This window comes from Brachyistius frenatus, unplaced genomic scaffold (genome assembly GCF_029030835.1).
Source record: "Brachyistius frenatus isolate BFR_SWC_R1_liver_20210118 unplaced genomic scaffold, ASM2903083v1 Contig_8, whole genome shotgun sequence".
Lineage (NCBI taxonomy): Eukaryota > Metazoa > Chordata > Actinopteri > Embiotocidae > Brachyistius > Brachyistius frenatus.
The window spans coordinates 4,199,833-4,335,745 of record NW_027210607.1 but is presented as its reverse complement, the minus strand read 5'-3'; the positions used below and the strand labels follow the sequence as shown (position 1 = coordinate 4,335,745).

General features: G+C 42.8%; 16 protein-coding genes across 33 annotated transcripts in view; 11 read left to right on the top strand and 5 right to left on the bottom strand.

The window, feature by feature from the left end:
* Positions 1–7,819, top strand: part of fam83ha (family with sequence similarity 83 member Ha) — a 10,375-nt gene extending 2,556 nt beyond the window's left edge. The window contains exons 2-5 of the mRNA XM_069689998.1: positions 242–693; positions 781–945; positions 2,278–2,402; positions 2,516–7,819. Coding sequence (XP_069546099.1) covers positions 250–693; positions 781–945; positions 2,278–2,402; positions 2,516–6,629 — 4,848 coding nt within the window. The 5' untranslated portion in view covers positions 242–249 and the 3' untranslated portion in view covers positions 6,630–7,819. The remainder of the gene's footprint in view (positions 1–241; positions 694–780; positions 946–2,277; positions 2,403–2,515) is intronic.
* Positions 7,820–8,999: 1,180 nt separating this feature from the next.
* On the top strand, positions 9,000–10,560 carry LOC138615922 (androgen-dependent TFPI-regulating protein). Its single transcript, XM_069689803.1, has 6 exons — positions 9,000–9,152; positions 9,228–9,353; positions 9,446–9,547; positions 9,664–9,779; positions 10,287–10,438; positions 10,529–10,560. Exons 1-6 carry the CDS (start codon positions 9,000–9,002, stop codon positions 10,558–10,560), a joined length of 681 nt encoding a protein of 226 aa, XP_069545904.1.
* A 4,852-nt stretch (positions 10,561–15,412) lies between these two features.
* Positions 15,413–26,932, top strand: herc4 (HECT and RLD domain containing E3 ubiquitin protein ligase 4). 7 transcript variants are annotated; one of them, XM_069689991.1, is made up of 23 exons: positions 15,413–15,479; positions 16,300–16,580; positions 16,720–16,879; positions 17,062–17,138; positions 17,239–17,460; positions 17,533–17,628; positions 18,578–18,704; positions 18,834–18,988; positions 19,224–19,300; positions 19,764–19,888; positions 20,060–20,119; positions 20,599–20,710; positions 21,365–21,554; positions 21,645–21,817; positions 21,920–22,219; positions 22,940–23,107; positions 23,283–23,426; positions 23,599–23,765; positions 23,932–23,998; positions 24,082–24,164; positions 24,574–24,757; positions 24,856–24,958; positions 25,919–26,932. In XM_069689991.1, exons 2-23 carry the CDS (start codon positions 16,355–16,357, stop codon positions 26,125–26,127), a joined length of 3,225 nt encoding a protein of 1,074 aa, XP_069546092.1. In that variant the 5' UTR covers positions 15,413–15,479; positions 16,300–16,354; the 3' UTR covers positions 26,128–26,932. The 7 variants fall into 7 exon arrangements, with proteins under 7 accessions (XP_069546092.1, XP_069546093.1, XP_069546096.1 ...); XM_069689992.1 differs by having other exon boundaries at positions 15,418–15,479; positions 16,725–16,879; XM_069689993.1 differs by lacking the exon at positions 15,413–15,479 and having other exon boundaries at positions 15,531–16,580; positions 21,920–22,039; positions 22,121–22,219.
* Positions 26,933–27,853: 921 nt separating this feature from the next.
* Positions 27,854–29,961, bottom strand: cox5b2 (cytochrome c oxidase subunit 5B2). Its single transcript, XM_069689997.1, has 5 exons — positions 29,877–29,961; positions 28,980–29,207; positions 28,332–28,402; positions 28,167–28,266; positions 27,854–28,081 (listed from the first exon to the last, which is right to left on the bottom strand). The coding sequence occupies exons 1-5, from the start codon at positions 29,959–29,961 to the stop codon at positions 27,969–27,971; spliced, it is 597 nt and encodes a 198-aa protein (XP_069546098.1). The 3' UTR covers positions 27,854–27,968.
* Positions 29,962–33,358: 3,397 nt separating this feature from the next.
* Positions 33,359–37,124, bottom strand: dnajc12 (DnaJ (Hsp40) homolog, subfamily C, member 12). The gene is made up of 5 exons (XM_069689988.1): positions 36,781–37,124; positions 36,106–36,184; positions 35,678–35,817; positions 35,452–35,596; positions 33,359–34,694 (listed from the first exon to the last, which is right to left on the bottom strand). Exons 1-5 carry the CDS (start codon positions 36,856–36,858, stop codon positions 34,612–34,614), a joined length of 525 nt encoding a protein of 174 aa, XP_069546089.1. The 5' UTR covers positions 36,859–37,124; the 3' UTR covers positions 33,359–34,611.
* A 476-nt stretch (positions 37,125–37,600) lies between these two features.
* On the top strand, positions 37,601–43,724 carry sirt1 (sirtuin 1). The gene is made up of 9 exons (XM_069689983.1): positions 37,601–37,979; positions 38,413–38,535; positions 38,710–38,945; positions 39,059–39,211; positions 39,806–39,953; positions 40,051–40,130; positions 41,097–41,280; positions 41,385–41,906; positions 42,131–43,724. Exons 1-9 carry the CDS (start codon positions 37,631–37,633, stop codon positions 42,418–42,420), a joined length of 2,085 nt encoding a protein of 694 aa, XP_069546084.1. The 5' UTR covers positions 37,601–37,630; the 3' UTR covers positions 42,421–43,724.
* Positions 43,550–48,422, top strand: cacul1 (CDK2 associated cullin domain 1). Of its 2 annotated transcripts, XM_069689986.1 has the most exons (9): positions 43,550–43,630; positions 43,765–44,633; positions 44,768–44,894; positions 45,049–45,151; positions 45,231–45,326; positions 45,425–45,527; positions 45,700–45,789; positions 46,397–46,535; positions 46,644–48,422. In XM_069689986.1, exons 2-9 carry the CDS (start codon positions 44,315–44,317, stop codon positions 46,681–46,683), a joined length of 1,017 nt encoding a protein of 338 aa, XP_069546087.1. In that variant the 5' UTR covers positions 43,550–43,630; positions 43,765–44,314; the 3' UTR covers positions 46,684–48,422. The 2 variants fall into 2 exon arrangements, with proteins under 2 accessions (XP_069546087.1, XP_069546088.1); XM_069689987.1 differs by lacking the exon at positions 45,231–45,326.
* Positions 48,423–49,781: 1,359 nt separating this feature from the next.
* Positions 49,782–68,327, top strand: mypn (myopalladin). Of its 4 annotated transcripts, none has more exons than XM_069689980.1 (21): positions 49,787–50,006; positions 51,862–52,959; positions 57,041–57,216; positions 57,313–57,364; positions 57,478–57,829; positions 57,932–58,006; positions 58,083–58,224; positions 59,017–59,040; positions 59,460–59,576; positions 59,671–60,439; positions 61,167–62,348; positions 62,434–62,566; positions 63,936–64,013; positions 64,902–65,123; positions 65,211–65,360; positions 65,456–65,535; positions 66,015–66,141; positions 66,222–66,429; positions 66,572–66,737; positions 66,897–67,030; positions 67,115–68,327. In XM_069689980.1, exons 2-21 carry the CDS (start codon positions 51,866–51,868, stop codon positions 67,291–67,293), a joined length of 5,460 nt encoding a protein of 1,819 aa, XP_069546081.1. In that variant the 5' UTR covers positions 49,787–50,006; positions 51,862–51,865; the 3' UTR covers positions 67,294–68,327. The 4 variants fall into 4 exon arrangements, with proteins under 4 accessions (XP_069546083.1, XP_069546081.1, XP_069546082.1 ...); XM_069689981.1 differs by having other exon boundaries at positions 49,787–50,062; positions 63,939–64,013; XM_069689979.1 differs by having other exon boundaries at positions 49,787–50,062.
* Positions 68,328–71,645: 3,318 nt separating this feature from the next.
* On the top strand, positions 71,646–72,077 carry atoh7 (atonal bHLH transcription factor 7). Its single transcript, XM_069689780.1, has one exon. The coding sequence runs from the start codon at positions 71,646–71,648 to the stop codon at positions 72,075–72,077; it is 432 nt and encodes a 143-aa protein (XP_069545881.1).
* Positions 72,078–74,767: 2,690 nt separating this feature from the next.
* pkd2l1 (polycystic kidney disease 2-like 1) lies at positions 74,768–79,557 on the top strand. The gene is made up of 15 exons (XM_069689801.1): positions 74,768–75,047; positions 75,329–75,442; positions 76,238–76,365; positions 76,484–76,737; positions 76,825–77,049; positions 77,133–77,361; positions 77,453–77,623; positions 77,717–77,898; positions 77,988–78,108; positions 78,192–78,290; positions 78,374–78,495; positions 78,572–78,689; positions 78,806–78,939; positions 79,066–79,207; positions 79,438–79,557. The coding sequence occupies exons 1-15, from the start codon at positions 74,768–74,770 to the stop codon at positions 79,555–79,557; spliced, it is 2,439 nt and encodes an 812-aa protein (XP_069545902.1).
* Positions 79,558–83,329: 3,772 nt separating this feature from the next.
* On the bottom strand, positions 83,330–90,568 carry tial1 (TIA1 cytotoxic granule-associated RNA binding protein-like 1). 3 transcript variants are annotated; one of them, XM_069689976.1, is made up of 12 exons: positions 90,397–90,567; positions 89,876–89,972; positions 89,592–89,690; positions 89,377–89,431; positions 89,182–89,269; positions 87,088–87,163; positions 86,717–86,825; positions 86,282–86,377; positions 86,062–86,146; positions 85,712–85,835; positions 85,286–85,431; positions 83,330–85,031 (listed from the first exon to the last, which is right to left on the bottom strand). In XM_069689976.1, the coding sequence occupies exons 1-12, from the start codon at positions 90,423–90,425 to the stop codon at positions 84,902–84,904; spliced, it is 1,134 nt and encodes a 377-aa protein (XP_069546077.1). In that variant the 5' UTR covers positions 90,426–90,567; the 3' UTR covers positions 83,330–84,901. The 3 variants fall into 3 exon arrangements, with proteins under 3 accessions (XP_069546077.1, XP_069546078.1, XP_069546079.1); XM_069689977.1 differs by lacking the exons at positions 89,182–89,269; positions 89,377–89,431; positions 89,592–89,690; positions 89,876–89,972; positions 90,397–90,567 and adding an exon at positions 87,570–89,163; XM_069689978.1 differs by lacking the exons at positions 83,330–85,031; positions 85,286–85,431; positions 85,712–85,835; positions 86,062–86,146; positions 86,282–86,377 and having other exon boundaries at positions 86,738–86,825; positions 87,056–87,163; positions 90,397–90,568.
* Positions 89,944–98,043, top strand: bag3 (BCL2 associated athanogene 3). Of its 2 annotated transcripts, none has more exons than XM_069689975.1 (4): positions 89,944–90,458; positions 95,210–95,545; positions 95,648–95,992; positions 96,098–98,043. In XM_069689975.1, exons 2-4 carry the CDS (start codon positions 95,291–95,293, stop codon positions 96,803–96,805), a joined length of 1,308 nt encoding a protein of 435 aa, XP_069546076.1. In that variant the 5' UTR covers positions 89,944–90,458; positions 95,210–95,290; the 3' UTR covers positions 96,806–98,043. The 2 variants fall into 2 exon arrangements, with proteins under 2 accessions (XP_069546076.1, XP_069546074.1); XM_069689973.1 differs by lacking the exon at positions 89,944–90,458 and adding an exon at positions 92,392–93,200.
* A 1,014-nt stretch (positions 98,044–99,057) lies between these two features.
* Positions 99,058–112,407, top strand: inpp5f (inositol polyphosphate-5-phosphatase F). Of its 2 annotated transcripts, none has more exons than XM_069689972.1 (20): positions 99,058–99,509; positions 101,129–101,209; positions 101,691–101,827; positions 103,000–103,128; positions 103,306–103,473; positions 103,576–103,632; positions 103,986–104,184; positions 104,443–104,622; positions 104,955–105,022; positions 105,462–105,586; positions 105,694–105,771; positions 105,876–105,996; positions 106,464–106,592; positions 107,114–107,231; positions 107,351–107,549; positions 107,653–107,724; positions 107,805–107,878; positions 108,067–108,195; positions 108,299–108,386; positions 108,533–112,407. In XM_069689972.1, exons 1-20 carry the CDS (start codon positions 99,413–99,415, stop codon positions 109,695–109,697), a joined length of 3,414 nt encoding a protein of 1,137 aa, XP_069546073.1. In that variant the 5' UTR covers positions 99,058–99,412; the 3' UTR covers positions 109,698–112,407. The 2 variants fall into 2 exon arrangements, with proteins under 2 accessions (XP_069546073.1, XP_069546072.1); XM_069689971.1 differs by having other exon boundaries at positions 103,288–103,473.
* A 1,222-nt stretch (positions 112,408–113,629) lies between these two features.
* Positions 113,630–121,630, bottom strand: mcmbp (minichromosome maintenance complex binding protein). Of its 2 annotated transcripts, none has more exons than XM_069689967.1 (16): positions 121,539–121,630; positions 119,437–119,528; positions 119,206–119,346; positions 119,060–119,101; positions 118,883–118,972; positions 118,627–118,756; positions 117,482–117,627; positions 117,209–117,306; positions 116,952–117,124; positions 115,997–116,120; positions 115,768–115,885; positions 115,476–115,641; positions 115,206–115,339; positions 114,335–114,502; positions 114,102–114,190; positions 113,630–113,850 (listed from the first exon to the last, which is right to left on the bottom strand). In XM_069689967.1, exons 3-16 carry the CDS (start codon positions 119,266–119,268, stop codon positions 113,724–113,726), a joined length of 1,668 nt encoding a protein of 555 aa, XP_069546068.1. In that variant the 5' UTR covers positions 119,269–119,346; positions 119,437–119,528; positions 121,539–121,630; the 3' UTR covers positions 113,630–113,723. The 2 variants fall into 2 exon arrangements, with proteins under 2 accessions (XP_069546068.1, XP_069546067.1); XM_069689966.1 differs by lacking the exon at positions 121,539–121,630 and adding an exon at positions 121,012–121,186.
* sec23ip (SEC23 interacting protein) lies at positions 121,604–129,391 on the top strand. The gene is made up of 18 exons (XM_069689965.1): positions 121,604–121,828; positions 122,312–122,811; positions 122,927–123,140; positions 123,252–123,445; positions 123,647–123,736; positions 123,821–123,941; positions 124,260–124,349; positions 124,434–124,575; positions 125,452–125,660; positions 125,752–125,849; positions 126,036–126,206; positions 126,433–126,528; positions 126,620–126,775; positions 126,889–127,044; positions 127,346–127,448; positions 127,954–128,136; positions 128,222–128,384; positions 128,935–129,391. The coding sequence occupies exons 1-18, from the start codon at positions 121,696–121,698 to the stop codon at positions 129,014–129,016; spliced, it is 2,901 nt and encodes a 966-aa protein (XP_069546066.1). The 5' UTR covers positions 121,604–121,695; the 3' UTR covers positions 129,017–129,391.
* csgalnact2 (chondroitin sulfate N-acetylgalactosaminyltransferase 2) lies at positions 129,328–135,081 on the bottom strand. 3 transcript variants are annotated; one of them, XM_069689968.1, is made up of 8 exons: positions 134,977–135,081; positions 132,288–133,138; positions 131,979–132,195; positions 131,734–131,835; positions 131,456–131,634; positions 131,255–131,349; positions 131,051–131,132; positions 129,328–130,958 (listed from the first exon to the last, which is right to left on the bottom strand). In XM_069689968.1, the coding sequence occupies exons 2-8, from the start codon at positions 132,937–132,939 to the stop codon at positions 130,666–130,668; spliced, it is 1,620 nt and encodes a 539-aa protein (XP_069546069.1). In that variant the 5' UTR covers positions 132,940–133,138; positions 134,977–135,081; the 3' UTR covers positions 129,328–130,665. The 3 variants fall into 3 exon arrangements, with proteins under 3 accessions (XP_069546069.1, XP_069546071.1, XP_069546070.1); XM_069689970.1 differs by lacking the exon at positions 134,977–135,081 and adding an exon at positions 133,454–133,516; XM_069689969.1 differs by lacking the exon at positions 134,977–135,081 and adding an exon at positions 133,319–133,414.
* Between the last annotated feature and the right edge of the window lie 832 nt (positions 135,082–135,913).

The following is a 135,913-nucleotide window of genomic DNA, read 5'->3' as shown; positions in this document are numbered from 1 at the left end:
TAATGAGCTGGAAACAGAATGATTTTTTTGGGGTCATTTTGACTTACAAACTTGTTACTACAATTTACTAATGATCACATTTTTGATTAGTCATTCCAACTCTGAATGAGTTATCATTCAGGACTATCTGGCTCATATTCTTGTTGTGTTATTGTGCGTATGTTCGGCGACTGTTTAACAAAAGTGAAAATGAAAATAAAAATGTGTCCTCTGTCTCCTTTTCCCCTCGTCCTCTCCGTAGATAGCAGCATGGCACGTCGCTCTCAGTGTTCCTCTGCAGGGGATAACCCCCTGGACCCCAACTACCTCCCGCCTCACTATCGGGAAGAGTACCGCTTGGCTATTGACACACTGGTCGAGGAGGACTTGGAGGGATACTATCAGTTCCTCCAAAAAGCAGATGTCGTGGACTTTCTGTCCTCGTCTGAAATCCAGCACATTCAGAGCTGCGTTCAGGTTCCTCACCACAGCAGCCACCCTGAGCAACGTTTTGTGGAGACCGGGGGAGATGGCTCCTCTGACACTTACTGGCCGGTTCACTCCGACCTGGACGTCCCAGGTTTGGACCTCGGCTGGCCTCAGCTGCATCACTTCATCGGGCCCACGGAGGTCACCACCCTGGTCAACCCTCCGGAGCCGGACATGCCGAGTATCAAGGAGCAGGCCCGGCGGCTCGTCAAAAACGCTCAGCAGGTAGACCTCACACTTCTGTCAGACCTTTCTGTTTCTTCTAATTGTCGTGCTCCTGACAGTTTTGTTTGTGTGCTCTCATCCCCTCAGGTTATCGCCATAGTGATGGACATGTTCACGGATGTTGACATGTTTGCAGATATTCTCAATGCTGCCTCGAGGAATGTGGCCGTCTACATTATTCTAGACGAACAAAACGTGCATCACTTCATCAACATGGTGTCCAGCTGCAGAGTAAATCTGCAGAGCATTCAAGTGAGTTCATTACTTTACATTTTGGTACATGCGCTGCCCGGTTTTATGCTCATGAAAGAAACAAAAAAAGGCTGCTTCCACCTTTAAATTCCCTTCCCAGTATATTATGCGTCTGCCCTTTTATCGACATAGAATATGCATATTTTTCAATCCATGGCTCAAAATAGTCCCCAGCAAATGAGAATTTGAAAGTATTTAAGTGTACATTTGTTGTTTTGTTTTCAGTTGGAATGAATGGCTTTGGCACTGTGACCCACAGACTGTTGTAAAGTACTGAGAGACGAGCACACTGCTGGCTTTTTTATTTCATGGAATTTGATGACAATATCAAAAAATGTAGACTATCCTCAGCTTCATCCATCATTGTCTTTGTTCCATAATGCACTGGTTCTCAACCAAGCGTGAGAAAAAGTGAAGAGTGCCGAGGAATCCAATGAGTTTTTATACAGGCGGATGAAATAGCATATTTGAATACACAAATGACACTGATTTCTTAATCAAAAATGTTTGTAGGTAGTCACTTACTGCATTTTCCAAAAATTCTATAATTTTCTATCCAAGTGACCTCGAGTCCCAATCTCAGTTCGATTTTTTTTTTTTTTAAAAAAAGCCTTTTTCTTGTCAGCGAAGGCAATATTTGTTGTCGGTTACATGTTGGGAGCGCAGCGGTTCATAGGGGAGTCGCCTTTACAGTTTGAGTTAACGAAATGGAGAGATTTCTTTTACAGCTACCATGACCCACAAAGTATTGTACATTTTTTGTCATAAATTAATTGTACGATTGCCTGTTTTATATATTTGACAGTCTGCTGAAGTTCAATAAGGGTTCTTTCATTCTTAATGGATAACCAACTTTAAGCTGGTGTGCCTTGATGTTCTGGTTTGACCTTTGATGTGACTCAGTGCCAGACAGGTTGAAAAGCTCTTTAATGAGGGATGATGTCCAAGAAAAATAGTCACACTCCAGCTGTTGGTAGAAGCGACTCCCAACATACAAATAAAGGAAACCTTTTCTTTAACAGCAGTTATTGTGTTCTTGCTTGGATTGAAATATAACCATCTGGACAAATCATGCAAATTTACATCACGTTGGAATTTAATCGATATTTCATGTACCTGATATTTACAGTAAATATAGATGGAAGTCTATTTGCATTGCTAGAAATCACTTGGACTGCAGGTAACATGTGCATGCAGCCATTTTCTATGAACTCAAAAGTGGCAGTGCTAATGCAATGCTGCCACCTAGCTTGAGTTGCAATGAAAAACATTTCCACATGTGCTTCGTCTGCTTGATATTGATTTTGGGGGGATTTAATGTGTTTGTTGCAGTTTTTACGCGTGAGAACGGTGTCTGGCATCACGTACAAGTGCCGCTCGGGGAAATCCTTCAAAGGTCAGATGATGGATCGCTTCTTGTTGACTGACTGCAGGGCTGTGCTGAGTGGAAACTACAGGTGGGGCCATTTACATCTGCCACATAAAGTCATACTTCTATACCTCCTACGAGTAGATTTGAAAGATACATTTTTTTGTATTAATTCTCACACACTGTCGTGTCTTTGTCCAGCTTCATGTGGTCTTTTGAGAAGCTCCACCGCTGCATGGCACACCTGTTCCTCGGACAGCTCGTGTCCACCTTTGATGAAGAGTTTCGGATCCTGTTTGCTCAGTCCCAACCGCTGCTGATTGAAAACGTGCCGGCTCCAATGGACGATTTAAGCCTCTTACAGAAGAGGCAATACCCCAGCGACAGGACGTCACTGTACAGAGACACCAAAATGTTTCTGTCACTGGACACCGGTCATCCAGACGAATGGCCGAGACAGTCCTATGATGACCGAATGGAGGGGGACTGGAGGATGACGCATCTGAAAAGGCAGGAATCTCTGCGCGGCCCTCCAGAGATCTACAGTAGGTTGCCTTCCCAGCAATCACGCTTGGATCCACCGTTTGATCAGGGCCCTGCCAGGATTCCTGCGTTGGAAAATCCTGCCTTTCAACGTCACTCTTATGCTGAAGGTGGTCATGGTAGACACCCTTACCAATTCCTGCAGCAACAGGGGATGCCAGACTCTGAGTCCCAAGGGAGGCCTTTTCCCAGGGGGCAGCAGCCTTATTCAGAATCAGGACCAGAGACAGATTACAGTGTCTATGACAAGTTCTGGAACCAAGGCTATTATGTAGCGGATGAATACTCTGAACCTGCTGTACCACTAGAGATGCACCCACCTGATAACTTTGACCCTGTTCTTAACTACTTATCATCTACCAGAAATGTAGACTTTGACCAGAGCTCAGAGAAATTACCACCTGCTGCAGATTTACCATTTAGTTCATCACACCTGAGAAGGCTGAGTTTAGGCCAGCCCTATGTCTGTCAGACCTCGCCCACCCCCTCAAACACAGCTGATCAGAAGCAGTTTTTCCCAGAGCAAAGCGCTGACCGCAAAGATCCGATAGTGAAACGGGGGCTGAGAAACTGGAGGATTAACTCATACCTCAGCGCGTATGATAATCCAGGAGATGAAGGCTTGCCGTTGGGACCACCCGAGGGACCAGATCCTTTTGAGGAGGCCTCGAACCCCATACAGCAAACGGCACCAGGCGTAGATTTATCAGGTCCTAAAATACCTAACGTCAGAGAGTTTAAGGTTCCCGCAATACCCAGGCCAAGTCAGATGCCAAGTTATGCCAAAATAGCTGTGCGAGAGCAGCCAAAGAAAGTGCTGGATGAACCTGCTGCCGTGGCAGCAGAAACCAAAATACCATCTGAATCATCGTCCACAACTGAAGGGGAGAAAACAGAAGAGGCAGAACAAAAGGAGCCAAAACCTGCCGGGCTTCGAAGGGAGGACTCTTTCCGTAGGAAGTACAATGCTGCAGTCCCACGAAGCTCCAGGTTAAGATCCTCTCTGATATTCAGCTCTCTGGACCAGCAGCATCAACATGCTCCTCAGGACACCAAAACTACTACAGCAGATCCACAAGATGAGGAAAGTGACAAAAATGAAGCTGAACAGACAAAACTACCATTTGTTTCTCATGTTTGGGCACAAAAGAAGTCTGCTGTAAGAGAACCGTTTGAATGGGGTCGTTACATTAAGTCTGCCACTTTTGATAAGTCGTCCACAGAAACATCCAAAGCAGTTGATGACGATTCATCAAAGGAGGATATTTCTAAGGATCTTTCAGAAAACCCAGAAGCGCAGGAGTCATTAAAACTGACAGATGTAGCGCAAGCTACCGTTTCACCATCAATGCCTCCATCAAAGCCTTTTGAAGCTGAGTCGGGCAAAACAGATCAACCGGTACAACCTCCTAAACCTTTACTCACCGACCCAGCATATGTAGATATGAGTGATCCTGATAACAGGCTCATGTTTTTCAAACAGTTGGCAGCAAACCGTAAAGCCACTAAAGCTGCTGAAGCTGAAAATAGCAAAGAGATGGCTCAGACGAAACCAACAGCTGATCTGAAAAACAATGCCGCTGTTAAAAGGGAGACGGAACCAAAAGAAACCTCAGAAAACACGGCTGTCAAATCTGAGGGTTTATCAGAAAAACAAGCTGCTGCCGAAAAGAAGACAACAGTCCTCACACAAGCATGTGAGTCACTTAGTTTGTCTGGAAAGACTGACAAACAGGACAGTGTTGTCAAAAATGATTCCAATACATCCCAAAGCTGTAAAGAAGAGGAAACCAAAGTTTCAGCTGATTCAGAGCAGAAGAGCCAGTCAGCATTAATTCTTCCTGTTTCTGCAGACACACCCCAGAACAAATCAACAGAACCAAATCTGTCAAGTCCTGCTCTAAAAGAGAGCAACTCCAGTCATCCACCTGCACCAACAAACGCTACTCCTGCTAATGTTTCCTCTCTTGCACAAGGTGGTGATAAAAGTAAAAGCCTTGATTTGACCTCCAACGAGTCGAAGTCTGTCACTCCCTGTTCGGTGGAGCCGCCATCATCTTCTGTGCTGGAGTCCAACACCCAAAACTCTAAATCAGTTCAGTCAGAAAGCAGCGTCTCCTCTCCTTCACTGCCACCTGAACAAGACACGGGATCAGAAATGAACGCTTCCAACCCGGCCGTGCAAGACTCTTCCTCTGATCACACTCGTCGTATTTCCTTATCTTCAAGTTCTGCACCTCCTCCCACTCCAGGAGCGACCACATCTTCTAATATCACCCCAGAAGATTCAACCTCACCCAGTTTGTCCAGCATATTATCCCCAAACATCGATACGATAGAAGCAAAGAAATCTATCGGCTCCTCACCGCAAGAATCCTCCCAATCAGCCGAGGAAACTTTACAAAAGTCTGTGAACCCGAGTGACCAAAACCTCCTAGATCCTGGTTCCCAAATCACGTCATCTGAGACCGCTTCAGCAGTCGACTCTGTACGTGTAGAATCTGACATTTCTCCTGAAACCTGTGCTGCTGGTTCACAACCAAAGACATCCTCATCACAAACCACCACAAAGACCAGTTTTGAAGAACTTTCTGCCGCTACACTTTTAACAAAAGAGCCACAAGAAGATGTTTCTGCACCAGAAAAAGGTGTTTTGAAATCAGAAATCTGCTCCCTTCCAAAGAATGTTGCTGAGGTTCCTGCGTCATCGCAGGATATCAAAGCTGATAACACATCTCCTAATCTCAGCCCCTCTGCACCTGAATCAGGTTCACATTGTCTATCCGGTCTTGAAAGCTCTGCTTCCAAATGTGATTTAAAGGAGACTGCTACTCAGATATCCACTCAGGTAGATGCTCCACCTGAGCATTCGCCATCAGGAACAAGTTCACCTGTCAATACAGACTTTATTCCCAGTGCTTCTCCGTCAGAAACTTCGGTACCTCTTGAAGACGCACCGGTACAAGCAACTCTACCCTCCGATCTTAACTTGAAAGGATTGGATGCACACACTCCTGCTGACACAATATTATGTGCTTCTCCGTCTGAGTCAGTTGAATCAGTTTTGTCACCTGAGGCTAAACAAGCAGAAACCAACATGTCTGCATCGCTCGGTTTCTCAGATCCAAATTCCCTTTCCAGTGAGAATCTATCAACTAAATCTCCCTCCAGCCCAACTGAGCCGACTTCAGAAGTCCCAGCAGAGGTTGATCTGCCGGGCAGAACAACCGAATCTGTCACTTCTGAATGCCACATCTCAGAGCCGTCTACGCCTGCTGAAAATAGTCAAACGGAGCCTGAGTTACCGGACACAGGCGAGAAAAACTCTGACGATACCGAGGACACAAATGAGATCCACAAAAATAGTACCCAGGAATCGGTCAGCAGTGAAAAAATAAATAACCAATTAAGGCAAAGTAACGGATCCGAAACAGCGGAGATCACCTCCAAGCAGCCAAAATCCAGCCAGTCACGCTACCACTCATCAACAGCCAACGTGCTCTCGAGCAGCAACCTCAGAGACGACACAAAGCTGCTTCTCGAGCAGATTTCTGCCAACAGCCAAAACAGGAACGAGGCCACCAAAGAGTCTCCCGTCACTGACGACGAGAAAGAGGACGAAGCCGACAAAAATGCCAAAAGAGAGAAAGACGGAGGGATCAGGATGTTTAACAGAGGACAGCCTAAGTCGACGGAGGAGCGCGATAAGCTGCTGACGAGGATTCAGAGCATGAGGAAGGACAGGAAAGTTTACAGCCGATTTGATGTGTGAATATGTAACAGTTAAAGTACACTTTTAGTTGCCTCTGTAGTCAGATGGCATCTTAAATGAGATCCAAAGAAAGCTGAGAGACTAAACAGTGGATACTCTGTAGAATGAGTTCAATCGAATAAAAAGCCGAAATATTCACATTTTCTTACAAAATTTGTGATTCAGAATTGATTTTCGGATTTATGTTCTCTGCAAACACGGCTTATTATGCACAGAAGAGTCAGTGGATCTGTATCAGAGCCACTGGACTTGTAATGCTAAAGCTACCAGTAATACAAAGTAAGGCAAAGCTTACATGTACCATGTTAAAGAAAAGTGCTTCTGACTGGTTAAATCACCAAGTCACTACTGAGTGAAAAGTACACGGACCAAGACTAGCTGGTGTGATGGAACATGTTTTCAGTGACTGCATGGGTAAAGTGCAATGTGTGCAGCAGGCTGGACGTGAACAGGCCTGTCCTTTCCTTTGGTGTTTTTTTTTTTTTACAGCAACGTCAGCTGGGTTTAAGACACATGATGTTAAAATTTAATCTAAAATAGGTAGAGCTGTTAAACTGTAGCACACGACAGTTTGTATGTATTTCACAATCATGTTAAGCACAAAATAATGATAATGTTTGTGAAACAACGATCTGTGAATTCACATCCACGCTGGTGTAAATAAAGTATTTTTTTGTAATCTTAAACTGAAAATGAACAAACCTGAGATTTAAACAACAGCATCTTAAACATGATGCACCTATTGTTTGTGTGTAAATCATACAGTGTGCCATTATTGTTTGTTTTTACTATTGAACATTGAGGTTAAATGTCTATTTACCGAGCTGCAGCTGGTTGCCGTAAAGGGTCAGTTCATCAAATTACCCAGATCAATCAAAGCATTCTTATGTAAATGAATTATGAAACAAACAGAATGTGTGACATTTTTTTAAGTGTAATTTCTGGCTGTGTAAAGCTAAAACTACCTGAAATTTTTTTAATATATTTTTTATTTACACAAATCTTTTAAATATTCACCTGAATAACTTTTAGTTTTTAAATAAAACCGTATCTGTACATTGAAACAACTGACTCTGAAACTGCAAAGAATTTACAAAACACTTTAGAGTTGAGCTCTGGAAATGACTGTTTTAATAGATTTATGATGCCAGCAGCACTTGGTCACTTGTAAATAAAACTTGTTAAATATGTTGTTGGGTCTCTTTTGGCTTCTGTTCATCTGTTGCAGAAGAAAGTTAATGAGAGCAGCGAAACTAGTGCAGTTAATTAAATGAAAAAAATAGAGTTTAAACGATCTGCTTTCAAACGATCCACTTTGTGTCAGGTGTCGTGTGTCACTCTGATATTATTATTTACACCTGACACAAAGTGGATCGTTTGAAAGCAGCATTTAATATTTTATTATGTAAATTGTGATCTACAAAAACACATTTAAACACTTGGACTTGCGACCTGATTGGAAGTCAGTATCCTAATGTGACTTCATGTTTTTCTCTTCTTCAGCTTAATGAAAAAAAATTATGAAACTGCAAATGTGACCCACTTCCACTTTACATAATAGTTTTTCCATTTCACAGATTTGGTCATTTATCATGGCTGATTAGGACATACTGGAGTTTCTATAAGAATCTGTGTCTTGATTACATCAGGGGCAGCATTTCACTGTGTTGGCCTTTCATCTAGCGCCACCTTCAGGTTGTAAATACATTACTGCTACACAAATCTGTGAACACCTGTGTTCATCAAAGGACAAAATCTATGGGACTGGATACACAGGTGCCAACCTCAGGCAAAATTTCACATTTTTGTTGTGACTGTTTCTTGTTAGGATGTAGAAATAAGAGTGCTTACACTAACTAACACTTTTGTTTTCCGATATGAAAAAAGTATCACAAGTTGCAATAATTAGCTAAACAGAGTTATATATGAGCTGCTGAAGACGGCCCTGCCATAATAATAATGAATTGTAGTCTACCCTGTAACTAAGTTCAGGTGTCTTTGTCAACAGTCAGATTTATTTACTTTATCTGAACTGGTTCACTCACTCAACTCGGTCGGCTTCTCTTGCAAAACACTATGAAACCGATTAAACTCACTCCGTAAATGAGTTTGTCACGCAGTCACATGTCCGTTATGAAAGAAGGTCCCCTCACGCTTCATAAGAAACAGTGGGCCTCTTGTCTGGAGGTGTTGCTTTGCCTCCATTGCAAATGTCTTGATAAGCTGGTGCTGAATTACGTTAATCTAGAGAGAACGTTCACTGCCTGAAGTACTGAAGGGGAAGACAAGTTCAGTTGGTTTGTTTTTTTTTGCCGGTGTTTAATTTATTCTGTGTTGTTTGTTGGGGATCAGTCAAAGCTCACAGTGAGAATGGCTTCTACCTGGAAGAGAGTGTACCACATCACAGCATTCAGCTGGTACGCTTTTATTGTAATGAACCTCATCACGAAGGACGGAGAGGATTTACCAGCAGGAATCTTTGTGTATGGCGGACCTTGGAAGTACCTCACGTTTCTGAATTTGGTGGGTACATTACTTGTATTAATATCTGTGGAGATGTAAGGATAATTGAAAATAATGTTTCTTGTAATATTTCAGTTACTACAAATGGTATTCTTTGGACTGGCGGCAGTGAATGATTTCCAACTAGGTAAAAGGGCAGAAAGTAGTCTGAGCAGAGGTAAAGACTTCCTCTTCTCTGTCTTTGCCTTCCCTGTGGGCATGGTGAGAACCCCATGTTGGAAAATATTACACTGTTATCCCAAAATAATTTGCTGTGTTTTGCCTTAACTCTCTGTTCTCCGCTTTTTGTTTAGTTTGTTGTCCTGCTTTTCTGGACGATCTTTGCCTATGACAGAGAATTGGTCTACCCAGCTTCCATTGACACCTTCTTCCCTCCCTGGATAAACCACGCCATGGTGGGTCAATTTATTCACTTATTATTTTGCATTATTTGTGTTTTGGCAAACTTAATCATCCTGATTCTCCTATAATAGAGCAATACTCGTATTGCCTGCTTCACTTTTGTTCTCAGCACACGTTAGTCCTTCCTGTTTGTCTTGGAGAAGTGCTGGTGCAACCTCACACCTACCCACAGACCAAACATGCGCTGGCAGCGTTGGGAGTTGTGGGCTTGTCTTATTTAGCTTGGTAAGTGCTGAGTCAGCAGCAGATTCTTGACAAATCTTTAATACGGCTTATAGTAAAATCAAAGCATTTTAAATCCCTCTTGATTTGATAGCCATGATTTGAAGCTGAATGAATCTGAAGCAAAGCCGAGTCTAAATGGGTCCACGTTGCTTATTTAACCTGTCTTGACAAGTCTAGAGCAGCAGTGTGCTCCAGTCCACGACGCAAACAGCTTTGGACTCAAAGCTTCTTTTGAACCATTAATAGCTCTGAAATACTGTAATGCCGCAGCTGCTCATGTGTTTGAGAGTACAAACCATAAACATACTGTATGTTGTGTACAAAGATCTTTTATTATGCTGCTGTTTTACTGTTACAAACAGCGTCATCAGTGGTAATAAGTAGAAAGTGTGCCAGTAAATGTTTGCATTTCATATGTTTGAGACAAGACAGAGCAAGTGGATCAGATGCATACTAATGATCCTGAAAACAGTTGTTTTTTTTTCTCCTCTAAATGTGTTTCTGCAGGATTGTATGGGTGTACTTGTCAGTTGGGATTTGGGTGTATCCCCTTCTTGGGCGTTTCACGACTGCTGGTCTGACGGGCTTCTTCTTCTTTAACATGTCTGTGGTGACCTTGCTCTTCCTGCTAGGGGATAAGCTCAACAGCCACGTCTGGAGTAAGTTCAAGTTTAACCACTGCAGAACACACAGGATCTCATGACACATTTTTCTATTATCTGTCTCTTTTTTTTGTCTCCTCTCTCCAGGTAAGAACAAGAACAAAATGAAAGCAAAGTAGCAACGGTCATTTTTTAAAATGAGACTCTTTTCAAAGAATCAACGCAGTCTTCCCTCTACAGAAAACTAGTTTAAGTGGTAAAACGCACTCTTTTCCTCATAATCACTGGATTATGACTGGGACTATATTCTTCTCCACTTGTGCTACTGTTACATTAGATTCGCATTTCAGCTAAATGCTAAACAGTTGCATTATTTATTTACTTACAATTGTATCCAGAGTAGCTGCTGTTCAACAAAAGTTACAAGGGTCAACAATTTCCTGTACAAAAACTGCCTTCTACAGTCAACACTTACAGTATAACTCTGATATATATATATATTACAATACATTTCATTTAGCTGACGCTTTTATCCAAAGCGACTTGCATTTCAACCATGAGGGTACAAATTCAGAACAACAACAATTAAGAAAGTACAATTTTCTTCAAGATATATCATATATATACTATATATATATGCTATGGTTTAAAGGGGTATTTAATATTGCAAAACACAAGTATGTGTGAAACATCAATGCAAGCATAATAAAGTTAGTTCTGTTCACAACAGCATCATTAGATTAAATACTTTCTGGATTATTTTTTTATTTAAGATGTGGATGTTGAATATATCACAGACTTTTTGTATCCACAAACTAACTGATTTCAAATACTTACAATAAACAGCACGGTCATGAATTGCACAAGCAACATTAAATCAGTCCAGGTGTAACATTATTACATTCATCTTTGACACTGCTGAGTTATTCCTATATTTTCCGTCTGATCATGGAACATCTTGAGATGTTGAAAAAACAACTTGTAATCCAAAACACGATGCTGAACAGCCTTGATTTGATGCCATCACACATCCTCGGAGACCTCCATGTGCAGCTGTGTTTGTGTCTATTAGTCACTTTAGATGAGCTGTTTTGGGTTTTCTTTTCCAAAAGAGATCAACTACCTTGCAGGTCTCTGTAGCCTTTAAGATGTTGGAGGTAGTTCGGATCTGCGTCCACCAATCCAGCTGAGAGGATCTTTGCCAGTAAATCCACATCTTCTTCAGTCAGATCCTTCTGTGGAAGAGATGTGCGTCAATTTAATAAATTGATTAATCAAAATTATTACTAATAATCACAGTGCTAGCTGCTCACCTTCTTGTTTGCTGAGGAATCAGGAAGCTGGAACTTTGAAGGTTTATTTCCCTGTTAGTGATAAAGATCATTTCAGAGTCACACTTTGTTTTCTTGTTCCTCTCACTGGCCACTACCTCCAACACCTGCAGCCTTTCCGTCTCTTAAAAAGGAACACCATAAATTGTTTACTCACCTCTTTGAGTCCTTTTGAAAAGCACATTATGATGAAGAGGATGCCAACAACGACCTGAAAGCGTAGAGAAAAAAAACCCCACCATAAATCAAAGTCCTTAATGGATTAAAAACTGATATTGGTGCTTTCTCACAGATAAAAGAAATACAAAATAGCATTAAAAAAAAGTTCTTTACTTACTCCCAGCAAGTCCAACATGTGTGCTTCTCTTGGTTCTGCCCTGCTTGTGCTTTGATTTGTAACCTAATGTGGACTAAATATGTCCCTCCTGCTCTGAGACATCACACCACAGTGCGTAAGTCATGATGTGAAACACCCAGGCAGAACCAGCACGACAGGACGCACAGCATTTTCAAGGAGCAACGAGTGTTGCACCTGACAGAAGTTGATCACGAGACAAATGTGCTGCTACGTCAATGTCTGAGTTGTTGCTCAAAGAGGGTCATCACTGCTTTTCAGACGCAGTTTGCTCATCAGAATTATTCTGCTGCACCGTCACCTGCAAACAATAAGAGAAGACAAAGAGTGACGACGGGCCTGTGATGTGTGGCTTTGCATTGAGAAATACTTGGAAAAAGTCAAATTAATAAGCCACCATTTACACCTGATGGATTTTTAAAGTGTGTTCATGAAGTTGGCAAGAATCTGAGCACTTAGAAATAATGTGTTACGGTTAGAATGATTCATGTTGGATTACAAAGGACTGTTTACAGTATCACTAAGACAGTATCAACTTGTGTTACTCATGTGGGGGACATAATTCTGTCTCTACTAACTCACATTATGAGGACTCACCTCCTTTCTGGGGACAAAAATCAAGTGTGTGTGTGTGTGTGTGCTTTTCAAATGTGAGCAGATTTTATGATGCACAATTGGCTGAACGTTAAGTACATAAATTCACTCCTAAATTACTTGCGTAAAGCTCTTTTAGTATTTTAAACTTTTATTTTCTGTCACTTTGTACTTCCATTCTGCTGCATTTACCTGACACCTGCAATAACTTTAAAAAAAAAGTGAAAATAAGATTATAAAATAGAATAAATGTATGATTTAACCTGTTGTCATTGTCTACCAAACTGTATAAAAACTATGTCAATGTAGCTCCACATACAATTGATTGTTTGTTGATATGCGCTGAACAACTTTGCTCCATTTCATGAAAATAATCTACAATGACTGATTACATGCCCGCAGTCCTGACCGCTTTCGTTATGAAATCCTTTCAAATGTGATCAAAAGGGAGATACTGGTTCTTTGTGAGCTTTTCTTATCTGCTTTTAACATCCTAGAGCTTCACTCACCCGGTTTGACATCCAGTTTTATATCCAGTTTTATTGGTTGCATGTTGAATTTCTCACTGTGACACAATGCACAGGGATGAAATGTCCAATATTTCCAGACTGGAGTCAGGAAGCCTTTTTAGTGACAAAAACCGAAGACATTTTTTTATTGATTTTGTTATCACCATCCCACCTCTGACAAAATGTGATAAATGGCCAGGTGGTGAAATAAGGTACAAATCAATAAACTAATCTTTGACAGTAACATCGACATATTACACCAGAAATCTCCGAAGTGTAGTTTGTGTTTGATGAAGTTTGATGTTGACAGGACGCTGATCTCATAGTTTTATGGATCTTTTATTGAATCGGTCCCAACATGTCTGTTACCTGTTGGAGTTCTTCTCCTAATGTCCCCATTCAGAGTTTCAGGTTTTACCTTCACGTTCGACACTAAGAAATACAAAGTCTTTCCCTTCGCCTCCACCATCTCTTTACTTGACTGATGTTTCTCTGAAGCTTACAACTTATATGTGGTATTTGTGGTTTCATTGTTTTATCATTCCTCAAACTTTTTAGTACAATACGGCAAACAAAGACAAGGAAGAGGGGGAAAAAGTAAAATAAATAATACAGTTTATATTGCCAGTGTTTATGCTTTTGTGTTTTTATTTTGTGTTACACTGCTGCAAAACCAATTGGGAACCACTAAAGTATCTGACTGACTGATTGACCATGACCTGTTTAAATATCACCTTGCTTCTTGAATATTAAGGCATTGGTATAAACAATGTAATTATACATTTTAAGATTATGTAAGACTCACCTAGGCCATATTTTCAGCATAACAATTACTTTAATTTTCTAAAAGCACTTCTGTACACTTTCCTGTGATGGAGTTTGTTTGTTTGGTTTTGTTTTACTGTTGTATTGCTTTTTTCCTCGAGTTAAATGACAACAAAGCACCTTTTGTACATGATAATGTTACATTATTAGTTTACGTCTCTCACCAACACCAGTATTTATTTTTGACTATAAATTGTATATAAAACATTACATTACATTTCATTTAGCTGACGCTTTTATCCAAAGCGACTTACAATAAGTGCATTTCAACCATGAGGGTACAAATTCAGAACAACAACAAAGATAATAATAGATTCCAACCGATGAGTTCTAGTTCCCTCTAGACTCATTATTGCATACGATGAACAAATTGAATTAGATACATGATTTGGTATTTTAATGGATATATAAAAATATTCGCAATTTTTTTATTATTTTGTATTATAGTACCTCATATCTAACTCTATCTATATATACTCACATGTGGCTGTATATATTACATGTTTTTACATCCGTAACAGTTTTTCTTGTTTATTTAGTAGACATTCACTTTATGTGTTTTAGTAAAGTGGTTGAGGTTATAGGCCACTCTCGCACTTTCACTTTCAAGAACACGCACCGTGCACGTGCATTGCTGATGGGACACGCATGCGCGCGCGTGCGCCCCATCCAGGACGTTACAGATGCTTCGCGACATTTCTTCATCTCCGGGAAGAAAAGCGTCAACAAACATCGCAAAACTTCCGGTTAAGGCCTTTCAAAGTAAAGTTCAGCGCGGTTTCGCGTACACGCTGCTGCACTTAACATCCACGGTGTTCTTCTTTAAATAAGGTTTGTGAGATCACACCGTGTTTAAACAAACCGGATTTCATATCTTGCGCGCTTTTTGTCGCTCCGCTACTAGAAAACAGCTTTTATTTCTAAAATCACTGGAGGATGTTCAGTCCAGCTGACTGGAGGTGTTTCTGAAGCAGACCGGACAGGAGTTGGTCGGTAGGTAGGTATTTACTTTATTAATCCCCGAGGGGACTTTTTTTTTCCGCTACAGCAGCATACAGAAGCAATAAGATAATAATAGAAATAATAGAATAAATAATAGAATAGAATAGAATAATAGAAAAGCAATAAAATAGCAGTAAAAAATATACAATATAAAATGCACAGTGTATACAGTACATTATATATCTATATATGTTATATACAAACAAACCAAGAAACACAGTCTATATATATATATATATACAGTACATTATATATATATATATATTATATACAAACAAGTTGTTGACAGAGTCCGAGAGTGGAGGCATTGGACAGCAGGGGTTTTTGTTTTGTTGTTGTTGTTGTTTTACAACTAGCTGATGTCTTTTAACTTAAAAAAAACAACAAAAAAAGTGAAAATGTTCTGTTTGTTTTTAACAGTCGGTCCTCCCAGCGAGACAAACCCCGGAAGACAAGTAACGGTGTCCGATGTGGCGGGTTTGGTAAGAGTTGCCGTTTGCCTCAACTTACACCAGTCTCTCTCTGAACTTTGTTAAACTAACTGCTTTATCAAAACGGAAAGAGATGACAGATATTGAGATATTTAACTCTGCTGTCACCTATAAACGACTTAAACTCTCAACTGCACGATGAGCCGATTAACGTCAGCTCGTTGACACCATGTCGCTGTAACTCCACCCTCCACCACGCCTTCACTAACTAGTGTTATTATAATTATAACGAGCGTTTTAAACACTTGTAAATGTCGTCGGTGAAGTTGCATCAGTCTTGTTGTCTTCACGGTGACGGGACGTGCACAGACTCGCCAGCTGTCAGAATAAGAGCACTACTTCCGGTTTCCATAACTACAACACATTCGTAATACATTTCAGGACAAGTGCGGCAATTTATTACGTGACGTCATGATAATGATAATTCATTTGAAAGCTCGCGTTTTATTCAAACCAGGTTTAGGACGCGCGCTTTAATTTGGAAATCCAAACCGGAAGTGGTGCTGTTGGGTTTATTTCCGCTAACCTAACGTATTTCACCCACCGCCGTTCCCAACCTAGATTTAACCGGAGCTTACCGGGATAATATGTTGGCGCGTTACCGGGTCGGGCGGGAGTCCGGTGTACCGTCGTGCTGAAGACATGACGTCACCCGACCGTACGCGTCTGTTTTGTGTCTCGGCGGTGTCGTTCAGCCACGCCGTTATTTGGCTGCCTTGCTAGGCTGACAACCAGCTGAAGTGTCCGACTCAAACTATGGAGGACGTGGACGTGAACGCGCTCCGCTGTTAGCCCGAGTGTCTTTTCACAGAGACGTGGAGGATCCCGCTGGCGCGTTTCAGCCAAAAGGGGGAGAGAGAGCGACGATGCTGTGCTGGGGAAATGTTTCCTACGGACAGCTGGGCTTGGGTGGGATCGATGACGAGATCGTGGTCGAGCCGCGGAAATGTGAATTCTTCCACGGGAAGCGAGTGTGTGACGTGGGGTGTGGCCGCAGACACACGGCTTTCCTGCTGGAGGACGGGACGGTGTACACCTGTGGCTGCAACGACCTCGGGCAGCTGGGACACGAGAAGTCCAGGAAGAAACCAGGTTGGTTGGATTTATCTTCTGGTTTTGTAATGACGTCAAAATCGCTCACGATGTAAACACGTGCGCGCGTGTGCGTGTGTGTGTGTGTGTGTGTGTGTGTGTGTGTGTGTGTGTGTGTGTGTGTGTGATCGTCTATCAGAACAGGTCGTGGCCTTGGATGCACAGATCATCGTGGCGTTGTCATGTGGAGAGTCCCACACACATGCCCTGAATGACAAAGGGCAGGTTTTCTCATGGGGTCTGGGTTCAGATGGACAACTGGGCTTAAACAACTTTGAGGAATGTGTTCGAGTGCCTAGGCAAGTTCAACAACTCATTTTTACATATTTACCCATTAACACACACACACACACACAAAATGCACGTTTTCCCCAACGCACTATTTCAAAACGTCCAACCCATCTTACGACTGTCTTAATGAGATTCTTGTGCAGGTCATGTGATTTGTTTGATGCTGTTTTTCTCCCTGTAAACGTGCCAGAAACATCAAGAGTTTGTCAGATGTACAAATCGCTCAGGTAGCCTGTGGTTATTGGCACTCCCATGCACTTTCAAGAGGTGAGGATGGCTTGTACCCACATAATGCACATTTATGGATTCGGTTTATTACGTTTTCCTCACGTTAAGCTGCGTATATTATTCCTGTGTTTTGACGTAGGTGGCCAAGTCTTCTCCTGGGGCCAGAATCGATACGGTCAACTCGGGCTAGGAAAAAGCGGACAAAGCATATCTACGCCGCAGATCATTCAGTCTCTGCAGGGTATTCCTTTTGCTCAGATATCGGCAGGTGGTGCTCACAGCTTTGCCCTCACTCTCTCAGGAGCAGTGTTCGGTTGGGGGCGCAACAAGTTCGGTCAACTAGGTCTCAATGACAGCAATGGTGGGTGTTAGGAATACGAAACTACGTGTGAGCATTCGAGCCCTAAATTAACCTTCTGGAGGTCTTTCGTAGATCGGGGTTTCCCAGCCCTCTTGAAGTCCCTCAGATCGCAAAGAGTGATTTACATCTCCTGTGGAGAAGATCACACTGCAGCACTGACTAAGTTAAGTTATATACTTTCTGCTTGAATTTGCAGAGTTGTGTGTGAAAGATGTTGATGTTGATGTCTGCGGCGTTGTGGTTTGTGATTACTGATGGTGGATTATTATATTTACAGCCTGGGTCTTATTTTTGCACTTTTGAAATCCTTTTTATTGATTGGCTAGCTTTATCATTGACATGGGGGCATTAGGACTCGTCTTAACACTGATGCAGTTGTGGTCAGAAGTTTACATAAACCAATCATGTACGTAACCACAATGGCCGTATCAGAAAATCCAAAATAGAAAATAACTTGCGTCCCAAATTCTTGTTTTTTTCGATTAAAGATTTATATTAAACAATCATTCTGCTCTAGAGAAAGAAATCACTGAAAGCTCAATATTGTCATGACATTCGTGTACATGAGTAAACTTCAAACTACAACTCTACAATAGACTATAAAGCTTTGGAAATTCAACCAGGATTTAAACGGTTACAGTTGTATTAAGATGTCCAGAGCACTATTTTGGAAATAAAGATTAAAGTGAACAAACAAATGAAGGTGAATGTCTAATCAGCTTTCATGGTAACTGGTCTAAATGCAGAAGATCAGACTACGAGGCAGCCCTTCAAACTTCGCTCTACTGGAAGGTTTAATGTTCTGCGTCACATTTACAGTCGCTATTCATCTCGACATCGCTTTTAATCCTCTCTTGCAAATTATTCTATAACTCCGTAATTAAACTGGTTAATAATATTGTTTTAAGTAGCCCTCAGACATTCAGCTTTAAACGTATTCCAGACGGCATGTAGGATTTCCTATCGGTAAAACCTGGATTGAAAACACTAACGTAAACAGCAAATCTCAATGTTTGTGTTCACCATGTGTTCAGTGGCGTTTGCTAATGTTTTGGCTTTACGCTCTCCAAATGCTTTTGAAGGTCAGAATAACCGCTGCTGCTGATTTTACAGGAAGGAGGCGTGTTTACATTCGGAGCAGGAGGATACGGACAACTTGGGCATAACTCTACAAACCATGAAATCAACCCAAGGAAAGTGTTCGAGCTCATGGGAAATGTAGTCACGCAGATTGCATGTGGAAGGTCAAATTTACTGTTATTTTTTACACATGCATGCATTTTTTTTTTTACCCCCGTGTAATATTTAATAATCGGTATAAATGGATTTCACAAAACAACTAAACATTTTTCAAATGGCTGTGCTATTAAAAGGCAGCACACGCTGGCTTTCACACCCGCCTCTGGAAAGATGGATTCATTTGGGCTCGGAGGTAATGGGCAGCTTGGTACGCGCTTCACTTGCAACAGAAAAAGCCCTGCGCCTGTCAAAGGCCCCTGGGTAGCCTCCAACGCCCCAACAGACACAGGTGAGGCACAAGAAATAAAGCTGCAGTAAGCGCTTTCTGAGGTGGAAACAACGCTATTATATCAGTTTTGGGACCATAAGTAGGAGCAATAGTTAAATTACAACGGGTCATTGGATATCATATAATTTCCAACATAATACTTGATGGAGCTTTTGCTGTTATACTTTAGTTTGTGTATGCCATTTAATTACATCACAAATGTATGTTTTCCTGCCTTTATGACATTACATTGCAGACCCAGTGCAGAGCTGTTTTGTCAAGAGGATTTATGCCGGAGGAGATCAGAGCTTCGCCCACTATTGTACTGCCAATGTAAGTTTTAATGAAGAGCTTCTTGCATGTTGAGTGCTCGGTCAGGTTGAGTCGTAGGAATTGTATCTCTGTGCATGTCACATTTTTTTTTAAGCGCCATACAAAGACATTTTCAAATTAGCATCATTTATTTCCCAAACAAATTAAAGCAGACTGCGTTTTCCCGATCTGAATGGTAGATGCACGTTGGGGTTGTTTATAATCATGTTGCCGTATGTATAAAGACTTTAAATATTTGTTGTACTGCGCTGGATCAGTATGTTTTGTTGCCTGAAGATGTCCTTTCTCACAGTGGTACTGATCATTTTGTTTTTAGAAGCAACTTTTTCTTTGTGATTCAATTTGGTTGGATTTACAGTAAGTACCAGCTGAAGGATGCAACAAAGTGGACCGGACTTTGTCTTCCTCTTAACTTTTACATACTTTTCTTTATTTAACCTTGACATTTTTCTCGTGGTTGTAGAACCTCCAGGACCTAGAGGACGTGAGCATACATGATCCTCAGAGAAGGATTTGCTCCTTGAAAGGGGACATCATACAAAGATGGTTGAACCACGCACCAGGAAGATTACCGCTAGAAATCTCCAAGTAAAGTCTCCTCAGAAGAACTTTCACATATTGGTGTTACTACTGGTTTTATTCCACTTCAGACATTTATTTTTACAATTGAACAAGTTGCCCTGATTCTAGAAGTTCTTTTATGGATGTGTGGTTGTGAAAAGTAGTCTCCCTATAACTTTCCTTTCATGGTTCCTTTAGTGAGATTGACCTCGTGTTCTCCTCAGCAAGCTGCCTCAATGGATCTTTCCTGTCAACGAGGTAATCGCATGTTAGATCAAATCTATTTTCACCTATAGTCTGATCCAAAAGTCTTATTTTTATTGCTTTTGACTATTTCTTTTTGTTAATGTCAAGGTTTTCTTCCCTGTATTTAAATGTTTTATTCACTCACTATTCAGCCCTTAACTGATACATGTCTAAACAGAGAAAGTCTTACCATTTGCTAGTAACGTCGGAGTATGAGATGTACACTCGGGTCGGGTTTAGCTTGTTTGGTTTCTTTTTTTACATTCTTTGTAATTACCTTTTTCTACGATTTTGAAATCCGTGTAATTTTTTTTTATAACAGCTGTGCATTACACCAAACCTCTGGGGACTTTATGAAGTTTAGCCTTTGTTGACGCTGTTGGAGAGATGTTGATTCAACTCTGGTTCGGAGATGTTATCAGCGGTGGTGTTTTTATGACTTTCTGCTCCCTGGGTGATCTCACATTAAGTGTCTTGTTTCTTTTACGCAGTCATCCAGGCCACTACAGTACCAGCAGCAAATGTTCAGGGGTGGACATGAACATGGCTCGCCTACTGTTCCACAGAATAATCCAACAAGATCACCCCGAGATCGCTCAGCAGGTCAGTGGCCACAAAAATGACATTTACATGTATTATGTTGCTGCTTTCTCACTAGTTTACTGCAACAATTATACAGAGGTTTACTAATGTGATTTATTGTTTGCTGTAAACATACATAACAGAAGTCTGCACATGTTCCTCTTGCTGTGGGAGCGCGTATTATTTCTAGGTGAAAAAGTAGCATTGTGTTGATTAGTGCCTACTCTGACATAAATTCTCAATTAATACTCCAAGCCACATTCATCTTCATGCCACTTGTTTTAGGGAACTTGATTTTTTTTTTCCTTAATGTCTTATTGGCTTTGATAAATTCCATAAAATTTTAATCCAAAAAAAAAAATCCGGTTTTACTAATCTTCATCGTCTTTCTGAACTGGGCTCACCTGATCTCCACTGCTGTCCTTTGGCTTTCATATAATTGTGATTGGCTGCGCAGTGGGATTTAATTTAAATTTGGATGTCGTGTGATTGTCTTCAGTGATAGATTACGACTGTTCCAGCCTCTGCCATTTTTAGCACCTTGTCCCACCTCCATGTTGTTTCACCTCACACCTTACCAACACACTGCTTATGAAACAAGCTACTGGTGAGAAGCACTTACAGATTATTACATTAATCATAACACACCCGTGTGCTTCCCTCTGTCTGCCTCAGATTGCTGCCAGTCTGGAGAAGCACCTGATTCCCAGGCTAACCAGCTCTCCTCCAGACATCGAAGCTCTGCGACTGTACCTCACACTCCCAGAATGCCCTCTGTTCACTGACCGAAACAACTACGTGACCATCACTATCCCGTTTGCCAAATGTCTTCTCAGCCTGAAAGAGGCTCCATTGAAGGTGCTCGGTAAGATGACGTTTCTCTACGCTTTATGCCTCACAGTTTCATTTATCTGATTGTTGATAATCACCTCTTTTGTTACGGTCTTGTATTCAGGAAACTGGTGGTCTACGTTTGAGCCCCCAGTCTTCCAGCGGTTGGTTGAGATGTACAAGGAAGTGGTGGTGTATCTGCTTCAGATGCACAAGGTGGGCATTCCTTCAGTGGAGCAGAGAATTTTCACCTGTTTCCTGGACACATCGCTCCGACTCCTGGAGATCCTGCACACGGTGAGAAATGAAACAAACAATCCATGGATTTGTGTTACAAGTTCCAACGGTACATAATAACCTCAAAGGATTGTTGTTGAAACCCATTTTCTGTCGCTGCAGGTGAGTGAGAGAGCAGGACACATCATTCAGTATGATAAGTTCTACATTCACGAGTTGGACGACCTGATAGACATCAGAAATGACTACGTCACGTGGATTCAGAGGCAGATGTACCCATTGGTGAGTCTGCTGTGGGATTCACTTCACTGTCTGTGTTTAGGCTCCGATATGAACCATTTGTTTCTGCCTCTTTACCCTCAGGGTCCCGACGGTGTGGTGACTCTGTGCAGGTATCCGTTTGTATTTGATGCCCAAGCAAAGACCACACTGCTTCAAACTGATGCCGTCATACAAATGCAGGTAATATATATATAAATAAAGTTAATCAATTCATGAAGGTTTCTTTTCCTATTTATTGCTTTTTCCACCAATCAACCGGTGTCACAGTGTAAAGGCTCATTCTTGCTTTCCAGGTCCGTGTGACATACATTTTCGTCATCTCTCAAGTTTTCGAGAGTCCGCAAGATGTAGATTTCTGTGCCCAGCGTAACGTGTGTGAGGCCACAGAGTGTGCACATGCACTAGGAAAACAAAATGGATGTTTATTTTCTCAGGAGTTTTGAGGAGAGGCTTGATTTTATTTCGTCATTTAAAGAGTACAATGACACACAGATGGTGTTAAACTTCTGGCGAAAGCACTCTCCATGAGCACCATCACTCTCGTGACCGTAGGCCTCCACATCCACCACGATGAGGGGAGAATGTGCATCACATACGGCCCGGAAACAATGGAGTCGCTGCTGCACTTTGGAGGTGCTTTGATTGATGGCGCCTAAATGCAGTGGAAAGTTCCAAATTCTCCAGGAATCTTGCATTACGTCCACCCGCCGTGCTCGGGACGGGTAGGCGTCAAACACTGTGTAATGTCAAAGTCTGTATCAGTCAGCGAACGCAGAAACCAAAGCCTTAAAGGAGTTTCATCTACAGAAGTGTAGTCAAGTGATTAGGGACCATGGTAACTGCATTATTTTTTCCCTCTGAAGTATTCCACCATTAACTGGACTCCTGTTATATCAATAGATGGCAGTGGATCAGGCGCAGATGCAAAACTTCAGCTCCATGTTCCTGCCAGCCGTGGAGTCTGTCAACCCGTGCCTCATCCTCATCGTTCGGAGGGAAAATATTGTTGGAGACACCGTGGAAGTCCTCAGGAAGTCCAAGAACGTTGACTACAAGAAACCACTGAAGGTATACACGGTTAAAATCAATAGTTAAACATGAAAGAGTCAAACCTCTGACGTGTACGTGAAAGAAGTCGCTAACAGTGACGAACCCGCAGGACGTGATCGTGTGCAGCTCTCAAGTGTTTTAGTGCCTTTGTGTTACAACCCCAAACCTGACTGTCATGTGACGTTCATGGAAGGTGATCTTTGTGGGAGAAGAGGCCGTCGATGCAGGAGGCGTGAGAAAGGAGTTCTTCCTCCTGATCATGAAAGAGCTGCTGGACCCCAAATACGGGATGTTTCGATACCACGAGGAGTCGAGGCTCATCTGGTTTTCAAACAAGGTACTTCCTTCTCAATCCGCCTTCGTAGACTCGTGCTATTGAAACCAGCCACAACAATGAGGACAATGAAGTGGTTGTAAAATTAACTGTTCACGTTAAATCAGGTCTGAATGTGACCCATGAGAACCCGCCCTTCATAAACGCTTTGACAACCACCGACTGTCCGTTGCAGACCTTCGAGGACATCGACTTGTTCAACCTCATCGGGGTCATCTGTGGTCTGGCTATCTACAATCTCACGATAGTGGAGCTCAACTTTCCCGTGGCCCTCTACAAGAAGCTTCTGAAGAGGAAGCCGACACTCGATGACCTGAAAGAGCTGATGCCAGATGTAGGAAGGTCAGATCAAGGAACAGTCCCGAGGTTTTCGTTTAACATGTTTAAGAATGGTCGTTTCCCTCAGCGTTGTCTGAACTACAGCTTAATGCTGCGGAGGGTTCTTTGAGAGGTTGAGGCTCAACAAATGTCTAAAGATAATACAAAACAATCTGTCCTCTTATATCAGGAGTCTGCAGCAGTTATTAGACTACACAGAGGATGACCTGGAGGAAATCTTCTGCTTGAATTTCACAGTGAGATGATTGTCAATCAACAATTTCTGTAATTTTATCTAACGATCATCTGAGCGAAATCCAAACCATGTTTGTTTTTTCAGATCACAGAGGAGAACTATGGTGCCACAGAGGTCTTAGAACTGGTACCTTGTGGTGAAGACATCAATGTCAACAAATCAAACAGGTAAAATGGTCTCGGTTAACTTCCCATTTGCAGATGTTGTTTAAAGGAATAGTTTGACATTTCAGAAACGAGAGGATGAATACCACTTTCTAGCCTACAAGTGCTTAGCTTAGCATAAAGACCGGAGAAAATGGGGAGGCTAGCCTGACTGTCCAAAGTTTTCAGAGTTCACCTACCAGCATCTCTGAAGCTCTGTACTTGTAAAGAGATGTGTGGTTTGCTTCACCTGGTCAACGGATGAAGCATGAAAACAACTTGTTGAACTAATCCTTAAAGTCTCTGTTTCAGTGTTCTGAACCCTTGATGTGGAAATTGTTTTCACTCATCCTGAAAAACGTCTTTATTGTCCGCTTAACTCGAATGTATTTGACATGTTATTTTTATATTCATGACTTCTTTCCCCCTCCAGGCAGGACTTTGTCAGCGCCTACGTGGACTACGTTTTCAACACATCAGTGGGCCCGCTGTTCGAGTGCTTCTATGCAGGCTTCCACAAGGTGTGCGGTGGAAAAGTGTTGGAGCTGTTTCAGCCAAACGAACTGCAAGCGATGGTCATTGGCAACACCAACTACGACTGGACGGAGCTGGAGAAGGTCTTGTTTTGTGATTAATGAAAACGAGTCGTCTCACCAACTCGTCAGCCTAATAGGTCGTAAGATGAAATGTAAAACTTCTTGTTTGTACCCCTCAGAGTACTGAATACAAAAGGGACTACTGGGCGGACCATCCCACCATCAGGCTCTTCTGGGACGTGTTCCACAGTCTCCCGTTGGAGAAGAAGAAACAGTTTCTCTGTAAGTGCTGCCAAACACGCATGATGTACGAGGTGCAATCAAAACGTTCTGAGACTGTTTCTGTTGTGCGCAAATGGAGAAATAACTTTCGTGAGTATGAATTCAAAGTTTTGTCATTTGATAAACATCTGCACTTGTGTTGCACCTGTTTTTGATCACTGCTCTAGTTCCAGGTCTGTGGTGAAATCACAAATACACACTTTCCAGAGAGCACACATCACACTTTGTGTCAATCTGCAACAGAGACCCTTGAAATGCTTCAGAAAGCCCACAGTAATGAAGACGTGGGCCGGTTAGGTGTCCCGAGTGTCATTAATGTGTCACGAGGGGCAGATCGTCGTTGTTGAAGACCAGGTCAGGTCAGGAGTGCGACCGGGTGGGTTTTCTTTGACATTCACGGGGTTGTGCATCGTGAATTCTTCCCCGACGGTCAGACTGTCAACATTTAGTTCTGCTGTGATGTTCTGAGAGAAAACGCCCTGAACTTGATGGCACTAGGGTTGTCCAACATGACAGCGGGCCTGCTGTTTTTGGGGGGTATTTTTCCTCACCCCTAACAAACCCATCATCGCTTCCCACCACACGTCCTTGCTGGATTTGGCTCTGTGCAACTTCCTTCTTTCCCTCATTTGAAGCTTAAGATGAAAGATTGGCGTTTTGACACGTGGGAGGAAATCCAGGACAAATGTCAGATGGTGTCTGACGTGCCAACAGAACAGGACTTCCAGGGATTGTTTGAAGCAAGGCGGGCGTGCTGGGAGGGGTGTACTGCTGCAGATGGGGATTACTTTTAAGCCAGATTTAAATCCGGTAGTCTTTGGTTGTTAAAGGTTCAGTGTCGGAACCTTTTGATCGCACCTTGTATGTAAGTTTACCAGAACGGTTTGTTGTTTCAGGAAGATGAATTTACATGTTTTGTGTTGCGCTGATAGACTGAAACTACATCTCTCGTCCCTGCAGTGTTCCTCACAGGAAGCGACCGCATACCCATCCTGGGCATGAAAAACCTGAAACTGGTGATCCAGCCTACCGGCGGCGGCGAGCATTACTTACCCGTCGCCCACACCTGCTTCAACCTGCTCGACCTGCCCAAGTACACCAGTCGAGAAACACTCCGTGAGAAGCTCTTACAGGCAATAGATCACAATCAGGGCTTTAATCTTGCCTGATCGTACTCAGAGATGCCTCGAACTCCGTGTTTAGACTGTTGATGGCAGCCACGTTCCCAAATGTTTTGTTTTGCAGACTTCTCAGTCTGAACTCTGCTGTAAGAACTGAACACTGGTTGGGAAGAGGAGGCCACACGACAATAGAAAAGATCGAGATGGATGTCTAGACTTCCACGTTCATGTTGATTTTCCAGCTTTTTTCTTGCCGTCACAGTATTATTACAAGCCGATTCACATTTGATATTGCTCTTGTAGATACGCTTTTATTCATGTTTGGATATGACAAGTATGATGAAGCAAACTACTGGTATATTCAGTACAGGGGCTTGCATAGACCACTCCTCTAAGATACAGTGAAAGGCAGACGCACTACCTTTGCGAAGCTTATAATCTACTGCAACGTAATAGTGAGATGTTTGTTATGTTTATACTAGTTGACAAATTGATCAAACGCCTCGAAATATGATGCAATCCCAACACTGATTTAAATCTGACAGGGTTTCAACAGAACCGCAACATTTTAAGCTGCACTCTGGCAGTCGTCTCTGCGTGGCGACGTCACGCTGTATTTTACTGGAGTTAACGATGTTGTGTCCCACCCTCTGGCCATTCAATGTACAACTCTAAACCATGTAAACCAACTCTCTTTACGTTTGACAGACTTTCTGTTGAGACCTTCGACTGAGAGCAGTGTGAAGCGTTTGCTTTGGATGCCGAGTGGATTTTCTTGGCTGTATGCCTTAAAACAATCCACAAATTAAAAACAAAGTACAGCCATTTAAATAAATGCTACTTTGAGGGTGAAGTGCCGTCCTGTCGTGTTACTCTTTTTAAATACAATCTTCTGAATGTTTAATCGTTAGTTACATTAGATTTGTTTTTGTTTTGACATTTTCCCCTCAGGAATTATGGCTAAAGGTAATTTTAACGTGAATGATTTAAAGCGTCAGTGCAGAACTTTTGTCTTCCCCTTCTGCGAGTGAGAAGAATTACAAAAACACTGTCGACACATTCTTACGTTTTAGGCTTTGACGTCATCTTCTCCACGGAGTGTGATCCAATCAGTATGGAAATATGTGGAAAGTCTAGAAGAGACGATAAGGCGTCTGCCCACAGAGCATACCCAGTATGCAGTGCGGAAATATCTCACAAGACAAGAGATGTAAAAACTTTGTATTCTGTGAAATACAGATATACTGTGTCTCAAATCACATACTTCCATACGTGTACCTTAATTGTGCAGTTCTTGAATTTCAACGCTGTAATGTCATCTCAACTCGCACACTGCTGTTCTGCACTCACCAGAAATGACCATAACATCACCCGTCGACATATCTGCCGGCTTTCTGTTATTTTAACTTATAATGAACGTGTTTTCTTGTCCTCTGTTTAACACACACAATAAACTTACTGATGGCTTCTGTCCAACAACAGTAAAATGGTACTTAGTAAAAACACGTACATTATTGGAAGAGCAGTGGTGACGCTGTAGGTTAAAACTAGATTGGTGGTCCCTCCCTTTATGCTACATTACCATGACGACGACTGGCCATGACCCATCTGGGTACTTCTTGTGCACCACACGTTTTCCATATACTGGACAGTATGAACATATTTATGCACCCAAAAAGTGCAAGTACGCAATTTGAGACAAAGCCATCATCTCTGAAGCCGGATGTTGATCTGTACACTCGTTAAAAACCCAACAAATTTCAATAAACACAACTGGGGTTTACATTTTAATGATAAACTGTACATGTTAAATGAATTACGTGGCCACGGAGGAGGCGAACACACGTCTGTCGTGGGCCGGTCTGTACAGAGCTTTCAGTGTCTTGGTTTCAGTGGGGTAGCTCGTGGTGGATCAGCTTGTAGTGGGAACCGCAGGACGGGCAGCGCTGGGCGTCGCCCTCGTGAAGCCAGAACCAGACGATAGCAGTGTTGTCTTCCTCACCTGCAGAGAGTTAAAACTCTATGGGCGACCTGGTTTGACACCTACACGATCATACAGATCTTAGTTTTGAACAAACGTCACTTACAAATGCAGCCCACCAGCCTCTTGGATCCAATGCACGGCACAATGTGAGGGTCTTCCTTGGTGCCAGCGTACGATTTGGGCTTCAGGATACTGTAGGGATCCTGTCATGTGAAAGAGTCAGTACATGTGCAGCTTGTACAGTATACTCGTGTGCACCGTGGCCTACCTTCCCCTGTTTGAAGGCCTGCAGGGCACGTCGCTCCAGTCCAGTGGCCTGTTCCTCATCTGTTGGGATTCCTGAAAGAGTTTTTTTTTTTTTTTTTTTTTTAAACAAAGATTAAAGATAAAAGATAAATTGGAAATCACATTCAGTTAGTCTGTCTTGACTAACGCTGTGCACATTACAGTGGGACTGTCAGTGCCAGTAAAAATGCACTGGCACTCCTACAAGAACATATTTTTGTCCCCCATCAGGACGCTGGCATCAACCCAACAGAGCCTGCCAGAGGGGGTGGGTCTGTCGGAGGCCTTTCCACCAGTTAAAGTCCAAATGACCTTCATTTCTTAAATCACACATTTTAGTCCCATTTAAGTGGGACACGGTTCATCTCAAAGCATACAAAGTGACCACGAAGACATTTTATTAGTACAAATAAGTATAAAGTGTTTCTGTCACCTGTAAACAAAACACCAGTGGTAGCTAGAAGACGTTGCACAAAACGTGTGTGTGTAATGACAGAGCATTTGTTTTTGCGACCAAACTGCGCCATATCCTAAAAACACCGCTGTGGTGCTACAGAATGACCCACGCCTGGTGCGCCTCTCTTAACGGTCTGAAGTCCTCACTTCCTCGGTCATAAATACTGACTCTTACCCCTCATGGTCGCCATGGCACGCTGCAGCGGCCGAGCCTCCGCATTGCTCCTCAGGTGCCGCGTTGTTGTCGCACAAGCTCGGAGAAGAAGGCGACCCGCCATGCTGGAGTCTCTTTTGGGTACCGAGAGTGACCTGCCGCGACTCGTCAACGGGACTGAAATGACCCCGAGACGAGCGTCTGAGTGACAGGTGGTCGGGACCAATGAGAGCTGACGTAAGGGCTGCGCTGACCAATGAGAGTGAAGAGAGGGCGGAACTAGTAAACAGGTGGGAGATGGTGGTAAATATCCAATTCAGGATGATCACTGACGACGTGCCTCTCATACTTCATGATGTTTTTATGGTGTCCTACATAGACATCGCATGTTAAAGATGATAAAGGAAGGATACATTTTCGTACTTTCTATATACTGTTCCCTCGTACAATTTCTAACAATTAATGAGGTGTATTGTTAGTAGGTTACAATAAAACTGCACTGAAGGACTTGGTTAAATGTCCTTTCACAGACAAATATTTGTGAACATTTAATATAAATGCATAAATATACAGTCAAATAATCATGAATAAAATCAACTGATTAAATGATAAACTTTCAGACTCAAATATCTGCTTGAGATCTAGAGACTGTAAAGGCCAAAGCACGTGATTCCATCTTTGTTTTGTTTTTTTACCTGATAATGAGATAATTAAGGTGATTACACAAACTGTCTGATATGTAACTATAGCAACCAAATTAAATGGCCTGACATAATATTTGAATGAGTCTTTAAAACTTTACAAACTTCTTCAGAAAAACCTTCACACGCATCCTGAGGAATAAACAATCCCAGTGCTGTCTTAGTTTTAAAGTGTTGACTAATGGCTTCATTACAGATCAGTGATAATGTATAATACAGGCCGACATGAGTGAAGCAGCAGTGATGGTGTGACTGGTGTCGTTGCTCCTGTCCTCCAGGTGGAGGCGCTGTTGGACCAACATACTGCAGCGGTTTTAATGGAAAAGAGAAGCTCGATAATGAGTGTTGAAGGTGCTGGAAGATGTAAAGTGTTGGTGTTTGATGGTGTGTGTTGTCCCAGTAGTTTGTAGAAGAGTATAAAAGACTGGGTCCCGCTGTATTCCTCAGGCTGCACTACGGCGTCTATTCACAGGCGCGATCCCACTACTGAGCGGCACGGGGGCTTTGACCTGCTCCGTTTCCGACCTGGACCGGTGCACCCCTCCTTAGACGACCTGGTGGTCCCGGGCTCCCCCAGGAGAACCATATCGATACCGAGCTTAGCGCGGACACCCGATCGGCACAGTCCGCTGCAGCGCAGAGCTCCTGAGCTCCAACGATCCTCCAGCCTCAGCCTCCCGGGGACTTGGATTACAGGCGCGCGCCACCGCACCCGGCGAAGGAGCTCTTCATTCATACCGAGTTTGTGCTTTTATTAATGTGACGTCATGAGGGAGCACGCGCCAGCGGCATCTGGCGACGTAAAGAAATCCTGCAGGTGAAGTGTTGAAGGCTGATCATTGACTGAACAACTTTACAGATTGTTCACAAATAACGTTGAAACTTTATAACGTTGAATCCTGCAGACATCAGTCAGTAACAAGATTGTAAGATGGAACATATTTCAATGTTTTAGGTCCTCAATGAGGCTGTGACACTTACAGTAGGCTATATCACACACATATACTGTTTTAATGCCAGATAGGAGATTTCAATACTTCAACAACATGTAATATTGCAGTATATATGCGTGTGTATATATATATATATGAAGTATACAGAGTCGTCCTTGTGTCTGTCTTCTTGTCTTCTAACTTAAAACCAACCATTTTAAATTGACAGGTTGTTGATAAAAATACTATTATAATGGAAACAAGTCAAAATCTTCCAACGAGGTGTATCAGAGGAGAATCAGGTCTCATCTGCTTTTATTAAAAGATAAAGAACCTCATCAAAAGCAACTCAAGTAACCAAACAATCCTCATACAAGGCCCTCATTAACCGAAACAAGTCCCTCATACAAGATGTTATACAAGGTGGTTTGAAGGCCATTAAAACATCGGACTTTATAGAAGCACAGAAATGCTAAAGAATAAATGAATATACAGTCAAATAATTATGAATAAAATCAACTGATTAGATGATAAACTTTCAGACTCAAATATCTGCTTGAGATCTAGAGACTGTAAAGGCCAAAGCACATTATTCCATCCTTCTTTTTTTTTTTTTACCTGATAATGAGATAATGAAGCTGATTACACAAACTGTCTGATGTGTAACTATAGCAACCAAATTGAAACGTGGGACATAATATTTGGGCTGAATGAGCCTTTAAAACTTGACAAACTTCTTCAGAAAAAAATTCACACACATCCTGAGGAATAAACAATCCCAGTGCTGTCTTAGTTTTAAAGTGTTGACTAATGGCTTCATTACAGATCAGTGATAATGTATATCAACGCTGTCTACAAGAAGGCGATGAGTCGACTCTTTTTCTTGAGGAAACTTCGATCCTTCAATGTGTGCATCAAGATGTTGGAGATGTTCTACCAGTCTGTTGTAGCCAGTGCTTTGTACTTCACTGTGGTCTGCTGGGGAAGCAGCGTTGGAGCCGGCGACACCAACAGACTTAACAAACTGGTTAAGAAGGCCGGCTCCATCATTGGCTGCAAACTGGACAGCCTGGAAAAGGTGGTGGAGAGGAGGACGCTGAACAAACTATTGTCCATATTGGATAATCCTGTCCACCCTCTCCACCACCTGCTGCAGGGACAGAGGAGCACTTTCTCTAAAAGATTCCTCCAGCTCCGCTGTCACAAGGACAGATACAGGAGATCATTCCTGCCCACTGCAATCAGACTGTACAATAACTCACCTCTGGCAAAATCCATCACAGTACAATAACACTGTTGACTGTGTTTCTTGGTTTGTTTGTATATAATATATATAGAGATATACTGTACTGTATATATATATACATATATATATATATATGTTGACTGTGTTTCTTGGTTTGTTTGTATATAATATATATATAGATATATAATGTACTGTATATAGTGTGCATTTTATATTTTATATCTTATATTTTTTACTGCTATTTACTGCTATTTTATTGCTTTTCTATTATTCTATTCTATTCTATTATTATTCTATTATTTCTATTATTATCTTATTGCTTCTGTATGCTGCTGTAGCGAAAAAAATTTCCCCTCGGGATTAATAAAATAAATACCTACCATACCTACCTACCTAATACAGGCCGACATGAGTGAAGCAGCAGTGATGGTGTGACTGGTGTCGTTGCTCCTGTCCTCCAGGTGGAGGCGCTGTTGGACCAACATACAGCAGCGGTTTTAATGGAAAAGAGAAGCTCGATAATGAGTGTTGAAGGTGCTGGAAGATGTAAAGTGTTGGTGTTTGATGGTGTGTGTTGTCCCAGTAGTTTGTAGAAGAGTATAAAAGACTGGGTCCCGCTGTATTCCTCAGGCTGCACTACGGCGTCTATTCACAGGCGCGATCCCACTACTGAGCGGCACGGGGGCTTTGACCTGCTCCGTTTCCGACCTGGACCGGTGCACCCCTCCTTAGACGACCTGGTGGTCCCGGGCTCCCCCAGGAGAACCATATCGATACCGAGCTTAGCGCGGACACCCGATCGGCACAGTCCGCTGCAGCGCAGAGCTCCTGAGCTCCAACGATCCTCCAGCCTCAGCCTCCCGGGGACTTGGATTACAGGCGCGCGCCACCGCACCCGGCGACGAGTACCAACTCTCATTGGGGTTTTGGCGTGTACATTGACGTCATCACATACCACGGCGGCATCTGGTGACCACGTTTGAGTAACAGCTGTCATTCATTTATATGCTGCATAGTCTCCCAGCTTGATGAATATGTTGGTGACGTATCCATACAGCACTACTTTGTACACAGTTTCATGCTTTCCTCCTTTATTTATAGGCCTGACGGTATAATGGTGCTTTTAAATTTAATGCCAAGGGTTCCCAAGTCCTCCCACTTTGAAAACAAACAAATGATCTCTTCTTTGAACATGGGAGGATTTTGTAAAACAACAACTAGCTATTGAAGACACCAAAGATTCATACAGAAGGCAAATTAATTTTTTTTTTAGAAGGGATAGAAAAGGTACTGCAGTGTAATTCAGTAAAAAGTTGAGCTGAGGTTGGTTTAAACCTTCTGATCCATGTTAGTTAAGTTAGAGAACATATCAGTTGTTATCTTTGTTTTTAAATATTTTGTTCTTGTATTCACCCCCTTGTTGTTTACAGTTTTTGATCAAGTCCTTCCTTTTTCTTACCTGAATAATATTTAAAGACAGATAACAGAAGACCAATAACATTATAACTAATATGGAGAATATATAGTTAAATGATGCCATTTTATTCATGATATTATAATAATCAAAGATAAACAAAAGTTATAGTTACAGCTATTTTTGTCCTTTTCATCACAGGAGCTGAAGAAACCTACAGTAGCATAACAGTAAGACATATTCAGTGTTACTCATTTTTGCATGAAGTAAACTATGATACTATTTTCAAGTTTGTTCTTTAATCCAAAGACATAACATCAGTCACTTTACTCTTACATGTGATTCGTTTCTCGACCCTGAAACTCACCTATACTCACAATTTGGAATCCATACTGTACAATTATAGAAGAGGTTTGTCATGATTCAAATATGTCATCTGCCAGTGGGAGGTGACATATTTGTTGAAACTAAAGTTCACTAAAGTTTTCCGACGACACCACTGTGGTGGGACTCATCGCTAACAACGACGAGACTTACCACAGACAGGAGATCCAACATCTGGCTGAGCGGTGCTCGGACAAAAATCTGGTCCTCAACACCACCAAAACAAAAGAGGTCATAGTTGACTTCAGGAGAACCTGGAAGACCACACCCTCTCCACTCTACATAAATGGAGAGGAGGTGGAGCGGGTGCACAACATCAAATTCCTGGGACTCCACATAACGGAAGACCTAACATGGTCCCTGAACACATCCCACCTGGTGAAGAAAGCCCAGCAGAGTCCCCAAACAAACAGAATATTGTGAACTATAATGCAGGTTATATTCAAAGTACTATGAATCATTTGTTCTTTCTACAGAAACATTTTGGATTTGTTCATTACTTATAATAACGGAAGTCAGCAGTTTAAATTAGAATAGATTTAATGATGCCATGCAACTGCACAAAACAGCAAAATTTAACGTTTAAATTCAAAGAATTAGTATGGCCTCTGTTACAGTTAAAGACATAAATGATACACACAAGCAAAAATATGTATAGGGTATGTTTTAGTTTTATGTTCCCAACATCAGCAACACAAGTGAAACTATTACTGCACTAAAGGTACTCCAGTATTTGGAATAATCGTGTTTCCATTGTGTGCTAGTGAACATATTAAGGAAAACTAAAAGCATCATAAATTATTCACATAATCTAAAATAAGCAGCTGTCTGATTTCTGTCACACAGAATTATTCACACACACATTTAGACATTTAACAGAGTCACAGCCATTGCCACGACAGTTAACATGGTCCCACATGAAGAAGTGACAACAACGAGACACAAACATATAGTCAAAGTTGAATTATTAATATATTTAAATTTCATAATTTCGGAACTTCTGCAGCAGACTAGACGGAGAGTCAGTGGCCCAACGGAAACGTCGATGGCAGTAATCACCTGAGCAACAATAAGATTTAATACAGTGTAAACAACAGATGCTTCATGTTGTAAAAGAGAGGATGGAGTTCAAACCTGCTAATTAAATATTTTCATTATTATGTATAGATATTGCAAAAATATCACATAATGTTATATTTATTATTAGGCCATACAATAGATAATAGCTACATTGTTTAAATGATGATGTAAGGGCAATTATAATACACTAAATTTATGTTACAAACTGTCATAGAAAAACAAATTCTATGAAGTCATAATCACTGGATCACGCAGCGAGCGATGCAGACCTACAAGTATTGTCACAAAGTTATGACTGACTTCTTGAGGCATTTCTAAAGCTAAAAAAAAAAATTGTCCTTCAAAACAACAGAAATCACTGTTGAAATGCATCTAAACCTGCAAAAACCTGCACAAACAGAAATGCTGCTCTGCTTTTCTGGACATCCTAAGTTAAAGTGTTTGCTTTGCCAAATTGTCTCTATTTTAATCCTTTATGGCCTTAATGGCTCTTAAGCAGCTCAGGTTTTTACTGTTTACCTGGAGTGCTCCTCTGACTATCATGTTTCTCTGCTGTGACCTTCAATCAAAAATATACCCAAATCAGGTCAGTGTTTTAGAGGTAAAAATACTACAAACATAATGATTCTAATGACACTATTGAAAACCATCTTTTTTCTGTTTTCTTGTGTTTTACATTCGAGCTGCAACCCACGAAGAAAGAAGCAGTGTTTCCATACTTTTCACTTTGACTTACCTGAAGATGGCACGGCTTCACATGAAGAGATCTCCGGTGCTTCCTGCTCACAGTGAAGGTCCTCTGCTTGTGAAGTGATGGGGTCTTCTGGTTTGAAGGCCTCCAACATTGCCTCCTTCTTACTTCTCACAGCCCAGTGCATTGACTGCAAACACATGACCAGCTTTTCTAAATGACTGAGATTGCACATTATTTTGAAAAATGAAAAGGTGAAGATATTACATACAGTTTTTACAGAGTCATTTAAGGCTTGCCAGTCACGAAACAGAATCACAACTCCACTTCTTTTCCAGAGATCGTAATTTTTCCTTTTAGTTTCGTTGCACAAAACCTCTTTGGCTTCCTGCAGCTTTTGGAAATCTGCCACTGTCAAAAAGGAAATAAAATATCAGGGACTAACATGGAACATTATGCTGAGGAGAAATAAAGAACCCCTTCATTACATGCAGTTTTAAGCAGGCCTCCATTAACATAATTTGCTTTGAAGTCAAGACATCAGAAAGAAATATTAACTCTTTGTGGGAAAAGTAAGAAAATTAGGAATAAAAAGAAATAAACACAACAAGCTCAACTTACCTTTACTTCAACACTTCTGGCTACATAAAAAGTAAGAAAAGAGAGAAGTCAGATTCTCCCACTATATCCAGTATTTACCTGCTCTTGGGTCGTCCAGGTGTTTGTCGGGATGACATGCCAAGGCTCGAATCTTGTACTCATTAAGTATCTGTTCAGTCTGAAAAATAATAATAATGGACTTTTGAGCTTTTAAATATTTGACAAGTAGATGATTAAAGTAATGCAATACTTATAAAAAAAAATATTCTTAGTGATTTCCGGTCTTCAAAATAACACTGATTGTGTATTTGAGGCCTTCAGCTGCATTCATTTCTCAGTGTTGCTCATTGTAATTCTTGGTCTGAGTGGTAATTACTATGGAACAGTTTAGATGAGGGGGTTGATGTTTCCATCACGGATGTAGATTCTTGTCAGACTACATAATGTTGATTACATGCATTGTTACTTTAAATTATTAAGCAAAACTGCTGTACCTACAAAGCCACTGGATGACGCACGACTAGTTTGTCTGACATCTTTTGGAGAGGTATCAACAGGTCTCTGTTGGTTCAGACTAACCTCTAAAACACTCATAATTAATGTATCTTTTAGATTAACAACGTACAAGTTTCTGATCTTTGACGTGCACCAACTATTTTATATTATTTTCCACTTCCCAACTCTTAAATCCATATTTTTTGGTTTGTAGATCAAGACATCCGTTATGTCACCCAGCAAATAGCCTGAACCTGAAACCCACTGGCCAAAACTCACCGATGACAGTTCATCACATCCCAATAACCCGTAGTAATCCTCCAAGTCCTCTGGTTTGCAGCTCAAAACAGCCTCCATAAAAAAAACTGAGAAATGCGTATGGTTTCTTTTAACGGAGATTGGGAAAGCTGCTTCCCGAGATCACAGCTGTTCAGTTCAAAGGCTGAAGGCGGGATCCCTTTCTCACTGCTGCTGTGTAAAGTTGATCTAGTTATTGTCGATAAAGCGTCAGATTGGAGCGACTGTCAAATGGTTAAAACGGCCAAGAAAGATCTCTTTGAGTTGTGGTGGAAATTCAGCTGTCCCTTCTCACCATATGACGTATGCTGCATTCAGGGGACGAGCTAAAGGTCCTGCTCAGCACAAAATACATTCATTCATGACGGCATGTAACTAATGCATAAGGAAGTATTAAGAAATTAGAAACAAAGTAAATTACATTGTAGCAAAATTAGTTTTTTTTTTGACGAGGCTACATGTTATTTAGCTTGCGTGGCAAAAGATAAAATTTTATATTTGTAATTAATGTAATAATTAAATTGTCAACGTGTACATGTAATACGGAAGTTATAAAATAAATGTTTCTAGCGTGGTTCATATTCTACATCCGAAAAGTCGGACGTCTGCGTTTATATTTACAGTTTTGCGCAGGCATTCACGAGCGCTCGCCTGTGATTGAAATTAGTCCGACAGCATTTGAAGGCACCAGATTTTGTTATGGTTTGATGTCATCGACGTAAAAACGGGACGTTCCACCCGCGGCTATTGGTGGAGAGCGGGTCACGTGCGATATGCAAATGAGCCAGCTGTCCTAGAGGAAGGATCTGCTCAGCGGCTCTGCGGGCTGAAGATGGCGGACGGAGAGAGCAGTCTCGGAACGGCCTGTTCAGGCGCCTCCGACGCGGACGAACCTGCCGCAAAAAGGTCGAAAATCAGTCTGGCGACTAACTACGGATTCAAAGTCACAGAAGCAGACCGGTTCTCCCGGCTCCCCGGGGCACCGGGGAACCGGGAGGCTGCGGCGGCGAATTGTGCGCAGCCAGCGGAGAAGGAAGCAAAGCCGGTGATGGCGGTGGAGCAGGCCCCGGCGGCGCCAGGCGGAGACAACAATGGACTGGGACTCCTGGTTCCCGAGCATCACAAACCGGTCGGGAAACTAGACGACAGCGCTGTGTTTGGTGCCACCGAGGACAGCGCAGGTATGAGCCGGGACGAGCCTTCAGCACAACTTTGAGTATTTCCGTGACTTCTGGTGGGCGGTGTTTGTTTTGACGACTTAACCGGCGAGCTTAGCGGGCGCAACTGGAAATAAGTTAAGTTAGTCGGCCAACTTTTAAGACGAGCAGCGATGCGCCGGGTGTTGAGAGTTGTTCACTTCTCAAAACGACCAACTTTTCCTCTAACTTTTTATCGAGTTACTCCGTAAATGAAAGAGGAAACCGTCCCAACGCATTCCTTAAACTTTGATAGCAACCTCGCGTTTTCTCGCCGGTTTATTAACGTCCGCTTGAATCCGCGGTGCCACGGCGAGGCTGTTGCCGCGGATATAAGTGGTCACTACTCGTCGTGGTCGTTACAGTCTACTTATAACCAGTTGCATTTGTTTCATTATCCAAACGTCTCTGTGCTCAGACTTCCTCGGACCCGATGATCTGCCCTCCAACGGCCTGGCTGTCACGCCGGACCACATGAACGAGGACGATGACAGATCGTCTCACGCCAGCTCCAGCGACTGGACCCCTCAACCACAGATAGGTACCTAGAAGAGCCTGTCTCCCCACCCCCCACAAAAAACAAAAACAAAACACCGTGTAGCTGCAGTTGCATTGATTACTCATCTGACACTTGTAGGCGGTCTTTCTGCAGGGCATGTACACTTCTGGAGAACAAGTCATGCTGAGATACCGTGTTGTTGTTGTTGTCGTCCAGGTTCCTACAGCTTCATCCAGCAACACATCAGAGAGACCGATCCAAGGACCATCCTGAGGGATCTGCTGCCCGAGACTGTCCTCCCGCCAGATTTAGACGACATGACGTTGTGGCAGATCATAATTAACATCTCAGAACCTCCAAAAAGAAAGAAACGGAAAGATATCAACACTTTAGAAGATGTGGTCAGGCTACTGCATGAAAGTAAAAGGATCCTCGTGCTGACTGGTGCCGGGGTACGCGTTGCTCTATCCGGTCGTACTATTTGAATTACCGTGTGCTTGATCGAACATGTAATATCAGCGGTCACTCTATTAAGACAGGCAATTTATTTTATTATTATTTGTAGGTTTCAGTTTCATGTGGAATACCAGACTTCCGATCCAGAGATGGCATTTATGCACGGCTTGCTGTGGACTTTCCTGATCTTCCAGACCCTCAAGCTATGTTTGACATTGAATACTTCAGACGGGACCCCAGACCCTTTTTCAAGTTTGCTAAGGTTTGTGCAAATCAGCATTACATCGCACAATAACGTGATTGCCCCCCCAGATAAGACCTTGTTGTATGCTGTGTGACATTATGATTTCCATACTGAACATGCTCAGGTAAACATTTGCAAGGTACTAGTGGTGATTTCATGCAGAGGCTTTCATGCATTTAGGTTTGCACATTCATCGTTGTGGTTTTGGTCACAGGGAAGACGAGGAAGGAGGAAATACTGAAAAATAATACACTGAAAAATGTTAATCTCTTATGCTGTATCCGCTGTTTTCCATTTTGTAGTTCACACCTGTTACAGTTCTCATACGATATAAACATAAGAACATTACCTGAAAAAGATCAACAAAAGTTTGTAATGTAGTACATCAAGGTCATTAAATATGTGCAGAAAAAGTTGTTGTTAGGCTATCGGGCTTCTCCTGTATTCATGTGGCTTTAAAAGGTCCAGCTTGTGTTAGCTTATTCAGGTTTTAAACGTTTAGAGATTTATAAATAGCTGGAAGGTTTTCCAGATGAGTGATCCAAAAAAGCCTGTTAAAGTGAAAGTACACGTTATTGAAACAAGGTTTGTATTTTCTTCTCTTTGTTGCAGGAGATCTACCCCGGTCAGTTCCAACCTTCACCCTGTCACAGATTTATATCTATGCTGGACAAGCAGAAAAAGCTGCTGCGCAATTACACCCAAAACATTGACACATTAGAACAAGTGGCTGGAGTTCAGCGGATTATCCAGTGCCACGGTGAGTGATACATCCGATAGGTGGCGCTTCATTATTTTTTTTATATAGTTCTTCCCCTCGTGATGGTGAGAAGTCATAAATATCTCCTTAATTTCAGGGTCGTTTGCCACAGCGTCCTGTCTCGTCTGTAAACACAAAATGGATTGTGAGGCTATAAGGGAAGACATCTTTAACCAGGTATTTATTCATTACTGAATGATCCAGGAAAACGAACATCTTATCATCAGTCACAAACAGCTGTATAAAACAAAAATAAAAAGTCCCAACAGCAAACCCCTGCGATAATGTAAATGAGAACACGCAACAGACTGTCGGTAACAATCGTCATCACGTCAGGCAGTGATGATAACGAGTAGAATTGAGGAATCCTGCGGTGCCAGAAGAGAGTCGTCTGTGTACGTGTGCTGTAGGAGGTTTTGTGTATGTCAGCCATTCAATGTGACAAACTAAAGTAGATGTGACCCTTTTCACAGCAGATACTTGTCAAAAACAAGTGTAACCCGTTTCATTATTGATTGCTGGAACATCGTCATGTTAATGACACCTGTGATTGTCCTGCTGGGACAAGTTATGGTCTGCGTTGCTTTCTTGTTACTCGGACATTATTTTGGTTCAACATACCATGTTTTATATGAGTGTCATCAGTACTGTCCAAATATACCGGAGTTAAAACCTGATCGTATCAGTCAATATCATTTGAGTCTTGACTTGTAGTGAAAAGATACTTCAAGCAGTTTGTCCATCTTCATTAACGTACTATAAATATTGCTTGTAGCAGAATCCTTCATATTCATTTATTTATAATTACATAATAATTTATTATAATTTGGGTGGGTTTTTTATGTCAAGAATGTGTTAAAGTTTGAAATGGGGTTTTCAGCTCCGGCAGAAACTGATATGTCCAGGGAGAGAATAAAATACCATACATCAAGTACTCTTCCTAAAGATTTTACACCATCTATCAACGTACGACTGCCAGACAATCGTAGAAGTAAATCTGAGTCGTACAGCCACCTACTTTGAGAACACGGGTTCGTATTGTGGATATTATAAACACGCAACCCCTGTCCAAACAAATGGCCCAGCATTCCTTTAACACAATGTTTTGTTGAAATGCTGATTTAAAATAAATCCATCCTGCAGGTTGTCCCTCACTGTCCACGGTGTCCAGATATTCCACTGGCAATCATGAAACCTGACATCGTCTTTTTTGGGGAGAACCTTCCAGAAATGTTCCACAGAGCAATGAAGCAGGACAAAGATGAGGTGGACCTCTTGATTGTCATTGGCTCGTCGCTTAAAGTCCGACCAGTTGCCCTCATCCCAAGTACGTTTGATTCAGATGAATGGATTTCTACTCTCCGATCTGTTTCTAATGTGTTGGCATTTAATCCAAAAATGATATGCAACTGTTGTCCTGTCGTCCTCCAGACTCCGTTCCTCATGAAGTGCCTCAGGTCCTGATCAATAGGGAGCAGCTGCCTCACCTCAACTTTGACGTGGAGCTACTTGGGGACTGCGACGTCATCGTCAACGAGCTCTGTCATCGGTTGGGTGGAGACTTTGAGCAGCTCTGCTACAACACTGTAAGACTCTCTGAGATCACAGACAAACCCCCGCGGTTACCAGAGCAGCCACCAAGCGAGGCCTTGTCGAGCGACGCAGCTCAGGAGGAGCAGAAGCAGCACAGCACAGACTCAGTAAACACGCCTTCAGAGGAGACAGAAAGTCTGAATGTCACAGAGACTACAGATAATAATGTTCCACCTCTCGAGCCTTGTCCAAATGCTCAGCATCCAGGCGAGGAGACGGCTGAATCTCCCCAGTTACCAGCAGAGGGCACACCAAAAGAGGAGGCAGCTGAACTCAAGAGCCAAACCTCCAACCTTGAATTTCGAAGAAGATGCTGGATGAGTCGAATCAACAGAAGTCCAATCAGCAAACGCCTTGAGGGTAAGCTTTAGACCCTGGAAATGAGAACAATACTGCTTACTATAATTAACAACTATATTTTGAGGCGTTTCAAAGTTAGACGTGTGTTTAAACACAGGCGGGAACATATTCATCTCATTCACTAAACCTGTTTTCCCCTGCATACAAATACATCTAATTTATCCAATTATATTTACGAATGCCAAAACAGACCAAGTTGATAGATCCTCTGTTGGTTTCCGCAGCAGGCCAGTACCTGTTTCAACTGCCAAATCACTATATCTTCCATGGGGCCGAGGTTTATTCCGACTCAGAAGATGAGACGTCGAGCTCCTGCGAGAGCGACAGCGAGGAGTCAGAGTGCAGTGCTGAAGGGGTGGAAGACGACAGTGAGCCGGAGGATGCCGACGCAACAGCAGCAGATGGAGAGACATTCCTCAGAGACACATTACAACACACTTTAGCCAACGAGGCCACATCAAGTGTGCAGATAGACAATATTTCTGGACAGACTCAGAGCACCACACACCTATAAATGTAAAGTTCCCACTCGGCAAAGCACTAATTGTCTTTTTTATATATATGTATGTATACATATATATATATATATGTGTGTGTGTGTATATATATATATGTGTGTATATGTATATATATATGTGTATATATGTATGTATATATATATATATGTATGTATATATATATATATATATGTATGTTTCATATATTTTTGACTCATCCTCATACTATTATTTTTCATAAAGTTGAAATTGCGTGACAACTTTGTGTGAATATGCAGCAGGTTTCTTTTCCCCCTTGTTTTTCTATCGGTGCCCAGTTTGGTCACATTCATTGTGTCTGAAACTACATTCTCTACTACTTTCTAAATACAATGCAGTAATTGTTTTCTTTTCCTTTTTTTTTTTTAGGTTTTCTGTTCATGTTCTTATCTCATTTTGCATTAACATTTTCAGAGATTTAGCTGATGTTCTCATCCACTGTGGCGCACCAAGAATGCAACACTAGATTAAGCTTTAATTCCTAAATTGCAGTCAATACAAACAAAGATTCAAATGTTAATCTGACTCCACAGTGTGATGTCAGCTGTGCTCTAATGATGTGTTTCAGAGTTGGTGCATGTTTCCATTGAGGACACATGTAAATAAGGAAGCCTACTGCCTGATAATTAGTGGGTACTATGAGTTTCAGACACATACATAATTCTTCAGGTGGTTTACTTGGACGCATTGCCTAACTCGCAATACACAAAGTTCAGTTCTGCCCTCTCATCAGGGTACACGATGGAAAAGAAACAGTACTCTTTAATTTTAGACCAAAGAACACTTTTATCAAGACGCTCCTACGTTGTCATAAGCTTTGTATGTTTAACCCGTCATTTAAATCTTGGGAAAAAAAAAAAAAACTATTGACAAGGTGTTCCTTCTGACATGTGGCAGCTACTTTTTATGGTCAAGCCTCTTATTTTTATACTCTGATGTGAGACATACTCATCAAGGGGTAGATGATAGTTTTTCAAGTTCCGCTGAGTTGTAATAATAAGCCTTCGGAAGATATTCACATTGACAACGGCACTTTTTCTCCTTCCTATGAAACCAGATGTGTTGCCCGTGTAATAGAAGATAAAGGAGTCTGCTGCCTCTAAAGATACAGTGTTGGTGTATAGACGTACATGAGCCAATGTGTTGGATGCTGTCTACAACCGACATGATTCACATACCATTTCCAAGGTAATGTTTTGTTTACGGTTGATGAAGTTTTTACATCACTATAGTTGTTATCTCTCCTGGGGTTCTCAGTAAAAAAAAAAAAAATGAAAAAACACTGACCACTCATTTCTCTTTTTTTCAAACGCACCTGCCAGGTGTCCACATCAATATCTTCAATGGGATGAAGCTGACATGAGAAGTCCTGCCAGGTCCTCAGTCCGTTAACAACAGCTCAAAGTAACATCTTGTATTAGGAGAAATGTGTCTGTAACAACCGTACAGTAGTACAATATGCAAGAACTAAAATCTAATTGCTATGCACATTAAGTGTTTGTAGTTTGCGCATGCGCAGTAAAGTTTCTGCTCAAAACATCGCTTTCAGAACAAGCCGGTTTTTCTGTCAGCACTAATTCCTATAAACTATTCAGGTGGTTTTAAACGGTCCAGTGGGGGAAAAAAAAAAAAGTTCACAGAAACAAGGTCTGCAGAAACATCTGTTCGTCTTAAATGCTCGGGACTACATTTCCCACATTTCCCCTCCGCTGTCCTGTGATACGACGTGTCGTAAAACTTCAGTCAACAACAGCAAACCCGAGATGGACACCGCTGAAAACGCCTGACACTTTCTACATCTTCGTCTTTTATTTTGACATAAAATGCTGATGTAGTAACATCTGGCTTCGGTGCACAGGAGCGACTGTGGAAATGGAGGCCATGGAAGATGACAGCTTGGAGCTAAAAGACGACCCCAACCACAACTATTGTGCGAGCAGCAGCAGCAGCAAAGTCCGCACGTATCTTAGCAGCCAGCTGTCGGATGTAACGACGGTCCCGCAGCACGTCTGTCCGACGGTGCCGGGAGGAGGAGAGCCGGGGACTCGGCCCGGGAAGCTGCGGTCCGGTACCTCAAAGTCCATGGACTCGGACTCCGGCAGCGAGAGCAGCGAGGTCAGCGAGACCGACTGCACGGACGCTTCAGCCGCCGTGGAGGGGAAATTCACCGTCGAGTCGACTTCCAAGCTGCGTGAGTTCACGAGAAGCCGCGACAGAAGGGCCCGACACCCTGCAGGCGGTCACCGCGGCTCGGATTGGGTTACTGGTGTGTGTGTGTGTGTAAAGAGTGATCATGGAGCAGCTCTCCTCTTTTCCCCCCTTCAGTCCTGAATGCGATGGCCGTAGAGGACTACCGGAAGAACCACTGGCCGAACCTGGAGAAGGCAATCGACCGTCTGCTGATCCAGAACCCCACCGAGCACATCTCCGTGTCTTATGCACAGATATACAGGTGAGCCCGTGAAGGCAGACTCGGTTTAAACACACTGGACCAGGGGTTTCCCCACAGTGGAGGATTTCTGCTGCGTGCATCGCTGGTTATTCTCAGATGAATTAAAAAAAAAAAAAGCTTTTCTGAGTTTTACCTTCACTTGTGGTTTTCCTAGTTACGTCTACAAGTGTGTGTGTCAGCAGCACTCAGAGCTGCTCTACAGCGATCTGACATCAAAAATAACAAGTCATCTGCTGGAGGTTTCCACCCGTCTACAAGTAAGCGCAAACACGGAGGCTTGTGACATCCAGCACACACACAAACTAGACAACTAACGCTGTTATGATTGTTTTTCAGGCCAGCCCGCCTGAAAACTTCATCGAGAACTTTAACGTTGCTCTGACTCAATACACGGCTTCTCTCCAGTGTATTGTTCCTGTGTTTCTGTACTTGGTAGGCGTCATTTCTCTGCTTTCTAGCACACCCCGTGAAACCAGGTACGGCCTTGTATTTGGTTGCGTGTGCGTCTCAATGATTTGTAATGTTTTCAGAACAAGTTCTACATCGAGTCCAAACTGAACAGAGACCTGAGAGAAGATCTGATGAAGCTGTTTGCCGACCACGTTGCAGAAAAACATGTGAACACACTGATGCGTGAGTGTATTGCTTCATTTTACAACCCCTTGACATCTGACATAAAATCGGCTCATAATAATAATAATTGTGAAGCTGCAACAAAGCTGTCAGATCCACTTGTGTAAAAAACTAAAATCCTGCAGATATATAACAACAAAAAAAAGACTTCTGATTCCCTTGTTCTTTCCAGCTCTTCTCATCAAAGCTCACTCGATGCCTTTTCAAGTGCAGCCATCAACAATGGCCAGTGTGGTTAAGGGCCTCTACAGCCTCCGACCAGGTGACCTACATCTTCCTCCAGCTTCCTACATCTGACCTACATCTTTGAAATCCAGATGATAAATAGTTCAGCTCTGTTCCAGATGGCGTACTAACACACTAACGCTCACTATTGTGAGTGCATCAGTAAGTTCTCACTGGCGAGTACAGAAGCATGCAGTCCACTACAAGTACCCAGATGATGCACTCAAAACGGTCCAAACATGAAGTGTGAAACACCGGACATTTTCCACACTCAACTGTCGCTATCTTGGCTACACAGAGGAAAAAAAACTTTTTTTTTTTTTTTTTTTTTTTTTTTCAAATGAAGGCGTCTGAGGAAGCTGCAGCTGTTTCAGAACATCTCACAAAAGTGTCTATTCTTTACTAAAGCTGCTGCTGGACAGAAGACATCAGTTTGTTTATTGAGTGTGTTAAACAGAAGGCAGGAAAACATGATCATTTCTGGGTAAAATAATAAAAGCCGGCAGATATGTTCGCAGGTGATGCATTCAAATGTTACGGTTATTTCCAGTAAGTAAGTGAAGTACGCCATTTGAAACTGCCTTTTTTTTTTTTTTTCCCATGTTCTTCTGATTCGCTGACTTTTGGTTTCCTCTTTTTTTCAGACTGGGCCCAGTTAGCCCCGCCCCTCTTTTCTGGCTTTATTCCCCAAATCAACCCTCCCGCTGTGGAGTCTCTCCTGTCTGACTACGCTGCTCACGACCAGAAGCTGCAGATGGAGCTCTCCATGAACGGATTTCCACGGTCAGTTTTTTTTTTTTTTTTTTTTTTTTGCCTCCAGACAGACTCATCAGTCTCAATAACACAGCTGATGTACTTTAAATCACTAATGAAATGCGCTTGTTTCTGCAGAGGTGACCAGTCTCGTAAACGGGCCAGCGATGACTCCTGATGGCGGGGCCGGGCCCGGCAGATCTTGTTGCAGAACTTTTACTGTGCCTCCTGCATCTTTGTCACAAGTCGTCTCACTGCACTCGCTACAAAGTTAACAATGAGTCGGCTTCATCTCTCCCGACTTCCGGCCACAAATCACTGTGAACAGCAAAGAGAACATGAAGCTGAGTTGTTGAGCAGAAGCTTGATCATAGCACACATGCTTCCATTACGGTGTGGGTCTTCATGTTCTGCTCGTTTGATGAGTGCCTTCGTGGCGTCGGTCTGATCGCCGTGACGAGGGACAGGCTCACGATGGGTGTTTCATTCCTAACCTTTAACATGGAAGTGTCTTGTGTTGTTTTGATAGTCTGGGCTAATCGAGACTTTCTATTGCTGCTAATAATACTGACCACGTGTTAATCCCTTGGTTTCATCCACTGTGTGTAACTCAGTGGCTGCAGTCAAACACAAATGACTGTGGAACCAAGTGGGAACTAAGTCATTGACCTCAGCTATGATTCTCCTCTTCATGTTGCCTTCACTGCACTGGTAAACCAGATTGTATTTTCCAGTTATGCCAAAGAGGACTACAGTACATTATTTGTTTCCTTTATATACAGCATAATACATTGGACACGAGTTGACATTATTAATGTTCTACAATGTCCAAGTCACTGAGCCATTTAATGTCTTTTGTACTAACGAGTTTTAAGCTTTGGTTGAACCATTTGTTGTTTTTGACTTTAGTTAACCTCTACCCTTTAAATCAGACTTGTTTGTTTTAGCCTTGTTTGTTGGTTTGGCACACATTGCCGTGCAGGACATTACACCGAGTGCCAGAGAGTTTAGACAACCATAGAGTAGTATTTGAGGTTTTCCTAATTGTTCCTTAAAGGTGCCAAATGTGACACTTTTCAGCTGGTCTTGATATCCATAAGAAGATGTTTTGTGGTTTTAAGAACCAAAAGCCTTCTTCATATAGTTTTACATCTCCTCTCTTAAGCCTTCGTCTGGAGCCACCAACAACTGTCTGATTTGTGTTGGTGTCTTTAAGGCACATTGACATCAGTGATCCTCTCTTCTGATTGGCTGACTCTTTTCTGAGTGACACACGCTCAGGCCAGCCACAGGTTTTCTTCAGTCTTGTGGCTCGCTAGCTCCACGACAGAATGACTAATCTGTGATTTCTTTCTTAATAAAAAGTTGGACAGTAGGCCGCGCTGAGGGCAGACATATGACATGAGCAAGAGCTTGTGACATCACAAACTTAAAGATGTCCAAACAGCACAGTCGCTGAACAGGCTGTATATTTCTGACCCAGCGTTTTGACACAGTATTTATACAGCAACTACACCTACTTTATAATAAACAAACTGGACATCTGGATTTCTACACCATGGGACCTTTAACTCTTGATATATCACACCTGATACTTCATGGATTTAACCAAGCAAATAATATGCAAATATTGTCTTGGCCCGAGTCTGGTACACTTGTGCATTAAATGTGTCTAACATGTATCGCATGTTCATGATGTAAATAGTTTTTTGTCTCTGCATAGTGGTCCTTGTACACTAGAGCTTCAGTCGCAGGAGCAGGTTTGTTAAGGGATGAATTAAAAGTATTTGATACAAGGTCTTGCACTGTTTTAAGTGTAATTAGATGCTCAGCCTTGCTTTTTTTTGTTTCTGTCTTTTGAGTTTTGAAACATTTTCTCATCAACTTTCAAATAAACTAATTTTATTAGGACACAAAGGTGATTCTATTTTTCATTTATTGAGATTTTAAAACGGGATTCTTAAGAAATGTTGATCCAATCAGTATGTAGGAATTAGAAAAGATCTTAAGAAATGGAGGGAAATCCCAATCACTGCTGATGCTAAACACTGAATGTACTGAGTTATTGATCAGCCACTTCATTACTGTGCTAGCATTGTGTTGGACCTCCTTTAATGTATATTCAACACGGTGCAGGAAAGTTCCTGGGAGACTTTGAGCCACATTGACGGGACAGAATCAGGCTGAGGATTTGTCAGCAGTCCCTTAATGATGCAAATCTCCCGTTTCACCTCATCACAAAGGTGCTCTGTTGGATTGAGATGTGGCGACTGTGGACGCTGTGAGCTCATTATCATGTTCAAGAAACCAGTCCGAGATGATGATAGCTCTGACATGGTGAAAAGTATCAGATGGGTACACTTCGATCATGAAGGGTGGACGTGGTCAGCTACGATACTCGGGTGGTGTTTAAATGATGTTCAGTTGGTACTAAAGAGCCCTGAACGAGCCAAGGAAATGTCCCATACACCATTACACCACCACAAGCAGCCTGAAGTGTTGATACGAGGCAGGATGGATCCATGCGTTCATGTTATTTACACCAAATTCAGACCCGGTCATCTGAATGTAGCAGAAGAAATTGAAACGCATCAGACCAGGAAATGTGTTTCCAATCTGTCATTGTAGGATTTAGGTGTGCCCTGTGTAGCCTCGGTTTCCTGCTCTGAGCTGACAGGAGGAGGCTCCTGATTGAGAATCCAAGGAGAGCAGCAGTTTTTGAAACACCAAAACCAGCCCGTCTGACACCAACAACCATAACACAATCAACGTCTTTCTTCTTCACTCTGATACTTTGTTTAAACTTCAGCAGGTCCTCTTCTTCATGTCTACATGCCTACATGCAGTGAGTTTCTGCAACGTGATTTGCTGATTAGATTCTTGCTTTAATGTGCAGTTGAACAGGTGTACTGGAGAGTGTAAATCACTTTTTCTTAAACAAGCTGCTTAAATATCCAGTTTAAAACAACTGAGTAAAATTCCACTTGGCTCAAAAGCTGTCAGAAATCTGTAGCAGAGATTTATTGCTTTTATTTAAACCCAGTGAAGTTGTTACACTATTGCCAGATCTGCCTCTGTTTCTTTACAGTGTATCTTACTTAAAATGTATGTTTTGAAATAGATCGTCGCTGTTGATCTGCAGTGTGGACGTTAGAGCGTGTGAGAGGTTCAACAAGGAGCTTCTAATTCTGTAGGACGGAGGTCTCTGATGGACCACTGGAGGAGGAATCCCTTTACAGCACGCGCCCCCCCTGGCCAATGAGGACGGACGCCACCCAGACACATGGGGCCAGGCCTCCCCAAAAATAACCTGCGACCACCGCACTGACAAATGTTGCTACTTTTACTGGTGACAGGTTACCGTAGCTACTCTGCTCCACATTTTTCCTGTAAACTTCAAGGTTAACTGTGTGCAAGAAACACCGGGGAAGGCTGGCCGTGTCCGAGGTTTTCCCAGGTGGCAGCAACCGGAAGACTGGAATCTCCCCCCTTTCAACACAGGTGCACTTTGCGGTTTTACCAGTCCTTCACAGGGGCCAGCTGAGTTTATTCTGAAGGTAAAATGCAACACCCCCTAATTTAATTGTTCACAGTGTCCCATTGACTGTCTTCTGTCATGGGCCTCATATGCTGTGTATAGCCTCAGAAAATCTGACATTGAGCCTCCATCAAGCTTCGGTCTATTTCTGTCGCACTGTTATGCTCTGATTTAATTGAATTATCTTAACCTGCCCGGGTGTGTGCTGCTGCGTTTAGCCGGGGGGCCTGATTATCCTCCGTGGGCTGTGACTGTTCAATCATGTATGATAATTATACTTCTGTTTGTGTAATTTGATTAATGTCTGTTGTGACTGATCAAACTCCTGAAAACAAGGGCCCACAGGAGGAGAGGCATGACTATTTTTTTGTTGATTTTCTTCATGTAAACTGACCCCTCGCTATTATTAGATATGACTTGGTGGCCTTGGACCCTGTTTGCAAAGGATTAATGTACACAACAGCTGCAGCCTCAGGTCTGTTGGAAGGGCATTGCTGTCTCTCTTAATTGCACTGATTTGAGTGTCAGTAGCAGATGTGTACCCTATCTCATGTCTGGATTCAATAACTTGTTCATGCTCAGTGTCGAAAAGGTGTGCGAAGTCTAAACGTCATGTCAGTGTCGGTCTGAGACGGACGGGGGGGGAAAGAAATCAGCAGCTCTCATGTCAGCACATGAACCTGATACCCCGTCGAGGCTGAAGGATGAATTTAAGCTAAAATAAAAAGCTATTTTTACCTCATATCCCCTGCTTTTAACTACAGCCTCTGTATTCATGCCCCGTCTTTGAGCCAAATATTTCTCAAGGATTGTTTGAGCATGAGGGAAGTATAATATTAATGCCAGTTATATCTGAGGCGTCTGTCACTATCTGTTTTTATTGACTTCAGTATGTTAGAGAGAGTCTGTTGAACATCACCACCTCGGGATTTAGTACAATTTGTGTATGCTTGACATTACTCCTTTTGAATGCAGTTAGCTTCTCAGTTTATCGTTAAATAATTTTTCCAGAAAATATCAGAAAATAGCGAAAAACTGACCGAGATAAAACTGGCATTTTTCTATTGAAGGAAAAACAAAAAGTGGTGAATCTTCAAATTTGAGGATGTGGAACAAGTGCTTTTCTTCTCTTTTTTTAATGGCATTTTTGCTTAAAAAATTTAAACTGACATCAAATAAAAATTGTTAATCGACTCCTCAATTAATTTTTTTTTTTTTATTTTTTTTTATCTCTGTTTGTCACGCCATAAAGTTTTTCGATTACTTTTATTTCTTCCAGATGGCCACTGGGTTTGTCATTTTTAGAGCAGCGTTTAAATAAACCTATAGAGTCAGAAATCTGTCAACAGTGATAAATTTAGAAAATTATTTCGCTATCCTGTAGCGCAGCTTTTAAAAGGAAAGACAAAACATGATAATGATATAATATCCAAAATCTAAGACGATATCCAGTCTTATATCATGGTGTAAGTACAATACTGATATATTACCCAGCTCTATGTTAGGGGACTAAATATTCATTGATCACTAGAATCTCTATTCATGATGTTTTGGTCCACAGATAATCATCCAATTAAATTTATACATATCTGATGAATGTCTGAGGACCCAAACATCATAAATGAAGTGGTATTCAGTGTGCAGGATTTCTGTTCTTTCCCATTTGGTAATGACCTACTTGTGCAGCAGAAAATCATTCTGAACACTTTCAGTAACAGTTGGAAGACAGTCGGCACTAAAGTGGACTTGAATATCTTTTGCTAATATTTTGTAATATTATTTGCAGTCTTTTAATTACGTGCCTTGTGTTCATTTCAGCAACATGCAGGAGAACAACATTGACCAGCCACCGTCACTGTCTCAGCTCCTGCGGGAGAGCTACCTGGCAGAGGCCAGAGCCCAGCAGCGCCACAGCGAGATGAGCCGCTCAGACGCTTCTTCCTCACGCCTCAAGATCTACGGGTCACTCAAAGGCAAAGCTGAAGACACTGTGGGTCACAGTGATCCCCAGTTCTCAGACCTGTCTGCCTTCCTCAGCCAAGAGGAGCTGGATAAGAGCGTGAACCTGGCATGCCAGGCCATCGGACACGAGCCTCGTGAGGAGAGGGCAGAGGTCAAGGCCTCTGTCACGCCGTCAACCCCGTCCAGCATCTCCTCCGCCTCACTTTCCTCCTCCTCCTCACCCCCTTCCAACCCCTCTCCTGCTCCTTCGGCTGCTCCTTCAGCAGTGCCCTTCACGCAGCCAGCCCCTGAGTTTAAAGAATTGCCAGCAACACACACGACATTCACACAAGACAGAAAGATGCACAAAGCGTCCACACGGCAGGACAACATGACGAGGAGCAGCCGGGACTCCAGCGAAGGATTCAACGACTACAACAGGTCAGGGAGCAACGCCCCGTACGGTGTGGAGACCCAGTCCAAGAAGGAGTTCCTCAACAAGGCGGCGGACTTCATCGAGGAGCTCTCCTCCCTCTTCAAGGCCAACAGCTCCAAACGGGTACGACCGAGAGCGTGCAAAACCCACAGGAGTAGGAACCAGAACAAGAGCCAGACCGATGGGGCCGAGTATCCCGTCGCCTCTGACAACAGGGAGCGCGCCGTCATGCCCGTGGAGGCGGAGAAGGATAGACCGAGCCCCGCTGTCAGCCACCAGCCAGCCGTCCAACTGGACTCTGAGACCGGACATGTGGAGTTTCAGGACTGCAGGAGTACTGAGGAGCAGCAGTATGACTCTGTGTCCCAGAAGGAGGAGGGAGAGCCTGAAAGCTTTGACTTAACAGAAAGTCCATACCCGTCGGAGACTGTTTGTGAGCCACCTCATTTCATCCAGAAACTGAAAAGCAGGGAGGTTCCTGAAGGCAGCAATGTCCAGTTAGACTGCATTGTGAGAGGACTCCCTGTGCCTGAGGTCCGGTAAGGAAACCCACTCAGTTTCTCCCCTTTATACGAGTGTATTTTTGCTTTTGTCTCATTAAAAATTATTATCTGACAGCTGTAGGTATCAGCTACTTTTCAGTTTAAGTTTTGACAGTAAAATATATGTTGACTTTATACTGTAAAATATGATGAGATTTTTATAGATTTAACCTCATTTAAATAGACGACTAACCAAAACAAGTTAGACAAATAACTACACCAGTCAAAGTAATTATATCTTAATTATATATGTTATATAATTAATGCATCAGTAACACGGGTGTTAGAAATATTGACATTATTGTGATTCCGTATCGATGCTTCAAAAAGTAACAGCTTATATTGAAATATTGATGGCAGTTCCTTCGCTGTGATTGCACACAGACGTGCTGTGGTGATGGATGTTAGACGGACTGTGATATGGATATGAATATGATTGTGTGTTCTTTATTCTATGACAGTTTTCTAAAATTTAGATTTTATTCTAAATATAGAAGTATCACAATAAATGAAATCGTAACACCCGTATTAGATCGCCAGATTCTTGCCATTCTATTCGCGGCCCTATTCAGAGATAATAATCCACCTATACACTCTGTAATGATCTAAGCCTCACAGGGGTTATTTTCACTTTTGAGACTTTAAGTGCAGTAAACTAAGATACTTTTCCACGTAAAAATGATCCCCAAAAATACACTTTAATATATAATTTACAATATATGACTCATTTGGCAGATGAAATATTATATTTGTGCTTTAATAAAATATAAACAGACATGCAGGTATATTCTAGAGCCAAATATGATCAGGTAGTAGATATGAACTTCTTATCCATGTATTGGCACTCATGTCGTCCTATATGTAACACTACATCGGCAGGTGAGACGTGTCAAAGACGCATTTGAGGTCATTTTGTGTCGCTTGTCAGTTTATCTACCAGAGAGCACTGAGTGGTTTTCTCAGGATGTATCATGGTATCTATTCTTTAATAACCAAATATAAAGGATATTACACATGTTCATGTTTGTGTGTTTTTGGTATTTTGAAGCATGTATTGGTCAATTAGTTGAGATATTGTTATTGATATGGTGTCAGTAACTGCCAGATAGTGATTTAAAGATTCAGTCCTGTCTGTGTCTGCAGCTCTGCTCACTGAATAAGTACTTTAAGAAGTGTTGGTCATAGATGAATGATGCAGTGTCTCTTGGGACATCCAAACAGAAGTGACTTGTGATGATAGCCGACAGCTGATTGTGAATGGTATGAATGTGCGTTTGTGCAGGTGTGTGTTTGTGTGTGTGTGTGTGTGTGTGTGTGTGTGTGTGTGTGTGTGTGTGTGTGTGTGTGTGTGTGTGTGTGTGTGTGTGGTCAGGGGAGTAAATGATCCTTGTGTTAGGTTTTATGTTAAGAAGGACGCCGGTCATCAATCACATCCAGTCAAAATGTGCTGAAATATGAGAAGAGTTTACAACTTTTATCGCAGTCAGTAAACAGCCTTTGGTATTAAATTTGAAAATCAATCTCTTGTGTTCATGTTTGTCTTAATGGTTGTCCTGTTAGATGTGTTTTAAATCACTACAAACCCCCTCTCGGGTCAACAAAGAGAGACTTGAAAGGGCGAAGCTGAGGTGTCAGACTGTAGGGGGCATGGGCTTGTTAGTCCCTCTGAACATTGTCGAGCCTCTAACTTATACTTGTGCGGGGAGAATGTAGCTCTCGGCCATTTTTAGACTGGACAGGCAGTGCGAGCTGTAGTCGCGTCTGATGATGGAACTCGACTCAGGTTTTGACAGAAGCATGAAGAGCTCGGTAAGATGATTTATGTAGTTTTTTGTTTGGTGGGCATCTTTATAGGATTAGTTGTTGGCCTCACAGTGTTTTACTAGTCTGAAGCGCAGAGTTCTGTTGTAGTGGTTTCTACTTCAAATATAACTCTTGGCTTTTATTTTGTTTATTTTAGTAACAGTTGTTTATATTTACTTCAGTGGGATGTTTGTACAGCAGCTTCTCTTTCAGTCCATGCAGCGTGTCACCTAAAGGAGTCTCAACAGAGTTGTCAGCTTCATATTTCCCATCAGTTTGCAGTGGTGTGCTGTCTCCGGTGTGTCAGGCCGCACCATTGTGTGTGTTCAGAGTCTATGTTTAGCATTGTGCGTATGAAACTGGGTCGGCCAGTCAGAGATCCCGGGCTCCAGAGGGGAATCTCCTCTCTGGTTTGGAGCTCCGGAGGAAAAATAGCCCGGACAGGTGCAGCGATCTGGTTCTGTGCCTCACCGACCAGCCACCTCTCTCATGCTTTCAATTTAGAGCCTTACTCCTTAGAGATGACATAGCTCGGCTCAGGCTGAACATGGCCAGCACATTCCCAACGGGTTGAGTCCAAATATCAGGATCAGATCTCTAGTGTGGGTTTGTGTTTTCACTGGATAATACTCCAGAAGTTTAGACGATTTCTGGAGCACACCCAGGCTGTTTTTGTGTAACCTGCTTTTGGAAATAAGTTTAAAGCCTGAAGTTTGGGGCATCTTCGACCTCCATTGAATGCATAGTAATTTGATTTATTTGAAAAAGTAAAGGATACTCGTAGAGATGAGCCCATCTCCCAAGATTTACGGCTACACGATGACGTCTTGTCAGAGAGTAATACACCACCCCTATTCCTGTCTGTTTATTGGCTGGATTTTATAAAGTATCAAGGCCTCATCGTCTCGAAATAGATGCACGCTGACGTAGAAGCCGACGCATATGTTGCTGGTCAGGATGGGGATGAAGCTCGAGGTTTACTATAAGTAGTTTTACAATGAAAAAATAGACTGTTGCCAGCTACAGCTCCAGTCTACTACATGGTTTTAGCCACACAGGAGATTTTTCTCATTTTATCATGTTTGAATACATTTAGTCCTAATTTAACAGCATGAAATTCCAGAATACGATATTGATTACTGGCTTTAGGGTGCTGACCTCATGTAACCTGGTTTGCATCTAGGCGGCGGCCTTTGTTGTATGTCATCTCTGACCTTATTTAATAAACAACTTTCAATAAACAAAAAAACTCAAATTCGATAGTAAAATGCAATTTTAACTTGTTACTTTCGAGCAGAGCAGACACATTTTTCCACAGATCGAGGTAGTGGCTCATTGACAAGAGACAATTTATAAAAAAAAATTGGCAAGATGTCTGTTTTTGACAATAATTTCAGCAAAATACTAATATTACTTTTACGCAAGAGTGGTGTTTTAATTATTCTGAATTTAAAATGTTAACTTTCTGCAAAATATTCCCTATTTTAATGTACAGTAATTTTACATATGACAAACATGGATTTTTGGACCACTCTCCTCCATCCAGAATCATTTTTGGTCCTTCATGGGAAAAAACTTGGGCACCTCCGCTTTAGAGTTTCTATTTGGTGCTCTTCATCATCACAACATCAACAGTGCATTGAAGCAACCAACACACTGGAATGGCTTGCTGGTGTTGCTTCTTATTTTACATGGAAAGGGATAGGGCTTGCTCATCAAAACGTTTTCCTCTCAGCCTGCATAACTACTGAGTGGCAGCGAGCCAGAAGTGGTATTAGGGAACTGGGACAAACACCACATGGTACTGGCGGCACAGAAACAGTGTCAGAGGGTTAACGGAAGGGAAAAAAGGGAAGTGACTGAAGAAGAGTGGGTGTTAAATAATAATACAAAGGTTGGAGAATCTTAAAATATCCTACTGAACTAATAGTCACATTAAAGTACGATCACTACAACTGAAAAAGAGTAGATTGCTGTGAGAAAACAACTCAAGCCGAGCTACAGACAGGTTAGAAAAACCCTTAGAAGTAAGTGTAGAAGCACAACAAAATGCAGAGTGTAAGTGACCACTTATGAAAGTATGAAAATGACTTTATGTTTGGAGGAATGCTACTATCATCCAATCCATGTCCACTTGCACTGAAGCTAACAAGGATTGTACTGTAATGATTTGTCAAACATGCTTATAATCATACCGAAAATATAAGAATTGCAGCCCTGGAAGAAGCTCGGAGAGTTAAATGTGACCCGTTTTGCTGTTTTTGTTTAATCCCAGGTGGTTTTGTGAGGGCAAGGAGCTGGAGAACAGCCCTGACATCCAGATCATCACCGACGGTGAGCTGCACTCTCTGATCATCGCGGAGGCGTTCGAGGAAGATACAGGTCGCTACTCCTGCTTTGCCTCTAACTTCTATGGTACTGACTCCACGTCAGCTGAGATCTACGTTGAAGGTGATTCTTATGTTTCTTTCTTTGACACTTTTACAAGGCTGTATAATAACATGATTAGTGATGGATAATGCAGACTTTGTTTGTTCAATCCTACAGGGGCCTCCTCTTCGGACTCTGAAGGGGAGCAGCACTTTGAACATGTAGCCCAGTGAGTTAAGAGACCTTAACACCCGCTTCAAAGAGACCCATCATTTAAATATAAGTGTGTGGACCATAACGACATTAAACAACACAATTTCTTTCTTCTGTGATTTTGAAAAGGCTGCAGAGTAAACAACCAAAGTCATCTTTACCTCCATCATCAAACCAAACGGTCCCTGCTGAGGAGGAAGACTCGGTGTCGTCCCAGCCAGCAGCAGCAGACCCCGAGGAAGAGGCCGAGGAGCTCTCCTCTCCAACAACCAACCAAACAGTCCCAGAACCGGTCCGAAAGACAGCCGCTGCTTCACTTCCCGTCCCGGAGCTACCTGACGTATCTGTGGCCTCCACGGCGCGCCCTGCTCTGGAGGAGACAGCAGAGGTACCTGTGCAGGAGATTCCCGCTTCATCAGGTGATACAGAACTCACAGAAGCCCCGGAGGTGTCAACATCAGCTCCAGCACAACAACCGGAGGTACAAAAACTAAAATATCTCCTCCCACTATAATTTTATATACGTTTTAGATATTTTGATCAACTTGGTCTGTGTGTGTGTTTTTTTTTTTTAAATATTTAGAGTCAAACTTCCAACTACAATTACCCACAAGGGTTAAACGGACAACCAATCATGGCTGCCCCTGTCTTCACAAAGGTATGTAATACTGCTGCTGTGTATCAGACTGTACATTTATTGATGTAACGTACTAAAGTCTGTGATGTCCTCCCAGAGCCTGCAGGACCTCCTGGCGTCAGAAGGCCAGCTGGTGGTGCTAGAGAGCCGTGTGAAAGGGGTGCCATCGCCTCGGGTGGACTGGTACAGGGAGGGAAAACCCATCTACGACTCTCCTGACTTCAGGATCCTGCAGAAAAGTAAGCTCAGCTGCAGTCCCACCGAACACATGCTGTCTCCCTGGCAACTGTTTCCTATGAATCTCACTGTGCAGCAAGAAAACCAAAACTTAATAACGCTATGATAAAAAATAAAAGTTTAGCATTTCGATTGCTTGATGAATGCAGGCAAGCAAATAACGTTTTTAAGATTTATACTTTGTTTCAACAGGCTCCTCATGTGCTGTCTATTGAATGTCTATTAGAATATCCTGAGACATAAACACATTAAGTCCTTTATCTTAAATAATTCGGATTCCTAACAAATGTTGGGATTTTAATGAGCTCAAAAAGCTAAAAATGCTGGTATTGTTGCAAAAATATTTTAAGGATAAGGATGTTTGTGCTTGTATAAATCTGTGTGTGGTGTCATTCTTTAAAGCACTGTGTTAAAGCACTTTCTTCATTTCTCTACATCTTTTTTGCTATTGTGGAATAGAGTCCCATCGATATGATAAATCATTTATAAATAATAAAATAAGAGTCGAATGATTGTGAGCTGACAATTAGTCTCAGACAAGCTAATTAAACCAAATCATAGTTCAATTATGTGGCTTTTATTTCTTTTCTCTATTTTTTTAAATGTATTTTCTATATTTTTTAATGTTCCTTTTCATGCGAAACACTACATGTAATTTTCTTGCTGTAAAGCACTTTGAGCTGCATTTCTTGTGTGAAAGATGCTGTAAAATAAAGTTTACTATTATTACTATTAGTATTATTATGAAATATTTTTGCAGTGTTTTACAGACTTTGGTTCTTTGTTTGTTTCAGAGCCCAGATCTCCAGCAGAATTAGGTACGTATTTCATTCAATCCTCATTTGTCAAAAGTACACGTGTTGACTGCCCCAGAGCAGCTGCCTGTCTGTGTGCGACGCCGCGCTGTGTACTTGTTACTCTGCTCAAGTGTTTATAGTCCTTGGCTGAAGCTTCTGCTCTCCTTCAGTACATAAGCCAGGGCTGCTTTTCCATGACTCTGGACCTTATAAGGTAGTCTCTCATTCTGTGTCAAACCACCATGGCAGATCACTGCAACTTGCCTCAGCTGCACATACACTCTCAGCCCCAGTGATACGTAGAAAACCTCATTGACGAGCATTTAAATACACGAGTCATGCATCGTTCTTTACTGCAGTGAGACACTTTGCTCGTCGAGAAACTGATACGATGTAGTTAGAGATTATCACACTCTCACTGTTTTATCCTTCACCTGCAGAGGAAATATGCACTTTGGTCATTGCCGAGGTCTTTCCTGAAGATTCGGGGATGTTTACTTGTACAGCAAACAACAAGTATGGAACCGTGTCTAGCACCGCTGCACTGAAGGTCAAAGGTAACACTTCTCTTTCACTTTACAAAAACATCAAACATTCTTATTCTTACATTGAAATTTCTATATTTTTAGTATGTATAACTTTTATTTTCAGGTAAAGGCAGCAACAGCAACCACGTGAGGCCTTTTAACAGTTTAATGGTGGAGCCCGGTGGAGTCCAAGAACTTTCCCCATCAGCTCCTCCTGTAAACCCTCAACCAGAGGTTCCTGTGACCAGCAGCGTTAAGCCCCACTCCAGCACCATTCGTCTAGACCCCCTTGTCTCTAGCACCTTACGCCTGGACCCCATAAACACCAGCAGCCTCCGTCTGGACCCCCACAGCTCTGGCATGTTGCTCCGCACCAGCCTGCCCAGTCTGGAACCCTCCAGTCTTACCAGTATCTCCTGCCTGAACTCTCGCAGCACCAGAACCCCAAACTTAGATCCTCTCTGCCTCCACCAGGACCCTCCTGGATCCAGTGGAGGACCGCCAGAACCACAGAGTGGCAGGCAGTTTATCTCGTACCCAAAACCCTTCGTTCCTTCACATGCTGTTGAGAACTCAGCTAAACAGGAAGTGTCCAGACCTTCAGCGACATTGCCTGACATTAGCCCCAAACCTAAGGTGACCCCGACCCATCAGAACGGCAGCCCCATCGTGGTGCCCCTGCCCGACCCTCCTCCTAACTCCTGCCTGAAGACAGGCACTCTGACAAACCACAAAGACTCACGCTCCAGCTCCAGAGTCGGTCTGCGCGTGCACTTCAAACTGCCTGAGGATGAGGAGAATGAACAAAGTGGGGAATCCAGTCACTCTGATGAAGATGTCAATCAGTCGTCACTCAGCAAAGAACCACCACCAGTGCGGGCTAAACCCAAACTGTGAGTAGAGAAAACAACCCCATGTAGATGAGTCTCTGTGTTATGACACTATGTGGAGCAGCACAGTAGGAGGAAAAAAAAAATCACTGTCAAAACTTTGATTTTGTACATGAGTTACCCAAATTGTGTCCAAACTTTGCCTTGTATTAGAATGAATTTGATGGGCTGTGTTCAGAAAAGCAGAGGAGGTGGGCGGTTCCTCTTCCTCTGGCTCAGATAGCAGCTGTAATCATTTCAATTCATAAATGAATGCATGAGGACTTCAAATGTGGACCTTTCGGCTTTCTAAAACAAAGGATGGCATTTTCTATTTGTAAGTTTACTTCTATGCATTTATATTGATCTAATATTTCAGACAGAGCTGTAAATTCAATCTTAGTGGTTCACTGTTATTTTTTTAAGGTATCAGAGGCAAAAAAACCAGATAAATATGTTATTTAGTCCTGTAAAGTATCTTTTAAGTGAATCTGCAGGAATTTGATGGTAAATCAAAGCAAACATCCTGTTTAGAGTGAAGATTTAATGTGTCTAAATCTTGGATTGTATTGTTTGCAGGCTACTTGTTGGTAGCCCATAAAAGGGCAGAGTATTCTTCATGCTGACTTTGGCTCATTCCTGCCGGGGTTTACTGCGTGGACTTAATTTATGAGAGCAGCTCACTGAGCCTCATCTTCACCATGTATAGTTTTGGTTGTTCTTTCATTTAGCTTTTTGCTCTGATCAACAGGGACCCTGCTCAGCTCCAGCTGCTGCACAACCAGGTCCTCATGGAGCAACAGCAGGACACAGAACCTCAGACCCAGACCCAAACCCACACCCAGCCTCAGTCCCACCCCCCATTCCAGATCCAGATCCAACCCGAGGTCCAAAGCTCCCACGAAGGTCCGCTGTGGTCTCCCAGAATACACCGTGAATCCCACGTGCCGCCTTTCCAGTCGTACCTAAACACGATGACACACCCGCAGCAGATACCCCACCCTGCACCTCCACTGACCACCAACCCTCTGCAGCAGATACCCCACCCTGCACCTCCACTGACCACCAACCCTCTGCAGCAGATACCCCACTCTGCACCTCCACTGACCACCAACCCTCCTGCTCCCTCACTGTCCTCTGCTCCAGCACTCAGCGCCACCTTTCCGCCTCTTTTCAACACTTCTCTTGCTCCTCCTTTGAGCTCCCCTCCTTCTATTCCTCAGTTTAAGACTTCCTCGCTGGTGACCTCCCCTCTACCTGCCCAACAGCTCAACACAGCTCCTTCTCTTAGTACGGCACCTGTAACCAACACCATCCATGCCTCCCACCTGAACCTGTCCACTGCCAGAATGGCACCCACACCCCAATTCTGCTCTCCACCTACACCGAAGCTCAGCACAGTCCCAACAGATTCAACCCCGGCCTTCCAGCAGATTATATCTCCTACTCCTCTTCTGAGGAGCACTCACGCCTCCCTCATGAATCTCACCGCCATCTCCCACACCTTCAACTACGCCCGGCCGAAAGAGTTCATCGCTGCTCAGACCTTCTCGCCAGTCAGAAGTCCTTCCCCAACAGAATCGCCAGTCCCTCTGTTAAACGAGCTGGCCGCTGAGCTCAACTCCTCCGCAGCAAGCTCCCCTACTATCCCGCCATTCTCCCCGGCGCCCAGGATCTTCCCTACAAGGGTGCTCAAGTCTCCCACCAGTCCTCCGTCAATCGTGTCGTCGCCTACACCAGGGTCGGCCACATTCTTGAATAGCATGTTCGCCTTAAGAGCCCAGTCGCCCCCACATGCCTCTTCTCCCACCTCCAGCAGCTCCACCCCGAGTCCCATTCAAAACCCCGTAGCCTTCCTCAGCTCCGTCCTGCCATCGCTGACTCCAAGCCAGCCCACCAACTCAATGGGCCTGCCCAAGGGGGCTCCATCAGGGTACGTCTTCTCTAACAGAGTACAACGCTGATGAGATTGGGAACTGTCACACGTTCTACCACAATTTTGCTCTCTGTCTCTTCAGGCTACAAAAGAAGATACCCAAGATGCGAATCTCTTCACTTGAAGACATCCGTGAGAGCAAAGAAATGCTCCTCCACGACATCGAGAAGAAGCTTCGATTCAAAGACGATACTCCACATTTTGTACATCAACAGGTACTTGGTAGTCTCTGCAGCTCTGATTTATTTTTATTTATGACTGCCTCAGTTGCAGTGATGTAGCGGTGAATATATAATATTGCAGACAACTACCAGCATAAACAAAAATTATGTTGAAAAGATTTAGCTCAGCCCAAAAGGCGGATCCCCTGGATTCTCAACTCTAAGCATGCAATTCACCCATCAGTCCACTAGATACCGTGTCAGTGTTAAGTTTTCCATCTCCTCGGCGTGAAAAGTAAGGTGCCCACTTAGTTTGGTTTAGGCATCAAAACTACTTGATTAGGGTTACGAAAATATGATGGTTTGTTAATTATATGTAAATAACATTACCTACATAACCCGATGTAGGTTACTTAACATACATCACGTAACTTGAATACGTTACGTTATGTGAATAATTTACGTAAGTTACTTCAAAGAAATCCTTGTTGACTTTTGCCATCTCACAGACTCCAACACCAGTCTCCCTGTTGAAAGTTCTGGGTTTAATTGACAAACAGATTGAATGTAAAAGTGGGCGTAGTATCTGGATCTGACAACTAAGGCCAATGCAGAAGTGCCACTAGAGGTTGGCTCCAAAATGGCTCTTGCTCCATGAACTCCCATTCAACTTCTTTCATGAAATACAAAGTCAATCATTTTTTTCCGAAACTCATTATGAAGTCACTGAAGTCACTTCTTCTTATTAGTTTTTTGGTGGCCCATCTGAAAATAATCCCATAATTTAATTGATATTAGGCCTCAAAAAGCATTATGTTTGGGGGTGTGTCTGTTTGATTGACGGGTCTGTGGTGCAGTCAGGTTTCTGCTACAGGGGGGCGGGGTGTAGTGTCCTTGGGTTTCCAATCAGATCGAATCAGATCCACCAGTCGCTCCTCCCCAGACAATAGTCTAATATAAAACAGAGCAAAGCATGTGTATTACATGCTTTGCTCTGTTTTATGTTAGACTATTGTGTGAAAATGAATGTCGGGTTGAAACATTAGTATGTGATCGCTAGTTTTTAACTAACCAACTGTAGCAGTCTGGTCTTTTAAACTTACAAAACTTATGTTTACTGTATGTTAACCAGTGACTGTGCTGCCTTCTCACTTGTGCCGAGCTTTGTATACATGTATATACAGAATATGTATACAGTCTGAGATGATTATCCTTTTAGAGATGTAAAATCATACAGAGACGTGCCAACTCAGCCTTCATTCCCTCCCAAGTCATTCACAGTCATTCATCATTGTGTGTCTGTGTACTGTAACAACTTGTGCATGCTAATAACAACAGCTCGTGCGTTATTCCATCATTATATGTTTTGTATGTAGAGTTTGTGTGTCTTCGGTGTTCATCATCCATCCCTATCCTCTCATAGAAGCGGAGTAATGAGGGGAAAACAGCGAGCAGACTCCTTGGACCAAACATTCCTGCCACTGTCTTTAACTATGATGAGGTACAAGGATCCTCCCGTCCCAAGCACTGATTTGCTCGAGGCTGTATGGGTTATTATAATGTTTCAGACCGATCATAAAACTTCAGATATTGTCAAAAACTACAGTTAATTAATTTTTCTAATCAAGCATTCAAGTTTTTGTTAACTAATAAATAACCTGCACGAGTGATCTAAACAAATTTAAGGATTTAAATTCAGTAAGCTAATGAAATATAATGACTCTACTGTTTGTTGAACTGTTTGTAATATCCTCCAGAGTTTTAATTTCCTCACTAAAGCTTGCAGCCCTGTTTCCTGATTTCAATGTAGAGTTCCCCCCCCCCCCCATAAAAGCCAACATGGCTCAACTCACATATACACATGCATTACATTTCACACACTTAAATCATCTCCTGATCGCTGTCTCTTTCTGCTAGCCCACAAATCTTAAAGAGGTACTTTATGTGAGCAAAATAAGGTGTCTAATATTTTGAGATTGTGTTTTTCTACTTGAACTCTTCTTCCTCTGTTCTCTGTTTTACCCTCAGCCTTATTTGTTTTGGTTGGATGAGCAAAAAAACGTCTTTTTTTTTTTTTACGAAACCGGAGTGATAGTGTGCGACAGATGATCCTTATCATCATCAAGTGGTTTAGAGTCACAATCTGTACTATAATCCTTTGATATTTGAGTTATGGATTGTTGCTTGTTGATAAACAGATGCATGTTGTCTCATACTCTTGATTACTGCAAGCCATCCCATGAGCATTTTTTGCTTCTATGTGACATGTATGCATGTTGTTATAGTCATCAGTTTGCGGGCAAATGTGGTCGTTAACACAAAGACAGATTGTGCACGCAGTACTGTGACTGTTGTGACTGCTTTTATGGAGTGGTTTTTAATTTTCCAGGAATACAAAGTGTCCAATTTTGAGCAAAGGTTAATGAGTGAGATCGAGTTTCGCTTGGAGCGAACGCCGGTGGAGGAGTCGGATGACGAGGTGCAGCACGATGACGTCCCCACGGGAAAATGCATCGCACCCATATTCGACAAGAAACTGAAGAACTTCAGGGCGATGGAGGGCGTTCCCGTCACTTTCTCTTGTAAAATAGTGGGAATCCCGCTTCCAAAGGTGAGAGGTCAACAGCTGTGCTTGTAGAAAATGAAAGCATGATCTTTGAAGTTCAACCCTCACATTCATTTCTCTGTCTCTCATCAGGTTTACTGGTTTAAGGATGGCAAGCAGATCTTAAGGAAGAACGTCCATTACAGGAAGATAAGAGAGGGGGACGGGACCTGTGCTTTACATATAGAGTCCACGACCAACGACGATGACGGCAACTACACCATCATGGCAGCTAATCCACAGGTGACACCTCTCTCTCAGTTTCCTATTCATACTCTCAGCACCTCCTATCCAGCTATTTGAACTGAGTTTTAATTTGATATTTTTTTCATCATCAGGGACGAATCAGTTGCTCGGGTCATTTGATTGTCCAAACGGGACCTCCCCGAAACCGAATGACACCGATTCACTCTCAGAGGTGAGCGGGCCTGAGTTTGCAATGTGATCTGCGGAGGTGAGAAGGAATCCCTCTGCAGCCTGGGGAAAATACTATTGATTTTCCTCCCTGACAATGACAATATTTTGGTAACACTTTACCCTTCACGTCCTTCGAATCAGCATTGGGAAAGAACATGCAAACATTTAATTAAGGGCTTATAATGTAAACCATAATATAGTTGTGTATTTATAACTATCGATGAATGTGCTGTATCACAAACAAAGACTCACATTTAATGAAAACTACATTATAGTGTGTGCAAACTATTTAGTGAGTGTTTATTTACTGACTATAAATGATAAATAGACCTAAAGTCAAGCGTTACTGATATGTTTGGATCATGTGTATCTGTTTATACGGAAATCCCAATACTAATGTACACCACTGACAAAAACACTTTATAGGTTAATGCAAGATATGTGCTTTATAACATACTTCACTCACCTCCTTCTCGTCAGGGTGCGAGCCCGCATACAGGAAGTTGAAAGTGAACAAACCCAGGAGCGCTTCTTTCGGCCTCACTTCCTCCAGGCTCCGGGGGACATGCTGGCTCATGAGGGAAGATTATGCAGACTAGACTGTAAGGTAGGTACCAGGTTCTGTAAATAATAATAAATATGGGGAATGTTTGACTCACCTCACTGTCAGCTTTTTGGGTTTTCCAGGTGAGTGGTCTTCCCAACCCAGAATTGATGTGGTTGGTCAACGGGAGGCCGATCTACCCGGACATTTACCACAAGATGCTGGTGCGGGAGAACGGCATCCATTCGCTGGTCATTGACCCGCTGATGCAGAACGACGCCGGCACATACACCTGCATTGCGAGCAACAAAGCAGGGCAGAGCTCCTTCAGCCTGGAACTGAAAGTTGTGGGTGAGGACAGGAAACAAACCTTTAGATAGGTGACAAAGAAGAGATCATTTAAATGTATGAAGTTCAGAGTAATACCGTACTGTGCTGCAGTGTCCTGTGTCTTGTTCGGACGTTTCAGTAATATGAGTCATATCCACTTTAGAGAAAGAGATGAAGCACCCGCCCCAGTTTGTGGAGAAGCTGCAGAACATGGGGATTCCTGAGGGGACCCCGGTCAGGCTGGAGTGCCGCGTGGTGGGTATGCCTCCTCCGGTCATCTTCTGGAAGAAAGACAATGACAGCATTCCTAAAATGAAGGACAGAATAAGGTTAGTGGGGGCTCTGACTCTCAGTGGCATGTTGTAATTTCTCCATCAAAATTTAATTGGTTTACCTTCAATGTCCAACAAAAGTGTCTGTACAAAAATGCAAAAAATTAAAATCTCTTTGAGAGTTGTAATAAATTCTCCATTATTTGTTTATTTCAGTGTGACCCAGGACGCCACAGGATACGTGTGTCTCCTCATCCAGCCAACAACAAAAGACGACGCTGGCTGGTACACGGTGTCAGCCAAAAACGAGGCTGGAATCATATCTTGCACGTGCAGACTTGATATTTATGGTAAATATTCTGCATAGCCGTGTAACTGCCACATTTTCAGTACGTCACTCTGTGGTACTGCTAGCTAACCACTTGCACCTTCAGCCCAGTGGCATCAGAGCATCCCCGCACCTATGAAGAAAGCTCCGCGACCAGGCAGCCGTTACGCCGCTCTGACGGGCCAGGGGCTCGACATCAAGTCAGCTTTCCCCACGTCGGACACCAGCCCCATCCTGTTCTCCAGCTCCCCTCCCGAGGCCACGCTGGAGAGCGAGGAGCTGTGAGCAGCGAGATGGGGAACCCTCAGAGGGCTCAAAGCAGAATGATCATCAGAGAAGATCTTACGTGATGCATTTGACGTGACACATTCAGATTAGATTTACTGTGTTAAATCTATCAGCAATGATAGTGGGTTTGTCACCATTCCTATTTACTCGAGTCATATGACAAGTGTTTCACATACAGGAAAATCACAGATGTGCAAAGTCTTAGCTCATGAGCCATCGACGGAGTTGAATATTGTTTTCTGACAGGTTTGAATGATTTGTTGTCTTCATCATATGATGGGGAGGTTGCTGATAACATCTGATCTTAATTGTTAGCCTTGATCTCAAAGTGTTTGCAGCACCACTTCTTTTTACTGTGAGTCACATATACCTGTACTGGTAGCAATAGTCTCTTTTAAACTTTACATAAAAAGTAGTCATAAGTTATTGTTTATTAATACTCAGAAGCAGTTTGGAGTATCTTAATATAAATTTGATTGAGCCATTTAGATGAGTTTATTTAAATGGCTCCAGCAGGGTGGGATTCTTTCTACATTTAACCAAAGTTCATCACTGGTTCACAATTTTTTGCACCATGTTTTTCATGTGCATGCATGCATACGGCTGAAGAAGATTTAGATATAAATAAACACTGTGTCTTCTCAGTCATAATACCACTAAGCTGTTATTCAAGTCTAATTGATGGCTTGTAGTTGAAACACTGAAAACACTTTCTTTGATTTAGTTTTTTGGCTTTAAGATGATTTAATTAATATTTGTTTTGACAAAGATTTAGTTAATCTGCAGTTCAGGATGTGTGATCAGACGAGAGTCACGAGACTAAAAAAAAAAGTTTGTTTTGTGATACGACAGATTGTTGACTGTCGAATATATCATGCAGAGATTATTACTGAACATTGGTTGACTTTGATTTAATAAATTCAAGTCAGTATGAAAACATACTGAATAAAAGTTTGAAAGCACATATTTAACTGATGTAAAGTTGCACATTGTAAAATAGTTTTGTCCTTCTCAGAATAAAGTTATATTTATTCAAATGGGTGATTTTTTTTTGGTGCTTCATAAAATCTGATAATAATTCATACTTCAGGATATTATCTCCATCAAAGTGGCACTTCAAATCTAAATGTCTGCCATCACAGCTGAGGTTGTTTTGAGCCTGCTGTAATTAGAGCCATATTCGCTTAAACTGATGCCAAATTCAAAACAAACAGGAAATCTCAGAAGCCAATTAAGCATTGCTAATCAGTCCAATTAGACGGGATGAGAGTTCAAATAGGCATAAAATTACATTCACCTTACGTGACCTAATTATACTCACAGCTTCATTTGACCAGCTGCCAGACCTGCTTGTTAACTGGGTGCTCAGTCTGTAGCGAAGAAGTAAAGATCTGTGGGCGTTGAATGAGATTTTCTTTTGTTGTTGGAAAAAAAAAATCCAATTGTTTGGAGACTTCTTTTTTTCACTCAAGGTTCCTTTTATACTGAATATTGTCATAATGTTTCATATTTCCTAAGTTTCTAAGTTCTAAATTCTAGTGATTACTGAAATATCAGCAGAAAATATAGCAGCAAAAATTACTAAAATTAAAACCAGCAACAAAGAAGTTTAGGAAAATAAAAGTTCACACATTTGTAGAAAAAAAAGTATTAATGTGTATTTCTCGTAAAAGTGAGTTTCAGCTTGTTTGTGCTGCTTGTTTAAAATATCCCTGAGATGATAATGAGATGTATTAAGTCAAAGCACACACGTAGAGTAAATCCTCTCTTACACTTTCTCTTATTCTGAAACATACGCTTTGGGCCCTAATCTCCATTTCTCCATAAGGAGATCTGGATTTATGAGGGTACACATTTCTAACAGGGCAGACCGGTCACTCCTTGGTTGTGACATATGGCTTTTGACAGAGGGCATGGCTCAGCCATCGATGCTAAGATAAGCCAATCACGTGAAGGGTCGCAAAAAAAAAAAAAAAAAAAAGGCACGTAAGAGCAGATTCAAGTCTGAGATGAGCCCCTCAGACAAGACAAGCAGCAGCTGGCAAACTACATAAATCTGTAATCAATGAACCAACTGGTAGATGGGATTATATGCCTAACTGCACAGCTAACCGGTCCATCCCAAAATGACCAGACAGCATCAGCTTGTGTGCATGACCCAGTACCAGCGACAGGCATTATGCTAGGCCTCTGACAGTGATTAATCATTCATAACCTGTCTCTACACCCAAGCTCTGAGTCTGTCAATACACAGAGACAGGAGCTCCGTGTCCTCCCTGACAAAGGATGACACCAGCAGATAAAGCAGCAGAGGTGAATGAAATATTCTGCTAAATTAGTTAAATAAAAGCAGCAATATCTTCATCAAGTAAAAGTACTCAATCACAAGATAAAGTCCTGCATTAACAATTTTACTTAAGTTAAAATTACTTTGGTATTATAAACAAAACATAGTCCAAAGTAGTCATATAGAATTTCAAATTTTTAGTATGCAATATAATTATGTATATTATAACGGATTATACAGTGGATTGATGTCATTGATCGATCCGCGCGTGAACTGTAATTTTAAGTTCAATTTAACTGCTTTCTATGTTGTTGGGAAGTTTCATTTGTAAAAATGTTTCATATTTAACAGATTGGTCATTTTTTGGTAAAATAAATTACAATCTGAAAAGTGACAGGAGGTGACAGATTAATATAGTGCAGGAAAAAAATATATTTCTATCTCAAACTAGAACTACAAAGGATTACAACATTAACATACTCATATGAAGTACAAATACAATTGTAGAGGCAGGGGCCATAAAGCCTTTCTGAATTCAATTTAAAATTTTTGTGGCTTTTGGTTAACATTGTGTTAACAGTGTAGCAGATCTGTGTGTGTGTGTGTGTGTGTGTGTGTGTGTGTGTGTGTGTGTGTGTGTGTGTGTGTGTGTGTGTGTGTGTGTGTGTGTGTGTGTGTGTGTGTGTGTGTGTGTGTGTGTGTGTGTGTGTGTGTGTGTCAGGAACCTGCTGAATTACAGAATTCAATGTCGGCAGATGGGAAGGACAGACAGACAAATTATTCTGTCTGTCTCATTTTCTCGGACGACTAAACAGATCAATTATTTATTTCACATGTGGTCCCCGGTACAAAAGGAACAATAATGCATCTCATATACTGAGACTCATTAAAAACACAACAAAATATATTTTTAAAGCTAAATATTTCTACACCTGTAGACAAACTGCTCTCCGAGCCCTCGATGCTGTCAGTAATCTTTCCACCATCTTGGTCCATATTGTTTGAAATCTATAATCCCCTGATGTGCTGTTAAAATCCCTCATGTTGCAGCCCACACTTACACTTCTGTTGCCTCAGGCTAATCTCTCGAGCATCACATGGAGGGCAATTACATGAGAAGTGAAAGGGCACTTTTTGGATGGCTTATGTAACTTAATAAAACCTTAAAGACAAGGTGCTTTATATTTAATTTATACATAAACGAGATATAAAGTTGTGATAGCCACATAACATTTCTGAGATACATGACAGCTAAATATAACAAGGATTGAGTCAGAAATTTACATAAAAGTAAAAAAAAAAAAAAGTTTAATGTAGAAGGAGAAAACATTTGAACTTGTAAAAATGTATGAAAGAAAAAAAAGAAAATTTCAGTTCTGATTTCCATTCAAGCAAGTTTTTGGTACAGTTTTATTTATTTGCTAATATTAGATCATTTCTCAATTATCTGTTTAACTTAAGGTTTCATTAAGATTTCAGTCCTTAATAGATTTGAGATAATTGTTGGGCAAAATTTTAGCCTTTAAAAGTTTGTTTGCACCATCGCCTGTGGTGAGTTGAGCTACCAGATGGTAGACTTTTGGTGTTTGTGACACATGGCTCTGAGTGAAGCCACGGCCAGATAGCCCAGCCCAAGATAATTGGAATTTCATTAAGGTTTTGTGTGTGTGTGTGTGTGTGTGTGTGTGTGTGTGTGTGTGTGTGTGTGTGTGTGTGTGTGTGTGCATGGGTGTGTTTTTCTACAAGCAATATTGAGGGTGGAGTTGGGGGGCGGTGACTCCACCTGCTGCCACCTGTTCATCTGCTCCATCTTATAAAAGCTGCTCCCTTACTGTCTCCAGGATCACAGACACCTTGGACTCTTCAGACTGTTCACTATATCTGGAGGTAAATATTTGACACTCAGCACAAAGGACACCCAACGGGGTCAAAATCAAAGCTGCACCACTGAGGGAACCTCTGAGGAACCTTGAACCTGAAACTGGATCTGGAAATCTGCTGATTTGCAGTCGAGTCTTTCTGATCTAAGGACATTGACCATTTGATTCTTCAACCACAAACCATGAAGTCCCGTCGACCCAGCTGCACTGACTCCGGATCTGAGTCCTCCGAGCTGGACTCCATGAGCCCGGAGAAGTACGAGACTGCCACGAGGCGACGGATGGCGGCCAACGCCAGAGAGAGGAAGAGGATGCAGGGTTTGAACACGGCCTTCGATCGCTTGCGTAAAGTGGTCCCCCAGTGGGGCCAGGACAAAAAACTGTCCAAGTATGAGACCCTGCAGATGGCCCTCAGCTACATCATGGCCCTCAACCGGATCCTGACTGACGCCAGGAGGCACACTGCTCCTCACAGGCAGTGGCTGGACCTGCAGTTTGACTGTGTGCAGCCTGAGAACTACTCCTGCCTCATGAGGTACGACTCTCCCACCGGACAGGAGTTCAACCAGTCGCCGTTCTCGTATCAGTTCGACGGCCATCAGGTCCACGCATAAACTGCCGCTGTTTGGTAGATAACCAGTCATGTTGTTGGATGTGAGTGACAATGTGAATATGTTTCCTCCAGTCTAGGAGACAGTAAATACATTTGTATTACATTATTTTTCATTTCATTTTCTACTAATCTAGTCTTTGTATGACAATCAGAAAGTCTTCTGTTTCACTTTGAAGTCTTTGATTTGTTTTCGCTAGCAAACCCTGCAATGTTGAGCAAATTTTTGTTCAAAGTATAGCCGCGAAAGAATCGTAGTGTCATCACAATGACCTCTAGATTGTACTGAAGATGCAGGAAATGGTGTATCGTGTTTTATCAGTTATTTTTGATATGGCCCTAAAATGTTGTGCAATGTTCAATGGATTCTGAGAAAATCATTGTGGTCTTTAGTTGCATTGATTAAGTCAAGATGTACCGGTAACTATTTTGTCAAAGTGTCAGCGCATATTTGTAGAGATGAAAAATGGACGTTATTTTTCAAACACTTCTATTTTGTTTAATTATAGTTTTTCATCAAAAATAAAAATTATTTTGAATGAAAAATCCTTCGTTTTGGTTTTATTGTCCTCTATTGGGTACAGTAGTGAGCTCATTATGATGACTGCAAAAGCAGCACATGCTATGTTAGTAATTACTATTTTTAAGAATAGTAAATAGACAAAGTAAATATTAATAGTAAATATTTAAAGTATAAACCTGGCATTTTAAAATGAACTTACATTTTTAGATATTTTAGAGCACAAAAGTAAAATTCGCTGCATAATTTTCTAATTTCAATAAAATCATACCCTTATGCTTTGAAAGCCTCGACATTTAAGTGCCCATCATCTCAATTTGTTTGGTTAAAAGAGGGTCTATTGCAAAGAACAAAAGATTTACAGGACGGTTTGTTTTGTGAGTGTCAAGTTCTCAGCAGGAATGATTGCGGGTCAAGTCCGCTGCTCGGCCTCGCGCTGCACACTGGGGAATAAATCCTCCTTTTGTCCAGACTTCCTGTGCTGTGAGATAAGACACTTTTACGTCATTGGGAGGCAACAAAACTCTCAACATTTAAAACGGACTATTTGGTGAGTAGGTAACAATCATTATGTTGATCTATTTTAACATTTTCTCTATACAAACAACTGCTTTTGGAGTTTTAAAGTATTATAATGCATTCAGGATAGTCCGGTGTATGAAGAGATAAACCAGGATGACATATGATCAGCAACTGTCCATTGTTGGAGCCACGCGGCTACAGATTTAAATGGCAATCATCAACCACTGAAAAGTGACCGTCGCAGATTTAAATAAGTTTGAAAGGTGGCACAAGCCGGAGCAGATTAAGAAGGCCTGTGTGCCAGATCCTACCACGGCTTCAGCAGGGGAGCAGAAATTAAACTTCATTGTGTGCTAATGGCTGTGGGTAATCGCTCTGTTCAGAGCCGCTGGAGCATGAACGCCCATAGCTGGACCCAAACTTTATCTGCATTAAGTAGAAGACATACACAGCAGTGCACCAACTTTAACGTTAATACACTATTATGGTATGGATGGTAGTATTTGGAATTATGTTATTTTACAGTAAATTTGGTTTAATGCCTTAAACTTTGCACAAAAAGCAAACACGTACATAGACACAAAGATGCATATGTAAATAAAAAAAAGCATGTAACAAATCATTAAAAAAAAACAAATGAAGCTAAAATATGTATTATTCTAGCTACTAAACTGATCACTGATATCAGCCAAGAACATTTAAATACATGTCGGGTGTTGCAGGAGGCTTAATGTAAAGTTGCCAGAAGAGACACATCCAATAGAAAAGGTGCCAAACACTGATACAGATGGTCACAAAGATTCATCTGCCACGGTGAATGTTTGCATACCTAATAAACGCTTTCTGACAGTTGGCATGTGAAACATGAATAGAGTCAAAAGTGCGTCATGTTAATGAGGCAGAGACCGTCAGTGACACTGCAATCACGCTGCTCATTAATTCCGCCACAAGCAGCGAACAGTTGGTGGCAGAGACTATAATCGACGTGCAATCAATTGATTTCCTCAATGGGAGCACGTTATTGGAGGAGTCGTTAATCAATAGTGACAACAATGTGCTCAGCATGGAAGTAACTGAGAGGCCAAAACAAATTAAAATGTCTTTCAACTGCTGAATTATTTAGTCTTCCAACATGGCTGCATGTTCTCTTTTATAAGACATTTTCAGCAGCTTGATAAATATGGTAGAGATCCCCACTATAAAATATAGTTCATTAAATTTGGAAAGTTAGTTTTGGTCATTTGAGCTCTTGGCTGCCGGTTTAAAGGAGGATAGTAAGTGACGGGGAAGCAGGTGGTCTCTACACTAATTTTACATGTTTTGTTTTCTGGTCATTTCGTTTTATTTGACCAAATGCTCAGTCTAATGAGGTTAAATGTGGGGTCAGTTGTCCAGTAAGTGTCCACAGCAGAAAACAAGTGTTGTGTAAGTGCAACACCAATCATGTTATTACGTCAATGTGCTTCAATTAGGTCTCAATCTCAAGACAACAGAAGCTACAACAGTGGGCCTGCAGCTCCTCCCTCAACAAAGCTTATGTCATCATCGTTTCTCCAGCAGGTGTTCAAAAGCTGACGACTCTGCTCGCCTTCACTTCCCTCTCTGACCTAAACACCAGCAGACCATCCAGAGAAACGCACGTGTCCCGCAGCATGAAGTGCCTGAACAACCGTGCCGAGAGCCACCTGACCGGGCAAGTGGAGTGCGAGTTGGACAGCATGGGTAACGGGGCCTGGGTGAACCAGGGCTTCTGTGGCTCCCTGCCACCCATTCCCCGGGTTGTCAGCACCATCTACAACTCCCAGCCCTTCTTCCAAGGCTCTATGGACAGCATGTACAAACTGGACACGCCGGGCCCGTTCCCAGAGGAAACACCATCCCCTGACCAAAGTCTGATCAAGAAACGAGGAGGCTGCTGCTCTTTTATCAAAGGTAGGAACACATTCTGGTTTACAACAGAACTTCTGCTTCCAATATCGACAGTACAACCAGATTAATGAGTATAAATATAACCAATTATTAATGGTTTAGTCTACTACAGTATGTCTGTAAATTCAACTAGTCGCTCAACATCTGTTTTTATCCTAAAAGATTTGAGCCATCTTGTTAGTTTAAAAATGTAGACACCTGCTCTTTTTAACTCAGAGTCAAAGTTACCCTCCATGATATGAACTTATTACATAACTGATGCCTTTCACTGATATTTCTTGTAGGGTTGTGGGGAACAACATTGACCGAAAACACCTTTAACAACAGGGAACTGTTTGTCCGAACCACTCTGCGGGAGTTACTGGTCTACTTGGTGTTCCTGGTGGACATTTGCCTCTGTAAGTATTCTACGCACACAAATATGATGCCTGGCACTTACCTTGAGAGTTGTGAATGGATGCACAAAGTCTTGAGACAAAATGATTGTAATAACATGTTCAAACAACATTTGCAAGTGCTTATTCGCACCTGTTGTACTTATAAAATACAAAAGTATTTTCCTACATTTGAAAGATGTGGAATTGGTGTGCAAGCATTGGAAATTACTTCCAAAGACAAATGTGCGCTCTTCACACATTAATCAGCCTCAATGTGACAGAAGGGATGAAGAGAATTTAAATGTCTCTAAGTCTGATGAACACTAAACGCATTATTTTCAATAACTTTGACGTGCTCAACATTTGATGAGATATTAGAGCACTTTGGATGGTTGATTTACCATCAAAAGTCTCCTCTTTGCTTTAATGCCTACCACAAATGCCCTTCCCATCTCTCTGCTAAGAGCCATTGTCCGGCTGAGCATTAGCAGTGAAAGGCACTTCTCTCTTGCCTTTTACAGATAAGAGCATTTGGCCCCTTTGTTGCTTTGTCTCGGTTAGATTTACATTGTTTGACGAGGCTATTTGCGTCAGGCCAGCGTGCGCCCTCTTCAAACAAATTACAGCCTCTAATCTGGATCTATTTGACCGCTGCTGTGACATAAACACAGACGAACAACAAAGTCTTTGCGTGTCTGCCTCTCAGGTTGTCTTATCTTGGACTGCTGAATGGAGCGACATTTAGAGCTGAGCCTGAGCAAAGCCAGATAGGAAGCAACGACTCGGCATTAACAATGTGATTATGTTGTGTTTCAGTGACATACGGTATGACCAGCTCGAGCACCTACTATTACACGAAAGCCATGACGGACCTGTTTGTGAATACAGCCGGCGAAGGTGGGGTTAGGTTTCAGTCCATTAGCTCCATGGCCGACTTCTGGACTGTGAGTTTTCCTCCATATTCATGTCTTCCACCTTCACCACAATGAGAAATCACTTACCAATTAGAATACGAACAAAAGGGCAAATCAAACTGCATCCCTTCTCTTTTTATATGAACAGTATACTCAGGGCCCGTTACTGGACGGCCTCTACTGGACCAAATGGTACAATGACCAGTCCCTGGACAGCGGCGACCAGTCTTTCATCTACTATGAGAACATGCTGCTCGGTGTCCCCAGGATGAGGCAGATCAAGATCAAGAACAACTCCTGCATGGTCCACAAAGACTTCCAAGATGAGATCACGGGATGCTTCGATGTTTACAATGACAAGAAGGAGGACGACCTGAGCTTCGGTCTCATCAACGGCACTGCGTAAGCTGCTCCCTAAATGTTTTGTCGATACCCTTTTTTGTACAAGAATTGCAGCAGGTAAAAATAAATGTTCTTCTTTGTCTGCAGCTGGACCTACCACACAGAGAAGGAGGTCAAGGGTTCCTCTCACTGGGGCTTGTTGACTACGTACAGCGGAGCGGGATATTATCAAGACCTTAGTCGGACCAAAGAGGAGAGCAGCGTCATACTGATGGGACTGGTGGAAAATCTTTGGCTGGACCGAGGAACCAGATCAGCCTTCATCGACTTCTCCACTTACAACGCAAACATTAACATGTTCTGTGTCATCAGGTAAGCAGCATCGCTGACGATAACAACTTCCCTCACTTGTACTCATCCACCGGTTGACTAAACGTTTTATCTGCCTCTCAAAGGTTGGTGGTTGAATTCCCGGCAACTGGTGGAGCGATCCCGTCCTACCAGATCAGAACAGTCAGACTGATTCGTTACATCACCACCTGGGATTACTTCATCCTCGGCTGCGAGATGGTCTTCTGTGTATTCATCCTCTACTACGTTGTGGAGGAGATTCTCGAGCTGCGGATACACAAGTTCTCCTATTTCAAAAGCATCTGGAACATACTGGATATCGTTGTCATAATGGTACGTAAATGTAATGTAAAATCTTAAAATCAAACATCCTTTTCTTAGATTTTTCCTCGCCTCAAAAAAGTACGATTATTCTCCCTTTCAGCTCGCCATCGTTGCCATTGTTTTCAACATTTTCCGAACCATCAAAGTAGACAAGTTGCTCGGGAAACTCCTGGAGCAGCCCGATATCTACGCTGACTTTGAATTTCTGTCATTCTGGCAAACGCAATATAACAACATGAACGCAGTCAACTTGTTCTTCGCGTGGATCAAGGTAACCTACTGACGTGTTTTGGCTCCAACACATTTTCTTACGTGGCTTTGGTGTCATCCAAAACAAATGTGTGCTTTCTTCTGGTGCTTGCAGGTTTTCAAGTACATCAGTTTTAACAAGACCATGACTCAGCTGTCCTCCACGCTGGGTCGATGTGCTAAAGACATCTTGGGATTTGCCATCATGTTCTTCATCGTGTTCTTTGCTTACGCTCAACTTGGATATTTGCTCTTTGGCATGGAGGTTGAATCTTTCAGCACCTTCGTGAAGTGCATGTAAGCGGTGTTGCAAAAAGCAGCAGGAAATCTTTCACTGGGATCAATTAATCAACCCTTTTCATTTTTTATTTTTTTCCCCCCCGCAGCTTCACACAGTTCAGAATTATTCTTGGAGACTTTGATTACGATGCCATCGATCGTGCTAACAGAGTTCTCGGTCCGATCTATTTTGTCACTTATGTGTTTTTTGTTTTCTTTGTCCTGCTGGTAAGTAGTTCTCCTACACAAGATGTTTGATTTAAAAAGAATATAATCGAGCAGTTAATTATCTCTTCACATATTTTTCTCAGAACATGTTTCTGGCTATCATCAACGACACATATTCGGAGGTTAAGGAGGAGCTTTCATCTCAAAAAGATGAGCTGCAAATCACTGACATCATCAAACAGGTAAAGACACAATAAATCTAGTTTATGTAAAATAGACACATTTGTGGATAATATTTTATAATTCAGAATATTTTGTAATTCAGAGCTATATGAAGACATTTACGAAGTTGAAACTTAAGAAAGAGAAAATATCGGATGTTCAGAAGGCTCTACGGTCCGGATCTGGAGAGATCCAATTCAAGGACTTCAGAGAGACTCTTAAAGAGTAAGTTTCAAAATATCGAAAAGAAACACAGACTTCCGTATTGAACGTAACCCTCACCTCTCTGACGACTTTGCAGGATGGGACATGCCGACGATGAAATTTCTGCAGCCTTCTCAAAGTTCGACCGTGACGGGAACCAAATTCTAGACGTAGACGAACAAGAGAGGATGAAAGTCGAACTGGAGGAAAAGAGGGTTTGTGTGATGATTTGTGTAATTTATAACATAAATGCGATAATTCCGTTGGATTTTCATACATTTCTGGACATATTTCTTCGTTAGCTTCATTGCAGTTTCTCCATTTTTGTCAGGATGCTCTCAGCGCTGAACTCAACAATCTTGGAAGGAATTATGGGAAAGAACCACTTGAAAAGCCTCCGGTCACATCCAATGAGCTGAAGAGCCACTCGGGTCAAACCTCTGTGGACCGTGAAGTGTTTCTAAGGTGGGAAAAGTTCTTGCAGTATGAAATGTGATGAAGTGTCTAATTTGCTCTCCAAACAAGATCAATACATTTAATTACGACAGACATTAATATAAAATGCGATTTACCTTTTTCTCGCCACAACAGACTGACCCGACAGGTCCTCCAGCTTGAAAGCTCTGTAGCAGGCATCACCTCCAGGATTGAGCTGATTATGGAGCAACTGGGACGACGAGACAAAGCTAAAGGGAATGAAACAGCAGGGAAACTGCCTGTGACCCATCATGATGTAAGTATAGAAATAGGTTAAAGGTATTCTTAAACCACCTCGTGTTCATCAGACGGTAAACAGCGAAGGAGGCTTCACCCTACAAATATCAGGTGTTCAGAATACACTGAAAGATATGTTCAAGCTGAGGAACTGTACAATTTGATTTTGTACTTCAGCATCCCAGCAAGTTAGACTTGGTTTTATCCTTCTTAAATCAGAATAGTTTTCTCTAAATGACCCCAATCCAGAGTGGTGAGCCTGCTTCAGATGGCCGTGTGCTGGTTTGTGTCGACCGGGCAACGAAGGCCGAGATGTCGTCCAGAAGACCAGCAGTCCACAGCAGCTCCACGTACGGCTATCGCATGTGATTCAACTCTGAGAAACAGAAGCAGGAAATGATCTGGAAACCAGCTCACACACCGACATTATTTTGTTCCCTGACTTTCCTTTAAACGGTTCAGTGAAAAAGGGTTTTCAGGTAGAAAACAACAATTAGCTGGTTAGATAAAGAATAAACTCTTCACATGGCAATATTCAAAGCCACTCTCATTTCATGGAAATATGTAAATACTGTACATGCGTTTTTGAAATTCTTTGCTTCTTAGGCGACTGCACTCGAGCTGATATAACAAACTGGTTCAAGCTCAGATTATATATATAGAAGACAACAACGCTGTAGGCAAGAGCCAAATGTAAATCTATACATTAGTGGTGTAAAATAAATATATTTCAACAGTAGGTTAGTCACGTAAAGTTATGCAGTATAATAAAATATTAAGCAATGCATATGCCACCTAACATCTGACTGAATATTTGCTTCGCTTTAGTCATTTAATGTTTGTGAACGTTCAAGTTCTCCAGAGTTACTAGCAGCCCCTTTAATAGTTTAAGGAAACGGTTCAATGATTATTCATTATCCTGAATAGATCCCGACCGAGACTGGAAGTTTGGGACCGATGCCAATACTGATATTAGAAAGTGAAAAATTTCAGATATCGGTTTATTGGCCGATATTCTTTCTATATAAACACACTTTTGTTGTAATGTAATGGAGGCAATACAGTTTATTATAAGTGCAATTAGGCAATAAACATCAATAAAAAAAAAATGGAATAATCATGAATAACCTTTAAAAAAAATTTAAAAAAGCAAATCAAAAATTTTCAAATTTACCCCCTGAAGTTAAAAAATAAAAAAATCGACCAACAAACAGGCCGATACTGAAATAACTGAAAATCCAGTAACGGCCAATAAAATCAACCAGCTGACATCCTTCGGACTCTTTTCCTGAGCTGACAAAATCTCATGCCACAAGATAATAATGACAGTATTCACATCTTATCATAATCATATTCCCATCAAATACTAAATATTCAGACCTGGGACTCTATTATCCAATAGACAGTTTTAACTAATCAGGTGTAATACTTTCCAAAAATACTGCAAACAAAAAGGGGAAAAAGGTTTTAGAGCAAATGTAGAGAAAGCATGTGCTGTGTAGTATATTTAATTTCAGATGGTACAAACTTCAGTCTAATAATTGTTTAATGTCCGTTACTGTCGGACTGGTGAACTTACATTGAATGTATGCTTTCCCGTCACAATTTCTGCGTAAAGCACAATTGATCCGTGTCCAATAAACGTACTAAGCAACGAGGTTCAAATGTTTCTTTATTTGAAGTGACCTGCTGAGTTTTTCCGTTGAATGGAAAATGTATTTCATCCTTTATTATTAAACATCACTTCCGCTGTTCAACTCGTGTATTATTGTCATAAAAGCAAATTGCTATTACATTCAGTATTTGAAGCAACAAATATATTACATGTCATAAGCGTGCAGTTCAAGTTGATACATCACCTGCTTCCTGCTACATCCTGAAAATGGCACACAAACTTAAAACGGGAAAATCCAGTGAAAAAGAATTTCGATTTATAGTGCAGCTTCTTTAAATAATAGAGTTTGAATTCGTTAACAAATCAATTAAGGCTTATTCATAAATTATTTTGCTGCAATTTAATGATGGAATTTCATTTTGAAACATTTCTACCTACAGTATGTACATTATTTTAAGTTTCATGAGGGTTTGTGATCAAGGTATATATTTACACTCTCAACAAACATGACCCCGTTTTTTTGTTTTCTTCGTAGACACCCTTCCCCCCTCCCCCTCCTCCCCCTCCTCCTCTTCCTCCTCCCGCAGCTCAAATGAATAAACATCAAAAGCATCATCAAGTTTGTTGGCTAATACAACAGAGGGAGGGTGAGCTTTCAGGGAGTGTAACATACTGTACAGAATGGCACATACACAGGAAATATCCAAATGGCAGGAAGTCTGTGAGAAATCCTCGTCACTATTTGACGGTGAATGTTTTTTTGTTTTTTTTTGTTATTATAATTTCCCTGGGATGTATAGAAATATTCTTTAAATAGAAAGATTTGAATGAACAGAGATACAGAACAAGTGTCTGCTGCCTCAAAAAAAAAAAAAAAAAAAATACTGACTATTTAGGAAACCCTCCACTTTCAATATGTTCAGAATAAACCAAATAAAACAAGCCCCAATTAACGTAAACCTAAAACATTGGAGGGTTTGTCTTTATGCAGAAGGGTGACTAAATTATAACATTTTGAATGATGTAAAACATGATGCGATATAACTCGGGGCAATCGAAGATTTTACCGGAAAAAAAAAAAAAAAAACAGCCTCAAAGCCATCGGAAAGAAATGACTATAAATTAGCTGATGTTAGCGAGGAGGGAGAAGATGAAGAAAATATTTAAGATTCAGTATTCCTCGAGGAAACCAGCTCCAGAATCAGCACACAGTTTGTCACCATTATAAAGTTTGGGGATTAAGCAGTTTTTACAACATTTTCCTTTATACAGTGAACATGTGCTATTGCCTTTCCTTTGAGACACAAGATTATAAATTAGTCACTCTAGGCTACAGTAAGGTGGAAACTAAAATCCATCAAAGTCTGCAAACATGCTTATCACTCCAATACAAAACATTAAAATTCAAATCATTTTTTTGCTTTCCGAGCTGTGTAGATGAATTTGTCTTTGTACACAAAATTTATCCAAGAGATACATCGTCCCGCCTAAATCTCCTTTAAAGCCACAGTTGTTTATACAAATAGTTTCGTCACAGATACTGGAAAGGTAAGCTCCCGTCTCAGGGCCTCTATTCACAAAGCATTTCATCCTCAATATATCAAAACAGGACTGAGTCTAGAAACTATATGAGCTGAAGTTCAGCAGGTCATTTGTGTGGCTCAGTAAAGTTCGGAGCACAAATTAATCACGGTGATTAATCACACCGGCTTGATCTGTGCAACACTGTCATCACTGTATGCAGATTTAAAAACTGACCTACATTACAAACATGAACTTGATCAATGCGTGAACACTCGAGTGGTTTTGTCTCCTGCTGTTATAAAATGACAGAAAACGCCCCGAGTATAACCAGTAAATAAACATTTAAAAACATGTTGGCAAACAAAGCAGGTATTGCTATAGTTTGATTATTTAATATTGATGTTAGTAAGTTTGAGGTTTCCAGGGATTTTAATCCTCGTCACTCCAGTCAGCTGCTGGAGTAACTCGATGGCTTTTAGTAGGTGTGCTTTAAGGTTCACAAAATAACTGTTATGTGAACGTTTTTTGTTTTTTATTTTTTTATTTTTATTTTCTCAATCTGGGAGTAACAATTAGTTTGGGAAAACTATACTTCTGGATGGTTTGGCCCGCTGGTCAACTTACTTAAAGTGTGATGATGAGAGGAAAAGTTTGTGTCTGTTAAAGCTCCCATATTGTACAAATTCAGATTTCTATTTCTTTTTTGATTATAAAACAGGTGCTGTATAAATACTGTGAACGCGTAGAAACGCAGCCGGTGTTTAGACAAGCCATTTGGACTTCGTTAAGTTTGTGAAGTCACAAACCCTCGTTCATGTCACATGTCCTCCCTCAGTGGACCAATGTCCAAACTTTTATGTGGGGGTGGAGGGGTGGGGGGGGGGCACTGAGCTGTCATTTTGTCTGCAGTTAGGAAACTATGCGACCAAAGAAAAGCCGTCAAAAGAGCGGACCAATCAGAAGAGAGGGTAACCGAGTGACTCAAAGACACATAAAACAGCCTGTTGTCAGTCGAGCTCCAGAGAAGCTCAACAGAGATGTAAAACTATATTGAGATGGATTTTCGGTACTTAAATTCACAAAAACATCTTACGGATATCAAGACTGCAAATAAACTTTTTGTAAAAAAAAAAAGTGTAAAACATGGGACCTTTAAGATGGCATAACTCTGTGAATCCTCTTATCACATACTGCTTAAGGTTTCCGGGCTGAACATTCAAAACGTTGTTTTATCATGAAACATCAACAGTCGAACAGACAGAGTTAGTTTGACTTTACTTCAGGGGCCCAAGAGCACTTTTTTAATTATTTTAAATTCATGAATTATTTTAAAACCTCTTGGTGTCACAGACTGTCATTTAAAACATACTGTTCAACACGGGGATTTAAACAAAAACAAACAAACAAACAAAAAAAATCTTCCGAGAGTTTTTTTTAAGTCAGATTTCCCATCAACAAATTGTAAATGTTTTTTTGCTATATTGAACCAGCCGGAGGGACACGGGCTTTAAACTCCACATTGCTGTGATTGGTTGTAACATGACAAAGTCACAACCAATCACAGGTGAGCATCCTGCATGCTGATACAATCTAGCTCCAACCATTTGTAAAGTAAGTGACAGGGAGGCCCTGCAGCAGGACGCATACACGCATGTCCAGCTTTTCAAAAAAATGTCTATCTTTTCAGTTCGGCTGCTTTTTTCCTGCCGTGCGGTCAATTCCCATTGATTTTTATTAATGTTAATTTTGCCACTTAATATTGATTTAGTTTCAGCCTGAACAAAATGTGTATTCGTTTTTCTCTAAATCTAGCAATTATATATATATTTATTTATTTATTTTTTTCCTAATCGACAAAAGCTGAAGTAATTTTGGTCCTACTTTTGCATGTTTACTCTGAATCTCATCTAAGCATTTCCAGGCTGCCCCCCGTCACCATCTTTGTGTACAGTTACCACGGTTACCGCCGTTACTCCTGTCTATCGTGAGGTTAATGGAAAAGGCTCTGTGTCCTCTGCAGTCAAACAAGAGATGGGAGTCTTTTCAGCAAATCCCGTTAATGTCATCACTTCCAAACTCTGAACAGAGCTGCTCACCTCGTGTACGCACCGACACAGATACCCGTCCTCCCCGACGGAGAGCAGCGACCTCTTTCCGAAGATGAATCACTTAATTGTTTGCTAAAACACTGCTTAGTAGTTTGGCTTGAGAAGAAAGGCAAAATTGTTAGATAACATTAACACTTAGTTACAGTGACAAAACTAACACTAAAACTAAAACTAATTTATGTGAAAAACAGCAGAGGCAGCTGAGAAAAGCTGGACAGCGTGTACACACTCTGAGCCGATATGAATATTTGGGTTTGGGTGGTTAACTACGAGGCCTTTCTGGAGTCCAACTAACAAAAATCCGCCGAAGCGATGAAAAACTGTAAACCCTACAAACTGGTAGTATAGGAGCAACTATTAGCTACAAAGGCTTTGTGAATATGGCCCCTGGCCCTTCTTTTACCACAGCAGCTGTCCGGCTCAAGACTGCCGTGTCCCCTTGGTGTCACACTTGGGTTCGGGCGTCTCACTGCGTCTGGTAGCCAGCCATGCTGAAATTGGCCAGGTTGGACATGACTGTGCCGGGTGGGGCTGCAGCCTGAGCTGACGGAGATCCAAAGCCTCCCACCCAGGCCGGGGACTGAGACTGGGACTGCCTGTAAAAGTTCCCACAGATACAGAGTCAGTGTGACTGTGGTCACAAATATCAGTTGTGTTGTAAAATAAATCAACGATCCCCCTGCTAGAGGAAAAGAGCTCTCTTTTTTTTTTGGTCTTGAGGAAATGTTTTAAGGTCAAATTAGCATAAATCAGGCCTCAGAGGCTTTTGATGACGGGTGTAGTTCAACGGGCCTCTAACAACAGTCAGATCAAATGTTTCATTGAAAACATGCGACACAGTGAAACTCACTCTACTCCAAATCCCTGCTGGTTCCACGTCTGGCCGTACATGCTGTAGGAGGGAACTTGCCACCCGTTGGTCACATACTGGCCGTACTGCTGCTGCTGTGGGTTCCCATAGACCTGGTTCCACTGCCCCCACTGGCTGTACTCAACCTGAGTGACACAACCAGAGAGAAAAGCAAATAAATGTTTGAACAGCCCCATTAACTCCATGTTCAATCAGCAGCAAGTGATAACGAATACTGCAGAATAATGTCATTAAAAAAGACACGTAATTTACCCCTTCAGTCTGTTGTTTTATGACTGAGAATATATCTTAGGATTTGTAATAATGTGTGTATGACTGTCTCTCTTTTCTTTTTTATTTCCACATGAATATATGTATTTTTAAAACCGCATCACTTTTGTCTCATCATTGATGTTGTCTCTCTACCTGCTGTGGATTTTTTGCCATGTCGGGAGATTCTTTGCCCCAGAAGCACTTCACTATGTGTCCTTCAATGACTGTGCCGTTTACTGATACAATGGCGTGGGCAGCACTGTCATGGGAGGAAAACCTTCAGAGGAAAACAAGCACATAAGAAGGAAGAATTTCTATCAGACAATACAGAGTGTTTAAACTTTTGAGACGACTGAGCCTCCATAACATCACTGCAGTAAAGACAAACACAAAAGAAAAGGTCTCTGACAACGAACGAGGGATTTAACCGGCCCGTAATTGAGTCATGAAACATGCGCGTGTGACATCCAGAGGCTAAATGCAGCGATGGACTGAGGCGCTACCTGATGAAAGAATATCCTTTCTCCGGGAAAACCCTGACCTCCATGATTTGACCAAATGGGGAGAAGGTCTGTCGCATGACATGTTCTGAAGGAGTCAGGAAAAAAAGATGAATGTGTTTAGTTCAAGGCTATTTGAGGAAACCGTACGTTAACTAATAAGACCACTATTAGTGTGTGACGACAGGGTGTAACAATGGCATCTTGGGAACGTGACACTTGCCTGATAGTCCTGACTGGATCCCTCCACAGTACACGGTGCAGTTCTGTGGGCTGGACTGAGTCACGACGTCATCAAACCTCAGCTGCTTTGAACCATCTGAGACAGAAACAACACGTGGAATCAGATATCCCAAACTTCACATGTTAGGTTTGTGCTGACCATCAACTCCTTGACAAAGCTGTGATTTATGATTAAAAAAAAATCTACTCCAATATGTTTTTTTTATCATCTATAATTAAATGAAATGCATCATAGCTAAAATAAAGTCTGCCGGTAGGTAGGTTCTTTAGGTGAGGCGGGTTTCTGAACTTATTTGACTGCCCTAGCCGAGAAAAATGAACAGCAAATGCTTCTGCTGCCAAAATATAAACACAGTGATGATATTAGACACATTTTGAGCCTGAATTCTCAAAAAGAATAACAGACAATACTCACTGTCCTGAGAACTCTTCGGAGCTGGAGGTTTACGCGTTGCCCAGTTAGTCCTGATTTGGCGTCCTCCAAGCCACTGTCCCGCCATGTTGATGATGGCATTCTCTGCATCCTACAAACCCAAATCAAACATAATTACCTTTCCGAATTTGATCGATTTTTCCAATTTATCTATGGCCGTAATCAATCATGAAAAACACATTACTGCTTACGAAGTAATATTGAAACTAGTGATGGCAAACAGGAAGCTATGTAATTTTAGATGATTTTGGTTGTGACTAACTACAAATAATTTGACTTTAATTGCTGTAATTAGGATAATAAACAGAAAATAGAAATAACCTTCAGTCTGTGTTCTTGCACTGGAGCCTTACCAGTTTGTTGTAGAAGGACACAAATCCATACCCCTTTGATTTGCCTGTCGTCATGTCCTTCACAACACGGGCGTCCCTAGAGGGAAACGTGAAAACAACTTCAGAGCACTTTACAATTTCAATCTTCAAACCAAAAGGAACCACGCAAAACACACTGAACTGTGAATCCTCTACTCTGGCCTACATTAAGGTATATTAGCTATCATGACCTTGTACTGAGCGCTGACTCGCATAATAACTTCAAAGTAACACTTGAAAAGAAAAAAACAAGTACAAAAACATGCAGCCTATAGTAAATAATTTCAGATGTATTAATGGATCTTTACCACTAGGGCACCACTTCTTTTGCTCAATCCTCACAACAATAGGCTACTGATTTATGGGTTACCATGCATTCAAAAAAAAAATCTGTTGTTGGTGCTCTTTCTACAGATAAAAACATAGAAAATATCAAAAGAGAAAAAAGGAATTAAAAGGCATACATGGCCTGTTAACAGATTTCTTTATTTTTCCTGGTCAATTCTTTACCACCAATATGGAGTATGGAGTTTGGGGAGCTGCAAATTTTGAGAAATTGACATTTTCAGAAATTTTGGAAGAGGATCATTGCACTACAAAACAACACTATGCAAATCAAAATGAGACAATTTAAACATGGCTTTAGAGGAGTACATTGTGTATTGGAATTCGTTAATCTAAGCTAGATCATGTTAATACATGGCATCTACAAATAAAGACATATGGAAAGAATGGAATAAATAGAGAAAAAAACTACATCTGAGTCTCCAGAGTGCACAGTTCCTTGCTGTTAGCCTTCAAGCTCCTGTCCAATCCTATGAGCATTTCTGTAAAATAACCAAAGTGCTATTATTTCACTGAGACCCACAACTAAAAGCTGTTCAGGTTCATACACACAGCTTACATTTTGCTGACACACTGTACAGTTTTACTTACCACACCCTAAATATGCATACAAAAGCAAGCAGAGGCTTAAAGCTGACACTTTAGTTCTAAAAATAGACAATACATAAAGAGCAAGTAAATTCACTGCAATTGTGTTAATCTCATAAATGAGGCCGATCCAATCCGCTTTTGAAAAACAAGACAATACATATTATGTAAAAGGTCCATTCTGATGTTTACTTTTACTGAATACTTAACATTATGTAGGACCATCAAATATGTTTACATGCATGGATGTAAGGTCTTTTGCACATAATGTAAGTGTGACAAAGAAGATGACGCAAAAATAAAAGGTGCTCTCCTGAACACTGAATCTCTGTTTACTTCTCAGCATTCATCCATCCATCATCTATACCCGCTTTATCCTCTCAGCATTCAGTCACACGTCAGATAACTTGGGTTTTACTCTTTTCCTATTACACATTAAGAATAAAACCTGCTCATGTAGCAGCCTGCCTGGTCGGGTTTTCTTTAAAGGAGTTAAAGGAGTGCACACAGAGTGCAGATTTGTAGTTCTGAACAATCAAAAATATAAATGGTAGGTAATGTATGTTGGCCACATTGTGTTTGTTTCCCCATCACAGTTTATGAGCCAGTTTCTTGATTCTGTGTTTTATTAGAATGTATTTATTTTTGTAGAGCGTAATGGGATATCATATGCCTTTATTGGAGAAGGTTGCCAGGATATGAAGTGTGAGAGATAGGGACACAGAGAGAGAGGGAGGTGTGGCGGTGGTTATGACTTACAAGAAAGATCTCCAACCAGACTAGAACCAGGGACGCTGCAGGTTATGATTTTATTCAAAAACTAAATAATGCATCCGAGATCAAATGTAGCTCATAAACTGTTAAAGAGGAACAAAATCCTTCAGGATGTCAACCGTTCAGTGTTTGAGTCATGAAAATCTAAATTTTGCTGATATGAAATTGTAAATATTTTAGATTTACATTTAAGTCTGTACCCGTATTGCATGCATATAAACATGGTCAAAGATGAGCATAAGCTTACAAAGGAATATTATGAAGTACCTTAATATAGCCTGACTTAAGAGAAATCAATATGCTGGTACTGAGGCAGTAAAAATATTGATTTGCGCCTTAATAGAAATAACCTTCAGAGTGAAAACTTACGAGATTTTCCCAAAAGGTGCAAATGCAGCCTTGACGTCCTCAGTGGAAATCTCAGGGTTCAAATCACCCACAAAAACATGGAAGTGATCTGGGACAAAACAAAAGACAAGCAAACAGGACAGAAACCATTTACCAACCTCTGGTAAACTTTGATTTCAGAAGTTAAAAAAGAAAAAGGAAATGGTGAACACTCACTGGATGTGTCTTTCTTCTGGCTACTTGGAGTTGTGGCCCAGTTTACTTTGACCTCCTGGAAACAGAGAATTCACAGACAGCATTTAAAACTAAGACGGAGAACCGGAGAAGTAGATGTTTTCTTTACTAGAAACGAGGATCGCAGCTCACCCGGGGATTTCATACCACTAAAAACCCACCTAACATGTAGTTTTAGAGCAGACTTGCTGTCCTACCTTTCCTAATATCTTCCTCCCGTTCATGGCTGCCAGGGCTGCAGCAGCATCTCGGTGTTCAAAGAACTCCACGAAGCAATATGGGTCATTGCTCGTGTGCTGCAAGAGACGAGGTCGGACACACAAGTTCAAAACAACCGCCTGTGTTTGTTGTGTTCATGTTTTAAACAACAGTACGGGTCGTTTTTGTTCAACAATAACCGAACTCGGGTTTTTTTTTTTTTATCGGTTTTCCTCCCCAATATGAAATATTTGGACGTGAATGACGGAAACAACCTGCTTACCTCCGTGATCATCTTACAACTTTTACAAGGTCCGATCTGGGTGAAGAGCTGCAGGATCAAGATTTCTGTTACGTCCCTCGAGAGGTTCCCCACATATCTGGAGAGGAGAGAGGACGGCCGGGTCAAGGACAGCTCACCCTGCCTCATGGCAGACAGTCAACAAGACAGTAAGACTTCTGGAAAGATGCCACGCGTAAACAAATGAAGACGTTTTGTCCCGACGCGGTGGTCTCTCTGTCTCGGACCGGGCCCGGTGTCACGGACACGGACAACATACACGGTCGTCACCGGAAACGCTTACGGATCTCACACACACACACACACGAAGCATGTTGTTATTGTATTTATTTAACCGTGATGTAAATGATCTGAAAGTGAAGCGTGTCCGTCGGATATCTGCGTCGTCCGGTGTTCGCCATGTTTGTGGAAACAACGGGGAGCTAAGTTAGCCACCGGCTCACGACGTCGGCGAAAGCTGACGATAAGTAACGCTCCCCCGCCGGACACCTTCAGTTACTTACAGGGTTCTGGGGTGGCTTTCGTCGTCCATGACCGATGCTGACTGTGACCAGGCCGACAAAACGTGAGTAACTCGCTGGTCAGCTGACGGTAACTGGCGATGTACGCGGTTAGCAACAACAACAACTAGCTAACTAGCTGATAAGCTAGCTAACCGGGCACCAGTGCATACGTCACACTGCGAGTCCAGAGAGCGCGCATGCGCGTGAAAAGACCTGGCGAGGTCAGCGGGAAGTAACAAAAAGACAACAACAGTGAAAATTACCCACTTCTTCAAGGAAACTATTTTCGGTTAATGAATAATTGTGAAATCCAAAGGAGCTAACACGTTTAGTTTAGTTTATTATATTTTGCAAAGGTTTTTTTTTTTTTTGCGGAAGTGACTCTTATTTTGAAGTTGGACGCAGAGGTGCACTTGTTTTATGTACCGCTGTACGACGGTTCACGGCGGCGCCTCGAGCCGCGGGGACCTTTCTGGAACACGCGCGCAGTTGTCAGCGTGAAGACACCAGAGAGATCATGATCTGACTGACACGTTCATGTCTGATTCATCATTTCTGTTTTTATATTTTAACTGTACAAACGGCACTAAGCTGCGCTCACTACTGTAGGAGAAAGATCTAAGAGCTCATCTAAGTTTAAACAAATGATAGGTCCATAAACAGACTGGTCATTTACACAATAATCAATACGTGTTATTTGTTTCTTTATAAATTAACAACACTAAACAACATCAACATTTGTCCCGGGGGACTGAAGGTGGCAAACAAATCAAAACTGAAAAATATATAATAGTTTGATTGATTTACGTGAAGATAATCAAGATTCTCAACAAAAACAACACGAAGAATGCAAAACTAAAAAAAAAACTATATGAAGTTACTCTTCTCCTTGAGGTTGGAGGATCCGGTCTGTGCTATAGCAACACTGATGACTTTACGTCCACTGAAGACACCTCACAGCGGGGTCGAGGCAGGAGCAGTGCTCGGTGATTACCAGATACATAACCCTGGTAGGCCTGCAAAAGTTAGAGAGGCCTTTGGTCCTAGTATCCAAATATTCTGGCGACATATGATTAAATATGCTGGAAACTTCTTATTTAAATGAAGCCTTTAATTATTATTTCGCAACATGATTTAAACGCATTTATGATTCCACTTATTACAGCTGAATAATGTAGAGCCGAACAATCACTGTAACAAATGCTTTTCTCACTATAGTACACACTCACATCGGCATTCAATTCAATTCAATTCAAATCGGTCTGCTTTGTGTCTTAGTTGTATCTCCTGCATTCTCCGATGGATTACCGGACAGCCCGGGGGCCTAAGAGCTCAGGGATCCCCTGCGCCATAGCTTCTGCGTGAAGTCACCGTCATTTGTATTTCTTGTCACATCATCAGAGGGTTTAGTAATTCATGTCAAAAACAGAGCCTCAAAAGTCCTACTGAAAAAAAAAATATGAAGGAATGGCATAAAAAAAAATTCCCTTTGAAGATGTTACATGAAAGAAACCGCTTACATTTTAAGTGAGTGTTTATCCCCTCAGATTATCTGTAGGACTCCAGAGCGGCTGAGTACACAATGTCTTATGGGTCCTTCAACTCTTGTGGAGAGAAATAATAATAATAATAATAATAAAAAAAAAACAACAAGCGCAAAACAACAGCATGAATATATTGTAGGCTCGTGGTTACTGAATGTGCCCTGAGGTAAGGTGAATTTAGTTATTGCACTGGCTGCAAGTCAGTGTACCTGTCGTGGGAAACGGGGCCTTTTAGGTGTCTGTGCTCAGGGGACCAATAATCTCAGAATTCACCTGTGTTTATATTGCATCGACAATATAAATAACCCAAAATCCCTATAATAAATGATATTGTCTATGAAGCTGGCATATCTCTCCAGGAACAGTTTTATGAGGGAATTTGGAAAGAAGCTGCTGCAGGTATAATTAAAATTTTTAAAGGAATTGTCTCAGCAGGCTACACGTTTGACAGATGTCCTGCCAGGTGACGAAGACCTGGATTTACTCGTGTTTTCCTTATAGTATGAGGCAGAATTGGAGTAGTCCTGTGATGAAGGGGAGATCCGTCATCAGAGGTGCATTACACCACAAGTTACGTAATCGTGTACCAAATCAACCCAGACTGAGGCTCCTTGGACAACACGTGTGATGTGGGAGTCTGTGTACGTCTGTTTGGAGACGCTTTTTATTTATGGAGAACAGGCTTTGGGATTCCCTTGTTTTAATACGCAGACAGTGGTTGTCAAACTTGGGTCCAGGGACGCACACGGATCACGGAGGGGGCTCTAAGGGGGTCTGTAAAGGGTGAGCTGTCGGAAGAAGCGACTTGGACAGCAACAGCGAGAAATGCTCCGAGGTGCAGCGTCCTGGGAAAACCTAAAGAAATGCCGGTCAGAGGTTCACTTTGAGTCCGTGTTGGGGGGGGGGGAGTCCGGCTGCTGCCACATAACAAGTTCGGGAACCCGTGCCACCGTCTCCGGCGCTGTCCGCCCCCAACATTAACCCTGCTATTTCGAGAAACTTCCAGCCCACTTTTCCCACGTCACTTGTAGGAATCTTTAAAGCGTCCGTCGCCTGTATAAAATGTCTCAGTGCTCGACAACCTGCAACATGAACGGCATGAAGACACAGTCGCCGTTACCGACCATGGCAAGCAACGACAACGACCCTCTGCCGCTCGGATGGGAAGTAAAAATTGACCCTCAGACTGGATGGCCCTTCTTCGTGGATCACAACAACCGCACCACAACCTGGAATGACCCGAGACACGACACGAGAAAGGTAAAAAAAAATAATAATAAAAAATGAAAAAGAAGAAGAAGAGCGGCGTGATAAAGTTAACGGTTAACGGTTGTTACAACGGTTTGGTGTCGCGCTCCGCCGGTGCACGTCTCGGTCCGGTGGTCCGGTGTCTGTTAGCGGTGAGCTACACCAGTTATATATTATTCTTGTTGACTATAGGCCTTGTTTGGCGCCGTCGCCTCCCCCTCACAGACAGCTCATAAGCCCATTATAACGGGTGATCAACCCCGTTATGTTCCCGTGTCATGATCTAACACTATTATTACCCGATGACTCACCCTGCAGTATGTAAACGCTTCCAATGGGTTTTTTTTTGTTGTTGTTGTTGTTGTTGTTTTTTTACCAGCCGTTTTGTCTCACGGCGGGGAAACACTGCGACGTCCGGCTCATATTAAACTTTTTCCCTTACAAGGATCGAGGCTGGTGTGCGGAGTGTGTGAGCGTGTACGGCCCGAGGCGCTGCCCCGCATATCACGTTCAAACTGGATTCAAATATGTTGGGAAAACGTATCAGGTCTGCAGAGACAGCGAGAGAAAGAGAGGAAAAAACAAAACAACAACCCTGTGGGCTGAATGGAGCCTCACAGCCTGCCAGCTGGTAATCTTCGGTCTCAGAGAAGAGACACACTGTTGTCCAAAGTTAGTGTCCAGAGGAATCTGCTAGAAAGACACAGCTGTTGGGGGATAAAATTGGTGCAATGGTGCTGGCAGCGTGTGGTGTCCCACACTGAAATGGCAGAGGGCGAAGGGTCGTTCACAGCTATGTGTTAACTTTGTTCCTGGAGGAAAACACGCTACCGGGTTGTTGTTTTTTTTAACATTTAAATGCAGTGTTTGTCCTTTTGATTTGTTTTTAAGCATTTGATCACTTCTCAGTTTCATCATGGACAGAGTGAACTATCAGACCTGTTGCTCCGCAGCTGTCATGAGCAGGTGTAGTGTAAATTAATTTATAACATTCTTTTTTATGCTTTGTTTTTAATATTTTATGTGATATCATTGTTATTTTCCTGCAACAGTAAGGCCCCAATAAGGACGTCAGTATTGATATTTGACGTTGTTTTTATGAGACCAGGTCAGTTTAATAATGCACATATTGTCTTTCCTCTCTTTAAAATGTACCAAATGGCGGAGCAAACAACAGTTTTCTTTCTCTGCATGACATCATGTTGATTAGCCAACACCATGTTAGTTCACGGGGCGTGCCAAAGCTATTGGGACAAGTGATGAAATTCATCCAGGTGATGTCACTCTGGTTGTGGAGCAAAATATCCAACACAGAAACAACAGTTGTCTGAGTGGAAAACGCACCAGAGTCTGCGTCAATCATTTATTTATCGGAGACTCGGAGAGGTGATACTTTTGGCATCCCGCTGTGTGAGTGGGACGTCTTGACCTCTAACCTTTGCAGTTATCTCTGGACTGAGAACACTTCCCTATTAGAAATACCTCCATGTTTTGAAAACCATTTAGTTGCACGTGTAAATATGTCTGTGGTAAGTTTTTCTGACAACACGTTTAAGCCGCACATATTCATTTGTACAGTTTTACATCGACTAAAATGTAATTCTTTTAGTGGAGGAGCAAGCAGCTAAACTATTCACGCAGATGCAAGTAATGTTCATTTTATTACTCTATAAGCAAGAATAGGTTGGTTAAAATGTATTAAAGCATGTTTAATAATAATTAACAGGTGCTGCATGCTTAGGTATAATAATACGAACCAGGTTTGGAGTGTTTACAGTAAAGGACACCACCATGTTTTGGTTGAATAGTTAAATACTTTGAATATTTGTGAAGAAAACAACATCAAAGTTGACCACAAATTTTGTTAATTAAATGTTTTGCAAGTGCTTTGAGTAGTTTTCTGTATTTTACTGGCTCTTTACTGGTTTTAATATTGTAAGTAACAAATCACAAGATTCTTAATGTTCATTGTTGTAAATAAATAGTGAGACTTTAACATTTTAAATCCTAATGTGTTTCAGGTTCGAGAAGTATCGGCAAATGGGCCCAACATACCGCCAGAACCAAGTCCTCAGGAGACACAGAAGACCTTCGTGAGGGAGATGAAGCACCCCATTCTTCGCCCCGGTTATGTTCCCATCCCGGTCTTCCATGACGGTGCAGAGCTGAGGCAGCAGCAGCATCCATGTTATTCCTACATCCAGCCAAGCACTGCACAGAACATCCGCACAGACGGGCGCACACCTTCCCCGACGCCGGGGCTCCACTGCAGGCCGAGATCACCTTTACACGGACCGTTAGACAGCTGCCCCACCGAGGCCGGGATGGTCGGATCGCCCGTTTCACCAACAGCAGAGGTTGGACTTGATTTTATGTCCCCCACCACATATTTTTCAGATGGAAGACAAATGACCAAAAACTGAATTTTCACTGTTTGAATGTGATGTTTTATTTTTCAGGTTTATTCTGTCCCACATCACCATCCAGCACGACCCAGCAGCACCGGTCTTCAAGCCGGTTATATCCCTATCCCGGTGATCCATGAGGGTGGAGGAGGCCAAACGCAGCCTCAGTTAAATCCCTCAGTCTACTCTCAGCGCATCCCTTACCCTGAACATCAGCAGCCCTACCATCGCATTCAGACAGAAGAATGGCCCGGCTATTCAGCTGCAATGCCGTCTCCCAGAGAAAGGGCTTCTCCAATAGTGTTTCCCCAACATCGAGATGCTGCTTCAATTCACCTCCCACCTCATATCAGAAGCCAGTCACCTCTTATAACGCAAGTGCTGGGAGAAAGACCACAGGTAATTAGACTTTTATGTGTTCTAGCTTAGTTTGTTTGTTTTGTTTTTTTTGAAAAGTTGACCGACATCGTGACAGACCTCGATAACCTCTTTCTGTCTTCCCAGGCTCAACAAAGCATGCACCCGAAACCCGAGAACACGCCGCTCCCCCAGCCGCTGCACACAGACTCCGACGTCCAAAAGCCTCAACAACCTCAGCCGTTCCAACAGCCTCCACCTCAGCCACCTCAGCACTTCCAGCAGGTACCGCCTCAGACGTCTCCACAGCCTCAGCAGCCTGAACAGTTAATGCAGCAACAGTTCCCGCTGCCCCAGAAGCCCGAGCAACCGCAGCAACATATTGCAGATATCACAGTTCAAATACCTCCAAAGGCAGAGGCCCAGGACACGGCAGCTGTTCCCCCTGAGGTCCCACCTGTAAGGGTCGAGGCCGAACAAGCTGCTCAGTGTCCAGCCCACCCAGGCCTGACTAAGGTGCAGCAGATAGTCGGACGAGTTGCTAAACTGGAGCATGAGGTGAGATGTTTCGACGGGAAGAAGAATGACAAGAAGTACATGTTACTGGAGGAGCTGCTGACCAAAGAGCTGTTAGCGCTGGACTCTGTGGACCCCGAGGGTCGCGCAGACGTACGGCAAGCGAGACGGGACGGAGTCCGCCGCGTTCAGAACATACTGGAGGAACTAGAGCAGATGGAGGAGCAGCCGGCCAGGCCCGCCAGCGAGACAGCGATGGAGGGAGACAACCTGACGCAGAAAGGAGAGCCAAGCATGATCACCAAGGAGAATGTTGAGATGGCAAAGGAGATCTCGTAATGACTGCAGACTCCGTGATAAAGAGCAGAGGAGGATCACCTGCTGTATATTTGGTAGTGAACAAGTCTGCTCTGGTTAACTCTCCTCCTCCTCATCCTCATCCTCATCCTCCTCCTCCTCCTCGACCTACAGCATTTGTGAAAGTTGCATGCATTGATTAACAGTGTTGGTATGTCCAGCCATTCAGCACATAATTGATGATAGCTCAGTGCAATCATGTTTTTCAAGCCAATGTTGTTGCCTTCTATGTTGTGCCAATGTCTTCATAATAAGACAGCTGTCATGATTAAGATGTTGACAACAGGCGCAGGGCAAAATAAAAATTTGAATAAGAGGCCTTTATCAATGAATGGAAGAGAAGTAGAAGTATTTTCTTAAGAAATGTTCTGTGTAGTTGCCTTTTGTCTGATCAAATATTGTATGAAGCTTTTCTTAATCCACTCAGCACATTTGGGGCTTTAAAGCAGGACTCACTGCAAAACTGAGTCAACATAGAAGCATTTCCCCCCTTTACCGCCACATGGCAATGTTGGAGCTGCTTTGTCACACAACACAGTGAAGATGTTTATTAGATGCTGCTTTTTTGGTGCATTACTGATTTTGCTGTCTTTGCACTTTGCCATCATTGAAATGTATCATGCTGAAAATCAGCGGCGCTTCATCTGAAGTATATCAGTTAAACGAGTTTTGATTGACGTGTTTGAGTGTTTGTATGTGAATTGGTTTACTTGTTGTTTCAAATCATGATATCAGTATTTATATCATTATAAAGTATTTTGGTACAATTATGAATGTGTAATGACAAACCGGGGGGTGAGAGGTGTCTCTTACTTGACATGTGAGACAATCAGCACTTGGTGCTAAGTAGGAATCACAGTTTTAAGATAGTCAGAAAGTCATTGTATAACTACCAAAGTCACCATCTGTAATAACACTAACACAAAAACGGCCTGAAAGCCTGAAAATGCCAACTGTGAGAAAATGCCCAATTCATTAACACTCTGATCTGTCAGCTAAAAAGGATCAGCTCTTTCTATGATTACACTCACTGTTTGTGCAGTAATTTGCCACTCTAATAAGATTGTAAGCCATTTGTAATGTAGGGTCACTGCCTGACACACTTTTACGAATTATGGATCGTGGCTTAGTGTTGATCACAGTTTATTAGTAGCTGGCTGGCGCATTGTTGAAAGAAAGTCACGTTGGTATGGTTGAAAATAAAATGTATTTGACATGGATTTTGACTGATGCTTGGCTTCCTAAAGATTCTGCAAAGTCTGAGACTTTTTAAATGTATATATTGGAGCATCTAAGTAGTATTCAAAGAGAATTAAATCACAAGGTAGCATACAGCACCTGACACTGAACTCAAGGTCCGCCATGTTTCTGCCTCGCCAAAACAATCCAATGTTTGTGTGTCCTCCACTTCCCTCAAAAAAAAAGCATCCCTGACACAGTCGTCATCTCTGAAGTCTGGCTTTACACTGGTGAGGTTAACAGTTGTGTTTCTCTCTGCGCTCAGCTGCCTCCTGCCTTTTCCCTCATGGACCCACTGAGTCATAACAGGACATTTTGGCCGCCTCATTCCCAGTCGGGAATGTGTTTGTTTACAATTTTGACAAATGGTCTAAATTTATAACATCAACATTGAGATTGAATTACTTTTGACTGATGATTATTTTTTATACATAATCCCCTAGTTTAAAAAAAACAAAACCACAAAACCACCTCTCCTTCATTGGACTTTCTGCCACTGAAAGACATTCTGCTTCGCTTACCATAAAATATGAATATCACACTATTTAAAAAAAAAAAAAAAAAGAGGACACAAATAAAGGTGTGACTGTGAATGACTGATAAGAGCCAAATAAAATGAAGCCATACATTTTTTTTGTTTGTTTTAATTCTGACTGATGAAGACTTTGTCGTGAACATTTGAATGACTTCATCACTGAGGTGGATCACTGTGGTGGATCACTGTGGTGGATCACTGTGGTGGATCACTGTGGTGGATCACTGTGGTGGATCACTGAGGTGAACTGAGGTGGATCACTGTGGATCACTGAGGTGGTGGATCACTGGTGGATCACTGTGGTGGATCACCGAGGTGAACTGAGGTGGATCACGGAGGTGGTGGATCACTGAGGATCACTGTGGTGGATCACTGTGGTGGATCACGGAGGTGGTTGAACTCTGCAGGTCTTCAGTGAATCACCTGAACACCGGCGATGACGGCGCGTCACGTGTTATTGTTTGGAGCAGGAAACCGACGGTTACGTCTCGAACAGGCTCACAGCAGCCCGGTCAGGACCGGGACACTTCCCCGCTCGCTGCCGCCGCGTCCTTTGCCTTCGCTCCGCCCGGGATGACGGGCGGGAAAGGTCGCTCCTCCACCAGAAAGGGACTTCGAGTACGAATATGCGCAGAAGCGGAGTAAACAAATCCGACACGCATCCAGCTGCTGCTGCTAGCTCGCTTCAGTAGCTAGCTGCCGTAGCTCACCGCCCGCCCGCGGGAGACGAGCTAACCGGGGCTAGTCGAGACGCGGAAGACCCGCGCCCGGTTGTTCGAGCCAGCTAGTTAGTTGTTTTCGTAAAGGGGCACAAAATGGAGCTGTTTCAAGCCAAAGACGACTACATCCTCCAGAGCGGGGACCGGGCTCTGTGGTGCAGCCGGAGGGACGGGACGATGACCGTCAGACCGGGTGCGTACTGGATGACAGCCGGCCATTTACCTCAAACTAACGCTGGCGTTAACCTCACGACACATTCATACGATTTAAAATAAAATAAAATAAAAATAAAAACAAGTATTTAGTGGCCTATGTGGTCGCTGACAAACATGATGTGACTGTTATCTCAGCAGCTCAGTCCAATCTCTCACTCGTTCATGTGTCATGCACGACATCGTGATCGTTTCATCTGAACTAAACGAAACGTGTCTCCAACAAGACTTGACTGTTTGGGAAAGAAGAGATGGGAACATTTTGATGTGCCACTCCTTAGCCTTGAAATCATCGCCCCGGCTTTCATTGCGTGAGTGCCAACACCCCAAACAGACTCCAAAGTTATTATTTTGGTTCTTATGTTAAACCTGAAGGGGAAATTTAACTCTTTTACTTCTTGTTTTGATCAGTCAGACGTAATGCAACAATATGAGAAGGTGAATAGGCTTCAACCACAGCTTCAGATGTGCAGTTGGATTAAACTACAATACCCTCCTGACGTAAAAGGAGATGAAGACACGATCAGTACAAGTTGAAACCAGCATATTATGTGTTCCTGAAGTATGTCAAGCTGGAGCTGCTGGCGTTACACCTCAGTCATGCTGCAGAAGTGAGTACCAGCTGCGGCTCCCAGCTCTGACAAAGCATTGATCAAATGAATGCCAGGGCTCGGTGGGAGTCACACGACCCCCGACCCTCCGGCTGACGGGACGGGACGGGACGGCTCAACTACCCAAGAAAAGTTTCAGGAGAGTCAGAAGGCCGTGCACGCTGTCCTCCATGTCAGCCGGAGTCGTTTGGCGGCGCAGCCATCCTGAACAGGTTTTTTGTTGCACCACTGTTTCATTATTTAATTGGAAAAAGGGTTTCCACTCCTCACTGCGTTTCCACTCCGCAGCTCTCAGTGAAGTCTCTCTGTGATGCCACACATTCGGAGTGAAGTTGTAGTATTTGTTTTTTTAAGAGTTTTTTTCTGGGAGAGCTTCTCCGTGTTGAGGCCCTCGCAGGCGGTTTCTCTGCACATGGGTTTCTGTGGCTTGTGGAACAGGAAGCATAATTGTCTGAAGCCGCTACAGTTGAGGTCCTCCACCCTCTGCCACGCCTTTCACATTTTTCCAATTTCCTCCACTATAGTGTTTAATCCCTCACTAATGCTAAGCATTCCCGTTTTAGTTACTCACTGAATGGATCCTTTGCTATGACTGACTTGGCCTGATGTTTGTAAAGGAAAAACACAAGCAGACCAATCGAGTTTTTCTTCAATAAAATTAAACTAGACTGATTTTCTTTTATGTTTAATTCCCGGTTTTAAACGAGCACGAAGCCAAACGAGACTGACTCAGATTTAGAGGGATCCTTCTCGTTGTTACTTCGAGTTGCAGATCAAGTCTTCATGCCACTGATGCTTAGAGAGTTGTCCTGTGTTAAAACCAGGTCTTAGTTTGTAACAGGAAGTCATGACTGTTTTGAAGTAGTTTCTGTTTCATAGGTTGAGCTGTTTCTGACCTTTCAAGAGTCAGTTGTAGGCCCTCACTAATCATTTGTGGTTGTATCTTACGACTCTGTTTTGATATTTCATCTCCATATTTTCATTTCAGCTACTGACCTGTTGTTAGCCTGGAACCCGGTGTGTTTGGGTTTGGTGGAAGGTGTCATTGGAAAGATTCAGCTTCACACAGGTAAGAGGAGAATTAACAGCTTGAACATTTTATCCTCAGATTTTTTTTTTTTTTTTTTTTTTTTTTGTCACATTCTTGCCAGTATTTTCCTGGAAACACGGGCTGTTACCAAATCATCCAGTGCTTAGTATGTTTCTTATTCACAAGGAAAGGTGGTAAAAAAACAAAAAACAGTGCAAATGCACTTTGAAATGTGTGTAGTTATGAAGAGGAGGGAGCTGATGGCGATGATTCAATTGTTGATAAATCAGATTTTGTTTTCGGTGAGAGATTATACCCGTCAGAAGAATAATTGTATTAATATTAGTAAATCAGATAGTTTAAAATCATGTGAATATTTACTTACAAGCTCTCTTGTGCTGCTTTATGAAATAGATGTGCGGTTACTGACTCGCGTGCAGCTGCTTTCTTCACACCTTTCAGAATGTGAGGAATTCTGCACCATGACGCCTCTCCCCCTTCTCCTCTTTCCTCCCGGCAGATCTTCCTCTCGGCCTCGTATTAATCCGCCAGAAAGCACTGGTGGGCAACTTACCAGGAAACCACAAAGTCTACAAGATCACCAAGATAGCTGTCATTCCTTTGTCTGACGAAGAGCCGCAGGAGCTGGAGCTGGAGGTGTGCATACTAATATTGTAAATGAGACGCGAGAAGCAGAATTCATGAACATCTCTTTTAATTACCACATTCAGTTCTCCTGACAGTCATTCAAACAGTACTTGTGAGAATCCTTAATGTGCTCGAGACTAGCCTGTGTGAGTCAGTGTGTGATTCATCCGTGACGGTGGGCTGCCAGGGGTGCAAAATACGTTGTAGATATATTTTACATTTTGTTTAAGATCTGTTTGGTTTGAGCCCACACATTCAAAATAAGAATTAAATGCAGACGTAAAATCACTGCATTAGGTGATAAAGGAAGTTGAATATTGCTGAGATTTCAGTCTTTCAGGGAAGCTTCACGGACGGTGAGGCAGAATATTTTCAAGTGAGTAATCACAGAGGAAGATGAATGTTAGTGGATACGCTTTTAGAGCTCGTCCTGTTGTTCACTGCAGAGGGACTGTTTGTTAGGGATGCACAATATTGGATCTTTGGCCGATATACAGTATGCTGATATTTTCCAATTCTTCTGGCCAATTTCCCATGCTGATACCGATATGTGTTTACAATCTCTTTGTTCCTCACAAATACGTCCTCATGATCAGGACCACAGTTCTTAAGAGGGACAAATGAATTTGTAGCATTGAAGGAAGCAACTTTGCCATCTGTTTCTTAATAAAAATCTCCACACCGCTGACATTTTTGCTCCTTCGTTCATGCTCGATGGAAGATCACCCGCGCTTTGGAGACACAACATTTAATCAAGAAATTTGTCAAGCGTTGAGCATTTAAACATAATTAAAATGTCATTTTATCGGCCTATAATATCGGCATAAATGTTCATTTTTGTCCAATGCTGATACCAATGATGCCGATGTTATTGTGCATCCTTACAACTTGTCCCATTTTGTGCCTAGAAGTCCTCTAGATCAATGTAGATGTTAGATTACTGTGTTCATTTAGGAAAAATTGAACTATATACCGCACTGTCATGTGTTTTTTTTTTGGCTAATAATAATAATGATGGTAATAATGATCTACTGGTTTGTTTATTTGCTGTTTGAAGAAAGTTGGTACCAAATCCACGTATACTATCCTCATCATACTGAACATTTTTTACACTCTAAATAGCTCAGTCATGTTGAAATTTATAAAGTTGCATAAATGTAAACGAAGATCCTGTTTTTCAGCTTTGCAAGAAGCATCATTTTGGGATCGACAAACCAGAGAAACTGGCCCAGTCTCCAGATGAGTCAAAGTTCTTGATGAAAACTTTTAGTCAGATCAAATCTAACGTGGCCGTGCCCATCAAGAAAAAGGTATTGTTTTGTTGTTCGCACATACACGTTTCATCATCTTCAAACAGACATACTACTTTCCCATCTTTCACTTCTCTAAAGGCTTTAAACTTCTCACAGGAGTTCACCTTCTTTGCTTTGTCAACTCACCGCTGTTTTCTATCTGCTCGCCCAATCCAGTATTCCCCTGCCTTCCAGGTCAAAGAAAACAAAGAGAAGGAGCGTCTGGAGCGGCGGCTGCTGGATGAGCTGTACAAGGTATTCATGGACTCGGACTCCTTCTACTACAGCATGACCTACGACCTGACCAACAGCGTGCAGCGCCAGGGAGACTCGGAGAAGTCCAGCTTACCTCTGTGGAAACAGGTGAGGAGAGAAATATCACCACGGAGTTCAGGTTCCTTTATTTCTAGATATATACTACAAAAACTCCTTATTTTGACTGATTGTGTTTTTATCTTGTGAAAGGTGGACGACCGTTTCTTCTGGAATAAACACATGATCCAAGATCTTATTAACCTTCAGGTAACTGATTTCCTCACACACACAAAAACAGTTCATTGGTGTTTTTATTTCTTAAGAATTGAATAATTGGAGTTTAATAAACACACTTTGTTCCCAGGTTTGTTTTTTGACACCATTGTGTTTTTTTTTTTTTTTTTTTAATTTGTTTTTTTTACTATTGTCGCCTTAAAGAGCATAGCCATGCTGTGTGAGTGTGGTAGTTGGACATGCTGATAATTATCAGGGTTTTATCAGAGTATCAAAATATGTACTAAAACAAAGCGTTAACTGCTCTTTGTTCTGAAAAATGATCTTCTTTGGATTCTTTGTGGATTTTAATGATCTTCTCTGTTTATACTGCTCGGATGCTCCAGGTCCCGGAGGTTGACTTCTGGGTGATCCCAGTCATCCAGGGCTTTGTGCAGGTGGAGGAGCTGGTGGTGAACTACAATGAGACCTCTGACGAGGAGCGGAGCAGCCCCGAGACCCCACCGAAGGAGGTCACCTGCGTTGATGACATCCATCCTCGCTTCACCGTGGCTCTGATCTCCAGACGCAGCCGCCACCGCGCAGGTAGAGCCACAAGTTGCTGTCAGTGCTTCTGAGAGAGTGTCGCGCCTGAACTCTGATTCAGTCCAAATATATCCTTTCTGTTGTGTAACTAGGACACATTTCTACTGTGAATGCACAGGTTTTTTTGTTTTGTTTTGTTTTTTCACTTAAAGCTTTGAACACCCTGTTAGACAATTACCTCTTTTATACTCTTCAAGTGAAGCATGATCTGTGATATAAATAATCTGAATGGTGTTGATGCGGCCTCCTTCCCCTAAGGGATGCGGTACAAACGCAGAGGAGTGGATACAGATGGCCATGTGGCTAACTATGTGGAGACGGAGCAGTTGATCCACGTGCACAGCCACACTCTGTCCTTTGTGCAGAGCCGTGGCTCCGTGCCTGTCTTCTGGAGCCAGGCAGGGTATCGCTACAATCCCCGGCCACGCTTAGAGAAAGGTCAGCAGGTTTCTCCGAGTCTTTGTGTAGGCACAGGCGGCCTCACAGGTGCAATTACTATTGTAGCTGTTCCTTTCAAATACTTTTCTGACAGTACCAGCGTCCTCTTTGTTTTTTACTTTCTTACGTCTTTTTTCCTGACTTGAATTTGGAAAAATCGTAGATTGTATGAGGAATTGTTGGTAAAACTTTGCTTCAGCCTCTTATTGCTACACCAAGATAATAAGCCTTTTGTTTTCAAAATGTAAAACCTTTCTGCAGATGTCTTAATTTCTCTAGTCTGATTAATTGTTATGAAAATCGTTTATATGCATATTTGTCTGATGTTTCAGGGGAGAAGGAGACCATGTCTTACTTTGCTTCTCACTTTGACGAACAGCTCAATCTGTACAAGAAACAAGTAGGTTTGCTTTGCTTTGCAATAGTGAATGCTTGAATCTAGATTGTTTTCTTTGGTGCACTTGCGTGCATCAGTCATGTGTTGGTATTTTATATTTATCTCCATTGTGGTTATTCTGCCACAGGTGGCTGCACATAGTTTGAATGTTCTCACTGAGGTTCTTGTGTTTGAGCTGAAGAGCTAAAATGACTCAACAAGAACTGCTGATGTTTCCTGTCATCTTTTACTAGTTGTTTTGAAATAGTGTAAATGGTAATGTTGAAGTTAGAAGTCATGTTATTTAAGTAGAACTAAATGTTGTCAACTTTGTTAATGTGATAAGGCTGCGGTATAGTTAGTCCTCCTCTAATATTTAGCAATTCACTGTTTTAATATGAGAATGGGCTCGAGAGGCCTAGATGCAAAGGAAAATGTTGATACTCATTATTTTTCTTCTCAGGTCATTATTAACTTAGTGGATCAAAGTGGACGGGAGAAAGTAATTGGTGACGCATATCTGAAGCAAGTCCTGCTGTACAACAACCCAAACCTCACATATGTTTCTTTTGACTTCCATGAACACTGGTGAGAACTCTTTTCTGAGCCATGTGAATGTACTTGTGTATGTAACAATCTATTTTATGCCATAGTTCATATACTTCCCCTTTACACTTCTTATATCCTGTTTTCAGCCGTGGTATGAAGTTTGAAAATGTGCAGATCCTGACAGACGCGATTTCTGACATCATCACTGACATGAAGTGGGCCTGGTAAGTGTCATGATAGTATTTTGGAATTGATTAGAGAAATTTTGATCAGATGAACACCAATATCCATGAATGTCTTTCATTCTGAACGTGTCTCCGTCTGTCAGGGTGGACCAAGCAGGCGTCATCTGCAAGCAGGAGGGAATCTTTAGAGTCAACTGCATGGACTGTCTTGACAGGACCAACGTGGTCCAAGCTGCTGTTGCTCGGGTGGTGATGGAGCAGCAGGTGAGATTTATTTTATTTTCTGAACCCAGACAAAGAAATGATCAACCATTTTTTACGTTTGTCTGTTTTGCCTCACAGCTGCTGCTTTCTAAATATATTTTTCCACTCCTTGTACCAGGGACCTTTTTTAGGCTGAGAGGTGCATTGTTCCTTATCATAATTGTATCCTGCTGAATAAGCTGAACTGCTCCAAATATTTTAGTGCCTGTAAAATTGTATTTGATTCTTCAACTATCGAAGTAATTGTAATAACCACATAGTGGACACATTTATACATTTGTTTTTAATTCATCTGTACATTTAAAGTAAGATTTTAGAAAGAGTGCCAGTGTGAGCAATATAAAATAATCAATATAATGATACATGTAATGGATTTTTTTTTTATATGGCACCTTTCTAAAGTTTGGATTACATTGTCTTTGCAAAAGATGACATGTGATTCACCAGGTGTACTTTTCCTCCTGCAGCTGAAGAAACTGGGTGTGATGCCTCCAGAGCAGCCGCTGCCTCTCAAATGTTACAGGATTTATCAGGTCATGTGGGCCAACAATGGCGACACCATCAGCCGACAGTACGCAGGCACAGCAGCACTCAAGGTAACATCATCGTCTTTGAACACACATCTACAACCGAGGCAGAGTTTGGCCCTTCTTCTCTTCAGTAATAGGTTCAGTAGATGGTTTAAGATACTGGGATAAATGCTTTCTCTTACAAACAGACTGAAATACAAAGTCAATAAATGTTTTCTACAAGTCATTCTGGTGTCATTAGCTAAATTCACTCCTTCTGAAAATAATCCTACAGATAATCTGATGTTAGGCTTCAAAATAATAGCGTTTGGGGGCGTGTCTGGTTTGACTGAGATTCCTGCTCTGCAAAGAGATTGGTGGTTTAGGTGGGCGTGTGTAGAGTCCTCAGGTTCTCGTTCAGATCAACCCCTCGCTCCTCCCCACCCCCTTGTCCAAATATGGTCACTTCTGGCTCCAAAAAAAAGAAACAAGGTGACAACGGCCCAAACGCCAGACTCAAGACTTCAAAGTAGGACTCCACAAACCACTGGGTGACGTCACAGTGGGTTTCCACTTGTATTTATCGCGTACTTTTTGTTGCGTTTTAGGGAGATTTCACCAGGACAGGGGAGAGGAAACTGGCTGGTGTAATGAAGGATGGCGTGAACTCGGCCAACCGCTACTATCTGAACCGCTTCAGGGATGCTTACAGACAAGCAGTCATTGGTATGAAAAAAAAGATAGATATTCCCGCTGTTTGTGTGCATCTATACTGTATCTCTACCCACGTTGTCCAAAAGTCTGTCCGTGGTTGACACTCCTAAATCTTGTGGCTCTCCCTGCAGATCTGATGATGGGCCTGCCAGTAACGGAGGACCTCTACTCCATCTTCAGTAAGGAGAAGGAGCATGAAGAAAAAGAGAAGGAGAGCCAAAGAGGAGCTCAGGAGCAGGTCAGCCTCCTGCTGCAGACCTACATGCAGCTGCTGCTGGCAGATGATGAGAAGTTTCACGGAGGTTGGGCCCTCATCAACTGTGACATGAGGTCAGTGGCCAGCTGTCCTGTCTGAAGGTTGATGCGTATTAACTTCATATAATCAGGGATGTAGATGAAGAGTCGTGATACCGTTCTCTTCTTTTTTTATTAGCCTCATTGATGCCACCAACAAAGACGTGGATGTGCTGCTGCTCCTGTCTGACAAAGCCTATTACATTGCTTAGTAAGTCACACTTTGATTTTGCATAATTGTCTCCTTAAAAATTGTTCTTATGGACTCACTTATGCTTCACTTTCTCCTAGCTACGATGAAGAGGCAGATAAGGTCAACCAATACCAACGTCTCAACTTAGAGGGTTTGGATAAGATCGAGATTGGTAAGAAGTTCAACTTAAAGGAGAAGTGAAGGTTCTTGTCCACTCACTGAGTCACCCAACACTTCCCAAAAGTGTGCTTAACAGTTTCTCAGTAACCTTTTAGCAATAACTTCACTGATCATGATTCATGTTAGGAAAGCAAATCACAAAAAACCCCGGATGTTCTAAGTTGAGTTATTCTTGTCCAGGTCCGGAGCCTACTCTGTTCGGCAAGCCAAAGTTCTGCTGTATGCGTCTGCACTACAGGAGTGAAGAGATGAGTGGATACTTCCACACACTGAGAGCAGCAACACGAAACCCAGAGGACGATGGAAAAGGTAGGATGCAGTTCTTTAGATCTTTTCAACTGCAAGAGGAGGAAACTGTTAAAGTGACATATTCTGCAGATACTGGTTGAAGCTACATTGTGACATATTTCAGATACATTACAATGCATAGCTGAGATGCTCCGCATAACTAAACAGGCCACCGGGCTGGACCTGCTTGTTGTTGAAAAGAAGCTGGAGAGGTGAGTACTAACTGGAGGTCTGTAAGATGACAAGCATTCATCTCTGCCGGTGACAGTAAACATTTTCAGCGATCATGTTACAGTGCTTTGAGCCAATGAGTCAATCTATGGATCATGTTCTTCAGTTGTTTGTATCTTTGCTGCAGGAGGCAGAGTAAACCTCACGAGGATATAATGGGGATCCAGAACAAACCTGCCGACCAGGTCCAGGGGAGCTCAGGCCTGGCACAGGGCAAAAGTTTCCTCCTCAACAAATTCTCCTCGCTCAACCAGAAGGTGAAACAGACCAAGACAAACGTAAACATCGGCCCCTTCAAGCCCCTCGGTAAGCTGGGCAACTTCTCCAAGCCGGACGTAAAAGTCAATTTCCTAAAACCAACTATGCATGTCAATCTGTGGAAGTCGGACAGCAGCTTGGAGACATCGGATAGCAACCCCGGCACCGGAGCCCTAAAAGACATGGGTGATGAGCACTATGAAATGTTGTCAGACTCGGACTCCTATAATTCAGACCCGGAGCTCCCGTGCTCTGGATCCTTAGAAAATGTGGACTATGTGCTGCCCAGCTGCGGCATTGTAGCATCAAACCCACGACTGGCCAGCCGCTCCCAGTCCATCGGTAGCGTGGAGCTAAATATCCCCTCCGTGATCCGAGTCATCGGCTGTGACGGAAAGCAAGAAAGCTGTTCTGTAGTCAGCGACGACAAGTCTCCCGGCACCGCCTCAGTGGCTGAAGAAGCCATTCTGATTGACTTTGGTACTCCCATCGATGCCTACTGCCACCAGTTTATCCAGGATGCACAGACCAAACCTGTCGAGGTTTTCGGGGAGCAGCTGCCCGCTGCTGTACCTCCACCCAAACCCATAGTGCCTGTGCAGAATAAGACCCCAGCAGACTCAGACAAGCCGCCAAGCTCAGAGCCGCAGAATCATCAGGAGGAGCCCCAGCTCCCCAGGCCATCCCAGCTCGACGTCCAGACCTCTACCTCCAGCTCCAACCTCCTCTCCGTCCAGAAGCCCAGCTCTGCAGTCTCAGGAGGCTCCCAGAGGAGTCTGTGTTCACAGATGGAGGGCAGCCTCGGCCCCTCGCCTGCCGACAGCAACGGCAGCCGCGTGGTGTCCCCCTTTGCCAAGATCAAGAGTTCCATGGTCCAGGTGGCCAGCCTGACCCAGGCGGGACTTACCCAGGGCATCAACTTTGCTGTTGCAAAGGTACAGAAGAGCCCCGAGCCAGACACTGTCAGCGAGGCCCAAGAGAGCGAGCTGAAGGCAATGTTTACGCAGTGCCAGACCAGGATCATTCAGATCTAGTGCTTTCCTTGTAGCAGGATTTTGTAGTCGTTCGTCACGTAGAAACTTCCTGTACGGTAGCAGCAGCAAAAGCTTGCACATGGCGTCGCCTCCCGGCCGAGACGTGTGCTCTTGGACCCGTCCTTCAGTTAAACTCGCTCACGCTAACGAGGACTCTTGTACAGAATTGACAAATACAGTATACCAACATGACAGTGACCATGTTTACTTCCACACGATGATGGGTTCCCCTTCTCTTGAGCGCACTGATTTTTGTTGTTATAAATGACTCCCAGATCTTTTGCCGTGCAACCTCGCACACCGATTGGTAATATTGGCACACGTCCTCTGTTTTAATAATGAGCGGTCCTTCCCTATGAGACGGCAGTAATGGTGACACGATGACATTTCTGCTTTAAACGTAACAGTCGTAGTAATAAGTTATAACAATTCCTAAGTGTCGATGAAAATTTGATTGAAATTAGTGCATGTTAATCCAAATCCTCGATCACTCCAGAAATACTGCAGTTCAAGTAAACTGTTGTATAGCTGCACTTTTCTTATTTTCGCCATGATTATCTGAAGAGACAAAAAAACTAAGAATAAAGAAGATATTTTGGTTTTTAAGACGTTTTAAACCCCTGTACTTCCGGCGTGTTATGCAGAGTGTCTTTGTGATGTAAACATGTCACTGTCCTCAGTCTGAAGTTACTGGATTACCAACAATGCTCGCATGTGAGGTTAATAATAACAACTGATCTCGACAAGGCAGTTTAAAGACATTAGCTGCATGTTGAGCGACCCGACTCGGACTCTACCATGTACTGTACGTCATCCCTGTGTGTGCAGGTCACTTATTGGCGTTCGTGATTTACCGTCGACCTCGTAATAACCTTCGATTTGGTAGTTGTAGAAAACGACCGAAACACCTTTTGTGACTCCCAAAGGACGACTCCGTGTTCAATATTAGCCTCTGTATAGCTGTCAGAAAACTAGCCAGACCACATACCGTAGGTAGTTAATCCTATGTAATATCAATGTTGTCAAGTGTAACTTAGAAGATATATCATTATAGAGATAATGACTAAACAAGACCTTTAGTAGGAGTATCCTGGTTGTCAATATGTACAGTGAGTATTGTTTATCTGTCCCTGAGTAGAGCTTTTTTTGTATTGATGGCAGGGTGGAAGTTTAAAATGTTTAAAGAGGTATGAGCATTATATTTTGGAAAAGAACGCCCAGTACTGTCATTGTCAACCACAAAGAACCAGAAAAGTACAGGTTGGGGTTGTTTTTGATAATATATTATGTATTGAAATAACTATTCTGCTGATGGTTGTACTGGTTAGGGTTGTACATTGACACTGCATGTGTGACAAAGACAGGAGAGAGTAGCATATAGTAGGTATATATGCAATCGCACCCACCCAATTATTAGGAACACTGACGCTTTATGCACACTCCCCCCTCTAAACTGAAAGCATATTTGCCTTAACAGGGAACTGAAGTGGGATAATGTATATCAGGTATTTATGGCAAAATCTACCTTTTTAAATCCATTCTTACATGTTACATTTGGTGTACTGTATAAAAAAAGATCATGTTCAGGGTTTACTGTCGCTTTATCTTGGGATATTTCGTCTAAATGATGGCACATACGTGGAAACGAGCAGGTTTTTTAGAGGTGTAAACAGTGGGTTGGCTGTGTTTCTGTACTGTACAGTATGTGTGAGTTTGTCTGTTAGATCATCCCTCCTGCTGGTATTTAGGAGTGCTTACGTTTAAGCCCTTGTTATATTTATATGCTAAGATGCTGGAAACATTGTTTTTGTTAACCTCAAGAAGTGAGGTTTTGCCTCGGTTGTTGTGAAATCTCCCGTAGGACCTTGTTTATAGACCGAGAGAGGAAATCCTAACGAACCATGGCCACCTTATCCTACTGTGTATACTGGTGTCTGCTTATGATGATAATAATAATAATAATCTGGTTCGCTTTGAGCTGAAATATCCCAAGATAAAGGGTCACACATTTAATATTTTGTGTTCATATTCACCTGTTTTCTGCAGTCAGCTTGCTCACCAGCAGAGAAGATGTGGGATTCTTCTATATTTGATCTGGTCATTATAATTGTGTTAAATAAGACTCGGCTGCTTTGCGGGTGCTGCTGACAGTGTGTGGTGCTGCCAAAGCTTTAAGGTAATAGCTGCGATGCAAAGTTTTAAATGCTGACGGTAAAAGGTGTTTTTTAAAACTGGGATTTGAAACACTGGAGCAGTTCTCAAGCAGAGCAGAAGCTCGTTCTGTCCTGAACAGGCTGTATTAAGCTACAAGGACCAGTAATCCTCAACATTCCTGACAGAGACCACAACGCTATGGTGTCGGTGTCCGCTTTTTATAACGCAAAAGCTGGCAGTTGTTTTCAATTCTGTATTTGCTGGGTGCGATTTTTCTTTAATCTTTTTTTTTTTTAAAGTGCTGGTTTTTTTTGCAATCACCTCTTCCGTCTGTGGTCGTCCTTCCTGCCCATTACAGGACCCCACGTCATGACAACTCGTCTTGTCACTAGAGATCTCCAAGCATTTTGATTTGCACTGTTAAAGCACATTTTCTTGCACCATTTCATTTGAATGTCTGAAGTCATACGTTTCCTCTTTACCAACTGACTGTTGTCATTGTTTTCCACGGTGTACGGAGATTGTATTGTATATTAAAGTATCCTATTTATTCTTATCTTCTTTGGGTGTGTACACTTTTTGTCTATAGAAGATATTCCATTGGAATAAAAAGTACAAGTAAATGTCATGTTGCATGAGGTTTATTGTCAAATCCATCAGCGGTCTCCATGCCAACTAATGCAACAGAAAATGCACCACAGGAAATGATCCTCCTGACCTCATTATTCATTTTTGAAGTTTAAACTGTTTTGTAAACAGATAAATTTGTGTCTGCACCAAACATTTCTCCACAGAAGGCTGTGAATTTAAGTCAGAAAGATAAACTGAGATGTTACTGAACATACAACCTACATGCCATCAATTCCATTAAGTGATAAACAGTCGGCTGACAAAGGAAAAGGCAACACTTGGCAGTAATCCACCAATAACTGCTGTAAAACCAGAAGAAGGATAACAAAAAAGTGTCTTACTGAGTTGTTGGGCCAAAACATGCTGCCAGAACAGCTTTAGTTGATTCTCCAAGTGTCTGAACTACTGAAGGGATAAACTAGGTTCCTTCAAAAAATGTTCCCTATTCTGGTGTTTTGATGATTGTGGTGGTGGAAAGCGCCGTCTGATGGTCTGAAATCTCCCACAGGTGTCCAACTGAGTTGAGATCTGGTGACTGTGAAGACCATTCAATTTGATTCACATCGAACCACTCGGTGACCCCTCGTGTGCTGTGGATGGGGTAACTCATCCTGGGAGAAGCTACTCCCGCCAGGATAGAAACCACTCAAAACAAAATGTTATGACTATAACTTCTGTTCCCTGAAGGAGAAGAACAGGGTACAACAATGAAAGGGAACAAACGTATGTCATCAGAACGCAGCCAACACCACAAGCAGGGGTCGAGCGTTGAGGCCTGAACCGATCTCTTGTTGTACGGCACCCACTTGTCGAGAATGTTGTGAAGGATGAGTCATCTGAAGCCTCTGTACCTCTGAACTGTCAAATGTGCTTTGGTCTCTGTAAAGAGAGCTTAATGCACTGCAACCCTACTGTAACGCCTCTTTATGGAACCACTGACAGACTGATCACATCCTGAACTGTTCTTCCTTACATATCGCATAAATACACGAGCATCACGCTCAGTAGAAGTGTGCAGTCTATCATAATTTCCGACCCCATGACAACCTCCCCACAGACCTACATGCAGATACCACGAAGTCCCCGGTGCTGATGAAACATGAGCCAGTTGAGCAACTCGGTGCAGTAATAAAGTTCAACACCTGTACTTTATGGCACATGAAAAACATTTTTATTACAAACTTTTTTTTCAGTATCAAAAAGAAAAAACAAAAGTCGTCTCATTTGCCTCCGAGTGTGCGATCAGGGCTCGTTGCCGTTGACACACTTGTGCTGCTCCATCCGGCTCCTCCTCTGCATCTCGATGTGTTTGGCTCTCAGCCAGCTGTCTCTGGACAGAGAGGTCTGTCCAAAGCTCAGGGACAGCAGCCTGCGGACGGAGGCACAGTCATCAAACACAGCTTGGCTTAATAAAGCTGACTCCCCTGGCTGAGACACATGCAGTGAGTCAATGTGAATAACTTTGACGTTTTTATTTTGGCTGCACTGACCCAGGAAGTTACTGTCACTCTGTTTATGTCACGATGAATTATTGTTGTGTTCAACACTATTTGCAGCTATTCTTCTAAGTAAATACAATAGAGAAGGGAAGATGATTATATAAACTTATTCCCAGCCCACCTCGCTACAGCGAGCATCCTGTGGAGGTCCTCAGCAGATATGCTCTGAGGGTCATCCTTCCTCATATCTACAAAGTCGTCTTCGACTGACTGAGGCCAGGAGAAAAAGAACAAGCAGTTAAATTAACGATAACAGGCGGCTCAATAAACAGACGGGAACAATGAACCTGCGGCAGCTGGTTGTTAAGATGCTCCTCATTCATTTTGAATTCTGAAGATGAGAGCTCGTCTCACCTTTGTCACTTCCTCTGAGATGCTGTAGTCCAGCAGCCGAGCCACGCTCAGGTACATCCTGAACTTGTTCAGCTGCGATGAGGCCTGTGGATGCAGGTGGATGCTGCTGAGATACTCCTCCATGTGGGACGGAGTCACCTGAGACTCAAGGTGTATCCGACAGTCATACTGTGGAGATAAACAGGAAGAAATTCATTGATCCTGTGTACATAGAAGAGCTCTATTGTTTTTTTGTTTTTTTACAGGTGTTGCTATGCAAAAAGTTGTCCCTGCCTGCTGTGGGCCTGCCTGCTGTGGGCACGCCTGCTCTGGCTTTATCTCAAAACTTCAGAGCATGCCAGACAGGAGCAAAGCCTTGGTGAGCTGACGGTGAAGCGTCTGATGAGACGGACCCTCCAGCTGCTCATCAGCCAATAGCAGCTGATTGTAAACACAGCCACGCACCTCTGACTTCTAATCAACCGTGGGAGTTGTTTACAGCGTGCTGCCCTTCACTGCAGGACTAATAGATGGCTGAGCCTGATGCCTCTCCCAGGATTGTTCCTATGGCACACAGCTGCCCCCATGGCAACCCATTAGACCAACACACAGGAATAGCACACAGCACATTCCTCAGGCTGTTCGCAACGGAGCGCGACCCGGGCCAAAGCCGCCCGCCGGAGGGGCTGCGGCGGCCGACCAATGGCAACCGAGGGGACAGTGTTACGTTGGCTGGAAACAACCTCCAGCGTCTGACACGACTCGGTCTCATGAGAGCCTGCGGGAAACCTAACCCGTCCCTGTCCGGGCCGGGCAGAGCGGGAGGGATCAGAGATGGGTTGGGGTGAGTTTTCACTCTGCGGTTGCACGTCTCATCCGTCTTTGTCCTCACCGGTAGCAGCGAGCGGCCCTCTGACGCGACCAGCACGTTAATATTGCAGGGGAATTCCATCTGGTGGTAGTTAAAGTCATAATCAACCTTCTGCCACGAGATCAGGTTCCCCAGCGCCGTGACGTTACGCACACCTACGGCACAGGACACAAACACAGAAACAGATCCAGCCTGGTCAGTGCGAGGAGTGTCGTCGGAGGGCTGCAGGGAACGTATACATGGCGGAGTGCGTCCTCAGTGGCGTCCCCTAGTGGTTTGTCGGAGCCTCACCTGTCGTGTCCAGCTGTCCCTGCTCCAGCTGGGTTTCATCCAGGAAGAGGGAGGTGTTTCTGGCCAGCTGCAGCGCACCGCTCACGAGCCGGTTCGCAACGTAGTCCTTCTTGGGCACCAAACGCATCTCGTTCATGATCTGGAGGCTCATGCCCAAGTAGTGCGACTGCAGGTGGTGGTGGGGGGTGGGGGATGGGGGGGGGGGGGGAACAATCAGTGCATGCAAGTTCAGCCAAAAACAAAATAAAATAAATAAACCCAGTACTAGCAGCTGCTTTGATTGACAACTCACAGAAGGCACCAGCTGCTGGATGATCTGGTAGAGGCGCTCCGTGTACGAGGCGACAGTCGGACAGCCACTCAGGTTCAAAGTAAACTTGCCCAGTGGGAGAATGTCCCGTCGAGTGTACCTAAAAGAAAAAAACCACACAGCGAGATGAAAACGCTTCCTCACCTGAAGCGGCTAAAACAAAGATAGAAAGGTTTCCTCGTTTAAACGTGACACACTGAACGTTACGTACACGTTAGAAATGAGATGCAGGAGGAGGTACTCGGCAGCCAGAGCGTCTCCCAGCAGGACATGAGTGAAGTATGTGAGCAGCTCCGTCCTGACGGAGGACATCTCGCTCAGGGTCGAAGACAAAACTGAGAAAGACAAAGAGTTACAACAAGTCCTTTGGCAACTACAGGCAGCTGCGAGCGCTTTGAAAGCTTTACAGCGGAAAACATTCACCATCTTCTTCGAAAGCTTTACAACACAAATAAACTTCGATATAATGAGCCCGTTTTTCTGTTTCCCCACACAGCGGGAGGGCGACGAGGTTTCTGTTTAAAAATAGATGGAGTCACGGTGGCTCACAGACGACGCAAGAAGACAAAATGATAAATCTGATCAGGGCTGCATCTGATAATTATTTTCACCGTCTATTCATTTTACTTTAATTAAGGACAAACAGTCCAGGAAAAAACAAGGAAAGTCATCGAAGTGATATTCAAAAATAAAAAGTTGTCACGTCTTCATTTCAAACCAAAACACTGGCTTTAAAAGAGATCCCAACGTGGCCACTTAAGATTCTCTTACACAACTGTAAGGGTGAGACGAAGTGCTCAGCTGGTTGCACTCTGCAGCTTCACTACTAGATGCCACTAAATCCTGCACGCTGCTCCTTTAACTGATATTTACTCAGTCGTCCTTTTGCGGATCGAAAAGTGTCACTTTTAGAGTCTGAAATGACTTTCTTTTAAGACGTGAAACATGCGTATCAGAACCGACCCAGTGTTCAACCTTATTAGGCAACGTGTTATTCTAACGAGATGAACTGCAGCTGGCTCATCTACCTGCGTGGGCCGGTCAGCAATTTGCAGCAGGCTGAATATTTCTCCTGATCTCCTGTGACTGTGAAAAGCCGTCTGCTGAAACATATTCATGATCGCTGGCATTTACAGTCACTCTCCTACTGTGCTGTTTGTCCTTACAGGCAGCGTCTTCCTGCAGGGCTGCGCAGGGCAGCAGCGGGTTGTTGTGTGGCAGCGGCTTGGCGTAGAGCATGTGGAGGCGGGGGACGAGCGAGGCCGGCGGGCTGTGGACCCTCTGCTCCTCCGCCGTCTCCATCGACTCTGTCGGGTCCAGGAGGGACGAGGAGGCGTCTCTGTGCAGAAAAATACCGAGCGTGAGCAACAAACAGGCAGCTCGCCGCCGGAGGAAGCTTCAGTTTAATCTCCATTTGTCTCACTTCTCTTCCGCCAGAGCGCTGAGAGCAGGACTGACGGAGAGGATGCCAAAGACCTCGAGTGTGTCGTTCAGTTTGAAGCTGTCCCAGTCTTCGTACACCTGCCAACGACACACGCCTTTCTGTCACCTGTTCTGTAAGTCGGCTGATAAAAGCGCTGAAATCCCCTTTTTACAACAAAGTGTTTGATGTGAGATAAATCAGCCTTCAATAACTGCATTCAGAGTTCAGCTCTGGAAATGAGGTGATGACGGGAAAGTATGAGATGTAGCTCACCTTCACCAGGCAGGAGGGACCTTTCTCTCCAGGCAGCGGGAAGTTGAGGTCCAGATGGGAGGAAGGTGCAGTCTGGCTGGACGGAGCTTCTGTCTCCTGCCGCTTACAGTCACCGTTGCCGTGGTGTTCTGCTGGACTTTGAGGACCTGCAGCGGGATACAGATAAAACTCTCCTTAAAAAAAAAAAAAAAAGGTCTTAACCGTGGAAACGGCAAAATCACGTCATCACGAGGTGCATCTAGTTTGTGTTCTGGAGTTCGGCCAGGTGTCACTGAACTGCAGATATTAATGATTTCTGATGAAGATCATGTCATGTGATCAAAACCTCAGAGAATAACTGAAAGTGCTCTGAAACTAAAGAAAATGTGCATATTTACAAACTCCATCCACTCATAATTAGTAGATATAATTGATGACTCCAGATGAAGCACTAAAAGCACTAAATAAACCTTGTGGTGGTTGAATGTCTGTTTATTGCACCAAGAACTGCTCCTAATGTTCACAGTGAATTTGGCCTCATCTTCACAGGAAAGAGAAAAAATATGATCCGTGTCTTTTAAAACATTCGTAGTTGAACACTGAATGTGCAGATTCTGTTCTGCAATCAGCCACACATCCTCACTAAAAGGTCCCATTTTGCATAAAGTCAGATTTTTCTTTTTACCATGAAGCATGTGTAGGTGCTGTATAAATAATATAAAAGTGTTAAAACACTCGGTCCACAGAGAAATGCACTCAGCCTGTGTTCAGAAAATGTGCTGTTTGGATTTCCATAAGTGATGTGATGTCACAAACTCGTGCTCCTGTCACATGTCTGCCCTCAGCGTGGCCCGTTGTCCAAACTTTTTATCTCGTTTCATCGCAGAGCTAACAAATACACGACTGAAGAAAGCTTGTGATTGGTTTAGGTGTGCGTTACTCAGTCAGCCAATCAGAAGAGAGAGTCACTGATATCAATGGGCCTTAACGACACAAACAATAAACAGCCTGTTCTTGGTGAAGCTCCAGAGAGAAGCTGAAGGGAGAACATTTTTAACTATATTCAGATGTTTTGTGGTTCTTAAAACTACACTACGGATGTCAAGAATGAAAATAAAGCTCCAGGAGTCGAGTAAGATGGGGAACCTTTAAGAAGCAGCTCATACCAGTATGTTGTTCCCGCTGCTTCTGCGGCTGTGTGTCCATGTCGTCGTCTTCCTCGTAGCTGCGTTTCTGTCTGCTCGGCACATACGACGTGGAGGGAACCACTCGAGCTTGACTCGCGCCGGCATACCTGTGCGACAGAATTAAGGAAAACTACGGAGCAGCATTCAAAAGCACTTTCACACAGGTTTGTTTCCTGTTTGAGGAGCTCTTCCTTCAGGGAAGAATGAAATGATTATTTTGATGAGATGAGGATATCTCCTTCACCCAGGGGTTTTCTCCGGGGATTGGCACGCAGTAGAAAGTCTGTCTCTCTGAAGTCACAGTGTTTTTGGAGTTAAAATCCACCTGGAGATGAAACACAAGAGACGCGGTTGTAAAGAAATGAGGCGTTCAGGGACCTGGTGAATGAGTTGGACACGGAGGTGGACTCACCCCACATTCTGTCACATCTTTGTACTTCCCACATCGCATCATCTGAGGATTGTAGGAGGGAAAAATAAAGACATGATCGAATGCAACCAAACAAGCACATGAGAGGCTGCAAACAGCGTCACGTGGGAGGAAGAGGAGGGACGTACTTTAGCCTTCGTGGATGGATCGACAGTCTCGTACGCTCCCATGAAGAACTCTGGATCAAACATGTCTTGGATTAAACACCGAAACTTCACCAGGCTGTCGGGCTTGAGGTAGTGCAGAGGGACGTCGTTCAGAGACGGGATCTGCATCAACGGGGGAGACATTTAAATGTGCTGAAGCAGGTCGGGACGTGGACTATTTACAGCCATCTATTTATTTACATTCTGCATTACCAAGCTACGAGCGTCCTGCTCTTTCAGATGATCTTTGAAAAATTCGACCGCTTTCGCCTCCCATCCAGGGTTTGGATTGTTCTGGGACGCAGCTGAAATATCAACAAGACATCATGTTATTTTTTTTAATTAAAACTACACAACAGCATGGATTGGTCATTACATTACAAATGTCACAAAGAAAGCACAAGATAAATAAAAGAAATAATTTTTCAGGAAAGCTTTAAAATATCAGTATAATTTTTAATATGATGAAAAGAAATATATTGTGATAATGGCGATATTTGGACTTGTGAAGGTGCCACAGTGGAGCGACCTCAGTAGTGCGAAAGTGATTTAGATGTACAACAAAGTTTTTCCTTATTATTTTAAGGCAAACTGTTTATTCTTGACACATAAAACTCTAAAGCTGTTCGTGTTGTAAGTTCTTGAAATTAATAACAGAATACTTCTCAGTATTTGATCAAGAATATCACTATCGCAGAAACACCCTGAAATATTGTGATATTGTTCAAGGTTGCCAAGTCGCCCACTCTTAGACGGGCTGGAAGACGATATTGAGACATTCAACTATCGTGATAATGTGTTTTGTACTTTATCAATTTAAAAAAAAAAACGGTATTAATTCTTAATTAATAGTTCACGTTAAGATTTGTGGTGATCAGTGATTCATTTTGTGTCGTGTTTAGATCCTCGACTGCGATGTAGCAGTGTTATAATTCACTTTCAACCATTTGACTCCATCATTAACTGAGACAGGAAGTATACTCTGACATCTTACCTGAAATTATAATTTTTAAAAGATGCAATATATGGCTTTGCTTACAGTATCACAAAAATATTGCAATCTTGAATCGTGCATCATCGTATTGTATCACCAGATTATTGCCAATACACAGCACTGTGAACATGTTTTTCTGGATTTGACTATGACTGTATTAAAGTAGCAACAGGATTATTCTATAATGTCAAAAAAAATATTGTTACTGCTCACTTAAAAATCTTAAGATAGCATCACCCTGCAATGAAATACTTAATTTTACACATTTTTGTCCACTTTAAAAAAGTGAAAAGTACTTATTGTAAGTACTTTTACACAATATATCTGTGATTCACCAAGTGCTTCACAAACTGGTGCACTTGCTTGCTTTAAAAAAAAGAAAAAAAAAAAGTAATTATGTGTTTTTGAGATAGTGATCAAACCATTTAAATCGTGACAAAAAAAAAAAACCCAGCAAATAATCAGTGTGTTGTGTTGAGGTCCCAATCAATCCCGTGCATTTAGAGAAATAACTTTTAATTGATTTCGAGCTACTTCACGAGCTGTGGAAATCCCAGGTTGTGGATTTTAAGTCTGGACGCGTGTGTTCAGATCAAACTGCACCTCAGAGTGAGTCCGCTGCGGGTACAAGCTGCTTATTAAACGAAGAGACTTTTATCAACCTGTCTTGCATTTTCTGAAAGGACGCGGAAGACGCAGCTGCACGTGAAGCGGATGGTCGGCATGGTCCGGAGCCACGAAGCTAACTAGCTGGGTTCGGTACGCTGTCGCCGAGTGAAGTTCCGGTGTCTTACCAAACATCCCTTCAACAACGTCCAGAGGGTTGTTGGTCCAGTCGTGTGTCGAAGGCATCGTCAGCCAGAGACAAATGTCGGGAGGATATAAAAGATACCAAAGTAAAAAAAAAACCCCGTTCTGTAAACACTAGTTTGTTGACTTTCCCCCTACACACGGGACCGCTGCTGAAAGCGAGGGCGGGAAACTTGCGTCATCGGTCGAAGAGCGTGGTTGGTTTGTTTTGTACACGTGCGCCAACCGGAGCGCGGAGCTTCCGCCGGGTACGACGGTGATTCACGGCGCCGTGTGTTTGAGGTCGGACGTGAGGTCCGCGGTCGAGCGAGCGGGACAAACAGCGCGCTCTTTACGTAAAACTACTTACAACTGAGAAACGTGTCTTCTTATTTGTGCCTATTTGTAAAGTGAAACGGCCGCTGAGCGCCTCCCGGCCGGTAGGTGGCGGTAGTGAGACGACGCGTTTGTTTGTCCTCCGCTCGGCGAGCTGCGGGTGAATTAACGGCGTGGTTTCACCAGATCTACATACCATCTGTCACGGCCGGTCGGGGTTTGACAACCCGAGCTCGATACGTCGGAGATCAGGAGCATCTGTGCGGAAAGGAGAGCCGTCCCGAGGTGTCCCCAGGGGGTTGTCCCGAGGGTGTCCCGCTCGGTCGTTGGCTACGTGTTAATTCAACGGAAAAATGGCAGATAGAAAAAATAACAACGCTCCCAACACCAGTTCAAATCTACTGTTTAGTGCCGCCCCGGAGTTCAACTTCAACCTGCCTTTCATGCCAGTGAGTCAGGCCTCCGGTCCGGCGGTGCTGTCGGGAGGTGAGATGACGAACCGGCCGAGGAAACGTCTGAACATTAGCCGGCTCGTTAGCACGCTAAGCTACGCGAGCTAACCGGGCTCCCGAGCTGCTGTCAGGTCTCTCGTGAAAGAGAAAGAGACGTGGACAGACAATGTGTCTGAGTGACGTGGCGTTTGTCACGCAGGGTTAGTGTAATTGTCCAAGATGTCTTTTGGCGAGACTGTCAACTGTCTGGTGGTTTACTGTACACCTATTTTGTTGGGTCACATCATCAAAACATTATGAGGAAGTCTGCAAAGTGTTTCGACCCTTTTGAGTTAACAAGCAGTTTAAAGTCCGTTGTAGACTTTTATGAAACACCAAAAAAATGAATAAGTTAGTTGAAGATAATCGTAAATAAATATGTATTTGTCCATGCTCAGTTCCCCAGCAGAGTTCAGGTGTGTTTACATGTTGATTGCAGTCACAAATAAATGTCCCTCTCCACTTTGATGTCCATTAGAAGATTCCACTGATGTTGGAGAAGAAGACAGTTTTCTAGGACAGACCTCTGGGAATGGACCTGCCCCCTCCACCTTCAACTACTTCTCCAGCCCCGTAACCAGCAGTGACCCCTTCGCGTCCATCGGCCAGTCGCCGTGCCCGCCGCCAGCCCTGTCCGCGGCCCCGACGACGGTGGGACCCGTTTCTGTTCCCAGCAGCGTCAACGCGGCTCCACCTCCGGGCTCGCAGGTGAACCCGGCCCATCCAGCGTTTGGCGGCGCCGTGTACCAGAGCCCCGTGGGGCGGCACACTCCCCCGCCCGCCTCGATGACCCCGCCGCCTCCACAGATGCAGCCGCAGAGTCACAACCCGTACCGACACACTGCCTCCAGCAGCAGAGCCAGTCCTTATATTCCAGCTCCAGAGATCCTGCCGCCGCCACACGCAGCGCAGCAGAGCCCGTACTCTCTCGGCTCCCCGCCACAGACATTCCCCATGTCAGGACCCACATTTACAAAGGTACATTTAACCCAGTCAGTGCCTGTCAAACAGGCTTATTTTGATAATTCAACACGTGCCAAGAACTCCATTAAAAAAGGATGGGTATCAAATATGCCACATTTTCTCCCTCTAGCCTCCTCCCACACACATCCAAGGGCCTCCACCTCCACCTCCACCCTCCGCTGCAGGAGCCATAGTTCCCGCAGGTCCCATGATGCAATACACCTACAATGTCTATGAAGCCGTTCAGCCTCACTGGTTCTACTGCAAGCAGGTGGAGTCGAAGAGCGTCTGGCTTCCTTTCAGTGTCATCGACTCCCTTCAGCTTGAGGAGACGTACAACTCGGGTATGACAACGTGCTGGTCTGGACGTTTCTAGCCACAAAGACCCGATCATCACCGCACAGGGAAATTCTGATCTGCTCTTAAGTTGTTGTGGCCTTTGTTTGTTCCCCCAGTTCAACCAGACCCAGAGAATGTGATAGTTCGTACAGATGGAGGCCGTTACGACGTGCAGCTCTACGACCGCATGCGGACGGCGGTGTACTGGGAGGAGGAGCCGATGGAGATCCGGCGCTGCAGCTGGTTCTACAAAGGGGACACGGACAGTCGCTTTGTTCCTTACTCCGAGGATTTTAGTGACAAGCTGGAGGTTCGTCTCACCTCTAAATTTGAGCAATTGAGAAAAAAAAACAATTGTATATCCAGATTTAGTTGAGTGACAGCGAGACAATGTTATAACATCTTTGTGTGACGTTGCTATTCCCATTTTTTCAGCCAGTACTACAGCAGGCTAACGTGCAACTTCTGTATTGATTCTGTCAACCTCATGATATATTCGTGTCGGTTTCAGGCGGAATATAAGAAAGCAGTGTCTACAAACCAGTGGCACCGCAGACTGGAGTTCCCATCAGGAGAAACTATTGTCATGCACAATCCGAAGGTAAAGCCCTGTTTGATCGGTGTTTAGTGGCGGCGCTGTAAAGATGGATCCTGATAATAAACATTGATCTGTTTGCCTCTGCAGGTCATAGTGCAGTTTCAGCCCGCCTCCATGCCAGATGAGTGGGGCACAACTCAGGACGGGCAGACCCGGCCCAGAGTGGTGAAGAGAGGGATTGATGATGACCATGATGAAGTACCCGATGGTAGTGGAGTTTCTCTACTCATATTAAATGAATCTAATTGTTGGCACTTATAGAGATAAAGATATTATCCACCGAGAGTAGCTGTGGAAAAATAGAAGGGAAAGTACCAGTGATCAGAATCTATTTTATGGAAAATAAATGAATTAAGATTTAACCGAGAGATGCATTTTAATATCTGCTCATAAATGTAATGCAGCCTAATTATATACATATTTCAGACTTTAGGTGAAGTTGCAATGTTTGCAGCGCGATAACTGAGCCTGTCGCTCAGCAACAGAAGTTACATTCAACATTTCCACCATGTGCACCTTCCTCCAGGTGAGATGCCGAAGGCGGATCATCTCGTGTTCATGGTTCATGGGATCGGTCCTGTGTGCGACCTGAGGTTTAGGAACATGATCGAGTGTGGTGAGTACCAAAACACTCGCGCTGTTTACCGTTGGTGATTATTTATGACATAAACTATACGAATTCGGCGCGTTGTGCTTTCAGTGGACGACTTCCGCAGCGTCTCTCTGAAGCTGCTGCACAGCCACTTTCAAAAACCGCTGGAAGAACACGCCATCAGCCGGGTGGAGTTCCTACCTGTCCAGTGGCACACGGCTCTACACGGAGACGCCACCGGGGTGGACAGGTGAGGACAGGCAGGTTTACGCGGACTCGCATGTTGCGGTTGTTATCTGCTGCTGTTTGTTTAAAAAAAAAAAAAATGGCTCGAGCTCAAAATTTTAAATATAGTGGCCGGACAGCTCATTAGTTAGGCTGCATAAAACATGGGTGCAGACGCTGTCGGCAGATGAGTCATCGGTTTGGTTTGCCGGTTATCTCGCTGCTCTCTTTCCCCACATTTCCTGTCCGTCTATATTAGTCTGTCTGAATAAAGGCAAAAATGCCCCAAAATACATAGAATCGCTTCCAAAAAGTGTCTGAAATTCTGCATCTGTAAATGTTAGTTGTACGTTCAGGTCATGGCATCCTACATTCATTAACATGTCGCATACGTACATGTGAAAATACTAGATTATGTTTTTGTTGTTGTCAACAGATGCTGAAAAGACCAAAACGCATTTGTCTGTCACATGTAAATTATAAAATAAGGTCACATTTGATATAATTTTAGTTTAAAAAAAAAAACTGGCCTCTGTAGTTTTTAGTAAACATAAAACAGACATGGATAAACAGAACATCTGCGGAGGACTATTTCCTGCAGTGTAACAGACATCTTTGTTCCTCCGAAGACTCTTTTTCTAGCTGCTGGATGCTGTTAGTGGTCTGACTGAATACGTTCCAGTCAGTGTGTTCATGGTGTTGCAGGAACACGTCAGCCAGTTCAACAGTGTGAATCAGTGATGTGTCTTTTTCAAAACAAGTGTTCCCTGAGGCAAAGAGGAATAACATGTCCATTGTTGGTTTGTCTTTTCTGAGTAATAAGTAAAATATAGAATATCACCAGACTAATCTCTTCAAGCACATAAATGAATATGAGCTCTTCTCTGCTTTGTCCTTGCAGGAGGATAAAGAAGATCACCTTGCCCAGCACCGGACGTTTACGTCACTTTACAAATGAGACTCTGTTAGATGTGCTTTTCTACAACAGTCCCACTTACTGCCAGACCATCATGGATGCAGTCGCTCTCGAGATGAACCGCCTTAGTGCCCTGTTCATGGAGAGGAACCCAGACTACAGAGGAGGAATATCAGTAGCCGGACACAGTTTAGGTAATAAACCAGTTCATCTGCTTCAACACCTGGTCAATGGTTCCTTCTGGGGTTTTTTACCTTCGTCGTTTCCTTTTTTTTGTACTCGCAGGTTCCCTGATTCTCTTTGATCTGCTTTCAAATCAGAAGAACGGCTCTCCTGGACTGGGCATGCCGACCATACCGGCCACTAACGGAGACACCAAACAGGTCAGGCAACAGTTCATGTGAAATAATTGGAGTAACACGTCGTCTGTTATTATTTTAAACGCTGTATTTATTGTCCTTCTTAAAGACATGCATGTAGTAACTGATGACAAATGTCTTCTTTAACATACTGATGTTCATAATGGACACTTTGAAAATAATGCTGTAAATGTTGCTTCCTAATATCAGGTGACAGCCCCACTCACACAGGGAAACAATGCCGCCCCCCCTCCGGCTGTGGAGGAGCAGCCCAAAGAAGACGGGGAGGAGTTTGAGGATCTGGCTGCTGTGCTGCAACATCTGGGCCTGACGGAGTACAAGACTACGTTTGATGAGGAGAAGATTGACATTGAATCTTTTGTAAGAATGAAACACCACATCTGCTTCATTAAGAGGCATGATTTGGTTTTTTTCAAAGGTGTTTAAGGAAATGACAAAACGATTTAGCGTCACAAATGGTTGTTGCATAGGTCAAATCTGTAAAGTATTTTCATAACAGTGGGGTTCCTTGATGTTATTCTTTACGTTTATTTCTGATAAGACATCGGTGTCGGCTTCATTTTGTCCATTTCACATGTTCTTCCAGCTTATGTGCACCATTGAGGACCTGAAGGAGATGGGAATCCCGCTGGGTCCCAGAAAGAAGATTGCCAAGTTTGTCAAAGAAAGAGTGACTAAGCTGGTGAGTTTGTCTCTTGAGTATCTGCAAGGTAAAGAACCAAATGGTGACGAGCAACTAACACGCTGGTTTTGTGTCTGTGGTGCTTTCGCAGGCTGCGCATCAGGCTGCTCGGGAGAAGAAAGAGGAGGTCGCGGTGCCGCCACCAGCTCCTGAAGCTCTCCCTGATCTGGTTAAGAAGCGTCCGGTGGGCAACGCTGTCTCCTCCGTCCACGTCAACTACAACTGCTTTGAAGTTGGAACCGGACAGGTAAATAAATCTGACTGCACACACGACGAGGGAAACCGTTGCTGCTCCTAAAGATGACGTATAGCGGACTCTTGAGTCAGGATTTAACGCGACCTTCCGTTCTTCCTCTGCAGGTGTCGGTGGTGTATCACGCTCTGGACTTTGAGCCAGTGAACTTCTTCGCCTTGGGCTCTCCGATCGGCATGTTTCTGACGGTCCGGGGACTCGAGAAGATCGGAGAGACGTACCAGCTGCCCACGTGCAAGGGATTCTTCAACATTTATCACCCGGTATGCAGCTCTGCAGGAATTACTGCTAATTAAACTCATCATAGCATGTTGTTTTGTCTTTGGTTGCCAGTATGTAAGTATTGCTTTTGTGCAGTGGCATTTCATTCAGCAGCCAAATGCTTATTAAGCTTACCACATAACCATAATGTCCACACTTTGACCCCCGGCTGAGGAACTCCTCGGTCTCTGCTCGCGCTGTCAAATGATGGCAAAAAAAAATGATATAAAAAAACAAACCAAGTAGGTAAACGTTTGATCAGATTGTGATAACGTGAATCATTAATGCTGAACTTTGTCTTAGTTGGACCCGGTGGCGTACAGGATGGAGCCCATGATAATGCCAGACTTGGACTTGAAGCCTGTTCTGATCCCACATCACAAAGGAAGGAAGAGGCTCCATCTCGGTATGATGACACTCACTGGGATTATTTTCTGCTCGCGTCGACCCAAATATCCCGGCACGACATATTGGATGAAGCTATAGGTGTTTAAAATGTTCATATTTAATGCTGACACTCTTCATAAGAGCCTGGACTAAGCTGTTGTCTAGTTTTCCTGCATGCCCTCAGGTCAGTGCCTGAAACACCGTGGTGGCAAAATACAAAGACTCTGTTCTCAGTGACATTTCTATGGTGCAATAAAACAATGGTGAACTTCTTAGGATGAAGGTCAAAGTCAGGTTTCTTTCGGTGGTTTTATATTGAACTTTTACCATTTAATAAGAGTATTGTTGTTTCATTTTGAAGACACAAAGGTCTAATGATGGCATCTCAAAAATAACTGCGTGCCCATTTCTCTCTGCATCGTCACACTGTGTGTTGGAAGTGCAGAAACTGGTTTTGTCTCTAATTAAACGAGTTCTATGAGTTTGAACCTACAGAAGGATTCACCGGTGTGTCTGTGTTTCAGAGCTGAAGGAGAGCCTCTCCAGGATGGGCTCTGACCTGAAGCATGGCTTCATCAGCTCCCTGAAGACCGCCTGGCAGACGCTTAACGAGTTCGCTCGCGCTCACACCTCGTCGGCCCAACTTCAGGCCGAGCTGGCCATCGTGGCCAATCAGATCGAAGAGCAGGAGAAGCAGGTGCAGGAGGGTGAGTTTCCCCCCGATATGTGACTCTTCCGTCAGCTTTTTTCTTTATTGTATGAAGGTGACACGTTTGTTGTGGTTTGTCACAGAGAACAAGATTCCCGAGTGCCCGGAGCCACCAAGAGAAGAAGAGCCTCAGGTGAAGGTTGGGATGTTAAACGGAGGAAACCGCATCGACTACGTCCTGCAGGAGAAACCCATCGAAAGCTTCAACGAGTACCTGTTTGCCCTCCAGAGTCATCTCTGCTACTGGTACACACAACTTCTCTTCCATTAGTAATCAGTGGGAATCTGCGGTTAAAATTGGAGCTGAAACAATTAATCAACTAATCAATTAGTCTGACAGAAAGATATTCGGCTAATATTTTGATAATCTGTAAATCTTTTGAGTAATTCATCTGTTCAAAAAAATTCAAAAGTTTGATGATTCCAGGATCTCCATTTTAAGTCTTTTTTTCTATCTTTAATTTTTGGGGAAAATAAATGTTTTCCCTGTTTTGTTGTTTTCTAGATCAAATAATCATTATTAATTAATCAATATTAATCTGTGATGTTTAAAAAAACATGACATATTTATTCATTAATAATCCCATTTCTGATGCAGTGCACTATAGTTCCTAATTTACTGCTAATTTTCGGAGTTTTTCTTTCCGACTGCATTTAGAAGGAAAAGCTCAGGTGGAAATAACAGAATGAAGAAGCTGTTTCGTCTGCTGCAGTTCGTTCGCCGTGTGACTGAACTTCTGTTGTTTCGTCTGCTGCAGTTCGTTCGCCGTGTGACTGAACTTCTGTTGTTTCGTAGGCAATCTGAAGACACAGCGCTGCTGATTCTCAAAGAGATCTACAAGACCACGGGGATCCATCCAGAACAGATCGCACATTAATACATCGAAACTCAGCCTCTTTTCCTTTTTGGTTTATTCCATGTCAGTTCTACTGGACTTTTCTTTTTTTCTATTTTCTTTTCTTTTCTTTTCTATTGATGTAGTTTATCGTATACAGATGAATAATACAATGGTATTATGCCATTTGTCTTAAATTAAGAAACATACAAATGAGTTGGTAGATTCAAAGACACTTGACGAGTTTCATATTACGTTTTTATAGCTTAAATTATAGAACTGGTCAAGATAACTAAAAACATTTCTCATCAGAGCAAACGCTAACAGCAGAAATGACGTCGTAGCAGTTGATGCAGCCTTCAATAAGTTTTATTTCATTGCCAAAATTTCAAAATAAATCATTACCTTGCACGTGTTTATTCTGTTTGAGTTGTTTTGTTCTGCTGAGAGGAAGATGTAGAACATTCCTCCTGCAGGGGGAGGAGACTTTAAGACCTATCTACAAAAAGCTGAAATATCTGCAAAATAAAAATGGTTTAGAAATAATTACAGTACCAGATGAGATGAAAGATCGACCTGCTTCCATGATGAGGGAGGTAAAGCACTTATCGCCTGCTCTGGTAGCTGTACTCTCCGACGCAAACGCCCGTAACATCCTCTCTCATTATGAGACGATCAAACCGACAGCTTCAAACATTTTCACAACAATCTGGTCAGGATTTAATTACTTTAAGCATGTAGGCACAAAAGTATTCGACTCGCGCGTATGAAACAGGAATATTAGAAAAGTATTTACAAGAGTAACATTCAGTCTCAGTCCAGTTTTAGGAATCGTAGAGCTGTGAGAGATTCTCTGAGCAGAGATGACAAATGTTTGTTATTTGGACGATGATGCTGATGTCGTTGCACTGCATGCTGTCAGCAGGTCTCTGCTACTTCCATCGGATCAACATGCTTCTCTGGTAAACTAGTTCCTTAGGAGCGGTCCTCAACAAAGGAAATCTGTGACTGATTGTCACATAAAATACACAATAAGGTCCCTTTTTTAACCCACACTGCCAGTCTGAACAAAACGTAGCACTAACTGAACATTATGGCTCCAAACACAACGGCCAACAAACTGATGAGTGAAACGCTGTAAACTGATCTAAAGGCGAAGATGACGAACCTTTTAGGTTCTTGTGTTTTCAAATTGCATTTTTCATCTCCAAATTAAAAGTGAAGTAAAAGTTCATGTCTTTCGTTTCATTTCAAAACCCGTCCAAACACTAACAGCTGTCAGTCTTTGACGATGTCTGAAACCTTTTTAAAGAACGCTGAATGGTTGTGAAGCAGCGAAGGTGGAGAAGAAACTGGCTGCTGTGTTTGGAGCAGGTCTGATGGCTTCATGAGAGATTTATCTTTCCCAATCAAAACAATCCACAACATATATTGTTGTTTTTTACAAGAGTACGTTTTCCTCCAGCAAGTTAAATATTGCTAGTTTGATCATTGACTGCTGTAGGTCTTCAGTAAGACTGTACCACGCTGTGAAGTTTCACATTGTTCATTTTCGTACATTCATTTGTCTACAGCTGTGCGGTGAAATGCAGAAGCATCCATGTAAACATGTCTTTGCTGTCGTGCGTTAATAAGAATATCAACACCTCACAGTCTCGACGCAGGAATGATGAGGGGAACCCGGAGGCCGCTCAGGCCTCCGTTTTGCTTTGAGTCTTGAAGGCCTGCTTGCGCAGGTGAGCCTCGATCTCCTCTCGGAAAACCAGCATTCCCAGGTGAGAGTGGGAGGCCTCGTTCATGGCTTTGGACTGGATGCACATGCGGTACTGCTCCGGCGTCAGCTCGTCTGCACACTGCTTCTCATGCCACAGGTGGAAGAGACCTGACACGGGGGTCCGCATCACTATCAGGTCGCTCCGGAGGTACTTCCTGTACAAGTGGACGTCTTCCACTCCCCAGCCCTTCACTTCAAGGTCGAAACCACCTGGAGGAATAAAGTCCGTTCGGGGAGATGTTGAATAAAACGCCAAAAAGCCAATTCAGAATCGTATCATAAAACAAATGAACAGCGCTTACCGATATTTAGAAAGTCAGAGCGATACTGACACGTCATCCCGAACCCAAAATCTCTCCAGAATCCAGCATCCTTCTTGTGAATCTATTTCAAAGCAGACGACAACCTATGATTGACAAGTCAACGCGCAACTTTTGGCTGAATTTAACACAGAATCACAACATCTTTTTGTTTTAGAGCTGAAAGAGAAGTTTTACACTTCTTACCAGTTGGAGTTCAATAGGTGGAGCCAGCTCCAAGTTCCCATAGACGATGGCAGGATTGTACAGACTGAACACCACTGGATAGAAAACCTTTTTATCTAGACAAAAAAAAGAAAGAAAGAAGTACATTTAAGCTTGAGCTGAAAACGACAACAAAAAGACCATCAATGCTGTAAATCTGAGCAACAACTTGATGAAACCAACTCGGGGCAGCGTGCAGACGACAGGTGTTCAGGAACTCCAGCGTAAAATGGATGTCAACGTCACAAAAAAACATTAAGACGTCGCCTTTCTTCCACGCGTGGGCTCCGATGTCCAGACCTCGACCCCGAGAAAACTCCTCGTCCACCGGGATCAGAGTGTAATTGGAGAAGCTTTCCTCGCTGTGAAACGGGAAACACCAAACATTTAGAGTCGCATCTAAAGACGCATTAAACACAGAAAGTAACTAAAACGAAACAAATCTTTGTCAAACAACAAACCTGGACATTTTTTCCAAAGAGGACTTCACTCCCTGTCGGCCTTCCTGCCCAAAATAAACCACGGTGAGATGTACGCGTCGGTCCTGCTGGATGCACACCTCCCTGACAACAGATGCATTTTTCAAATTAACGGAGAACACTTCACGTGGTTTTACACCGCGGTGATTCAAACCAGGCCCACGTGTCTCCTGAAAGCATGTCGGGTCACGTCTCGCACGCCGCGGCCGTTTCTGATTCATCCTCACCTGAAATTTTGTAAGAACTGCGAGAAGGTCTCTACTCTGCCCGCCAGCGGCACGATGATGTTGATAATCATTCCTGATGTTTCTACAGATGTGCTCCTGACTTTCATTAGCGGACCAAAGGGCCTGAAGAGCGTGACGTGGCGGAAGCTGCTGGAATCCTCTTTGGCGAAGAATAGCTCGTAAAGTGTCCCTTTGTCTCGCTCCGTCCTGTGCAGTCCTGCCAAAATAAGACAACGTGAAAAACTCGGCTCCTCTGAGGAGACATTTGCATCATGACCGGTGTGCGGTGAGGTGGCGTGTCCGTCCCACCTTCAGTGAAGTGACCCTCCGTGTAGGTTTGCCTCTGCATCGGCACGTCGTCCTCCACGCCGTCCTCCTCGTCGGGGTTGTTGATGATGTCCAGCGCGGCCTCGATGACCTCCACCAGCTCGTCCCTGCGGTCTTTCCGGACGGGTTTCTCCTCCGGGTGCCGCGTCAGCCCCATCTCCAGCTGGTACACCTTGGAGGAGGTGAAACTCTCGAAGGGCACCAGGGCGTACTCGCTGGGCAGCCGCGCCCCCGTGTTGACCTCAGCCTTGTCGATCTGAGAGTGCAGGTACTCCAGCAAATCCCCCGGCTCCTGGTCCTTATTCTCAGACAGACCCTGCACCCCCGGAGGCTCCTTCTTGTCCTGCAGGAGCTTCAGCTTCTCACCCATTTCCTGCAGCTCCTGCTTCAGCTGGGCGATCTGGCGCTTGAGACTGGCGGCGCGGTTCAGGTGGCGCTCCTCCTGTTCCTGCAGCAGGGCTTGGTAGTACTCCTTCCCGTACGTCTCTCCCGCCAGGCCGGGCAGGACCAGGCTGACGTCGGCCGGTGGGCTGCACTCCAGCAGGTACGCGAACAGCAGCAACACCAGCAGCAGGAAGAGGCCCAGGAAGAGCCAGCGGACCCGACCCTGGAGTGGAAACCCCCGCCTGGGCATCACGCTCTCATAAAAGCTGTGGCTGGCACGTCTGCATTCCCTTTTCCCTCCGCTCACATCCCTCGCAGCATGTTTCCCCGCATCATCTCGGAGATCTGGAGCGGCGTTTCACTCATTTTCGCATGAGGCCTTTGCTCCTTGGCTCCAATGCATCAGTGTTTTCATGCATTGGTCCTGTGTAGATCCATGAAGTGATCACCTGTGGGAAACAGAAATCCACAAAAGAACAAATACAAGCTTTAGTCGTCAGGGAGCCATTTGTGAATACTTGCAGATAATCCCTCCAGATTAAAAGACTGAGGGGTCAGCAGATAATCAGACACTAATTTAATAATACAGCTGTGTGTTACCATTCAACCACCCTTGCTAATTAACCAACCTGCCAGTTACAGTCTCATTCAGCCAATGATTTGTTCTTTGTTCAACGTGTTCAACATGTGTCCAACTTCTACAAGGACTTCACATTTGTAAGGTTCAGTTTAACCGTGAGGAAGCAGAGACAGGAGCTACTAACCCTCCAGAGAGCTAGCACACGGCGGCTAGCCGCTCTCAGCCAAACAACAGCAGACAGAAGAAATCTGGTGGGCAAGCTGCACAAGATCCCCTTCCGGTTTAACCGTTTCCTTTTCAAAATAAAAGCACGAAACTGTGGAACGGCAATCCAATGCACTGTAGACGCCAAGAGGTGACTTGTGGAATAAAAGGGTGTAACAAGAGAGCAAATTATGTTTTTGTTGTTGTTGTTGTTGTTGTTTTTAAAGCCACAGAGTTTAAGGTTGTTCGCTGATTATTTTAAGACTTACATGCTAAAGAAATCTCATACGAGACTCATTAATCCTTTATAAGAAGCCGGAAGGGAAATCCTCAGTCTCTAACCTTGAGGAGCTTTTACACCTCTTGCATCCACCAGAGACCACACACAGTTGGTTCCTGAAGGTCACACAGCTCCAGTCCAGAGCTCACAAAGTAATGCTGTATTTCTCTTCACCTGTCGGGTGTAAATCAGTCTCCAGACGGACATAATGAAAACCAGCAGGGCTCTGAGTCCAAGGAGCCCAGCCTGGAAACCACCGCTCCAATGCTATCGAACTGTTTCTTTGTAGCATGACAGAGCTGGTTTACACTGTTAAATACTTTAGTTTTATTTATTTTTTTCTGCCTTGAGACGTTAACGTCTAACACGAAACAGAAATCCAGCCGTTGAATGTAACCTTACAATGAAGTTAGTTTACGTTAATACTTATCAATTCATACATTTTTGAGGTCACAACCATTCAAACTAAAATATACTTGATCAAACATCATTGCACTGACATTGTAAAGGTGTCTAACCACATGTCAGAAAAGAGGAACCAATGGCTGAATTAACAGCTGCTTAAAAACCCCGAAAAGGAAGTGATATACTTAAAACGGTATATTTCTGTCCCAAAGTGAGGTCATCCAGACAAACATTACGCCTGCAGAAAGCAAAGTTAAATTCAATGAGTCAGAGGAGTTGTCTTTTAAAGTCAAACAGATCACTTGTGAGATCTCCTCGTTCAACAGCTCGGCGTAAAAAAGAAAAACCACATGAAAATCATTCAAACTACAGACCAGCTTGAAACCTGCGGTACAAAGTTTCACATTTATATTAACTTTGTATGAATACATCCTGCGTCCGGACTAAAAGTTTGGATTGGCCTCCACTAAAAACGACAACACATTTATAGAGCAGCAATAGATTTACATAATATTTACCCAAGTATTACGCAACCGGTGATGAAGTCACTCTCAGCCAAACAACAGGACTTTCTGCCTGGTCTCTCTCAAAACATGATGACTAAATGAAATGATTGGGTTTCCCTGTCACAGAGATAGTTCACATGTCGTGTACACTTATTTTGGAAAAATCTAAACCGGATATTCAAACGTTTCTGCAGCCACCTTAACGGTGTGCAGCGCTTCACTACGCTTTCATGTTATTATTATTATTATTATTTTTTTATCCATTAGAGTGCCTGTTAATCACTTGTAGTATTAAACAAAGCAGTTACTCACCCAACCCTGTCTTTGTCCATCCTGCCTGTGCTCACAGCTGTGGGTTTGGTCGGAAACCAGCAGCGGCGGGCAGCTTGTGAAACAAAATGCCACGGAGCAAAGGGAAAAGAGTGGGTCGTAGTCTACTTCCGGTCAACAACCAGCCAATGGGAGCTTTGGTAAGGAGTTTCGTCATCAAACACGCCGAAGCTCCCGGTTCATAATAATAACGTTTATTTTTTATTTTTTTTAAAATAACCAATTAATTGTCATTTTAGCAATATGAAAATATTGTCGTTGTTGTTTAAATATTGTAGTTAATATTTCATTTTGTGATATTCATTTTTACACGTGCACAGTAACAAACTATATGTCTAATAACTTATTACAACATAAATGTGCTTGTTTTAATTGCTTGTTTTCTCCTGTGTTTCCCATCTGATAAAAAAAACCAACCTCTTATCTGTGATGATATACTAGCTGACAACTCTGAATCGAATTACAACTACAGTGGGCTCAAACTGGCTGATAAATCATTTATTGTCATTGTTGAAACATGTGATCTTTTAAATCAGGAAATGTTCCCCTGTGGTTCTATTTTTAGCCATACTTTATTCATTTCCTTTATGATTTCCCATTATGGGAGCAGCAGTCTGGGGCCTTTCCCAGCAGATATTATGTGGAAAGCACTGAAACACTGTCCATCACAGATTTTAATCAATATTCAAGACACATTTCCTTTATTTTTTTCTTTCTTTTGTGAGATACTGATGTATTTCAGTCACAGGGGATTTAACCAGCTGATACTGAGCTGCAAAAATTAAGAGAGAGCTTCAAATGATCAATGTTCAATCAATATGATAGTGTTTACAAGTAAGGAGGGGTTTTGGTTATAACATCATGTATGTTTCGATAATAAGAATTTTACACTTCAGCTACAGAACCAGAAATTAATCTG

What these genes read in the sequence shown, in the direction of transcription:
- dnajc12 (XM_069689988.1), bottom strand. Translation starts at nt 36,858, where the DNA reads ATGGAGGCTGTTTTGAGCTGCAAACCAGAGGACTTGGAGGATTACTAC. An exon ending in GATGTGATGAACTGTCATCG is followed by an intron (nt 36,185 to 36,780) that starts GTGAGTTTTGGC and finishes ATTATTTTTCAG; the next exon opens with ACTGAACAGATACTTAATGA. An exon ending in TAAATGACTCTGTAAAAACT is followed by an intron (nt 35,597 to 35,677) that starts GTATGTAATATC and finishes ATGTGTTTGCAG; the next exon opens with TCAATGCACTGGGCTGTGAG.
- sirt1 (XM_069689983.1), top strand. Translation starts at nt 37,631, where the DNA reads ATGGCGGACGGAGAGAGCAGTCTCGGAACGGCCTGTTCAGGCGCCTCC. An exon ending in GCGGATTATCCAGTGCCACG is followed by an intron (nt 39,954 to 40,050) that starts GTGAGTGATACA and finishes CCTTAATTTCAG; the next exon opens with GGTCGTTTGCCACAGCGTCC. An exon ending in ACCAGTTGCCCTCATCCCAA is followed by an intron (nt 41,281 to 41,384) that starts GTACGTTTGATT and finishes GTCGTCCTCCAG; the next exon opens with ACTCCGTTCCTCATGAAGTG.
- sec23ip (XM_069689965.1), top strand. Translation starts at nt 121,696, where the DNA reads ATGGCAGATAGAAAAAATAACAACGCTCCCAACACCAGTTCAAATCTA. An exon ending in TGAGGAGACGTACAACTCGG is followed by an intron (nt 123,141 to 123,251) that starts GTATGACAACGT and finishes TTGTTCCCCCAG; the next exon opens with TTCAACCAGACCCAGAGAAT. An exon ending in TCTTCAACATTTATCACCCG is followed by an intron (nt 127,045 to 127,345) that starts GTATGCAGCTCT and finishes ACTTTGTCTTAG; the next exon opens with TTGGACCCGGTGGCGTACAG.
- tial1 (XM_069689976.1), bottom strand. Translation starts at nt 90,425, where the DNA reads ATGGACGACGAAAGCCACCCCAGAACCCT. An exon ending in GGAGGAAGATATTAGGAAAG is followed by an intron (nt 89,432 to 89,591) that starts GTAGGACAGCAA and finishes CTCTGTTTCCAG; the next exon opens with GAGGTCAAAGTAAACTGGGC. An exon ending in CCAGAAGAAAGACACATCCA is followed by an intron (nt 89,270 to 89,376) that starts GTGAGTGTTCAC and finishes GTTTTGTCCCAG; the next exon opens with ATCACTTCCATGTTTTTGTG.
- cox5b2 (XM_069689997.1), bottom strand. Translation starts at nt 29,961, where the DNA reads ATGTTGGTCCAACAGCGCCTCCACCTGGAGGACAGGAGCAACGACACC. An exon ending in TGCTTCACTCATGTCGGCCT is followed by an intron (nt 29,208 to 29,876) that starts GTATTATACATT and finishes CTCATTGGTCAG; the next exon opens with CGCAGCCCTTACGTCAGCTC. An exon ending in TGCCATGGCGACCATGAGGG is followed by an intron (nt 28,403 to 28,979) that starts GTAAGAGTCAGT and finishes AAACTCTTTCAG; the next exon opens with GAATCCCAACAGATGAGGAA.
- mcmbp (XM_069689966.1), bottom strand. Translation starts at nt 121,069, where the DNA reads ATGCCTTCGACACACGACTGGACCAACAACCCTCTGGACGTTGTTGAA. An exon ending in AAAACCCCTGGGTGAAGGAG is followed by an intron (nt 118,757 to 118,882) that starts ATATCCTCATCT and finishes ATTCTGTCGCAC; the next exon opens with AGGTATGCCGGCGCGAGTCA. An exon ending in GGGACAGCTGGACACGACAG is followed by an intron (nt 115,340 to 115,475) that starts GTGAGGCTCCGA and finishes CCTGTGCCGTAG; the next exon opens with GTGTGCGTAACGTCACGGCG.
- bag3 (XM_069689973.1), top strand. Translation starts at nt 93,003, where the DNA reads ATGTCTCAGTGCTCGACAACCTGCAACATGAACGGCATGAAGACACAG. An exon ending in CCGTTTCACCAACAGCAGAG is followed by an intron (nt 95,546 to 95,647) that starts GTTGGACTTGAT and finishes TTTATTTTTCAG; the next exon opens with GTTTATTCTGTCCCACATCA. An exon ending in TGCTGGGAGAAAGACCACAG is followed by an intron (nt 95,993 to 96,097) that starts GTAATTAGACTT and finishes CTGTCTTCCCAG; the next exon opens with GCTCAACAAAGCATGCACCC.
- pkd2l1 (XM_069689801.1), top strand. Translation starts at nt 74,768, where the DNA reads ATGAAGTGCCTGAACAACCGTGCCGAGAGCCACCTGACCGGGCAAGTG. An exon ending in TGTTCTTCGCGTGGATCAAG is followed by an intron (nt 77,624 to 77,716) that starts GTAACCTACTGA and finishes TGGTGCTTGCAG; the next exon opens with GTTTTCAAGTACATCAGTTT. An exon ending in AGCACCTTCGTGAAGTGCAT is followed by an intron (nt 77,899 to 77,987) that starts GTAAGCGGTGTT and finishes TCCCCCCCGCAG; the next exon opens with CTTCACACAGTTCAGAATTA.
- mypn (XM_069689980.1), top strand. Translation starts at nt 51,866, where the DNA reads ATGCAGGAGAACAACATTGACCAGCCACCGTCACTGTCTCAGCTCCTG. An exon ending in CGCTGCACTGAAGGTCAAAG is followed by an intron (nt 59,577 to 59,670) that starts GTAACACTTCTC and finishes TTTTATTTTCAG; the next exon opens with GTAAAGGCAGCAACAGCAAC. An exon ending in AAAATGAAGGACAGAATAAG is followed by an intron (nt 66,738 to 66,896) that starts GTTAGTGGGGGC and finishes TGTTTATTTCAG; the next exon opens with TGTGACCCAGGACGCCACAG.
- cacul1 (XM_069689986.1), top strand. Translation starts at nt 44,315, where the DNA reads ATGGAGGCCATGGAAGATGACAGCTTGGAGCTAAAAGACGACCCCAAC. An exon ending in AGGTTTCCACCCGTCTACAA is followed by an intron (nt 45,152 to 45,230) that starts GTAAGCGCAAAC and finishes ATTGTTTTTCAG; the next exon opens with GCCAGCCCGCCTGAAAACTT. An exon ending in TCCATGAACGGATTTCCACG is followed by an intron (nt 46,536 to 46,643) that starts GTCAGTTTTTTT and finishes TTGTTTCTGCAG; the next exon opens with AGGTGACCAGTCTCGTAAAC.
- LOC138615922 (XM_069689803.1), top strand. Translation starts at nt 9,000, where the DNA reads ATGGCTTCTACCTGGAAGAGAGTGTACCACATCACAGCATTCAGCTGG. An exon ending in CCTGGATAAACCACGCCATG is followed by an intron (nt 9,548 to 9,663) that starts GTGGGTCAATTT and finishes TTTTGTTCTCAG; the next exon opens with CACACGTTAGTCCTTCCTGT. An exon ending in GCTCAACAGCCACGTCTGGA is followed by an intron (nt 10,439 to 10,528) that starts GTAAGTTCAAGT and finishes TCCTCTCTCCAG; the next exon opens with GTAAGAACAAGAACAAAATG.
- csgalnact2 (XM_069689968.1), bottom strand. Translation starts at nt 132,939, where the DNA reads ATGCCCAGGCGGGGGTTTCCACTCCAGGGTCGGGTCCGCTGGCTCTTC. An exon ending in CAGTTCTTACAAAATTTCAG is followed by an intron (nt 131,836 to 131,978) that starts GTGAGGATGAAT and finishes ATCTGTTGTCAG; the next exon opens with GGAGGTGTGCATCCAGCAGG. An exon ending in TCTTTGGAAAAAATGTCCAG is followed by an intron (nt 131,635 to 131,733) that starts GTTTGTTGTTTG and finishes CCCGTTTCACAG; the next exon opens with CGAGGAAAGCTTCTCCAATT.
- atoh7 (XM_069689780.1), top strand. Translation starts at nt 71,646, where the DNA reads ATGAAGTCCCGTCGACCCAGCTGCACTGACTCCGGATCTGAGTCCTCC.
- inpp5f (XM_069689971.1), top strand. Translation starts at nt 99,413, where the DNA reads ATGGAGCTGTTTCAAGCCAAAGACGACTACATCCTCCAGAGCGGGGAC. An exon ending in CAGGCACAGCAGCACTCAAG is followed by an intron (nt 106,593 to 107,113) that starts GTAACATCATCG and finishes GTTGCGTTTTAG; the next exon opens with GGAGATTTCACCAGGACAGG. An exon ending in TTTGGATAAGATCGAGATTG is followed by an intron (nt 107,879 to 108,066) that starts GTAAGAAGTTCA and finishes ATTCTTGTCCAG; the next exon opens with GTCCGGAGCCTACTCTGTTC.
- herc4 (XM_069689991.1), top strand. Translation starts at nt 16,355, where the DNA reads ATGCTGTGCTGGGGAAATGTTTCCTACGGACAGCTGGGCTTGGGTGGG. An exon ending in AGGTCTCAATGACAGCAATG is followed by an intron (nt 17,461 to 17,532) that starts GTGGGTGTTAGG and finishes GGTCTTTCGTAG; the next exon opens with ATCGGGGTTTCCCAGCCCTC. An exon ending in TCTTCTGCTTGAATTTCACA is followed by an intron (nt 23,999 to 24,081) that starts GTGAGATGATTG and finishes TTGTTTTTTCAG; the next exon opens with ATCACAGAGGAGAACTATGG.